Below are 144179 nucleotides of genomic sequence, written 5' to 3'. Positions count from 1 at the left end.
CTACTGCATGCCCTGACCTCAGACAAGTCACTTAACTATTCTGGGACTCCATTTCCTCAGAAGCAACAGGAAGGGACTGGCCCAGTTTTATTCAAAATCCTTTCAGTTCTGATCTCAGGCAGAACTGCCAGATAAAGCCCTGGCCCTTGGGAAGCCAGGCTGTTAGACTTTAGTGACGGCCCCTAAAGTGTGGCTTTAACACCTCCCCATCATGGCCCATGGCCATCCAGCTGGAGACAGCAGATTTTGGTGATGCAAGAGAAATGTGGTTTTGTTTGTTTATTTGTATGTTTCTTCAACTGCCAGACACTGTTGTCTTACATCTATAATCTCAACTACTCAGGAGACTGAGATTTGCAGATCAAGGTTTGAAGCCAGCTTGGGCACAGAAATCCAAGAGACTTATCTCTAGTGAGCCCACAAAGATCCGGAACTGATGGCCTGGCTTAAGTGATAGACAACAAGCTGTAAGCTAAATACACGCACACTTACACGCATGCATGCATACATACATAAAAGTGAGCAAGAACATAAGATCCTGAGTTCAAGCCCCAGTATTAGCACAAAGAACTGCCTTTTATGCATGGTACTACCTATCTAGTAATTGAGACAAAAAAATAAATGAGAATAACATTGAAGGCAGGATGTGTGGCGGAGGGTGCACAATGGAACGTAAGGAATTAGAGCCAAAGAAACAAGGTGTTTGGATGCTTCTTGATTAAATTCAGACCTGGGGACTTCAAAACCATGGGAGTTTTTTGTTGCTTTATATGTCCCTCCCCCATGGTAAAACCCCTGTTTTCACTGTATTTGATATTGGTATAATTTGGGGAGGGGAAGGGAAATAAAACAAATTGTTTAAATAGGGATACAGGTGGACCCATTGCAACAATGAGATGTACAAGATGCTATGTCAACAAACGAACTTTACAATTTAGGTGGGGGGGAGGGGGAGGGAGTTGATGGAAGGGAAGGGAAGGGATGGTAGGGGAAAAACAAAGGAGGAGGCAAAAATGCTTGATAAGAAGGGTACTTATTACCTTGCTCAGGTAACTGTAACCCCTCTGTACAGTATTTTCACAATAAAAACTTATTAAAAATGAATTCTCATCACAAATGTCTAAGGTCAGTCTAGGAGCACTGGAATGGGTTTTTGAAGAACATCTGGCAGCTTGGCAGAAGTTGAGCTGGAGAGTGCGGAAGCCTTTTACTGTTCAATTGTTCTACAAAGAAAATGATTAAGGTTCTCAGTGAATGTAAGTTGACTGAAAAACTGATCACAACATCTCCAATAATAGAAATGTTTCTTGTTAGTAGGCATTCTGTTCCTAGCACATGGTGTCCAGTAATTGCCTAATGGCCCTTTGTGGAATGGATGTGTGCATGTTGATTAGGTCATGTCTCCCAGTAGCTGGAATCATGAGGAAAGGGCAAAGCAAATACCCTATTGGGTGAAGTTGGTACCATTTCTGATTTCCTGGGTCTCATTCCCTCTTGGAATAATTTTGCATGCCCAGCTGCATCCACATGTTGGGTTATACAAGGTAGCAAGCTGTCGCACTGTAACAGGCATGTCGTATCATTCCATTGATGCATGAAATTAAAAAGATGTGGTTTGCTAGAGATATAGCAGATAAACCAAACTTGCTTCTCAGTCCATCTACTTTTATTCACATGTAAAAAATCTCAGAAGGAAAGGACAAACCAGTCAGTCTGATGAACTATCCATTGATTTGGTACCAATAAGCAGTCTCATGCTATCTGTCATGGAGAAAGTAGGGTGTCGGATAGTTCTTGAGTTCCTACTGTGTGCTTGACATGCTAAGAGGTGTGGTATCTATAAAGAGAGTCTCATCTCCACTAGTTCATACTTACTTTTGGGCAGGACACAGTATGCCCTTGCAGCCTAGTGTGAACAGTGCTGTAGAGGAAAATTAAATAGGATCTGGAAAATACCACAGGAAGCCTACCTCATCCAATAGCCCATGCTTCTTGGTGGAGGTGATGGTTGACCTGACTCTTTTAGGAAAATATGGAATTAGCCAAGAGGAACAAAGGTGAGGAGGGAAAGGTGGCAGCAGGTATGTAGAGATAGTGGATTCTCGCTATGCACCATACACGGAACATCTGCTAGAGACACTGTTGTCAAGGGCTCCAACATGAATGGCAAATTCTTGCCAAAATGTGAAGAGATACAGTGAGCAGGCCTCAGAGCAGATGTGGTAAGTGCATGGGGTTAATCAAGCAGTCTGCAGCCAGAAAGAGGAATAAACGCCCCCAGAGCCATATTGGCAGCAGCTGGCAGGATATGGCACCACATCAGGCTTTGTCCTCCTGGAATATAAGAGCTACTCTGACTCTCCAAGGATTGGACATGCTGTCCTCTCCGCCTCTCCCACCTGTCTCCATTCGCCAATAGGGCTCCAGATAGAGGGAAGGGAAAAAGAATTAGCAATAGTGTCACTGACCTACAATAAGTATAGTAATCAATAATCATTCTACAAAGCAAAAAGGAATGAAGAAGATGACTATTTGGTAATTTGATGGTTTCTATTTGCTTCTCTGGCTTTGATTTTACAGTTGGGAAAGATGTGAGTTTATTACATGGCAATGAGGTTGCTATGGTAACTCCTTATTGTTTAATATAAGACGAGCTAAATCACAGATAAGTTACTGGGAGAAAAATTAATGCTGCCAAAGGCTAGGTCCACTGTTTAATTCCCTCTCCCTTTTTGTAAAAAAAGAACATTTGTGTCCATTTCCTTCTCACAAACTTCTCTTTTCATATGCGGTACCAAATGCATATTAGAATGAAAAGATAGCATTCCCCACCATTAAAGAGATCATCAACTGTAGAGAATTAATTGGGATCCACCAGTCAGGGTAAAAGAAATCTATGTAGATGAACTCCAAATGTGCCACAATCTGCCTTTGAAATCAACACACCTGGGCTTGAGTTCCAGCTTGATCACTCAGTCATTTTGTGACCTCGTAAAATTAAAGTTCTGGGACAATGTGTTAATATTTAAATGGGAATAACAGTGGCATCATTTCATTGAGTACTGTCGGGAGAAATAAATCATAGAAGGTTTGAAGTACTTAATACAGTGCCAGGCAATAGTTAGCACTGACTAATTAGTAGCCATTCTTCTTTCTTGTCCTCCTATGATGACAATGATATGCTTGAAGATGATGAGTATTATTTTATCAATATTTCAAGTCCGGTTCAAGAGCCATGTCTTCCATCTCTTTGTGATTTCCCTAGAATACACAGAGCTCACTTCCCTTCCCTTTCATTCACTGGCCTGTAAGTATGCCAAGCTAGCACTAAGAGGAGGCAAGGAAGGTCTGGAGAGAGAAAGACTATCAATTCCTGAGAGCTTGTCTTGTTACAAGTTGTGAAGATTAATCTGGCCAAGTGCTGGTGGCTCATGCCTGTAATCCTAGCTTCTCAAGAGATTAAGATCTAAGGATCACATTTCCAAGCCAGCCTGGATAGAAAAGTCTGAGAGACTCTTATCTCCAATTAACCAACCACATTCTGGAAGTAGAGCAGTGGCTCGATGCCTGAGTGCCAGCCTTGAACAAAAAAAGTCAAGAGAGAGAGAGTGAGAGAGAGGAATGCCCTGAGTTCAAGCCCCAATATTGGCACACAGGAAAAGATTAAATCTGAATTATCAACATGCTTAGGTATGCCTTGATTAGTAGGGCATTCTTCTGGGTGTAAAGGTGAGTGCATTTCTAGAGAAGATTAGCTAAAGTGCTAACCTGAATGTGAAAGGCATAATTGCACAGGCAGTGTACATAGATGGGGTCGAAGGAGAAGAAGGAAGCCCACTAATATAGCCATATTATTCTCTCTGTTTCCTAGTTTCCATGAGGTCAGCCACCCCTTTACCATCTTACCCTGTGGCCGTGATTTTCTGCTTCCCCAGAGGATCATAACACTGGAACAAATGAACTCATCTAGATAAGAAAACTTCTGAAACCATGAACCAAAACAAATGTGGCCCCTTTAACTTGTTTCCTTTAGGTATTTCTTACAGTGATGAAAAGAATAACACACAATGTCTATGATGCATATTGTTTCACTATGTGTTACTACATTCCAGTGAGCTTGGTACTATGATCCTCATCTTACAAAGAAGGATTCAGGATCAGAGGGAGGATTTACCCATGGCTAAAGTACTCTCTGATCATAAATGGTACATTATGAACACTTGACTACAAACTCCTGTTGTTTTTTTTTTTTTCTCAGCACTATATAGTATTTCTTCAAGCACATGTTTTTGTGCCAGAATGCGGGGCTAAACTCAGGGCCACAGCTGGCAATCTGCTACTTGAGTCATAAGTCTGTCTTTGACTTTGTGTAGGTTAATTGGAATTAAGTGTCTCTCAGACTTTCCTTCCTAGGCTGGTTTTGAACCGCGATGGTGAGCCTCTTGCATAGCTAGGATTACAGCCTGAGTCACAATCACCTGGGTTCTTCTAATACATTTCTGTCTCATATCCCATCCTACCCTCTGCTATAGTAACCTCAGGGACTAATGATGGGCCTTCATTCCTTCTTCCTTGCATTCTATTTCCTCCTGGCTCAAAGATAGCACATATCATAGCTCAACAAGAGCCTGTTGATTGAAGTATTGGAATCAAGTCAAGAAAAATCCGAGACAAGAAATGTGAATGCAGTGGTGTATGCAGGCAGAGACTGATTTGGCTAATGTAGTAAGTCGTGGATTTCAATTGACAGCAAGGATAGACAAAGAGAAAAATGTATCCTACTTTGACATAAGTGACAATCAGGAAAGAATAGGGGAGGACTAAGAAAATTATGGTTAAAATAAAGCAGGCGAAATCTGAAGAAAACTAATTAACTTTCCCATTCTGTCAGAAGTTGTAAATTATAAGTTTTTACACTGATAGAGAAGAGGCTGAAAAGAGAAGATGACAAACCAGCAGTTTCAATATCACCAGAGAACACATAACTTTCATTTAATAGGCAGCTGTGGCGGTAATATTATAAAAAGCACTCTGGTTTCCTGAAATTCCCTTTTAATGAATGGATTCTCAATTCAATAATTTTATTTCAGTTAATCTATCACATTGAAAGCACATGCTAGGGAAGCCTATCAGAGAACTCTTTTGGATAATTTAATAAATGTTTCATTTTCTCCAGTGCTACAGACTTTGAGTTCAAGCCCTTGTACTAGCACAAAAATAAAAAAAAGCTGGGCACTGGTGGCTCATGCCTGTAATCCTAGCTACTCAGTAGGTTGAGATCTGAGGATATAGGTTGAAGCCAGATCAGGCAAAAAACTCTGTGAGACTCTTATCTCGAATAAACTACTCAAAAAAGCTGGAAGTGGTCCTGTAGATAAAATGGTAGAGCACTCACCTTAAGCAAAAGAATCTCAGGGACTGCTCCCAGACCCAGAGTTCAAGCCCCAGGACCAGTAAAAAAAATGTGAATTACAATAGAGTATTTGGTTACTGACTGGCAATTTTATTTAAACAGTAAACAGCTCCTTTGAGAAACATGAAGTATTCAAATGGTATGACAACTTTAGTGTTATATAGTAGAAAGCATCACATGACTGAGGTTTCTTTCTAGTTCTGTCCCTTATATCTTTTGGCTTTCAGTTCACAGGGCCTCAATTTTTCCATCTGTGTAAGATGATAAGAATGATGCCAGCTACCTGACACTGCTGGTAGACTCTAAAGAAATAATGTACAAAATGTTTGGTTGGCAGTAGGTATCTTAATTGAGTTTCTGTTTCTAAAACTCAATACCCCAGACTGAGTAATATATAAGAGATAAATTTTCCTTAGCTCAGGTTGTGAAGATCACAAATTTCAAGATCAGGTAGTTACATCTGCTAATGTCCCCCCTCCCCTCTCTCTCTTTGCCCTAGGCTGGTCTAGGTCCACGATCCTCCTTCCTAGGCCTACCAATCGCTGGGATGACAGGTGCACATTGCCATTCCTGATTTGTATTTTGAGATGCAGTCTTGATAACTTTTTTGGCTGCCCTCAGACTATGATCTTTCTGCCTAATGGGTCTCTCATAGCTGGGATTACAGGTATGTACCACTATGCCTGGTCTTGTCTCTTTTTTATAATGCTATATTCCTATTGGACCATGGCCCTCCATAAGGCCCCGTTTAACCTTTACCTTCTAAAAGTCCTACCTGGGAGGAGGGGGAAGCAAATGGGGAGAGGAATGGTGGGTAAATACAGTCATAATACTCAAAGTACATATGACAAAATGGAACTTGGAGACTGGATGGAAGAGGATGGGAAGGGAAATGATAGAAGGGTGACAATGACCAAGACATGCTGTATTCATAAATTGACTTCATGAATTGAAACCCCTCTGTATAACTATTTAATAGCAACAGAAATAAAAGCATCCCATCTCTAAATATCATGATTAGATTAAATTTCTACCCTGAAGAGTAGGAAGTGTATTTCAACCTTGGGTGGGGGCATTGAAACAAGAGTGGTAAGCCTTTACTACAAGTTTTTGTTATTCCTAAATCTTGCAATTGATAGGATTAATTTATTTATCCAATTAACGTTTATTGGAAACTTCTTTCCAGGCGATAGTCTCTGTGCTGGTTTCCAGGGACTCGATAAGAGAAGACAATCTCTTGGTAACAATTTGGTGAAGAAGCACCCTCCTATCCCTACCATTTATTTTGCTTACCCTGTCTCTGCCTCCCAGAGATTCTTAGCCTCCAGTGAAGATTCATAAGCACTCCATATGATTTCATTCAAGTACAACTACAGGCCCAAACTATGGTGTCTGATAATAGTATAATCTCATTCTTGATAAACACAAATCCTTCTTATATCCATTAACCCCAGTAAGTGCAACTGTAGTGCTGGTAATAGTAACATGACATTTAAGAGGGATGACACTAAGACAAGCTTGATGTTCCAGGTTAGAGATTTTGGTACTTACCAGGCAGACAGTGAATACTGACCAGCTCCCATTAAATATCACTAAGTTTTTAATGGGCTTCCTAGGGCCAGAAACATTGTACACATATGTTGCATTTTTAGTTCTGGGAGTAGAGGGCATCCTGGGTACTCTTCCTGCTATAACAGGGATTAGGAAGCCTGAACAGGGATTCTGCTACTGGTTTCAGATCCAGCTATGTACTCTTACTGCACTTCTGAAAGAACACTTGTATCCAGGAGTGGGATGATATACTGGGATGTTGATTCCTTTGAATGCTTCCAGTGAATCGTTGAATGTGTGGTTGTGCCATAAAAAACATTACCTCACTTATCTGTGTTTGTCTTTTCAGTGGTACACATTTAATCTTCTGGTTGTACATTCAAGACCTCCTTGTGTGCCTACTTGTTCAGGGGTGGGAGGGTGGGGGGGGTGAGGGGCACATGCACAGGGCACTTCCCCTTTAACACTTTTATGTGAGTGGAGAAGACCCATGACACTCAATGGGATACATACATGTCATGAATGCGTACAAACATACCTATGCAACTATAGCACAGACTGTGATTGGAAAGCACAAAAGGAAAGGCAGAGCCACAGGAGGCTGTAGTAGACTTGTCTGACTTAGAGGTATCATGAAAGGCTTTCCTGTGGACGTGACATCAGAGCTGGTATCTGAAGGACAAGTTAAGTGAACCAAGAGGAAGCTGAAAGGAGGGTGGCAAATGAAAGAGTGGGAAATTTAGGGAACATTTCTTATCTCTCTTACAAATTTAAAAACCTAGGCTCATCAGTAGAGGAGAAGAAAGTGATAAACATTGGAGGGTCCTCTGGGTTACAAGGTAGAGGTAGAACCTGCTGAATTGTCGAGAGAACCCTGAGAGATGTCTGGAGGTCTTGTGCTGGCCAGACCTTCATCTAGCATTTTGAATGACTTGTGAGCATGACAAGCAATTGCTTTCCTTGACTATGATTTTTATGCCAAATGTTTCTTTGTTCCTTACTGACAGAGGATGGTCACGCCTGGGTCATTGCAGTCAGCTCGAATCTTCCATGATGGAACTTGGGGCATGCTGTCATTAAATAATTGCAGCTTGCCTGCTGAAATGTAGATTCATGGCCCATGGAGAGGATCCAATTCCAATTTATGGAGGAGCAAGAGGAGAAACAAAACAGAGGCAAGTAGCTGTAGTTGTTATATTTGTTCTCTTCTATATTACATCTCAGCTACACTAAGGATTGAAATGAATCTGTTTTTATTTCCTAAGGAACTGGCCTCCAATGTCTTGGTATTTTTGTAGTAGGAATAGTGTCAAGGAAGGGGCAACAGATGCAGAGGCTCACTCAATATTGACTTTAGGGGGCTGATTGTGGAGTTAGGAGAGGGACTTGAAGATTCTCACCTCCTATTTTCTCCCTACTACAGATACTGACAATGTATCCATGTTGGGATGCAAGTTCAGATTGTGGAGAAGGAAGCTCTCTGGAGCTAGAGTAAAAGGGAAATGGAGCAAGCCTGGGAAGGCCAGGATCAGCAGCAGTTGGGACTAAAGAAAACCCTTGTGCAGACTCAAGCCAGAACATACAAATCTGTCCCATTGTGTGTATATGGTTGCTCATAACTACTATGATTGGTGAATCTTACTGTTTTTCCTCAGAATAGATTAATATATTTCAATGTTTCTTCTAGGTAGATGATTGCATTCTGAAAACAAACCTGGAAGTAAATGCTTAGTTTCTAGATTGCAGATGTGTGTTTTATAGATGCATTCAACTTTTGTATAAACAGTGAGTGTCGCATGTCATACATTGCCTCCATTCCTTTACTTATAATAAAGGAATTATTATTATAAGAAATAAAGGAATATTCTTATAATAAAGGAATCTTCAATATATAAAGACAAAATTCTCATCCATCCTTCCTATTCTTCTATATTCTGTCACTTCTAAGAACCAGGCACTTGTCCAGGCTCTTGGGAAGTAGACAGTTCAGGACTACAAATCAGAGACCTGAGTAGAAAAAGAGAAAAATTAATGCCAGGAGCACAGAGCAAGGCATAGAGTTGAATAAATAAATGAGTGAGTGAGTTTGGTGAATTAATAAATAAATAGAATAGTTAGTGAATTGAAGAGCAAGCTAAAAGTGGAAACAGCAATATATTCTCAGGAGGAGAGCTGAATATTTTCAAACTCATTTATAGCCTAGTCTAACCACATGAAACTCAAACATTATTTGGCATAGATGACAAAAAGTCATCAAACTAAGAGAGGCCAGTAAAATGAGGAAAGAAACTCATTTTGTTCTGACTTGTTTTAGCTATGGTTTAACACAGTTTAGGACCACAGCCATAAAGCCCTCAGGAATAATCTAATGTGCTTGAAAGTATCATATTAAATTACATTTCATTACATTTTGCCCAAACAGCATAGCAATATCTGTGTACGATATTTGTAACAGAATGCAAAAACGTAGCTTGTATTTGCATCCTATTAACCTATTTAAAATCCCAAACAGAAGAAGATGAATTGGAGTTTTTTGTGGTCTAATGCATTAGAATACAAAATGTGAAAATATAAAGTAGCATTAAACAACTGTGAATATAATGACAAACACTTTAATAGTAATGCAGTGATTTTAGATAGTAGTAAATTCACACAGTTTGGTCTGCAATTTCACAGTGAGGGAAAGAATGCTTGTTTGAAGTACAAAATGAAGCTTTAAGGAAATATGTATTTTGTGGTTCCTACTTTTGTCATTCTACTTAGCAGAATCAATTAGCCTCATTTGGAAAATAAATACATAGGAGCTAAATAATGATGAAGAGAAGTTCCTGTTGAATACATTCTATACGCAATGAATAATTACTGTGGAATGAGATACATATTTCATTAATTCTCCAAACATTTATTATATTCCAAGCACTAGGTTATTTATACAAATGGGATTCAGAAGACCTGGTTGCCTTCTCAAATATTTTAGACTGTGAAGAAAATAAATACATATGAACTGTGGTACATAGGTGCATGTTACATAGTTACATATATCTATATATACACACACATATATATATATATATACATACATATATACCTGCCATACACATATAGATATAAACATATCTCTCTCTATATATATATATGCATACATACATACATGTGTGCGTGTTTGTGTGTAGAATATTTATGACTATATTGTTATATGTGGATATAAAATATGATGAAAACTATCATTAGGATAGTAAAATGTACCAAGGAGTATAGAAAATAGAGAAGCCATGTATATCCACTAGGATAGCCCCATCACCGTCTGTGGTAAATGGAAGTGTATTTCAGGATAGTCTAAGCTTTGTTTCAAGTCCACATTCTCTTTGTTACAGATGATGAATGAGTCATCAGTTCTTGCAGAAGATCACAAGGAGCACATTCATTTTCAGTCTTGAAGCATGAATGAGAAAGGGCATTCTTTGGCTGATGGATCCACCTGTGCAGAAGCACTTCTGATGTATCCAGGATGGCGTAAATAGACACATCGTCTTGCATGCTAATAATTGCTATTAACATGGTTTTAGATTTTATGCTCAGACAAAATATTCATGGCCCGGTGATTCAACTTATATGATATCTAGCAACATCATGCAATAGAAACTCAATATCATCTGACATTGGCCGTGTGTTCTCTGTAAGTGGGAAACTATGGAATGGACCTGTTGATCAGCATTTCAATCAGATTTCATGGCCATCCCTTGTGATAGCTATCACCATCCTTGCTCTCATGTGAAGACACTGTCACAGAAAACTTGAAAACTTCTTTGTGATGTCATGTACAAAGAAGGCTTCTGTCATTTATTCTACCTGTTTCTGAGTAGTAGTTGTCATTATGAACTCTCAGACTTTGAAGACCCAGAAATAAAGGTCTAGAGAGCCCATGTAGCTTGTCCAACATGACCCAGAATATTGTTGGAGAAGCTTAGACACCATTCCTCTCTGAGTTCTGTGCCAGTATCTCTGCCTACCTTTCCAGACTCTCGCTTCTCCAGTTATAGCATGTGCAAACAAGGGAGACAGTGCAGTGATAGATGGTGCCTAAGAGCTATTTTAATAGCCCTGCTGTTTTTCTGGAGAAACACAGATGTTGTGATTTGCTTCCCCTGAAGCCTGCAGCCGGGTTACTGCTCAGGCAGCCACCAGATGCTACTGTTTCTAAGAGACCTGAAAACAGACCTGCTCTGGAGAGGATACAGGAGGACTGCGTGGACCATCCATGTCTCATGACTTGCAGTGGCAGCCATCCTGATTCTTGGCTAGCATGGGAACCCAGCAACTTAATCATCTGGACCAAGATCCCAGGAAAAGGAAGGATGGGTAATTCTAGTCATTAGGAAAGCCTTTTCTCCCTGAGGCTCACTGAAATTCAACTCAGAGCTGGCCTTGCCTCATGCGTAGGTCTTGATTCCATAAAGGATAAAAGAAAAAGAGTAAGAAGAACGAGAAAATGGTTTTTATTTACTACGTTAGCATTTTGCATTTGGTGTTTGATGATGTGACTTCATTGATTTAATTGTGGTAACAGTTACATGAAGCTGTCATTATGATGCCTATTTGACAGGTGAGCAAGCTGAAAGGTAAGCTAGAAAAATGAAGACCATCAAATTTTAATATGTAATTTTTAATGAAGAAGGTTTTGACTACTGGCAAGAAGGGTCTATACTTTTACCAGAAAGATGGCAGAAAGATGATCATCTGTATCTATGTGTCCTTCTGGTGTGCAAGTAAAATAACTGCCTCTGAACTCTGATAGGTTTGTCACGTCTCATTCTAGTCCTCTCTGCCCTACCCTAGAGTAGCTCCAGCCCAGAGTAGTTCCTCTGCCTCCAAGTGCTCCAGCTTAAAAGCTCTGTGCTCACACTTCTGGTAATAAGGGAAAAAGTAGAAAGAAAGCAGGGACTCAGACTCCTCCTGAATCCACTTTCACAAATGTAAACCCTTTGCAGGAAAATGAATTTCCCACCTATGGTATCTCTGCATCGCATTTGGCACCACCTTCTCTTGATTATCACTGTGGGTTGTAATGTACACTCTATTAAATGGGCAATAAACACAGCAAGCGTTATTGCTGCACATAATAGCTAACAGAGATTCTTGTCTTTTCCTCTATTTCAGAGCCTCCCACACCTTCCTCCTTATATTCTTTCCGTCTCTCTTAATAAAAGAAGAGCCAAAACTATGCCCTGGTCTGGGTCACAAAGTCTCAGCATAATTCAACACATGCATTGCATCATCAGAGCCCCTAAAACATGCTCTCGCTCCCCAGTATCTTCTCTCAGAAAATACCCTCCATCTTCCTAGCCTGAAATGGAGTAGTGATCTTTGGCTCCTGCATCATCTTCACTGCTCCTATATATTCTGCAAAATTCAAATCTGCCCCTTGAATCTTCCCCAGTCCATTTTCACTACCTGTACTAACTGGGCTTTGTAGGACTGAAGGAAGAAATTTCATAATAGATATTTCTCTTCTGTTCAAATACTATGCTTCTCAACCCCAAGATTACTTTCTAAGAAGTAACTAGGAAGATCATTTAAAATGTAAGCTTGATTGTGCTGATTTTTCTATTCTTTTTTTTTTAAGTACTGGGGTCGAATTCAGAGCCTTGCGCTGGTAGGTAGGCAATCTGCTACTTGAGCCACACCCTAACCCTTTTTGGCTCCAGCTATTTTTTTTTTTTTTTGGATAGAGTCTCATACTATTCCCTAGGGGCCTAAGACCATGCTCTTCCTACTTATATCTTCCACAAAGCTAGTATGACAGGAATGTACTACCATGCCAGCCTATTGTTCAAGATAGGTTCTCATCCACATTTGCTCTGGTTGGCCTTGATCTAGGGTGCCCCTTAACTCTGCCACTCAAATAGCTGAAATTTAGGGCATGAGCCACTACACCCAGTCATTTTCCTATTGTAGTTTCATGTGTGTGTGTGTGTGTGTGTGTGTGTGTGTGTGTGTGTGTGTGTGTTAGTGTACACATGCATGCACCAGTACTGAGGCTTGACCTCCAGGCTTCATGCTCTTGCTTACTCAACCTTTTCAATCATGGCTGGTGCTCCACTACTTGAGTTGCAACTTTTTGTTTTGCTGGTTAATTATAGATAAGAGGTTCATGGATTCGTTTGATTGGGATGACTTTAAAATCTTGATTCTCAGATTTCAGCCTCCTGAGTTATAAGTGCAAGGCACAAGGGACCCACACACTTCCTTATTCTTAAAACCATTCAGTGAGTGTTCCTATGATTGTAATTGTAAGTGTTCCTCAATGAGTATTTGTTAAAGTAGTCCCAAGTCTTCTTTCACCAGATAAAACATCTAAACTGTATTCATCTTCCTGCCCTCGTGACCTGATGCCCCATTCTCTTACCATTCTGCTTGACCAGATCCAAGTAACTGCCAATTGGTGTTCCTGTGTAATCTCATCTCCCTGCTGCTTTTTCTATTCCAAGAACATGGCTGGTCATGGCTTTAGATAAGATACTTACACAGGGGAGGTAACTGTCTAGATCGAATGACTTATCAGATTCCCATGTTAAAATTGTCTACCCCACTGTAAATTAGATATAGCACTCCCTGCTTGAGATCCTTCCCTTTCCTCTCCTGTCATTGTTTCTGAGCATAGTGGCCCAGCTTTTTATAATGGCACCCATTATTCTAGCTTTGTCTCCTGCCAGGGTGGTCATCCAGTGCATACTCCATTCATGTGTCTTTTATTTGATGCTTGAATAGGCTTATTTGCCCTCACCACTACCAGTGTGGCCTCCACTATTTTTATCCCTCCCTCCACTTGCACCCCATCTCCATCATTCCTATATTCCTCACCTTTCCCTGAACCACCTCACCATGTCACCACTGCCAGCCTTGCCACCATGACGAGCATTACCCCACCATTGCCACCACCGATGGTGAATTCTGAGCTATCATAGAGTAAATTGGGATTTTAAAATCGTGCTAAGTTCACACATATTTTTAAATATTAAATACCCCAGGTCAAGAAGTGAATGACTAAAAGAGCTGGATTTGAATCAAAGAACTATGACTTCAGAATCTAGACTGTTGACTATTATTCTCTTTCTCTATTACTTGGAGCTCCCTGAGCATCCATCCAGTGTTGCTAAGTCTGGCATTTGGCCTTTTCTTTATCTGCTATGCATTTTTTTTTCTTCCAGGCAAATGCCCATCTCTTCTATAAGGTTCCTGTTAGTTTATCCTTGAGCCCTTCAGACAGAAAGCTTTGGAATTGTTCACATTCTTATGTCATGACATACACCATGCCATATCATAATTGATCTTCATGATTGCTGGAGTCATCCCTATAGCCACGAATAGTGAAATAGAGTGGGTCCCGTCTTAGCCTGCTGGGTGGTACTAGAGAACTTGGTGAGTTTCAGGATCTACCTCACAGGATTATTAAGAAAGCCAAAGGATAAACATATGCTCAGGTAATATGACAAATCCTCAATGCACGCTAAAGGTATTATTGTATTATTTTACATTAAAGAGTAAACTTTTAGGAATCTTGATGACTATGCCTCCATCAATTTATGACAGTAAGTAAGAGGAATACAGACTAGCTTATTTAAGAAAAAATAGACTCTAGAATAAATATCTACCAAGTATTTAAGAAATAGATTACCATTTTGAATGAAATTTGGGAATATATGTATATATATAAATTGTAGCAATATTCTTCCAGTAACTTTTACTGGAAACTTGTTCAAAAGAGATAATCAGAAATGCATGCAAAAATTGATTTGCTCATTCATCAAAGACATGGAATGTCTATTAGATGCCATGCACTATATTAGACTTAATATCTATTGAATTTTTATTATAAGGCAAAACTTACAAAAGCCTAAATATTAATCAATACAGGCTATGTACCATGGAATATTAAGCAATTGCAAAATAATGTTTGTCAGATGGCATTCAATGGGATCATATGAGGCTGTTTTATAAAAGTTATGGTACTGGAAAGCCAGAAGATAGAATCCAAGTATGCTTTACATTTCCAAGGAAAGGTAAGAGAAAGCTGACACTGATTTATTTCGATGGCAATGTAAATTTTCATCTTGAGTGTTTAAAACGTGGTCAAAGGAAGTGGCGCTGTAGCTCAAGTGGTAGAGCGCTCGCCTTGAGCTGAAGAGCTGAGGGACAGCGCCCAGGCCCAGAGTTCAAGCCCCACGACCGACAAAAAAAAAAAAAAAAAACGTGGTCAAAGATTTTAATGAATATATATTACCTAAACATTATAAGCTATATATTATGCTATGTATTAAATATATGTTATGCATTGTATATTGTCATGTTATATTATAATCTCTATATTAACTAAGAGTACAGAAAAATTTAACTGCTGTGCTTGAAAGGAGTGGGAAGTAAAGAAATATATTCTTCCCAAATGTAGGAAAGGAAAGAACTTCTGTGTTCTCATAGGGCTCACAAAAGAGATGCAATAACATTTTGTGAAAATGTTGACACAGTTAAATCTGGGTCCTACTTTTTCCACCTCCAACAAAATACTACATCTCTCTGTGTCTCTAGATTCTTAATAAAAAAAATGAGACAAACTCTCTCACTGAGGAGACTTAAGCAAACACGATTTCTTTTTCTTAAGTCCAGCCACAGTTTCCAAGATCCTCTGGGGAATTCCTCCAGCAATTCTTCTAAATGTAAACCAAGCATTAGAAACATAGGCCTGGGAAATACAAGAGAAAAAACCCAATCATCCATTTAAGTGGGTGGCTTCTGCCTCTGATTTCTCTTCCATCCCCAGAAGATAGAAATGAAACCCAGTATTTCACTAAGTGACTTTGATGATTCTCATCGATGACACTAGAAGAAGAGTTCAAGGGACCATCCACCATCCCCAGAGACCAGACCTCCTACCCATCTCTGATTTTTTATGCTCATTGAAGGATACATTGAACAACTGCATTCATAATTAGCACTTTTTGTCATTTAAAGTTCATCAGATTTGTAGTCAATTATTGGCTAAAAACATTTATTATTTGCAATATATTATTAGTTTATTATGGCTCATTGCTCTAAAATACTTCGTTTAATCCTTTGCAGGTCCTTAAACACAAATATGGCAGCTATTAGCAACCTCTTTAGTCAGGCATAAAATTGTACCCAGAGGCCTCATAAACAATCGAGTGCTTTGCAAAGATTAAATCAGTGTACACAGCTGTGAAGGAGGCCATTAGGAAATGCATTATCATTCTGTTTTACTGTTACTTTGTGTGCTACCCTGCTCTTGTCAATCTAGCTAGCTAGCCTGCCTCTGCCCTTTGAGGGGAAATGCTTTAGCATCTTACCATGGAAGAGGCAGCCACCTGGAGAGGTGGGCCCCTAGTCTCCTCCTACAAGGGGAATTGGGTGCTGCTGATCAGGGTCAGCCTGGGAAAAGCACAGCATCACATTGCATACTTCTTGCAACAAGAGACAGGCATCTAGGGAGCCTTCCATACTACAAGAATATACTAAGTTCAAAAGAAATATTTTCTTGTTTGTCTTTATTCAATAATAAGGGAAAGGGAGGCAAAAAATATCATGGATGAAGCACTGTTGATGCTTGGATTTTCTCAAATAGGTACTTATTTATTCTGTAGAATATATTCACTTTGTAGATGGTGCTAAATCCACATGGAAGCTTTATAGGGAACTCAGTATCTAGCGGAGGAGACAAAACACTAATCCATATCAAACACTATACAAGTGATACAAAACTTCTAAGAGAAAGGACACTTTAGCTAAGTTTAGGAAGATATAGGAAAAGCACTAGCAACAAGAGCTAGAGGAGCTGCAGGGATGGGAGACAGAAGTATATTCTAAGCTGTAGATCAGTGTATACAAAGACACTGAAGAAACCAGAGGGTAATCCTAATTAAGTCTTCCCAGGTACCTTGTTATGTGGTGGCATCCATCTACAGGAGAATGATTCTTCCTGCCCACCATATGCAGTATGTATTGCCCTTCGGAGAAAAGTAGTCCAATGAGCTGGTTACTGGTGGCTTATACCTATAATCATAGTTATTCAGGAGGCTGAGATCTAAGAATCACAGTTCCACACCAGCCTAGTCAGGAACGTCCATGAGACTCTTATCTCCATTTAACTACTGGGAAATGGGAAGTGGCACTGTGGCTCAAGGTGGTAGAGAGCTTACCTTAAGCAAAAGAACTCAGGGACAGCGCCCAGGCCCAGAGTTCAAGCCCCTTGACCGACCAAAAATAATGTCTAATGACTAGAATGTAAATTCTGGATTCATATCCAGTGGAGTTTGAGCTCCACTTTGGCTATTACCTCCTAGTTAGGTTATCTTTGATCATCCCTTCTTTGAGCCTCAGCTTCCTCTCTGCAAAATGGGGTCAATAATATCTACTTCAGAGGATCTCCATGGCACTTACATAAGACCTGATGTTAAAAGTCTCTCTTGTATTATCTATCACATTGCATTGACTTATAATCTGTTGATTTCCTTCTTTATAGGTATCAACTTAAAGCCTTCCAAGATTCACCACTTTAGCCATTGCTAAGGGTAGGAAAATATCCAATGTAAGAATTTCCTAAAAAAAAACTTCATAAACAAAATTATTTGAAGAAAGATCAGCTAAGCCGAAATGGCTTAGCTTTAGACCCAGCAGACATAAGACCTCCCTCTTTGGGAACACGAAGCCTTTCTCTCTCCATAGCTGCCCATTGACCCCTGGGATGCCTTTCTTTTTGCTTTGTTCTTACAGATCTGTGGGAGGGAACAGGCAGGAATGGCAAAGCTTAGTCTATCTAGAAACATTTCCTCATGACTTGGTATATAGAATTTGACCAGGTTTGACCCTCTGGGGAAGTCTTCAAGTCCTGTAACACATTGATGTTCCAGCTTCAATTATTTTCTAGCTGCTCCTTTGCACACATCTCATTCTCATCAGACATACCTCAGCATTTCCTTGTCATCCTCCGAGTCTGCCTGTCCCCCCCGACACTGTAAAGGCCCTTGTCCTCTCCACCCTGAATCCCCAGGTCAGCACTCATACTCATTTTACACCTAATGCATTGAAATAACTGATTCATGTCAATGTTTCCCTTAGCATACAGGGAAGGACTAAAAGATCGGGGGTCCTGCCTCTTTCATCTTTATCTTCGCAGTATTTGCAATGAAGTACAGCACTTCCGAAATCTCTGGTGAATGAATGATTATGACTCTTCACATCCAAAAGAATTTCTTCAAACACTTCAGACACTGAGACCAGCTTATCATTGGCAGTAACTGAAGAGCCAATGGCATCTGCTTTCAATTACGCCAAATTGAAACCCCTTTGTACAACTACTTAAAGATAAAACTTTAAAAAGATATATTAAAAGAGAAAAAAGGAAAATGGCCAAGTGCTGCTGGTTAAAGGATCCAGTCTAGTCACAATATTACATCTCCATGGTAATCAGCAAGAACAACAGGCCAAAGTCAAGGTTAAGGAGTAGACCACAAACTGAGCAGGCAAGCTAAGCAAGAATGAGTCTCAGAGTTCAAACCTCATAACAGGAAAGAGAGACCAAGAGAGGGGAGGTGGAGAGGGGGAAAAGGGAGAAGGAGAAGGAGAGGGAGAAGGAGAGTGAGAGGGAGAGGGAAAGGGAGAGGAAGAAAGAGGGGAGGAAGGAAGGAAGGGAGGGAGGGAAGGAGGGAGGGAAGGAGGGAGGGATGAGGGAAAGGAAGGAAGGAAGGGAGAGTGAAAGAAAGGAACTAATAAAAGAAGGAAGGAAGGAAATAAAAAATAGGAAAAAAGGGAGCTGAAAGATTTCAGTCTTGCTCACCATCTCTGGTGGTCATGCATATATGATGCTGTTTCAAAGACAGCATAGTCAAATGAAAATAGAATGAATTCTCCAGAGAATAGAGACTTAAGTTTAAGCTAGAGTCAGTCACGTGCTAGTTCCAGTCCATCTGGGCAAGTAACAACTTTGAGACTCAATTTTTGATATCTATATGATGAAATATATCTATGCAATAGAATAATCATGCAAATAATAATTTTGTGGACACTAAAGAGAACTATGTAAGATTACAATATATGATATAGCCTGTCACAGTGTCTTGGAGAATATATATCAAAAGTGATTGTCTTTTTCTCTGGCTCCTGACTGATATCAAGTGAATAAAGGGCTTATTTTTCAATAAAACTTATGTTATATCTTAGTTTGAACTAAAATATGTCTTTCTATAACTTTTACCCATTGGAGTTAGTCCTGCTTTTCAAAGCCAAACAGAATAAATCAATTCACTCTTCTAAATGAAAATCCTTCAAATATTCCTGTTTAATAAATTGAATAAATAGACTCCACTTTAATAAATTTGCCCTAGGCCTATGGGCCTTTGCAAGGTAGGCCAATATAAATGAAGAAGCTGTCTGCACATGAAATGCTTTGTGGGCCACATGGCTGTCATTCTGCCTTAGACAGGTGAGTGAGGGGAGGGTCATTTAAAATGAACTGGTAGTAGTGGACAGAAGTATGAGTTTTCATCTTTCTGGGTGAAGGTATCTCATCACTTGAGTTTCAGAAAATGCACCATTTTTAAATGAGTCCTATCTTCCCTTTCTCCTGCGTTTTCATTCCCTCTGTGCATTTATTGAAAATATATTGAATACTAATTCTGTGCCATATAATTGCTAAGCTGTTTCTATGCTTACTATCTTTGAGTCCTTACTCGGAGATATATTAGTGTTCCATTGTGCAAATGAGGTTCCTCTGGGTGAGTGTCAAAGTTCCAATCAACAGGGTTTGAACTCTAACTTAATCAGGTTTGTCCATTTGTGCTGTGTAATTCTATCTATAGAAAAAATGGAGCAGGATAAGGAGACAGAGATAGAGAAACAGAGAAACAGGGAGACAGAGAGAAACAGAGAGAGATAGAGACAGACAGAAACAGACATGCAGATAGACAGAAGAGAAGTAGAAGACACACAGATATATATAGACACACAGAGAGAAACAGAGACAGAAAGAGAGACAGAGGCAGTGACAGAGACAGAGACAGACAAAGAGATAAAAGAAATTACTTCTCAGTCTTACCAGGCAAGGAGAAAATAGTGTGAGCCAAAACTGGGCAAGATTTTGGACTCTAATATAAAACACTGGATTGTGACAAAGCTATGGAACTTGGTTTATATACGACCAGGACATGGAAGCTCAAGGCACTGTTCCTTGGAGATATATGACCAATTCGATTGACTTCCAGACTCAGCAACCTGGATGCCCAGGCACCACTACACGTCTGTTACTATAGGAGCTCAGGGATCATTTTTACAAGTTCGCCTAGTATTGGCTAAAACAGATATTTGGCTTTTAAATCACAAGAAGGAAAAAAAAGAATGAAGATAAGCTTGCCTATACAGAAAAAGACAGAAAACAAAGGAAGCCCCAAGAAAGTATAAAGAAGAGAAAGCATAAAACAAAGAGACAGGAATAAGACCAAAAATATCCATTATGACAGTAAATATAAATGGTTTAATTTCCCCTAAGACAAAGTCTTTCATAGTGAGTTAAAGGAAAAATCCTACCATATGCTGCATGCAACAGACAAATAGTCCAACGAAAACTGTAAGAAAAGGAGGATAAAGTTGGGCTAATATTTATCAATCACATACACAAAAATTTATGGCAGCAGTGATTGGCTACAGTTCAAAGGTGAAATCTGGATGAAAAGCATTTTCTGAGACAAGGAAGGTTATCTTATATTGTTAAAAGCCACACTTCACAATAATGAAAGAATTAAGAGACATGCTGCTCTACAGTGGTAAAATATATAAACACAAAACTCAGAAGGAGATGTGGATACATATACTCGATATTGACTTTAATAACAAAAAGATGAAATAGATATTATTGATACATTACATATATCTCTTAAAATCACACAATTAACTTAATTGAGTAATTAGAATTTCCAATGCACTATTCACACTATTATCTCATGGGATGCTCAAAATAGAATTATGGATTAAACAGATTATTCAATAGAAAAATGATTGTCCCTGTATTCATGACAAGAAAGCTAAAGCACAAGGAGGCTGACATATTATCTGAAATTGCATATGATCTAACTACCACTACCAGTATGACATGAAGAATGGCTCAAAACAGGAAAGTCTGCAGAGCCTTCCCTGTTAACGATTGTTTTAAACTACCTCAGAGAATAAATACATCTCCCCCACTTCTTTCTCTCTTCCTTCCCTCCCTCCCTCCCTCTTTCCCTCCCTTACCTTCCTTCCTTCCCTCCCTATCTCCCTTCCTCCTTTCCTTCCTTCCTTTCTGCCTGCCTGCCCTCCTTTCCTTTCCCTTCCCTTCCCTTCCCTTCCTCTCTTCTCCTCTCCTCTCCTCTCCTCTCCTCTCCTCTCCTCTCCTCTCCTCCCCTCCCCTCCCCTCCCCTCCCCTTCCCTTCCCTTCCTTTCCTTTCCTTTTTCCTTCTTTCTGTACCAAGTACTGGGAGATATTTCTTAGCTTTTTCATTCAAGGCAGGCATTCTATGACTTGATCTGTAGCTCCACTTCTGTTTTTTTGCTAGTTGATTGGAGATAAGTGTCTCATGCAATATTTTTGCACAGGCTGGCTTTGAATTGTGATCCTCAGATCTCAGGTTCCTGAGGAGGTGAGCCACCAGCTCCTAGCAGCATATTTCTTTCCAAGAACATAGAACAGGTGTTGGTGGCTCATGCCACTAAACCTAATCATAATAGCACATGTGTGCACATATATTATACAAAACAATCATAGGAAGATGATACCAAAATTCTAAGCCAAACACTTGAAAACTGAGAGACCAAAAATAAGTTTAGCAGTAATTTCAGACAAAACTAGAACATTTGTCATCTTCTACTGGAAAGTAACTGTTAGATCCTGTACCAAGGCAAGATAACAGTAAGAATTATCAAGGGATCAGTCTGCCAGGACCAGTCCAGGAATTTGGGCAGTGTCTCCCCGCAACTCTGTCGAGAAAACATTTACAACAGGACATAATTCAGCATTCCTGTGGTTAGCCCCACTTACCCAACTAATGATGTATGGTTTAACCTATCCTGTAACCGCTAAGCCAGAAAGTCCCTGCCCTTTCTGGGAATGATCATACCCCTAACCAATGAGCTTGAGACATCCTTCCCCCTGCTACATTCTCAATAAAAACCCTGCTGGACAAGGGGTCGGGGCTCACAACTCTGATCCACTGTGTCAGTGACGATTGTGAGTCCAAGATCGAACTTGCAAATAAACGACTCTTTTGCTATTTGCATTGGTCGTGGTCTCTGTGGGTCGCTCGGAGGTCTCGAGTTCGAGTCTAACAAAACCTATTTCATCTTTAAACTAAAATAATCACCATAATGATGGAATTTGTCTTAACCTACAGAGGTAAATGTAACAGCATAATGTTTCTTTATTAGTAACTCAAAGGAGAAAAGCACAGGAACATTTTGATAGAGCAACATAATTCCAAGTTACAGCCTTGTAAGCTTAGTTCTGAGATGAGGTATTAAGGAAAGGTACAGACAGACGGTGCTGCCATATTCTATGAGATGCAAAAAAAATCAGTAAGTAATTAAAATAGAAGTAACAATGTAGACATAATCTCAAATAGCCACACCGGAGCAGTAGTGTTAAATAAACCTTCACATTTGGGGTGAGGTGGCTGGGTGTTTGGAGCAGAAGATGGCTGAATGAATATGACTGGACAAAGGAAGTACTAATGTGATTAGACACTAATTAGCCTTAGAAATTCCAAGAAGGTCCACTCCAGGCTGGAATCATACCTGAAGGAAGAAAATGCTATGACATTGAAAGTCATGCCAAAAGATGCGCTATTCATAGATTCATAGATACTGCCTCAAGGGAGGCTTTGAATCCTCAATAAACAGAACAGCATTATGTTTCTGCAATAGTCTAGATCTGAGTTTCTAAGTCTCTTAAAAATGTGCTGTTTCTTTGGTTCACCTTTTGCAACAGCGAGACTCACAGACACTATGTTAGAAATTAACTTCACAACCTGGGGAGAGGAGAGTTAGGGAGGAGGGAAAGCGGGAGAAAAACAAGGTTGGACAAGAAATATACTCATTACCTTACTTATGTAACTGTAACCCCTCTGTACATCACCTTTAAAATTAAAGTAACATTTCTTGAATGTGTTCATTCTCTAAAACACCGCCCTTTATCAGTAGACTATCTTCAGAAGGACAGCACAAGCCAAACAGGACAACAGTGGAGTAGAATGGTCAGCACACCAACTGTACAGGGAAGACGCTCTTTGGTCTGCTCATAGTCTCTGCTTCTCTCTCTCTCTCTCTCCTCTTCCTCCTTTCTCCTTCCTCTTCCTCCTCTCCTCTTTCTCTCCCTCTCCTCTCCTATTCTCTTCTCTCTCCTCCCCCATCTCTTCTCCTCGCACTCTACTTCAGTCTCTCTGACTCTCCTCTTTTCTTTCCCTCTTTTCTCCTCTTTTCTCTCCTCTCTCTCCTTTCTCTCTAGCTCTCTCCCTCCCACCCATTCTCTCTCTAGCTGTTTCTTAGTTTTCATCTGGATCTATCAGTCTCCCTCCCCAAAGCTCAGACTAACACATACCAAGAATCCTATACACACAAAAAAATAAAGCATTGAGAAATGTAGCAAAATATAGTACAAGAAGTGGCCACCATCTAATGAAGAATCCCCATTCCTTCTGAATTTTAAGTCCAACAGAAGAAGACACGTTTCATAGGCAGGAAATAAGAAGAATTTGAAAAATATTATCAATTACAGACAATAAATAGTCCTTGTGAGGGGCAGGGCACCAGTGGTTAAGGAGCAGGTTTGAAACACAGCTTTATTGATTTCTTGAACCAATACACTCATGAATTTTTTATCAGGTTTATTTTTTCCACTAAAAATATGGATAGTTTGATAAAACCTTAACCATGACTAGAATTAAGATCTGGTAACACTTTTTAAATCTTTTTTGATTGTTATTATAAAGGTGATATACAAATGGGTTACAGTAACATAAATCAGGTAATGAGTACATTACTTTTTGAGGTGTCACCTCTTCCCTCATTTTCTCCCTGTTTTTCCCTCCTGAACCCACGACCCCTGCCCCACGCCAAGTTGTACTGGCTTGTTTCCTTCTAGAAATGTCTTTTTCTTTTTCCTAGCTCACTATAACTATGTGTATGTATTCATGGATAGATTATTATAAGAATGAAATGGAAAACAATTCACATTTTGTATCCTAGATTATTATTCCATCGATACAAGTGGGAAGGGAGTGATTTTTTTTCTGGTCCTGGCACTTGAACTCAGGGTCTGGGTGCTGTCCCTGAGCATCTTGATGCTCAAGGTTAGCATTCTATCACTTAGAGCTACAGTGCCATTTCTGGTTTTCTTGTGGTTTATTGGAGCTAAGAGTTTCACAGACTTTCCTGCCTGCGCTGATTTCAAATCAGGGTCTTCAGATCTCAGCCTCCTGAGTATCTAGGTTTACAGATGTAAGCCACCATGCCCAGAAGGGAGAGATTTTTGTGGAAGAAATGAGGTAGAATTGAGAAACGGTATAAACAGAGCAGCTGAACTTGAACTCAGCAATGAAAAGATCTCTAGGTGAGGACTCACACATGAGGCTTTCCCTACCAAGGAGAGAATCAGGGGAAAGTACAGAGACATTGCTTCCAGACAGCAGCCCACCTTCTCTTCTGTGGAGGGAAGTGCCCATAAAGCAGGGAAAAGGGAATTAAGGCAGAAGCATACAGTGGGAGAACTTGAGTTTGGGACCTGGATTTGCATCTAAACAAGACTATTTACAAATCATAGGAGCTCCCCTGGTGTGAGGTAGGGATTAATCAGTATCAGGGTGTCTTAGCACCCCTGTGCCTATAGTTACAGACCTCTAGAATCTGTACTATTCCCAGGAAAGAAGCTGAGGTTCAGACATGCAAGGGAATTTGCCTTATGTTGAACAGTGGAAACAGAACAAAGCTAGGATTTAATCTCAGAGATTGCTTAACTCCAGATGATGCTGTTGCTTTTTGATTAAGAAACTTTCAACTATTTAATAATGTGACTGATCCTTTATAAAATTCATTCTTAATAACTAAAAGACTAAGCCATTCATCATAGCTAAAATTCTTTGATTTTTAACCCTTAGGCTCCATGGTCCCTCCACAAATGTTGTAGTTTGACCTGAGTACTTTGAAGGCCCAGGCCTGGTCTGCTGGGCTGTTAACCATGCAGCTCAAGTGTATATTCAGTGTGATACACTCCCATGCTCACATGCCTGCCTGCTTCCCCTTATCTCACATAATCTTGCTTCCCAACATCTTTTTTTTTTTTTTTCTTATTTGACTGAGTGGTCTGACCTAGAATAGCTGTGCGTGACTTGAAATGTAAGCATTCCTCTTTCAACTCTGATAAGAATCTTTTCCCTTTAATAATGATCCCAGTGGCTTCTCGCCCATTCCTTTTCATTTCTGCTAGGTGCTTTTAAGTTTGGTTTTCCTTCCACCCCCTGCAAGCTCCCCAAGGCTCAGCTTCAGAAACCAAGCTCTCCTAAGACCCAATCAATTCCAACATTCAATTAAGCTAATTTAATTCAGGTTGCCATCAATATATTTCTTAATTATGGTTTAAACATAGGTAAAAACCTAGAATTGCTCATCAACAGCCCTTAGCCTCAGCCGAAAGCTAGCATCTACCACTAAGAATTCCCATGAGTCAAATTGAAGTTCTGACAATAGAGAGAAAGACCACATGTGTATTTGCATCGAATTTGCATACATCTACATAGGTTAGTCTCTTCGAAGTACATTTCCAATTAAAATGTTATTATTTTGGCCTTGAAGTTGTTGTTTCCTGATTCTCCTGTTCTCAAGTACATGAGCGACACCTGTTTACTTTGACATCGATTTCTGCAGAAGAGGATGACAGGGCAACGAAGAAAAAGGACATCACCAGCCAGCAATGAGAGACACACATGTTAGCACACACATCTGAGATGGGCTGACCCTTGCAAGTAGGAGAGAAGACCTGAGGCTATCCAAGAGGAGTCTTAGTCACTGGCAGAGCCAGTGATATAAAGAGGAATAAAAATATACTTATGTCTGGGCTTACCTCTTATACCCTAGCTGCCTCTTACTTTCTACCTGAATATGGTGGAAGCATTTGTTTTCTTCCAATGAGCCTCTCTGCCTGAGAAAACATACATACCAGAAACATCTATCTGAAGATCTATTTATTCAATTCTCTGGCTTCAAGGGTGTCTCCAGGGCTGATGATACAAAAGCTACAACCCATGGCATGATTTGGCACTTCCTTTATGACAACAATGCCTCTCCCTGGTCATGTCTTCTGATTTCACTTTGCCTTCTGAGTTCCTATTTCCTCTGGCATTACAATGTATTTTTTTCCCTGACATCCCACAAATGGCTAACTTATATACTGTATTATACTCTGAAGAGACTTTATGCATTGCTTCCTCTTACTTCCATGTTGCTGTTCAGCTATGAACACCAAACACTAAAGCACGGCACCGTGGCAGGCTCAGGACATTGAATTAAAATTCATCGGGAAGACCTGTGAAATAAGGCCTCTCTGTCTATATCTTGCTTTCCTGTCTTCTGCATTCTCCCCTCACCCCTACTCCACGTAGATCATAGAAATTAGAATGCCTTCCTAGAGCAACCCATCCGAACATAGAAAAGTTGCTTGTTGGTCTTTTCCCTTTTCCCTTGATCTTCAGGTGACAAGTTTCCTACCCTATACCAAGAGAGTAAAGAATGCCACTCTGTGTGCCCAAGAGAATTTTTACAAATCAGTTTCATTTGGATTCACCCTTCAGTTTGTCGCCATTAAATCATCCCATTCTGTCTAATCCTCACAGCTGTCCATTTCCCTGTCATTTGAGTCTTTGGATCCCCATTTCTAAAGCTTCCGTGTCATGTAATACTTTATTAAATAAGCTTGATCTGGTTTTCTCTTGTAACTGATCTTTTGATATATGAGTATCCATCATGATCCCTGTGATGGATGAGGAAATGGTTATGTCCACTCATCTGTACTTCTATAGCTTCTAAGGGTTCCCTCTTTGTGCCACTATTAAAACCCAGCAGAAATTCAAGGATCACTGTGCATCCAGAGAAGACTACCCTTGGTGGCTTGCCATAATACCATCAGCAGGAGAACAGAGATGGCCCATTCCTGGGTCATGCTGCTCTTCCCTTCTTTACTCAGCAGCTTAGTTTGGTTATCTGACTGGAGGCCATTGGAAATAATGTCACATAACACATGAATGAATAGCTCCAGGGATCTAGGCCACCCTTTAATCCTTTATTTTAATCATAGGATAGATTCATGGACAGTGTTAACACAACTTCTCCTCTTGCCTCAACATAGATTGCTTTGCCTTTCTTTATTATATTTATCATCACACTTGCATATTTTAACCTGTTTTTTATTACTCTGTCCTGCAGCATGTACAGTAAGTATGGAAGTATAGTAAGTATGGAGTATCATCTGTTTTACAGACTGAAGTATCCAAACACTTAAAAAATGATTGACACGTACTGTGTACTCACTGAATGCATGGTGTGAACATTTACGACATTATACTTAGTGTGATAATTCATTACTACTGCCTATTCCCTTTTTTGTCAAATGGTAAAGAAAATACAGTAAAATTATCTGTCAAAGGTGTAAAAATAATAGAATATGATTAATTATACTACTTCTATGACAAAAAAGTTATATAATTCTAAAATATTCTGTCACAGAAAGTAAATATTCCCATCCCCAAAGGGAGGAAGGTGGATATAGAAATGAGGGATGAAACCACAGAAAGACCAAAGCCCAGAAGGAAAAAAGTTAAATCTGTAATTCTATACCAAGCTAATTAGAAAACTTTCCTTATATATTCTAAGAAGAAGAGGCTAGCACAAAATCTTTTGTATGGCTTGTTGGGATAAAAGCATTTAGTAGAAGCATAGGAAAAAGACTAGTATGCCACAATATACAGGAAATGATCTTGGATGCCTAGAAAAAAAATGTCTTTTGGTTGACAATAAACAGGAGAGGCAGAGAGACAGGAACAAATGGGAAGATGCGATTCGTTGAATTGCTTTTGAATTGAATAGATCCATAAGTATAAATTTTTTAAAAGCAATTTTTAACAGTTTTTGCTACATAGTAGTGGTATAGTTTTCCTTTTGCTCAAGAAAAAGTTCAGTGGAAATTTACATTGCTATTGTTGAATGTGATACCGTAAGAAGGAAGGAATTAAAAGGAAATAAGCACAACACTCTGCATTCCTTAGGAATGATACTTCAGGAAGATATACCAGGTCCATTACAGGCTTGATATGAACAAATGAACAAATGAGTGAAATGAACAGCAACCAGTGGGTAGAATCTTCAAGGTGTTGTAGGTTTAGTCTCATTATTAAGAGCTTCTTACAATTCAACTCTAATTTGTCCAGAATTAAAACAAATGGTTCCTTTTCCCTGAATTAAAACAAAGGGTTCCTTTTCCCTAGTAGGTTTTTCAAGAAGCCATAAAAGGACCATCTTATGAAAAAAATACTGTAAGAAACAGGGCACTGGTGGCTCATGCCTAAAATTTAGCTATGAGGGAGTCTGAGATTGAAAGAATCACAATTTGAACCATCCCGTGTATACATTTGAAACCACTTCTCAACCAATAGATGGTTGTGGTAATACATATCTGTCAGCCTAGCTGACATTAGGAGGCTATGATCAGGAGGAGCACAGTTCCAAGCCAACTTGGAGGGAAATGTCTGTGTGACTTCATCTCAAGGGAAGAAGCTGGGTGCATATGTATTTGTCATCCCAGCTATGACAAGAAATAGATATAAGGAGATCACAGTCCAGACCTGGATCTGGGCAAAACACTCAAAACTGTATGTCAAAGTAATAAGAGCAAAAAAGGACTGGAAGCCTGGCTCAGCATTAGAGTACTTGCCTAGCAAGCACAAAGCCCTGAGTTCAACTGTTGGTAACAGAGACAGAGACAGAGACAGAGGCAAAACAGTAGGGAGAGAGGGAGAGAAATAGAGAGAGACAGAGAGAGACAGAGATCTGCAGTGGTGATGGATTTAGACCACAGACTGTGTGTGCTATGAGCAGCTAAAAGGTGGTGGTAGTCTTGTTTCCTGGGGAAAGGTAGCTGGCTCAGCAAAGAGATTTCTAAGACCTCCATATTGTTTATAACCACAGAAGCTCTGCTGTTGCGGGTACTACACATTCATTCCTTCATTGTTTTTTTATTCATTCATTTATTGAACATGTGTGTGTGTGTATGTAAATATGTACATATATATGTACATATATATGTGTATATGTATGTTCATTCCATACCATGCTCCCAACAGTGCTTCTTCTCTAATGTAATTCCTTGAAATTGTTTTAAAGTTAAAACAAACTACCTGACACTAGAAATCTTATGACTTTAAGTCTTTGGCAATTCTACAAGTTGAGATATAAATGATCAATGTGCTACTGTGTGTTTGGTGCTTATAAAGTCCCATTACTGGGCCTGTTTTTCTGTTTCTACACAAGAAGGCCTGCAAATATTACTGCTGTCAGCAGGAGCCAAATGGGAAATGGGAGAGAGACACTTCTACCTTATCTTCCCAACAGCACACTTTTAAATGATCACTTATTCTAATTATCATAACAATCCTAAAAAAGAGAGTTTATGGCTAATAAAACAGAGGGTCCCAGACTAAAAATGATTAATATAAGATCATAAACATGACAGGCCTGGATGTAAACCCAATACCCTTCTTCTCTCACTACACTTGGGATACACTCAGATGTTTGCAAGCTGGTGACAGGGTTACTTCTGGATCTCTCACATGAAAGGGAAACTTGAATGTGTTCCACTAGGGATGAGAAGGAAGACCTGCCTAGAGATTTTAAGGTCTACCTAGGGTGTTAAGATGCAAGAGACTGGGACGCTAAAACAAGACCCTGAACACAGTTGATTATACTAACTTACCATTTCTTCCAGGGAGAAATAAAAAAGTAAACAATGCAATAGTTTCTAGTTGTTTTTTTTTTTTATAGTGACAGTCTTGAGCTTGAACTCTGGGCCTGGGCACTGTCTGTGAGCCTCTTTGTGCCCAAGGCTAGCACACTCCCACTGGAGCCATAGCACTACTTCTGGCTTTTTTGAGTAGTTTATTGAAAATAAGAGTCTCATGGACTTTCCTGCCCAGGCTGGCTTTGAACTGTGATCTTCAGATCTCAGCTTCCTGAGTAGCTAGGATTATAGCTATGAGATACTGGCACACCGCTAGTTTCTATTGTTGTGCTTTTTTTCTTTTGTTTAACCCTGAGAAACAAATATATTGACCTTGCTAAAACAGGGGAGCAGTTTATTCCAGAATGAAGACACCTAAGAAAAGGATCACCAGGAGGTTAGATTTTGCTGAATTTCTCATGAGAGAGAAAAAAGGCTGGAGATATATATAAGCACTCAGGCCCCTCAGTGGGGCTAGAGGTGGCCATGAAAAGAGCTGAAATGAGGCAGTTAGAGCATGATGTGAAGCGAAGCTCGGCATTTTACAAATATGCTTTTCTTTGATCCTCACTCATTTCATTATTCTAAAACATCTTGCCTTGTGCCCTTCAGAGACAATATTCCTCTGGCAATGTGGGAATGACAAGGCTTATAATGTTCTTGTCCTCATGGACCTGATATTTTAGTGAAGAGTAATTTAGTAAATAAATAATACTCATTTCTGACAAAGGGAGATGTTAGGAAGGTATGAAGACAGGTGAGTTTATAGAATATGCTACTTCAGATTTGATTATTAGAAAAGTCCTCGAGAAAGGGAGAAAACTGCGGACTCGAATGGAATGAGAAAAGGACCATCCCCTTCTTGTCATTGTGAGGAAGAGGCATCAGGTCTTTACCTCCGATGTGGCCAGCCTGAAGATGCTTAAAGAAATCAGTTGCTCAGTCTGCACAGGGCAAAGCCTGGTAGGTAGAAGCTAGAGTTGTGTGAGCACTGAAATGTCTTCAAAGTAATTTGAGATATTCCTAAGCATAATACGGAGACCTCAGGGAGATGGAGAGAAGGACTAACATGATCTGCCTGGGATTCTGACATGATCTTTCTGAATACTCTGCACAAGATTGGTAAGGCTGGACCATAGAGACCCCAGAAGCAATCTCAATAATCCAGTGAGTCATGATGCTGGCATGGATTAGAATGAAGGAGATATGAAGTGGGTAACATGGTGATACTTTCTGAACGTGGCGTATTTAAATTTTTGCTGTCACTTGGACACATGGTGGGAAAGAAGTACAGAGATTTATGTCTTGGGCCCCAGTTAGGCCTGGGATAGGGAATCATCAATGGAGAGGTGGTACCCAGAGTTATTGAATTGCATGCACCCCTGATAATAAGTGTAGCTAGGAAAGAGCAGAGGTATTGTGTTGTCTCACAGGAGTCTGAGGAGGTAAGTATGATTACACCCACATTAGAGATAATAAGTGGCTTCAAAACAGGGTGCTTCTTGTCAGCCACTAAAATTGTTTTTTTTTTTCAGAAATTCATTGTGTTTATATAAGAGAACTTACCACAGATGTCAAACTCCTTTTATAAATATAACTTCCCTGAGACAAACTACTATACAACACTAAACAGCAATGGTCATTAGCTACTCCATTACTTTTCTGGCATCTGTGATGTGAACAGGGGATAATCAGACTCAGATGTAACTGAAGAAAGCCAATTTTATGGGTACTAATCAGACACCCACCCCCTCTCCTAATACCAGTCCCTCCTAGAATTGGTAGTCTTAACTCCTTCCAGGACAGATACTTCACAGAGGCTGGCTGTGATATCTAACATAGTTAGAAATCTAGGAAACATCACCTTTCAAAGGTCTTGCTGATGGTTGACTTCCTTGACTAAAGTCAAGCTCTTTTGCTTTCTTTGCTTCTAGCAACTTCTCCACATGACTCCCTGAATTAAAAAGCCAATAGGCAAAGGGAATCAAAGATGTGCTGAGGTTTTTCCTGATGAAGTCACATGGGACCTTCCTAAGCGAAGTCACCTACCTGACCTTCAGCAGCCATGATTTCCGGGGCAGAAGGCAGACTTGCCTTTGATAAAACTCTGTTTCTAGAGCATCCCTGCCTGCCTTCTTCTCATATTAATAACCTATTTTCCACCAGGCACTTTGCATGGGATTGTCATTTCAGCCCCGAAGGAGACAGTGATGTTTGGTAACTGGGACAGAGTTTTTCTAAGTGCAAAGGCTCTTGGTCTGCTCTGTACCTTTCTGAACTCAGATGTTGTTTCCTGGCCTGGATGCCAAATTATTTCTCCCCACCAATTTGCCTGATGCCTTCTCCTTTTTCTATCTCTTGATCACTTACATTTACTTCTCTAGCCAGTGGTACAGATTTATGACTTAAATCAAATATTTTGAACCATTCCTCCAATTTGAGCTATACTTTTAATCACTATATATTATTAATGTTGTATTAAATGCATATCCTACATTGAGAACAGGAATCTATGTGTTAGAAAACCTAACAGGAACTTTGTATTCATTGCCTATGATTTCAACAACTTTTAAAAGTTTAACTTTATAGATAGAAATGACAAGGCTTAGAGAGTCCTCAGAGGTGGAAAGTGATAGACTAAGAACACTTGAATTCATGTCTATCTTGCCTTGAAATCTAACAACTTTGCACCAAGTTATATAACTCACATTTATCTTTTGGGTAATTCTGCCCTTGGGTTCTCTGACCTAACTAGTTTAACTACATGCCCTGGGACCTCTTCAGCTCTAGTAATAGGCTAGCTGTCTTCATATTGTAGATGAAATATATTTTCTGAGACCAACACAGGGATTAAAGTGATAAATAAGTCAGGGGATAAGATGGTAAAGAGATGGACATGAATCTGATTTCAAATCCCCTTTACCTAATATGATCACCAAGGCTGTACCAGGATGAAGATAAGAGCTACCCCTATACATAGGCCTCTAGTAAACCTCCCATTGCTGCTCACCTCCACTCAACTGAAATAATCCAGTAATATATTTAGGCTTCCTTTAGCATGGGTATTTTGGTCTGCATAGCTTTCTCTTATTCTGATGTTAAACTGGGTTTCCAACAACACTTGCCCCTACAATTCAGATGAGGAAAACAAATGAAACAGAGGTGTGTTAGCTTTCCATTGTTTTGACAAATACCTGAGAGAACCAATTCAAAAGAGGAAGGAGTTATTTTTGCTTACAGTTTCAGAGCTTTTAGTCAATGGCTTACTATCTCTATTTGGGGCCTATGGAGAGGAAGAATACCAAGGTGGTGGGAGCATGATGGAGGAGAGCTACTCACCCCATGGATATCAGGAAGTAGAGAGACCTCAGGGGAAGAATACAAGATCCATCTTTCTAGGGCATGCCCCAGCTCCCAACAATGTCATCACAATATGATTTCTTCATGGGATTAACACATTTATGAAGTAGGAGTCCTATTCCTCAAGACTCGATCACTCCCCAAACGTTCAACAACTGGCAACCAAGCCCTTAAGGGAACCTCTCAAATAAAAACCAAAAGGGTTTAGAGACTTCCTGAAAGATACAATGAAGGGAAGATATGAAGTAAGGAGACTGGGCCTATGCTTCCCCTAGATAATTGGCCCTTGATTTCCCCTGATTGTTCCTCTAGATGGTTTGCTTTTATTGAACACTTTTGTTAGGTTTAATTCCTCATACCTTGTGTGGTCTGGGCTTAGATAAGCTTTGTGCTAGCTGCATTCAGGGATGCTGGTCTTTGAGACAAGAGTCTGCCAGGAGTCCTCTCACTCTCCAATAAAGACTTAAAAGTTGGCCTCTTAAGTGGTAGCTTCTCCATTTCTCACAACTGAGTTTCCTTACAATAGAGATAACTAGGTCCTGGTTCTTTATGTGCTTACATTTGTGCCTGTCTTCAAGGCAATGGAGAGTTTAAAGTATACTTTGATGGGAATTAACATATTGAACACCTGCTTCATCTGGAATATGGTTTCTGTGCTATAATTTTGGCATCATTCATTATTACATTTGTACATAATAGGGACTACTGTTATTCTCCATTGTCCGGATTAGAAAACTGGGGCTTAGAGAGTTATGCAACTTGTTCAAAGTCCCAGTGATCACCCAGAGTCTGGATGCACAAAGATACACCTGACTACAAAGTCTCTCTCAAGGCTGTCTCCTGGAGTACTTTTATTGTCCATTGAATAGAAGAGGCTTAAAGTGTTGAGAATACAAGGATGCAGCCGGATGGCTCCTGTGGTTGCTAGGTAACGTCTGTTTGGCACAATCTGGTGAGCATGATTCTGGTTCTCTTGCCAACAGGAGCTGGTAATCAGGATGGCAGACAGGCAGGCACCTACTTGCAGAACAGCAAGGCTGATTTTTAGAAGCCACAAAGCCATGTTTGGATCATTAGGATTTAAGTGTCCAACAGCTTTGCAATGACAATGTAAATATTGTGTGCTGGATGGACAGTCACCAAATGGGGACATTCTATAGTGCTGTGTGATGAAAAAGCTGCCGCTTTTGAGGACTTCCAAAACAAATAAACATTCCTTATGCCAGTAAGAAAATCTCAGGAAAGACCTGTTTCAACGAGAGATGGAGCATATTTTTTTCAAAAAGCTAAGATTGACTATTAGTGCTGGTAGAGAGCAAGACAAATGGCTGAGCTCAGGCACAGCAGCCCTGATCTTTGACCACTTCCATGGGTGACCTGCTGAGATAAAATAAGTAGAATTCTGCAGCCCTGAACCAGTATCTAAGTACTTATATCCACTGACTCAGAGACACAAGGTTGTGTTGAGACACGGGTGCTGGGGAACGGGGTTTCAAATGCATTTGCCTTAGCTTCCCTGAGCAGAAGTAAACTGGTCTCAGAGAACCTGGCTAGTAAGTATGGAAATTACTCAGACACACTTCTTCTTAGATTATGGTGTTTTGTTGTGCTAGCAAAGGAACCTATACTGGGTAGCTTACCAACAACAGATACTTATTTCCTAGTCAAATAGGTGTTACAGGTATGATCTTAGGGTCCTAGATTCTGAGGTCAGGGTGCCAGCATAGATGATTATAGCTGAAGTCTCTTTTCCTGGGCTGCAGACAGCCAGCTAGTTCTCTGGCCAGTTTGAGCATAGGTAATATCCCCATCTCTGAGGCCTGAACTCCCATGACCAAAGCCCCTCCCCAAAATCACATTTCTAAATACCATCACATTGGGATTAACATTTTAACATGGAGACTTTGAGAGGACAAACATATTTGTTCCACAGCAAACTGACATTCAAAGCTTTACTCCTCCAAGGTGTTTGCTATTTGGAAAGCTATTCTAACACCTATGAGATCATTTTTCTCATCTATCAAATAGAAATGATATTCACTCTTATCTTACAGGGTTGTTGGAATGATTAATGTAATACTCTGTAGGCCCTTAGCACAATTGTACATCTTCAATAACAACTTATTATATATAATATATCATAGTATATAATTGTCTCCTATGTATCATCAGTATTATATATTGTGACAAGTTTTTGTTTTATCTCCTACAAGGAACAAAACTTGTCAAAAGAGGAGAGACATGAGAATTCCAGTATTTCTCTCAATGCATAACATGACCAAGTGGTGATCCACTTCTGGCTTAAATGCTCCTTTGCAATAGTGGTGGATCAACAACTTATTTGTTAGCCAATTCAATTCTATTTATTAGAAAGGAAGCAATTCACCAACTTCAGACCATTTGCAGCACTGAACTCTGTATAACTTATTCTCAATCAGAGTCTCAGATTAAAGCAATGGTAACATTTCTTGAACTTCTGTTTTATGCTAAGCATACATCTAGGCAATTTCATTTTATCATTAGTAGTAGTAGTATTTATGGCAATGACCTCATAAAGTAGATAATAATGTCTTGATATTTTTGAACTGGTAAACTGAGGAAACAAAGCCACTGTTCATGTACATGACTTTGTACACAGAACTTGTCTTACTAACTAGAATTTACTGGCCATTTTTGGTGCTTCAGATTATTGTGTTCTAGCTCTTACAAATACAAAGGGAAATGGGACAAACTGCTCCACCCAGGGAATATGGAAGAAAATTGAGAAGATAAAGCACAGATTGGAATAAAATATTTGCTAAAGGTTTGTCTGAAAAAGAGATTGTATCTGGATTATACAAATGTCTTTAGAAATTCTTTTGACTCAAAAATGTGATAACCCAAAAAAACTGATGCTCTTGCAAAGAAGATAAAGATGAAAAAATTCATGCAAAGATTCCAAAATCATTCCTTACTTGGGAGTTGTGGCTAAAAGCACATTGAGATTCCTCCACAGCCCTGTAGATTGATGAAAATTAATCGTCCAAAACATAGAAAGTGTTGGCAAGAAAAAGGAACAATTGGGACTTGAGTAGGCTGCTGGAAATAATATAAAATGGTAGAACCACTTTGAAAAAATAATTTAGCAGTTTCTCAAAAAGATAAACATATACCTATCATCCAACCTGTAATTTCACTTCTACATGTTTGCTTAAGGAAAGTGAAAACATATGTCCACAGAAACAGTCATACACAGATGTTCACCCGAGCTTTACTAGTAATATCTGGAAACTGCTCAAGTGCCTAATAGAGCAGGGAATAGATTTATTATTGTATATTCAGACAATGGAATATTACCCAAGAATAAGAAGGAAAGAACCACTGATATTGCTGGCAGCATAGATGTATTTCTTAATATCTATGCTGAGAGAAAGAATCTGGACAAATATTTTATTCCATATGCTTCCATTTATATATGTGGCTAGAAAATTGAAACTTACTGCAGTATCATAAAGCAAGCCAATGGTTGTCTGTGTATGATTTGTATTTTTTTTCAGTAGAGATATGTGAGGGAAGGCTAGGTCATAAAAGAGCATAAGGGGACTTTGGGGTATGACAGAGATGTTTATTATCTTAACAAGTGTAAATCTATGTCAAAAATCAGCCAATTATATAGTTTAAATATGTATGTATTAATCAATTAAACTGCAGTAAAAATCTTTGTGGAAACAATATCATAAAAGGCAATATCCCCATGCACCCATGGAGCCTTCTGCACCTGTAATTCAAATCTGTAGGCTTTGTCAGTCAGGGTAGGATAGTGTGGAGGTACATGTGTTATACAGAGTTGAGGATGCATGCCTTGGGGGACTACTGGGCACTGAAATTGGGGTCTGTCACCTGTTCTGGAAAGGCTGTTGGTCCTTCATGCCAGGCACAGAGATTTTTATGGAAGTAGATTTGAGACTAGAGATTACGGAGGGTGGGTAGAAGTTAAATAGGGGGAAAAAAAGAATCAAATTTACACACAGACTTTGAATTGCTCAAAGAATCACTAGGGCACCAGGGAAGCAAAAAGAAATAGTAATATGTAAAGCAGAGCTAGGAGGTGGAACACAGCACCTGCGTGATAAGATTAGCACTTATCCCTCCTTTCATTCATCGCATGTGTATTGGGCTCCCACACTATGCCAGACACTCTTCAAAATGCCTGAGGTCCAGCTGTGAATAACAGATAAAATGCCTGCTTTTCCAGAGCTCACATTCCTAAGGAATGAGAGGGAGCGCTGATGCATACACGACGCTCCATAATATAAGCAGCGGATGTGTGCAGGGGAGGAAACACCAAGCGGGGCTGGTGATAGTGCTGGGGCCTCTCCCACTGAGGGGAAGCTCCCTGGGAAGTCTGGGGCCTCTCCCACTGAGGGGAAGCTCCCTGGGAAGTCTGGGGCCTCTCCCACTGAGGGGAAGCTCCCTGGGAAGTCTGGGGCCTCTCCCACTGAGGGGAACCTCCCTGGGAAGTCTGGGGCCTCTCCCACTGAGGGGAACCTCCCTGGGAAGTCTGGGGCCTCTCCCACTGAGGGGAACCTCCCTGGGAAGTCTTCTGCGGAGCAGTGAAGGAGTCGAGTGCCAACCATTTGGATACTGGGGTAGAAAAGAAATTTTCCTCCCTTTGGTGGAAAAAAAAAGTGCAAGGGTTATAAACTAGAAACCAGTGAGGTCTAGAGTCTTTCCATTATGGAATTTGGGGTAGCAATAGCGTAGTGCCTTCTCCTACTGAGCATGCTCTAAATGCCAGAAGCTTACCTAAGAACTTAAAGTCTTAGAGCAATCTCATGAGTCAAGCGTGAATTTTATTCTCATTTCACAGCTGAGAAAAACACAAATTCTGCAAGTTGCAGAACACCAGAGTCAATAATTAGCGAAGGAAGAGAATGGATCCACCAGATATACTAACCTTTGACTTGAAGCTTGGGGAGAATCAAGGGGATATAGGTTTGTGGAGCCCCCACAATGTGATTTGGGATAAGTTATTTGACTTCCTTATTATGTGGACCACACCTGATTTTTTTTTCCTTGCTTAGTTCAGAAACAATGCTTTGTAAACCATGAAATTGCTACATAAAAATAAAATACTTAGAACTACTCCAGAAAAATTGAATTTGACATTTTTTTCAAGCCACTCTCTCTGCTTAATGTTCCATCAAAATGGAAGATTTAAAGAAACCTTTCATGGCACACACACACACACACACACACACACACACACACACACACACCCCTATGTGAATCATAGGAATGGTCCAAATTATCATCCCTTCCCAGCTGAACTATGGGTCTTCCTGAAGCCCTCTGTCTATCTCCATTCTCAACCTCTGCCATGTCAGAGTAATACCTGGAAATGTCTAATCAAGTTCTCAGAATTAGTTACCCTATTGGTAATGACTCTGAGAAATAAATCTCATCATGCCAGTGGCTGGAGAAGATTCTTTGTTTTTTGTTTTTTTTAATAAGTTTTTTTTTTATTGTGAAAATACTGTACAGAGGGGTTACAGTTACATGAGCAAGGTAATGAGTTCATTTCTTATTAAGCATTGTTGCCTCCTCCTTTGTTTTTCCCCTACTATCCCTTCCCTCCCACCTCCACAACAACATTCCACCCCCACCCCCGCCTAAATTGTAAAGTTCACTTTTCAACATAGTGTGCATCTCATTGTTAGAATGGGTTAACCTGTATCCCTCAGTGGAAAAGAATTGAAAACCCAGAAATGAACTCACAGACCTATAGCCACCTAATCTTGGATAAGGGAGCTAAAAATTATAGAATGGAAGAAAGACAGCCTCTTCAGTTAATGGTGCTGGCAACATTGGTTAATCACCTGTAGAAAACGAAAGCTAGATTCTTATATATCACCCTGCAGCAGAATCAACTCCAAATGGATCAAGGACCTTGGAGTCAAAGCAGACACCCTGAAAACATTACAGGAATTGGAGAAACCCTAGGTCTCCTTGGCACAGGCCGGAATTTTCTTAATAGAGACCCAGAAAAACACCAAATCAAAGAAAGGTTGGACAAATGGGATTTGCATGAAGCTGCAGAGCTTCTGCACGGCAAAGGACATAGCTAGCAAGATCAATGGAGGGGCTTCTTGTTCACAATAAGAATAGAGATGTGTACCAAAGGAAAGGGAGGCTGAGATCCAGACAGACCCTTCCCACTTTATTTCTCTGTCGTCATTCAGGGTCTCAGAGATGGCTCTTCCCAGGAAGTGAGAGTGCAAGGGTAGAAGTAAAGCAGGCAAGGTATCTGCCTCTTCAAACCACCAGCTTAGAAGTTATATCCATTCATATTTCTTGGCTAGAAATAATCCTGTATATATACCCAATTGAGACAGTTATCCCCCAAGAACAATGGCACACCTAAGAATAAGGACCACAGAGCAGAGACTTTTAGTGGAAAATTAGCCACTTCCTTTTTGTGGATATAGCCTCTTCCTTTTTTTTTTTTTTTTGTTGGTAATGGGGCTTGAACTCTGGGCCTGGGCGCTGTCCCTCAGCTCTTCAACTCAAGGCGAGCGCTCTACCACTTGAGCTACAGCGCCACTTCCGGTTTTCTGGTGGTTTATTGGAGATAGGAGTCTCACAGTTCTTGCCCGGGCTGGCTTTGAACCACGATCCTCAGATCTCAGCCTCCTGAGTAGCTAGGATTACAGGCGTGAGCCACCAGCGCCCGGCCTAGCCTCTTCCTTTTTTTTTGCTTGGGATTCAGATGACAAAGTAAAAACTTCTTGAACATAGTTTGCAGGGCATGAACTAATTTGAGTAGGTCCTAGGCCACAAAAGCACCTTGATGGCCTGTTCTTGGTCTCAGCACTGCAGCTACAGTGGTCTCTAGATGACTGAACACAGTGAGCTCTTCAGGTTCATTTTCTCCTTTCCCATCTCAGCTTTCTCATGCTCCCAGTCCGTTGGATCTCTCCTCTCCCCATTGGCTGCACTACTTCTTCCTGTTCTAACTGCTCTACAATACTTGCCCTATCTCTTCCCATCATGCTCTTAAGAAACCCCAACATACTTGTCACGACTGGCTCATATTAGCATCAAATAAACAAGATTAGAGTAAGCCTGTATGGATTCAGCGTGTCGTTCAACTACCTATGGTTGTCTAAACTTGGTCAGGTTCTTTAAAACTTCTTGTTTTTTTTTTTGTCGGTCGTGGGGCTTGAACTCTGGGCCTGGGCGCTGTCTCTCAGCTCTTCAGCTCAAGGCGAGCGCTCTACCACTTGAGCTACAGCGCCACTTCCTCTTTAAAACTTCTTAACCTGTTCAGACCACATTAAAAAAAAGTATCATACACTGCACAGATGATCAACAATAGGCATTCTCTTATTCTCTTCTGGAAGCTGGAAGTCCAAGATCAGGATGCAATCAGATGCAGGTCTGGGTGAGGCCTGTTTTCGGGTTCAGAGATCATGGCTTCTAGCTGTATTCTTAAAGTAGAAGGGACACAGAGCTCTCTTCAGTCTCTTAATAGGGAACTAATGCTAATCATGAGGTTAGAGAATTTCAACATATAGTTATTGTTTTTTTTGGGTGGAGGAGATACAAATATTCTGAACTGTTATGATCATAGCACTATGGGGTCATCAATTAGTCATAAAATACAGATAATTATAACTCATTGTTCAATGATCAAGAGAAAAGATTAACTATGATAAGACATGTAAAATATTTAGTAGAGTATTACACATATAATAAGCTATAACTAGTCAATGTCATTGTTGTTACTGTCATACTTTTTCACAGATTAAGCATGGGCTTCCTTGCTATCCATCTTATTCATTATTACAACCTCAGAACAATGTCTGGGTAGATAGACAGTAGTAACTGTGGAGAAAATTAATGTAATTTAATGATTTCCTTTTGAATGGTAGGGTTTCTCAAAGAAACAAGTATCACCATTTGCCACTCTGCTCTGGCTCACATTCTCCTGTGAAAGAGACAGAAATACATGATTTAACAACAACAAAAAAGAGCCTGATTCTACAGCCAGACTATGGGTGACAGCACAGCATCAACCACCTATCAAACTCAGAGGAAGTTCTGTCTCCTCACTACCACGCAGTAATCTGGCTGAGGGTCTCAATCCTATGCAGCTTTTATGTGTGTAGCACAGTGATGCCCAGAGCACTTCATGAATGAGAAACATTTTGAATGCACTGTTGAGGGCTTCTTTTCATAGCAGAGAATGAGCACTGAAGTTTAGTTAACATGCCATGCCACTTCATCCTTCCTTTTCTCCCTTTGGATGGATATAAAGACCTGCTATTTATGGGCTTCTCGGGCTGACTGTCCCCTTGGAAGGAGGTAGTAGGGAGCAGGTGACAGCTCCCAGGTCTCTGGCCTGAGAGGTTATGAAAGAGCATCTGGGGTGATCGCTCTGTTTCTTCCTTAGCTCTCTTGGTCTGTGCTTTCCCATCAGGTGCTGGACAGAGACACCGGACACTAATGGAGGAATCACCACATCTCCTCTAGAGCAAGCATTTACCTAATTGCAGAGGAACACATCCTGGCGGCAGACAATAAATGGTGTGTGAGGCTTCCATGAAGTGAGATGGATGGAGCTCTCCACTGCTAACCGGCCCGTAACCAGGGTCATTAATCACACACGGCACACCCATTGCCAGTAATGGACTTTACCCCAAGAAAACTCCATCCCATGGAGCCAATGGGTTAAAGAAAAGGCCTCGCCTGTTATGGAAATACAGGGGTCCCCTTGGGATGAATGCTAGGCATTTGCCACCCTTCATTTGCTGAAAGGCCCTTTTTAATTGATTTTCCCTCCTGGTCCCTCTGACCTGTCAAGGAGCTTACTTGCTGACTTCTGTCTAGACCCTGAGACTTGACCTGAGCTGTATGAATTGCTAAGAAGCTTCTAGTCCACAAGGAATTTCCCTTCTCTTCTGTGCTTAACAGAAAGAAAAGTAACTAACTCAATACTGCAGATTTTTGTTGTTGGTGGTGGTTTTTTTGTTTATTTTGGGATTTTTTTTTTTTTTTTGCCATTTCCCCCATACCTGGGAAAACAGCCTGACATCATCAAGCTCTCAGAGTCCTTGTTCTGTGCCAGGGGAAGTGTTTCCACCCATTTCCTCACTAAATTTAATCCTAATCACAATTACCATTGACTCTTCATTTTTCTAGATAAAGAGACAGAGGTTCAGAAAGGTCAAGGGTATTACCTGCCCAAGGTTATCTGGATGAAGGCAACAACATTGAAACAGGCATGCCAGATTGTAGTGCCCAGGGCTCTTTCCAAAGTTTCTGCCTTGTACTGCTCTGATCCTTTGTTTCTCTCTGGGCCCAGGATCTGAAGCTTCCTTAAAGCCACAGCTGAATCCCTGCTTTCCACTTGGGTAGCATTAGGAAAGCAGAACAGCAAAGAAGTAGGCTTGAGATAATCATGAAAAGTAGACTTTCATTTTAAAAGGCAGTTAAGTGACACCACATTGATACTCACAACTAGGTCCAGTAAATATTGCTTGACTTAATAAATAGGCTCCTGCCCAGATCTTGTACTTTGAAATGCATGGGGTGACAAGGGTTAGACGTGGTTTGCTCTATTTCCTTTCCATGAAGGAATCAAGTGATTAGGTAATTCGTAATAAATTCCTTGGCTGTGCAGAGTTTCTGCAGAGGCACTATTTGCTTAATTTGATTAAGGAAGAAGAAGCCATCTGACACCCCCTTTTGGGGTGCCATATATTCTCATAAGAGCTGAGTGGTTCTGAACCAGAGGTGGTAGGAGAGCATTTTCAGGTCATCTGAGGCCTGTAATAAAAGAGCTCAGGCAATTAAACTGATTTCTTTTGTTCTGGGAGGTCATTTACAACAGAAAGGTTTTGCTGCTGTCATTCCTGCTGTCACCTTTCTGTTGTCAGAGGCCACCTGATTTGAAAAAGACACAAGCAAACCCCTCAAGTGGCTTCAAAGATTCCCATGAACTGGCCCAGCTCAGCATTCACTAGAGCTGTTCACACTCAAAGCCAGGTGTGTGTTGTGGTGGGTCTCAGGGGGCTGTAACCATGTATCACTAGTAGTATATCACTAGAGAGTACTAGTAGTACTATTTCAGCCCTGCTCTCACTTGTCACTACCAAAACTAGTCTGGCTTGGTTGTAAACCACTGGGCTAGAGCAGCGAGTTACTAAGAGTGCAGGTTTTATGTTAGTGACTGCTTTACTACCCGACTCCGTCCCTGTACCTGACACATAATAGGCACTTAGTACTATTTGTTATCTGAATGAAGGTTGCACACAGCCCAATTCCATTTGGATTTCTTCACACAGTCTGTCCATCCTTACCTACGCTCATGGTTTCCTTTCCTACTTCTAGGTCTTGATTCTTTCAGCTAAAATGATTTTCCTTCTCCACTTCAATATATGTCATCCCTGATGTCCCATTCAATAGTGTCACTGTTTCCTGATAGCTCTGTTTTTTTTTTTTTATGGTAGTCAGCCTTTTATTTGTTAAACAATACAATACAGTAGTTAAAAGAGTGAGTCTTTAATTAGAACTACAGTTCCATCATTAACAGTGAAGACTCTCTCCCCATCTTACACAATGCAGATAGCAACAACACTACCTCAAAGGTTTCTCATGAAAGAATATTCTTGACAGGTACAACCAAGTATCTGGCACATGGGAAAGAGTTGTTATTATTTTTCCCCCATTAGAACAGAAGCTCCTTAAATACAGAAACCAGTTCTTACTTGTCTGTGTATCCTTAGTATCTGGGTCAAACCTGATAACAAACAGATAATCAATCACTATTCCTGTGCAAATGACATTAATGCTTCAGGCTGAGAAATTCTTCAGGACAGCAGAATCACAGACTCTTACTCTGTGAGAGAGGACAGCTAGTTTGAGAGGAAAAGTAAAAATAAAAGGTTAGAGAGTACAAATGGCTTATCCATCGTAGGACAAGGTAATGCACAACTGAAAGTCACATGCTAGGCAAATCGGCCTCCCCCATCACGCCACAGACCTCATTCATTCCTTCGAAGGAATCCAGGGAGCCTTCCTCTTTCCTGCTTTGCAAATCAGTGACAAGAGAGACTTGCTTCAGCATGTGGGAAAGCTAATTAGAGCTAATTTATTATCTCTTCTCAGAACCAGGATTGTCGGGTAGAACCTGCTGGAGGTTTGAGCTGCGAAGAGAAATGTTTTTGATTATATTTACACATCTGATTTGAGAAGTACATGGAAACCTAATCATAACTCTAATAACATGCTCATTGGCTCGTGGTGCACTCACGTCTGCTGCCTGATAAGCTCTCCTCGGTACAGCTTGTACTCCCTCTTTTCCAAGAAGTATTCCTAGCCTCTGTTCTGTATGACTCAATCCTCTCTAGGACAGTATGTGGGAGGTGAGTACATGGGAGGACATTGGGAATGGTACCTCCACTCTGGGAGACTCTTCTCCTCTGTGAAATAGGACAGTGGCATCTAGCTAAGCAGGTTTGATACTACCTGAATAGTAAACCATTCAGTAATCCTACATGTAAATGGCACGGCCAAGGTAAGGTACATACAGGAAGTATAGTGTAAATGTTAACCTAGTATTATGTACTTGTCTCCGTGTTTGCTGTAGAAAACTATAGCCCTGTACATGAGTCTGAACATTTTCTGCCTTAAAAATCTGTGTCAGCATCATGGGAAGGGGGTTGGAATACAGACATATCTAAGTTTATTAATGAAAGCTGAAGAAAGTTTGCAATGCATTGTTATGATGGGATTAGTGTGATATGATGTGCGGTAATAGAAAGGCCTTGGTTTGAAACATGATGCAGGCTTGAATTTGAATCTCAGCTCTTGAAACCTTGAGAAAATTCACTTAATCTCCCTCAGCTCAGTTTCTGATCTGCAGTATGAGTCAAAGTCCTTTAATTATATGTCTAGAAGTCTAGTACAATATTGCTAAGGTCTGAGTGCTCATGACCCCTCCATTTACATGCTGAAAGCAAACCCCTAATATAATGAAGACTTTGGGAGTTGATTAGCTTATGGGGGTGGAGACCTTATGAGTTAGACTAGTGTCCTTATTCAGGATCCCTCCCATATACATCTTTTGCCATTTTAGGACAAAGCAAGAAGGCATTCACTAGACACTGAATCTACTGGAACATTAATCTTAGATTTCCCCCGCTCCAAATTGAAAAATAAATATCTTTTGGTTATGAGCTGTCTAGTTCTGATTTGTTGTCATGTCAGTCAGCCCAGACAGACTTAAACTAGCGCTCTATCACTTGAATCACACCTATACTTATAGCTTGTTTGTTGCTGTTGTTGTTTTTGCTATTTAATTTTAGATAAGTGTCTCTTGGATTTGTCTGCCTGGGCTGACTTCCATCTGCAAAATCTTCAGATCTCAGCCTCTTAAGTAGCTGGCTCACACCTGTAATCCTAGCCACACAGTAGTACTTTGGGAAGTACTTGATAAAATTATATGCTTAAATGGAAGAATGAATGGACTATGAGCGTTGTCCTGCGGCGTTTGTTGAATGAACAAGTGGACATACATCTTGAACATGGAGGAAGGGGGAATATTTAATACTGACACTGGAGATAAATACAACTTAAAAGTAGGCAGTTACCATTGGGAGGAACAAACACAGAAAACAATGTCACTGCCTACTAGAATGGTAAGGAGTATGGATTCTAGGACCAAGTTCAAGTCCTAGCTCTGCCATTTAACCTCTGAGATGCCCCAAGGGGCACCTTAACTCTCACATGTTTGTAAAATGGAGGACAAGAAGAGTGTTTACATTATTAGTAAGACTGTAATGACATAAAGTACTTGCCACAAAGTAAGCTGCAACACATGGTTGATATTATTCATAGTATTGTTATTTTAGGGCTTTGAATGCCATCAATAGATTAATTTAGAGGTGTATCACAGATAAATGAGCTCTTTCTTTCTATATTCTGTATCAGTGGTTTACAAGAGTCTCTGACACAAGTCTTTTTTGGCACAGATTACTTCTGAAGAGATGTTCAGACAACTAAACATGGGACAGGAGAAAAAAAGCACCAACGGAATACTAGGATTTAGAAAGAACTGATGCAAGGTATTAATGATATCTGAAGAAATGACGCCAACACTTTCTGAGAGTGACCGAGAGCAATACCTGAGGACGCTCACAAAGAAAGATGATAAAGGAAGGCAGGGGAAAAACAAAGGAGGAGGCAACAATGCTCGATAGGAAATATACTCATTACCTTTCTCATGTAACTGTAACCCTTCTGTACAGTATCTTTACAATAAAAAAAAACTTAAAAAAGAAAGATGATAAAGGAGGAATGACAGCTGCCTGTAGGCCCAGACCAAGTATAATACAGAATAAGCAACAAGGCCAGAAGAAAGCTATGTATCTTGTTAAGACCCTCTGCAAGGTTTTAAATCAGCTGTGGCTTCCTGGCAAAGTGAGGCCAGGCTCCAGCCATTACAGGTTACCCAGAAGCCACCAGAGAAAAATGGAGAAGGAAAGCCTTGAAGAATGGGCATGGTCCCTGGTGAGATGCAGTTACCATAGAGACCATGGTAAGTCAGGAAGAGGCAGTGCCTGTCCTCAGAGCAGTTAACAAGATATTAGAACAAACATGAAGATGCCAGCAGGTAAGTCGAATGAAGCTGCTACATCACAGCTGTCGGTTTTGCTAGGATCAAACAGAAGAGGAAAGTACCCATAAATCAGCCAGGCTACCATAGCCATTGAGTCAAGTTCAAGGGAGCATGACAAGATTTCTAACCTATGAGAGATCATATCCCCAAGGCAGGTGCCCAAAAGAATGATACCTGCATTCTCCCAGACTGGCTTGAGGACTCAAACAAGATTAAAACAAAGCAAAAGTACACCGCTAACAGGCATCAAGACAGTCACTAAGAATGTAGGTAACAGTAGTGGAAAAAAATGTACAGGATAGCAGTAAATAAAAACTCCCTAACATGTTGCCCAACATCCATTCAAAACTGAAGACAACTCGGGGATTGTAACTCAGGGATTGAAACAGGACTTGAAAATAGGTGTTCCTCAGAGCAGATGCTTTGGTTTTAAAGTACTACCTCTTCACATGATCCTGAAGAGGTGAGTGTATACATAACTACCTGCTTTATCTCCTCTCTTCCTTTTAACAGGGGAAACAATCCACCCAGATAAGCCATTCATTGTGAGGTGAGACCCGCTCCCAGTAGCACAGGAGCCCTTGTCCTGTTTTGTCTTTTATGAACAGGTCTATTTGCATAAGTGGTGGCTTACCACCTGTCTTTGTATTTGCTTCTTTAACGCCTAGTCCCAACTTCTGCCTCCCTTCATGCCTGGACTGTATTTAAAACATTATATGCTGTGTCCCCAAGACAAATGTCCTTTACTTTCAGCTTAGCCAATTTCTACTTTGCTTCAAAACTCAAGGGACATCTAATCTCATATCATCTTATCTCTTCCATCCACCTGACAAGAAAGTAATGCTTACCAAGTACCAAGATATCTCCTAGGAGTCTCTCTTTGGTGCTTCCATATAATCTACACATTCCATTATCAAAATGCACTGCACTGAGAAGGATTGTTTATTGATAGGTTTAGCTAGCTCATTTGATTTTAGATTCCTGGAGGACAGATTGGGTCTTGCTTACAGCCTAGCATAGTTTCTTGACGAAAGCACACAGCAGCTGCTCAATAAATATTTATTAAAAAGAAGAATAAAAGAATAAATGAAAGAATTTCATTTCAAATTTTTACCTAGGTTGCTGTATTCTGAAGGGAATTCTCCAAGCCATCAAGTTGGCCAGGGATAAAATGTTCTTGTGTGCATTACTTAATAAAAAGAGCTCTGGGTCAATTGAAAAATTTAAAGTCAATATGAAATTGATCCTCATCAGCACTTTCTCCTCCAAACATATAGGCAAAAGACCATTTCTGAAACATATGTATTAGTGTTGCATTTTCTGCTCCACATGCTAAGTGATCTTTGTCACCTCTCTATCTGGCAATCATTAATTTATGGGCATCAGTATAAGCAGCCACAGCCATCTTAGCAGCAGAAACCCAGAACAAACCTAGAATTTAAGAGCATTCTAAGCTGTAAACAGAGAAAGTTCCTTTCCTGCTCTTTTTTCCCCCCTTAAAAGTCACAGAGGACTGTTTGAATGAAGCTAAAGATGTTAGCTAGTACGTCTATTCCAGGACCCTGAGCCAACCTGTCCTCTTCTACTGTTCAGTTATAGAGAGGCAAATAACCCATCTGGGTAGCGCCTTTTCAGGAACTCCCATTCCATCTCCAGCTATGTAAATACAGATGTGTCCAGGGGAAAAAAAAAGAAGGCAGAGGACACAAAATGTCTCTTACTGGAAGATACTGTGCAAAAGCCTAGTGTGTTGGGTGTTAGAATCTGGTGGATTAATGCCTTGCACATGTATGTTTCTTGCTTGAAGGGATGGTTGGGATGATTGTTCAGACTGGTTCCCGATAGAACTAAAAAATGATTCTACACCTCAGATGTATATAGCAGAAGAATGCCATCATGGTTTTGTAAGCTTCCTTTCCTTCTCTCTGATTGTGCAACAGTGGACATAATGTAAAGCCTCCTGATCCAGAAACATACGATGGTAATATATTATGCCTCTGTCTTTGGAGGGCAGTCTGCTAAGAACATCTATAACATGCATCTCTTGGTTGATTTGTGCGCTGAACATAGGGTAGGTCTGCAATGCCTGGTACCAAACCAAATTCACAAATGAAAGGCAATGAGGAAATGTCTCAGGAAGAATATCTCCAAATTGAATGTTCAGGCTGCAGCAAAAGCAACTCCGGTTTCAAGATCCAAGTTGCCTTAGACCAGGCAGCCTAAAGGAGGGAAAGATTGGGGCAGAGAATAAAGCTTGGGGAGGATTTTAATACTTGCAATAAAGAAGGAACTCTATTCCAAAGTGCACCTCTTTGAAGCTGATAGTACGTATCCAGATATACACGTGTGAAATTTATATATACGCACACATGCACACAAATGCATATGCAGAAATGCATTTATGTACACACATATACATGTATGCATATATGTGTATTGGTATCATATTTTTGAAAATATTAATTCCACAGCAGTATCAAAGAGAAGATAGTATCATTTCCATTTTATAGGTGAGGCATACAGAAAATGTGTAAACATGTCCAAGGCAGAAGAGCTAGGACTTGAACCTGTTGCCATAATCTTGAATTTTTAAGGCAGCTCAGTGTGCACATTTGAAAGCTAGTTACACCTTTCAGGTGTGAGAAAAGTGTTGTGATCTCCTTACTTTGTGATTCCCTCTGTTACCTTGCTGTTCACCCTCAAGAATTGCCAAATCTCCCTCACCTGAGCCAAGCCTGATTCCAAAGCCATTATTCTTTATTTTAAAAATACTAATTGAGAGGGGGGGTGGGGGGAAGTAAGGGAGGGAAGGGATAGTAGGAGAAAAACAAATGAGAGGATAAAATGCTTGACAAGAAATGTACTCATTACCTTATTCATGTAACTGTAACCCCCATCTACAGCATCTTTACAATAAAATAAAATTTAAAAAATCTTAAGTGGCCAATTTTTCACATTTATAAAAAATGTGAATGTGGGCTTAGAAACACACACACATACACATACACACACACACACACACACACACACACACACACACACACCACATACATACACATTCACTCATATCCTAAAGTGCCTTTAGTCTGTTTTAGGTGTCTATGTCTATATACCTAAACATATGTTTGCAACAAAATTGGAATCTTGTTGTACATAAAATCCAAAAAGCCTACCTTCCTATCCATATGTCACTAAAAACACATAACATTCTTTAAAAAGTATGTTTGATTTAACCACTACACTATTTAAATCAGAAAATTGCAATGCAACCTTTTTCTCACTTGGAAAGTTCAGGGTTTTGTCCCTTTTCAAAATCACAAGAAAATTGAATATGGAATTAAATTTATTTCATCCATGATTCTGATATTGACCAGCATGTCTTTTTAATTTAAATTTTATTGTAAAGGTGATGTAAAGAGGAGCTACAGCTATGTAAGTCAGGTAACGAGTACATTTCTTTTTGAATAGTGTCACTCCCTCCCTCATTTTCTCCCATTTTCCCCCTCTTGTTCCCCGCTCCTCCCTTCAAGTTGTAAAGTTCATTTCTAGCATAGTATCTAGTGAGTATCACTGCTGAATTGGTTCACCCTGTAAGTCTTTTCGGAGACATACGTGGTACGCTTTGGTTCTTGGTATCCAGCCTAGCATTGAACACACCAAAGGACGTGGGTATGGAGGTCATGCATGATGATGGAATGAATGAAACCTTTTGAGAACCTTGTATTTCATGGATTGGCATCTATCTCATATAGATGTAAGAGTTTCATCCCCGAAGAAGTCCATTTCAATGACTAAAGGTGTTTTCCTTCTCATAAGGAAAAGCCATTGCCAAGAACAGCTCTCCAGAGCAGGATCTAGTACAAAGGAAAGCTTCCCCCATGCAGTCATTTTTCTTCAACTTCTGGTGGTAATAAGAGTATGCAGAATGTAGAGGGGAAACATCTCTCATACCCAAAAGAATGAGAGGAATGGGTCCACTGTCTTCCTGGTAGTCTAGGTGGAGAACTCCATTATTTCCCTAACGTTTATATGTTTTCCTTCAAATATATTTGCTCAAACAGAGGCATGCTCTTAAACAACATGAATTTGGAATGACACCTCTTTCCAGCTTTGGCCTTTCCTTTGGTTGCTGGCTCAGATGCAAAGCTGGAGGTATGAAGTAGAGGCTGGCAGAAGATGCCACCTGGCTGGATAGGGATCTATTAACACATATGCCACTATTGGGCATCTTTAGAGCATAGTAACATAGAACATAGTAACACAACAGCAAACTTGGGTTTCTTTTTTCTCTCTCTTTTTTTTTTTTAATTGTGAAAATACTGTACAGAGGGGTTACAATTGCATGGGCAAGATGAGTACATTTCTTATCAAGCATTGTAGCCTCCTCCTTTGTTTCCCCTTCCCATCCCTTCCCATCCTCCCTCCCTCCCCTCCCCCACCACCACACCACACCAAAGTTGTGAAGTTCGTTTTCAAAGTAACCACTTGTACATCTCATTGTTGCAATGGGTCCACCTGTATCCCTATTTAAATGATTTGTTTTTCCCCTTCCCCTCCACAAATTATACCGACATCAAATACAATGAAAGCAGGGGTTATACTGTGGGGGAGGGACATACAAAGCAACAAAGAAATAATCTTATAAATGTGTTAGAAACAATTGCATGAAAGAAAAAAAAAACATTTGAATACAGATCTTAGGGTTCATTTCCCTAACATCACCTTATCTGACCTTTTCTGCTTGACTCAGACATATACTAGTTATTGCAAATAAGGGAAACCATGGGACCTATGTTTCTGTTTATTTATACCCAACAATGACATTGGGAATCATAATTCTGTTACCCCTCAGTTCCTCCTACATAGCCGTTTTTTTTTTTTTATATTGTGAAAATACTGTACAAAGGAGTTACAATTACATGGGCAAGGTAATGAGTACATTTCTTATCAAGCATTGTTGTCTCCTCCTTTATTTCTCCTTCCCCCCCCCCCAAAGTTGTAAAGTTCGTTTTTCAACATAACGTCTTGTACATCTCATTGTTGCAATGGGTCCACCTGTAACCCTAGTTAAACAATTTGTGTTTTCCCTTCCCCTCCACAAACTGATGCTGGTATAATTTGGCTTTCTTATAAAGAGCCCACATCCATGTCACACAGTTTTTCCATTCATTTTAAGATTACTCATTACTCATATTTTTCCCTCTATTAAAAACCTCCTCCTTCTCTCTGGATATCATCAAGAGTCAACTCCCTAGGGGAACTTTCTCTCCCTGATTTTACTCTACTCATTGCCATCCAAATAACGGGATCTCCAGTCTATCATCCCAGGATGCCAAGAATTCTATTACACCACTTTCAGTGTTTAGACCTAAGCTTTCAAATCTGGAAATCAAGATCATGGGTCTCTGAGGTCTTTGTGGGCTTTGAAACTTTGTCAACTATCTTCAGTAAAACTGAAAATAATCATATGTTTGTACTTATAAAATATCATATCACTCTTATGTATTTTAAGTGAAAAGTGATAGTAAAGGCTTCAAAACACCATATTAAGTTGAAATACATTATTTAAAAAAACAAAGTACTCTTTAGAAATTGGACATTTCATATTAGTAAATTTCAAAATTAAAAAGTCAATTTTACTTTTATAACAATTAGAAATAATAACCAAGTAGTTTAAAATATTAGTGGAAAGAAGTGGTTTTGGAACCAGGAGAGTATGAGCATTAGTGCAGTTGCTTGTAGCTGCATGACCTGGGCATAACTTATGTCTTTAGACTTCAGTTTCCCTATCTGTAAAATGGCAGTAATGATACCATGACCTCATAAGGCAGCTGAGTAGGTGGCATGAGAGTGTGTCTATCAAGGAACTTCATAAATAATGAAATATGGTGAATCAGTTATGATTGAAAAGATCCAAGACATCTCTTTCCTTTCTAAGAAATATTACCACTCCTCTGGGGGATAAACATCTTAAAACACACACCTCACATTCTCAGAATCCTGTGCAAGTATCTACACAGAAAGTAGAAAAACAGTCTGCTAGTAAAAATCCCCCAGAAACCTTGATGCCAACCATCAAAACAATTTCAACAACCCTTCTTGGATGCCTACCTCGTGCTAAGCATTTGCCACATCAACAGAAGAAAAGAATTAGACAAACTTAGGGTCAAGTCCCAGATTTGCAAATGAATACTTCACACAATCTTGAGAAAATTGCTTCCCTCTTGGAAACTTAGTTCCCTTGTCTATAAATCAGCTGTGACAGTGCTTACCAGAAAGAATTGTTTTGAAAATTAAAATGTGACAACCCACTTGAGGTACACAGACACAATGCTTCACACATAGCGAGTACTCAACAAAAATTAGATCCTTTCTCCTATTTCTCCTTCCCTTTGATCACCAAGACTCTCAAATTCCAAAATATAAAACATTAGTGTAAACACATTGTAGGAGCTGGGTGGCTCATAATGGGGTGATGATGGCAAAGGGTTTAACCAGAATTCTGATTGCAATATCACAACTGAGCTCCAAATGGAGCCCTCCACCCACTGTGCACATCCCCACAATACTTCACAGTGAGCATTTAAATATTTTTTTAATAAAAAGGAAGATTATTCTCAATGATGCATGTGATAAATATGCTGGCTTAAAACCTTTTAGAAATATTAAAGGTTTTACTACCCCATGTTTGACAGACTTGATTAATCCTTTCCACACAGAAATATTTAGGAGGATAGCTGTCTGTGGTTGGGTTTTAAAGCTCCAAGAGTGTTCTTTGATAAAGGCAAAGAAAAGGTAAAGAGCTATTTAAAAGAGCAGGCAATTCTCATGCTACACAAAGTAGACAAAGAATTCGAAGGCTCAGAACGCTGCACAGTATGGAACAGAGCTGGAAGTCGGGTTGGGGGTGGGGAGCAGAGGGAACAGAGCTTTAAAACCAGGCTCCTTTGCAGGAGTTTTCAAATGAAAGGCACATATCCAGCTTGACCACGGGATGTTAGGCCAAGAGTTTTCTTCTCTGCTGGGTTCCAAATGGAAGATGTGGGAGGGGGTGAGGAGGCAGGGCACACACCAAGGCAGTGCAGACTTGAGAGAGGGATGAAATGGAGAGCACCTTTGCCCCTGCACAGAGTCCTGACTGTTCAACTGCTTCTTTCCCACTCTGTGAGTCACAGACCTCTCAATCCCCAATTAGAATTATTATTTTTTTGTTGGTTTAACTGTTGTCAGGTTATTAAAAGTGTAATTGTTAACACACATTGGTTGCACAAATTAATGCGATTCACTCTGAAATTTTCATACACACACACACACACACACACACACACGTACGCCCACACAGTGCATTGATTGTATCTATCCACTCTTTATCTACCATTCCCATGGCCTCTTTTCTACCCTGCATAATCTGTCTTCTATTTTCAAATCATTGTTTAGTTCTTTCTACAAGAATAATGTCCAAGAGATATTTTTTATCTATTTTTTTCTCCCCTACCACCTAGCCTCGCTTCTAGGTATAACAGATACCTAGTAGGTATTTATTTAACAGAAATGTGTTTTATAAATCCCTGTTAGGATGGCCTAGTGACACACAGAGTTAAAATATTTCTGTATAAGAATGCTACTTTAAAAAATTACTGACAGTTTCTCCCTGCTTCCATGCCATGCTGTAAAAAAAAAAAACAAAAAAGTGTCTTAGAGACTGAAGCATCAAGACTTCCAAAGAGATCCTTCTCAGCTAATCCCATGGAGTGCTATTACTCTCTTCGGTGAGCTGGACATGGTTTCCAGCTCAGCCTTATGGCTTGGGAAGACTCACCAAGATCATGGTAGATACTATATTGAATAAATATTTGGAGACTAATACAGAACAACGAGAAGTACTTCAAATCCCAGTATTTTTGTTGCTGGGAGATATTAGAAAAAGGCTTTGAAGCTGAGTGAGTGATAGACACTTCACCTGAATTTTTAGGACAACAGAAAAGGAGAAAAGATATTCTATGCTGTGCGCATAGTTTTCAAGTGGGAACTTCCATTGTGATTCCAAATGAAACCACTCCCTCTGTTTATCACCCTCCCTGACAAAATTTCCAAGTGCCCAGCACTTGTTCTGAAGCTCTCTCTCTGACACACAGACCAATCTGCAGCCCTTGCCCCTAGTCTATTTTTATGGGAACATTTTCCCAACATGAAACACCAACATATTTGCCACAAGATATTATGGGGGCAAAGGTGTAATTCAATTACGTGACTTAATCAATTCAAATGGCTAATGTACAAGAATCTCAGGATGTCATCCTGCTTTCAACCGAGGGGTAATAATTGTTCCATAATTTCTTAATTCTCCCACAAGACAGTTTAAATTAAAGGATGTCAATTTGCAAAGCCAGGCTGCATTGTGTTCTTAAATTGGGCCTGAAATAGCCACAAGATGAAGGGTAATAAGCCAGAGAGCGCAGCCCAAAGTGCCTGGTGCTGTGCAAAATTGTTTAATACGGTCAGACCCTTTAATCTTCATATCTATTGATGCAGAAAGCAGCATATTTCTGTCACTTATGATAAGAAACATTACTTTTTAAATTCCTTGGTGAGGTCTGCAGATCTTAGGCAGCTAAGATAGCAGGACTCTCTATTTCTGTCTGTGAACATTTCTTTTTTCTTTAAATTGGTTTTATTCTAATCCATTTAGTCTCCAATCTAAGTCAGAGACAAGTAACCCTGGATGAAACCACACAAGAGAACAAAAGCGGGGTACCTTTCCGTCCCCTGATTCTGCTGGCTACCATCCCATTGAATAAGTCCATGATTAAACAAATAATGAGCCTTGGAGTATTAACTATGGGGCTAGCAGGTAAGTGGTGGTACGGGGGGAGGAATTGGAACAGATCTTGAGACAGACAAAAATAGCATTTACAAGTAGAGAGTAGCAAAAAGAAGGAATGATTTGAACACTTTGCATGAAAGAGTCAAAGATTTTACTCACGGGTGTTCTTAAAAATGGTTCAGACAATGTGTCCAGGTTGGGTGGAGGTGACGTTGGGGAAAGGGGAGCTTCCAGAGTCTTGATTGAAGAAATTGGATGGTGCTATCCCTAGATTGCCAGGGCCACAAGTCAAGAATAGTCATTGAGAGAAGCCAAGGAAATTGCTGCAATGAAAAGGGAAAAAAAGGATGTCAATGTTGAGAGCTAAGCAACTAGGGAGAAAGGATGACAGAGTAGCAAGCTGGTTATAACAATAGAGTTTGAAGTGAATGTTCCAGGATAAAGAAGTTCAAACACATGTGGTATGGGGGTGGGCATAGGCATCGAGAGTTTTAAGAATTCTTCTGGACTAAACTAAAGTGAATCCATTTGGGTCTCAGGGTACTGAGTGTGTGGTACACTACAAGATGTAAACAATCTTTATTAAAACAACTTGGATTAGGTTATATATATGTAAGCCAAAATCTCACATGTAAAAATAATACATTTTTCACTTGCATGAAACTATCTGCAGGGTAAATACATGGGAATGGAATTATTAGGCAAAAGCAAGGTATACTTTAACTTTTGATAGGTAATGTGTAATTATCTTTGTAAAAGCTTGTACAATTTTAAATTCCTTTCAGTAATGACGAAAGGAGTTACACATCTTTATCAATAGAATGAATCATAATTCTTTTTTATTGTAAAAATACCGTACAGAGGGGTTACAATTACATGAGCAAGGTAATGAGTACATTTCTTATCAAGCATTGTTGCCTCCTCCTTAGTTTCCCCTTCCCATCCCTGCCCTCCCAGCCCCACCCCCTGCCAAAGTTGTAAAGTTCATTTTTCAACATAATGTCTTGTACATCTCATTGTTGCAATGGGTCCACCTGTATCCCTATTTAAACGGTTTGTTTTTTTTCCCTTCTCCATCCCACATTATATCAACATCAAATACAGTGAAAACAGGGTCATACCGTGGCAGAGGGACATATAAAGTAACAATAAAATCATCTTATAAATATGTTGGAAACAATAGCAAGAAACAAAAAACCATTTGAGTCCTTATCTTGGGGTTCATTTCACCTAACATCAACTTATCTGACCATTTCTGCTTGTCTCAGATAAGCAGAATAATATGCAAATAAGGGAAACCATGGGATATGTTTCATTGGGCCTAGCTTACTTCACTTAATATATATTTTTCCAAGTCTTTCCCTTTCCTAACAAATGGGGCAATGTCATTCTTTATTTGAAGAGATATAAAATAGTAGCCATAATAAGGAAACAATTATGCTGGTATTTCTTGGGTCACCATAAAATTTTAAACAAAACTTTTAATTATATATATACATGTATATATATAGTTGTATATATATATATATATATATAATGGGTGTGTGCATGCATATACACTCAATATTGGGGCTTGAACTCAGGACTTCACACTCTTCTTGCTTGTCTTTTTTGCTCAAGGCTGGTGCTCTACCACTTGAGTCATAACTTCACTTGCAGCTCTTTGCTGGTTAATTCAAGGTATGAGTGCCGTGGATTGTTTACCTAGGCTGGCATTGAACTGTGGTCCTCAGATGTTAGCCTCCTGCGTAGCTAAGATTATAGACTTGAGTATGGACAGCCTTCATATGTATTAATCTGCATATTCTTAGCAGCATGCAACTGATGTGGGTATCATTGTTATACTCATTAATCAGGTAAAAAAAACAGAAAACACAGATAACAGGAAATTTGTTCGTAGCCAGAGCTATAAAAGGCAGAGTAAAGATTCTAACCTCAGAACCTAAAAGTCCTTCCTCAAAACCCAAACTCTTACCTTCAAAGCCCAAACTCTTATTCCAGGTGATGGCATGTTATGGATGGGCGAGTGATAAAGGTACACACAAATAGAAAGCTGAGGTGATGGTATATATAGGAAATCAGACCAGGAGAACACTTCTTTCCATCTTAATGAAAAGGGACACAGGCTATTAACTAGAGACATATTGGGCTACAGTGATTGATAAACAGAATTTTAAAAAGAACACGTTAACACATTTTTCATATTTTTTCTTCCTCTTTCACTAGAAGAACAATTCTATAAATATTGACAATGTGTTAGAAAAATAGCAGAGCAACAAAAAATGAAATGTGTCAAAAAAAGACCCTAGCTCTTTAAGTAACACAGATCTGAGTTCTAATCCAAATTCTACTACTCTTTAACTGGGTGATCTCAGAAAGATTGCCTAACTTTTCTAAATCTCATTATCTTCAAATGAGTACATAACTTCAAGAAAATATTACTAAATAATATAAAATGTAAACCATGCCAATCACTCAACAAACATCATTAGTTTTAAGTATCTTCTGCCTCCTTGTTTGATCTTACTTGTCATGTTTCTCTACTTTAATCAAACTGGTATATTTACTTTGCTTAAATATAACAAGATAATCTAGTCTGCTAACCATTTTTTTACATTCTGTTCTTTCTTGCTGAAATAATTTTCTTGTCTCCCAAGTCCGTCCTTAACGAACTCTATCATCAAACCGTCCTTAACGAACTGTATCATCAAACCATTTGAGACTATATCAAATGCCACCATCTCCTCTAAGACTTTCTTGAAATTTCCCTTCACAGTAAAATCCTTCAACTCTGTAAGTACTATCCACTCTGACATTATTAAGATGTTAATTGTCATAACACCAGTAGTTAACACATGCTTTCCTACATTTTAGACACTGTTCTAAGCACCTTATATACTTCGTAGCTCTCTTTTAATGCTCTCTACAAATCATACATACTATTGCTGTTTTTTCATATACATAATGATGTGTAAGTCACCATTTGTGCACCTTGTCTACACACATAGCTGTACTGAGGAAACTAGAAGGGAAAGGCCATGAACTTGTAATCAAAGAATCTAGATTTCAATTTGACTCTGAACCTACCAGTTTCATCATATTTCACAATTTTCAAATCTCTCCAGGCCTCAAAATTATTTGTGAAAGGAGATACTGATACTAAATACTTTAAAGTCTTATTTTATTTTAAGATTTGAGTTAGCAGATAAAGCCATTTGAAACAGTGCTATTCAGATATTAGGGTGTTATAATTATAATCATTTAAAAGCATTTACAACCAGGAGCTGGTGGCTCATCCTGTAATTCTAGTTATTCAGGAGGCTGAGATCTGAGGATCATGGTTTAAAGCTAGCTGAGGTCAGAAAGTATGTACCACTCTGATCTCCAATTAGCCAGCCAGAAGGTGGAAGTGGGGCTGTGGTTCAAGTGATAAAGTGCTACCTTTGATGAAATAAAAGCTTTAAGGACAATGCTCAGGCTTCATATTCAAGATGGAGGACCAGTAAAAAAAACAACAAAAATCCTATACAGACATATGATAATTTAATGTACAATTTCCCATTTTTGTTTTTGGGTCCAGTCATGGGGCCTGAACTCTGGGCCTGGGCGCTGTCTCTCAGCTCTTCAGTTCAAGGCTAGTGCTCTACCACTTGAGCCACAACACCACTTCTGGCTTTTTTCTTTTTGCTTATGTGGTGCTAAGGAATCGAACCCAGGGCCTCAGGCATGCAAGGCAAGCGCTCTACCACTGAGCCACCTTCCCAGCCCCCGATTTCCCATTTTTGAATGATATGAAAGTGATACATGTTTAGTAGAACTTATACATTGAATTTGGATCCTTTCCCAGGCTATATGTTGGCACAATTCTGTCTCTCTTGATTTTGGGGAGAGCAGAAAAGCAGAAGTCAACCACATCATCATAAAGAGAAATAACCCATGCCCAACAGTATACAGGGTTGCTACTACATGACATTCTATAGGTTAGGTATATTTAGGGAAATTTGACTTAAAATATTTCAACTGAGGCTGACATCGGGATGTGCATCCATTATAAGTCAAGAAGCATCTTTGGATGGTTTTCAACCAAAAGCTTCCATTCCATCTTTATACATGCTATGCCATTTGCCTATACAACCATCTTTCCCTCTCACCCAACATTCCACTGCCACCTTGAAGAACTCAAGGTCTATGGCTCCAAGAATCAGCTCCAGCTTCTTCTGCTTTAAAAGCTCTTCCTTGACACCCCTCTTTTCAGGAATTCTCCCTCTACTGTGTCATCTTACACCGGTTCTCTTGTCCCACTTGTTCGGTTGTGTCAGTGGTGCAGCTGCTTTTTACAATTCCTGCTCAGAACTGTGAGTTCAATGACTGAGAGTGTGTCTTAACCATTAGTCTTTCATGCATACATGGTACTGACCTAAATGGGTATTATTAAATGTCTATATAGTGAATGATAAGAGAAGAAAAGTCCCATCATAACTTACTATTGGATAGTTTACAAAAAAAGTCATCTGATCCTATCATCAAACCATAGGAAAGAAGCTATGCTAAAAGTTAATGTTCTCTAAAATAGATGGGAAGATCCTGTAAGGGCCGAGTTATAATCCTTTCCACCACATATTTGCTTGTCACACTTCCCAGGCTTTAAAGATCAGCTTTACAAAATGCTACATTCACTAGCAATTCCTAAACTCAAGACATTCACAGACACACTGTTTGCCTGCCTGATATAAGCAGAGCATGATAAAGGGGAAAATAATAATTAACTCATAAGGAGAGGGGCAAGTCAACATTCTATTAAAAGGAAAAGAAAATCCTAAATGAATATAATCTCCTTCTATTGCGTTATAAGCATTAAAATTAATGGTGTTGGTTTTTCTATGGTTTGGAGAGTCATTGTATTTAACAAGCTGAAGTTAACTTCACAAAGGAAAAAAAATAAATTAAATGTGTCGGTGTCTCAGGAAACTTCATTTTCTGAGTGAATAGCCAAGTTGATTCACATCACCAGAATGTCTGACAATCAGTTTTCCATACTGGTGTGCTCTAAATGGGAAGGAAACCAACTCTTCATTTAAATTATATTGCAAATCACTTCTTACTGCTGAATGGCATTCAGCTGCAGTAGGTGGCTTTCAGTGGAGGGCCCAAACCAGGACTTCGGATGATTAATGCTAATTTGAAAGGTTTTCTTGGTGGGGGGAGGAATCAGCATACTCTCGGGGTGCATATGAGGCCGAGGAAATTTTATGGTGGGTGACTGACTCAAAGGCCAACAGCGTATTTGCCATCAGATAAAAATGCACATTCACAAACATACCAAGACAAGTCAATTATTCCCCGATTCACTATTCCCCGAGTCCCTTTGTATAAAGAAACCTATTTATTCTCCCCATCAGATGGATATACAGAGTCCTAGGGAAACAAGCCCTGGATTCTTCTATTCTATATTGTATTTCCCAGGGCACCTTCCATTGTGGAAGTCATTAGTTTTGGTCTTTTTGTTCCCGATTTATCAAAACAGACATTTTGCTAGGGAGTTCACTTTTACTTCCAGACATCAAAGAGTTCAGAGATGCAATTTTTTGGCCGACTGAGAAAATAAAAAATAAAACAACAACAACAACTGTGCTCTGTAATATTTTGATGATGGTGACTAAGAAAAGGTAGTCTACTATTTTGATGATCACATAAATATAAAATTAATGCTCAAAATTTATCTTCTTCCTCCGCTTCCCCAGTTAGGCCAAAGAAACAAACCTGTCCTCTTTTACCCTTCTCATACAGCATACCTAAATAAAATAATGCAAAAATGAAGAAATGAATGTGAATTATCTAACAAACTAGTACAAATTAACCTGAGCCATCATATTTTCTTGTCAAGTCAGCATATTCTTTGGAAAGATAACAATGGTCACTGTGGGTGATAGATTTGGGCATTTTCTCTCTCCTCCAACAGGTTGTAGTTAACCCTGCACCTAGGTTCTTCCCCTAACCCAAAAGAGCATGTTCCCTATACTGGTGATGTCCCAGACAAGGTATGGGATTGTATGAGCTAAGATCATCTGGCATGAGGTCGTAGTTGCAGTGCTTAGACCTGGTTTATGCTGGACCAATTCCCTTTCTTTGAGGAGACTGACTTTCCTACTTTCTGGGGTTGCAGTGAGGATTTGGGGTAAACTACCTAGCAGCAGTGACTGTCAGAACTGGACACTATAATTTAGAGCAATTATTGTAGCAGCAGAACGAAACCTACTTCTGAATTTACAAGTGTTTCTCTACCATGCACCCATGAAAATCAGTGAATAGTGCTTGAGATATTGGTTATCAGTATACCTAATGGGCTAATTTAGATATGCATAAATAGCTAGCATGCACATATTTTCCATTGTGTGTATTTAAATCAATGTATTTCAATAGCGGAAAGCTCATTTCCACACGGGCCTTTGACCTTTAAAATTACTGAATGTGCTGCTCAAGTGACAGGATCTTTCTGTACCTGACACTGATTTGAGAAATTAGATGTCCAGAAGGCTAAAACATAATTTTTTGTGAGCAAGACAACAGTGTAACAAGCCTAAAAACATGTCATTAACCAGGGCTACAGCAGTCTTAGTTGTTGTCAAGGGACAAGACTTATGCAGAAACAGGCATGCAAAGCAGCTCAGACCTTTAGACAGGGAGTCACTAACAGGCCTCCATGAGAAATGCCCAGAGCCCATGGGTGTCTAAAGTTTTCTGCACACTAAGGGAAGTTCTGGTTCTCATCTTGAGTTCATCTTGGAGTCACATTGGAGTACTCTATAAAATTTCTGATGCTTAAACTCTATCTCAACCCATTTTATAAAAGCTCCTGGGTTATCAAGTTTTGTTTGGTTGGACAAACAAACAGTGAAGTAAAGGAATCTAGTGATCGACTAATGGTCTTTAAAAGTGGTGTCCTTTGTTTAAAAAAGTATAAAAGAAGTAACAGGACAAACAACACCAGAAAGGAGATAAAAAGCAAGAAGAATTGGACGGAGTTTATGGTAAAGTAAGGGGGAAAATGATAATAACAAATGCTGTCCAGAGATTTGTAGGGATATGAGCCAAATGGTCTTCCACAGTGAGATTGGAAAGCAACCATAGATGGGCAAAGTGCCTCTCTAGTTTTTGAGCAGTTAATACCACTCTGTGGGGGAAGGGCAAACTGGTAGACAATAGCAATGTTGGGATATGTCCATAAATTTAGGAAGGAAAATTACTTTTTCTACCAAGGTCCTTCACATCATCATTTTATCTCTGAGTACTGTCCTCTCCCTCCCCCGCCCATTTCATTCATATCTCTGTGTAGTTCCATGTTCAGTTCCTTCCATCTAAAAAGCTCTTTATTCCTCCACCAGGCTAATATGTCAAACATCAGTTGTGTAGTTTTTCTGGAACAACTTAATGTTTCTTTATTCTGCCAAGGAACGTTCTTCTTTGAAATCTTGATCCATCCCTTTGGTCACAGCTATCAAGTCATGTTCATTTGTGGTTTATACACGTGCCATCCACCTGCATACTCAGTCTGAAGTATTTTTCTGTTTTCATCTTGTATCTCTGATGTGACTGCTGTTTAAGAGCCTATAGCACTGTAGCAAATATACATTGCTTTGTTATTCATAGCATCCTTCTGGTAGTTCCAGCAGAGCACTATCTGACTCACCCAGTAGGATTGGGGGGGGGGCAAGTATCAATCATAATGATTAACAATTGTCTACTAGCTTTGTGTGTTGACCTATCACCCAAACAATGTCATTAAGAGTCCTTCCAAGCACATGGATGACACTTGTCTATAATCCCAGATACTTGAAAGGTAGAGGCAGAAGCTTCTTGAGTAAGTTTGAAGCCAGCCAGAGCAAAGTCAGTAAGACTTCATCTCAAAAAGAAAACACAAACAAATGGGATAGAAGTGTAGCTCAAGTGGTAGAACCCTTGCCTGGAATAGGCAAGGCCCTTGGTTGACTCTCCAGTAAAGTCTGTCCATAAAGGCTCATATATGGATATTGAAGAGGAGAGCCTCCCTTTCTTTTGGAGTAAGACCTGTAAGGATTTCCCCTGAAAGTGCTAAAATTATGTTGTTTACTGCATTTGTAGGAGAGAAGAGGGCAAAATGTTGGCACATTTATAAAAACAGTGATGTAGCATCAACAGGATTAATACAGAAATTGATCCTAGTAAAGTCTTTTAAACACCTAAATACAACCTTGCCTGACAACTATCACCCTAAGAGTTCTTAACCCCACATGCCAATGAAGCCATAACTTTGCTTACATTAATTAAAGCTAGATTCTTGCTACTTTCGATGCAAGTTATTTGCATCCATCCAATTTATCACAATAATAAATTTTATAAATGTCCCAGTCATAAAAAATATTGTGTTTGATTTTTCTATTTAAGAGGCCAGTGATGTAGAGAACAAGTATTTTTTAAGAAAACAATGGCTTTAAAAGTGTCCAACAGGCTCTGGTATATCTATAGAGTGATCTCTGGGACCAAATTAAAGATATGTAAAAAGGCAAATGCCTGAGGCTTGGATTTTTCCTCTCTGCTTGAACTGAAGTAGCGCTCTTTATCCTGTTTTATATATTGGGAGGATTCTACATCTAATTCTATTTTAGGAAGGATCTCATTGCTCTAAAACAGTGCAAAACTAATGTATTAAAATGGAGGTTCCAAAATAGAACAATATTTTAAATAAAAATTTCCTGCCCATCATGGATATTTGCCTACATAGAATCATTTATTCTGTAAAGGAATCCAGGCAACTGACTTTTTTTTTAATGTGTGTGTAATTAACAGACTGGACATAATTAGGAGAAAGATAAAAAAATACCATCTTTCTTGGGATCTAAGTAGATGTTTTGTCCCCAAACTCTGTGAGGCAGGAAGTAATACCAACTATTTGGTGACACTGAAAGAAATTCTTACATGAACAATGAAAGATTCTTCACTAGGTAGACTTTGGGGAGCCAACCCAGACAGAAGCTGTTGAAGAGCAGATATTTTAGCAATTACATAAATTCTATGACTGAGTCACAGTGAACTCGCTTGCCTTCTTCTTTTCTTATGCTTACTCCTGTATAACTGAGTCACTCTCCCATAAAACCTATTTCCTCTTTTTACCTTCACTGCCTCCATTATTCATCTCCTCCCTGCAGGCAGTTTTAGGATCCGATTATGTCCCTGTTTCTTGCCCCTCTAATGGCCTTCACAAGGCCACCATGTTGAGATTCCCACAATACAATATGGCTGAAGCCAGAGCGTCCCTGCTTCCCATCTTCCAGTGGATTCAGTTCAGTCCCTGCCCCTGTTGCCTTGTCTGCACATGCCCCTCCCACTTCTGTCTCAGAGGGTTCCATCTCACAGTGCTTTAGCTCAGTGCTTTGGCTGGTATTTCCCGTGCCAGGTATGTGCTGCCGAAGCTCAGAGCCACTACTCTATCCTAGTGCGTCCTGGTTTCTCAAAATTTGCATAATAGAATTATCTGTAGATCTTGCTAAAATACAGGTTCTGATTCAATAACTGTAGGGTGGGGTATGAGATTTTTACATTTGTAACAAGCCCTCAGATGAAGCCATTGCTGCTCCAGTGATGAGCAATTTTCAGTGGCAAAGTTCTAAACTGGGACGTGCTTTCAACTACAGTAGAAACCTTCCTTAAACCACCTCCCTTCATTTCCCCACCTCAGTGAGTTAGGTATGTCTGATGTCTTGCCTACAGTCTAATGCTAGTGATAATAACAACTGATGCTTACTGAGTACTTACAAGGACTGAGGCACTCTTCTGAGTGATTTTTCACTTACTAACCCATCTGATTAGCACACTCTTGAAGTTAACTTATTACATTATCATTTTCATTTTTAAACTAAGGAAATTGAAGCTCAGGGCAGATAAGTAACTTCCTCGAGGCCACACAGCTGGTAAACAATCAGTTTAAAATCAAGCAAGTTGAATCTGAAGTTTGCCTATGACTCTCAACAGATAGAGTTTTGGCTATGCTTCTTTAGCTATTTTTATTTTCCTCTCTCTAAACACAGACAACACTACCTAGCAATAGACTGTTTACTTGGCTCTCCTTATCTCCTTTCTCAACACTGGAGTCCTGTCTGGTACCTCTGAATCCCAGGCACCTTTGACAACTGAGGGACATGGTAGGTATTAACCACATATTTCCAAACTGTAGAAACTACAGACACATTCACACAGCTTAGAATTTTTTTCAGTCTTCTTTAATAAGAAAAACAAACAAACAAACAAAACAGATTTCTGATGTTCTCAAACTTTAGCTAGCATGAGAATGACCTGAAGGGCGACCTTTTGCAAATACTGAAGGCGAACCTTGGCCCCAGCCCCAGCACTCCCAACATACTCAAGACCAAGATGGAATCTGTAAATGTGCATTTCTTATGTGTTCCTCAAAATACTGCTGCTACTCTGAGGACTATCTGGAGAACATTTCACTGTCCAGTTCCCATAGATCTTGGCACTCTCGGAGACAATAAGGAATCAAGAGGGTAGTAGAACAAAGAAGGAGATAGGGAGAACTTCGGAACCAATGGGAACGTTTACCTCTCTGGTTCATGATACCGAAAGAAATAACAGTGATCTCTCACCTATCACGGGAGTTACATTCCAGAGACCCCCACGATCGGTGGAAATCCACAAAGACTCTCACTATATTGTGGCTCACTGATTGCAACTTTGCAGATTTTCACCTATGGAAGAGGGTCTCGAAAGGAACTCCACCATGGGTGAGGGAGCCCTATCTAAGAATTAAAAACAACAACAACAACAAAACCAGCCCTCAATACAGTGAAGCTGCAACAGGTGAATCGTGATATAACTGTACACAATAAAGATCACTGTCTAAGGCAGAAAAGGAGAGGAGCCAGGTAAATTAGCAGAGGAGATTTAGGGCCCCAGGACAAAATTGTGTAGAGAATTTGTTCTCAAATGCTAAAAAGGTGGCTGGAGCCGCCATTGATGTCTATGAACTTCCCTTTGGATTCCCTGTGCTTACCCTCAGGACACAGTAAGGACCACACGGATCTCTCTCTTTAGGAAACCCTGTGGGGAAAGGCCAGGAAGAAACAATCAAAAGCACACAAAAAAAGGAAAGAAAATAATGGAAGGCTAGTGACAAATAAAGTGTGATAACACAAGAAACAATGTCATCCAAGCTGGGTGATGGGGGCAAGCCTGGCTTAGGAGGTGGCATTTTACATGGAGGACAACAAAAAGCAAACTTTGCAAATGGCCAGGAAGGAATATTCCAGACAGAGTGACGCAGATGAACACCTGCTGCGGGGAAAGGTGTGGCATGTTTGGCAGACTGAAGGAGGCCATCATGCCCATGCATAGGTGTGAGGTGAGCCAATGATGATCAGGGAAGAGTCTGGATTAATTCTGAGTGCCATAGGAAGAAACTAGAAGGGTTTAAGCTGAAGTGACATATCTGATTTGCATTTGAAAAAGATCACTCTGAATGTCCTGTGGAGACAGGTTGGTGAGGGTAACAGCAAAAGGGAAAGGATCAGGCAGGAGGTAATCTTATACAGTGTGAAACTTGAACATCCAAGGTCTGCGGGACTGGGATTGGGGAGAGGTTTACCAGTTGCACCAATTAAAACGATTTTAGGCTGTTCAGATAACCCATTTACAGTCCACTGCTTAACCGCAACATGCAGAACAGTTCCACTAATCGTAGCAAGTTGTAGCAAGACAGTTTTCAAGTTCCAGGGAAGAGTTCACAGAAGGCAGGCTAGTTTTGCTTACACCTTCCTACAATGACTCAAGAAGAAGATTAAAGAGCAGAGTGGCCCTTTGAGAGCTGCAAACAGAAAACGTAGAAAGCGATTTGCTCTTTTCCTTTTGTAAGTCCTTTGCAAATGATACGTGAACTCCAAGTCTAAATGGCTAACAAGAACAATCGCCAACACATCTATTGTGCTAGTACAGTACTTCTGTTGTTCTAGCAGTGATTACTAATCACTCATCCGTTCTAATTACCCATCTCCCCATAAGCCATGACCACATGACTCATGACCCATGACCACAAAATCCAAGAGAGAAGCACTGGTTGCACCATCTCAATAAGATGAGGAAGTTGAGAAAAGGGAAACAATTTATCCAAGGTGACAGTGCTGGTTAGAATTGAAACTGAGTTCAAATCCAGGTATTCTGAGTATAGAATGTGGCCTTACCCAGGGTACCATTGCCTCTAAAAAATGTGAAATATAAGGAAAAGTTCTCTCTTCATGGAGATGGAAACCCTGCATTCTAACTGTTCTGTATCCCGAGTATATATCCCAGCCCCACAAAATAATCTGTCTCAGATGAGGAACTAATACTGAGTACTGAGAATTACTGCCAGACATTACAGAATGACAAATCAAAACCTGACAAAGAAACTGAATTCTGGGATAATAGCCTCATACCAATGACATATGCCAACACAAATATTCACAGTGCTATTTCTAAACGACTCCTCAGAACTCCAACAAAATATAATATGGTAAGTCTCTAGAAATCTCAAGTACATTGAGTAATGTGCATCTTTCTTCAGTGAGAGAGAACATTTCAGGGACAAAAAAACAAACAAAACAAAATCCTTCATCTACTGACTACTCCAAACCTGGTGAGTGTAAGTTAGTGTGGCCAGAGCCAAAGATAGTGCCAGGTACCTCATTTGTGAGTGATAAGCAGCTGAGTCTCTGCTTGAAATCCCTGCTTTACAGATAGGTGGGTATGGGGCCTTCGTTATGACACTTAGCTCCCAGGACTTGCTTCTTGGTGGGTAAACCATGAATGATATGATTTACTCTGCATCACTAGTATGCTTGTTGGGGAGCAGGGGAGAGAGTGAGGTCCTAGACAGGTATTCAGCTGGAGTATGGACTCAGGAAGTGGTACTGGAACTGAAAACTGGTGGTGGTAGACTTGAAAACTTAAATTTGGGGGTAAATGGCTTTAACATGAAAGTATAATTGTTGTCAGCTCGTTAACATTTTATAGAGAAATGTCACTTGCCAGTTGATAGGAAATATTAAACCCAAATGACCTGATAAAAAGAAAATGGATAGAAACTTCAGTGGACTGGTGAGTGTAAAGTGCAGCCTCTGGCTCATACTCCAGTTTTCCTATTAGCTGTGTGAGCTGCATAAGTTACTTAACATTCCCGGGCCCCAGATCTCTCATCACTAAGCTTTCCCATCTGTAAAAAGGGGCCTTAATGGTAACCATACTTCAGGAAATGTCATATTAAATTGAGACCGTATTCATAAATCAATGTAGCTAATACTCAACAAGTATTAGCTATTGTGAGTATTGTTTCGTGACTATTATCATTATTAGTCTATGGGTTTCATTGTGTGTGGATTTAAGGTAAAAAAAAAGTCAGGAAACTTGCATGAACATGAAACTCTGAGCTCATGATTTGTGATTTCATGTGGTGAACAATGACACTGACTCCAAAGATAAGCGAGCAGTTGACACTCTCATTATATTTCAGCACTGGGGCAATTCCACAGCTCTATCTGGCAGTCCTAATAGCTATAGGCTGTCTGTTTAATGACTTACAAAAACAACAAGAAAGAAGAACCATGATTTGATTCCTAAAAGTTAGAGAAAATAAAAGAGAAGGTCTCCTGTGTAGAAGGTATTGTTCTGTCCCTTAAGGCAATTAGTGTAATCTGGATGGATAGAGTACAGCACACTGGCAGATCTAGGAATTCCTTTTTCTGTTCTATCAAAGGATAATATATATTTTCACCTTCAGAAAGGTTAGGTAATTATAAATGTATTCTCCTTACTCATAATATTTTAAGCAAGTAATTGTTGCCCATGGGAAAATGTTTAATTATTTCTGAGGAACAATTGTGGCATAGAAACAAGAGAAGAAGACAGGCAGAGCGTGGAAGCCATGGCTCGATTCTTAATTGTGTGGGAATCTTGTCTTTTCATTGCGGAGAAGAAAAAAAAAAGCTTTTATTGATTTTTTTTCCTCAATTGATTTCATAAAAAAATTCAGTTTAGCAACACTAAGCCCCTCCAATTACTGCATCTTCTCCATTCACGGGTCAGAGGCTAGTTCATGCCTTCATCATGGAAGCCTTATACATTTTAGGGTTGAGCATCCTAGCTGGTGACATTTTCCCAACACTCAGTCTCATACCTGTGTCCCTGGATTCTCTGGCCAAAGGTTAGAAAGGAATTAGGAAAGCATGAAGTAAATGTCACCTTGGCATTGCACAGTTCAGAAGAGAGATGTGTGCCTCGTTGCCTGAAGGAAGTGTGAGAACTTCAGAGGAGAGACAGTACCACAGCTCTGTTATGGATGGGAAAACTGAGTCACTGCTGGGCAACCCCTTTTCAACCCACTCCACAAAAGCAAGTTTTACAGAGAGGGTTTGGCTTCAAACCCAAATTTTGCAGAGGAAAAAACAAAGAGAAGCATATTAAATTGGAAAGAGGAGAGCTACAGTGTCCACAAAAATGATGGCATAATCTAAGAAGTGGATCTGCAGGAAGGAGAATGGCAGAAATAAAAGACTAAGGGGTAGCTGCACAGCAGTCCTATTCCAGCCATGTGTCTGATACAACCTGTTTCTCTTCTCAGGGGGCACAGAGTGTCCACAGCAAGCAAACAGGGACCCAGACAAACCTAGCTTCCAGTATGTCTTCCTCTAACAATGCAGTGTAGTAGCATGTGCTATACCATTGTATGCTTCTGGACAACAGAGTCAAGCAAGTTAAGAAATCTTTCCCAAGACAAAAGTTTACTGGGACTTTGAATACTCTCATTTCTAAGCTTGCTATCTACCAAACAAAAACTGAGATATTTCTGAATGTTGTTGTGGAATTTAGTGAGTTAGTTAATGCACAAAATGTGCCTAGATATTACTGGCATATAGTGCTCTCTCTCCCCCTCTCTCCCCCTCTCTCCCTCTCTCTCTCTCTCTCTCTCCCTCTCTTTCTCCCCCTCTCCTCTCCCTCTCCCTCCCCCTCTCCCTTTCCCTTTCCCTCTCCATCTCTCTCTCTCTCTCTCTCTCTCTCTCTCTCTCTCTCTCTCTCTCTCTCTCTCTCTCTCTCTCTCTCTCTCTCCCTCATGTGTGTATATACACTAACTTAGGAAAAGAATTGCATCTCACCAACTTCTTGCCACTTAGAAGATAGGGTAGAGGAAAGGATCAGTTTATTCCAGATATTCAGAATAAGATTGAAGCTTAAAAAACCTAAACATTTATGTAATGGTTTTATTCACACATATTATCAATAAATGAGTGACTTCATATGTGGAAAATTTCAACTCTTTTTAAAAGCTAGATTTCCCTGATCAAGGAGATATTCAAAGACTTCACCGATTTCTTGAAAATATGTAAATTTTATTCCCCTCTTTCTTTTGTGAAGTGTTGAATAAACAGTTCATTATAAGAAATAAAATCTTCATGAAGTCACTGTTTCCTAATGTCATCTAAATTTCCATGTTCTAAACCAACAAGAACAGGAATTGCTTTGGATCCTGGAGGTAAAATGAAGTGTGTGATCTGATTCTATTGTTACATGTGGAAGCCCTCAGAAAAGTCTAGCATTGTTTCTCATTTAGGTAATCATTCTCTAAAGAATTGAAGGAATAATAATACCTATTATATGCACTAGTAAATAATTTGAGCCAACAGAAATTTGATTCCACAGACTAAAATTAGAAGCAGTCAGAAGGTATAGTAGGTGTTAGAAGATTCACCTTTCTTGGCCACACCTCCCTACCCCAGATGATGCATATGTGCAGACTACCTCCTCTCTGCCCTGAGAGAGGAGGACGCCCCTACCCTTCACTGTTCTGCAGAAAGCCTCCTATGGAGTCAGGTTAAAAAAGAAACAAAAAACCAAGAGGTTTAGAGTGTGCTTCCAGTAACTTCATAGTACTCACATTCCCTTCTATTTTAAATTTGGTATAATGTATAGACTTTTTCATGATCTGCTCCTCACATAAGCCTACAGGTTTCTTTACTTAGAAGGTTCCAGGCCTAGCCACTGAACTTCTTTCTTTGTGGCTCCCTAGAAAACTCATGGCCACACAAATTCAATGGAAACCTCCAGTAACCCTGACTCTGGATTTGCTAGTCTACAGTATCCACTGGCTTCCAGAAGTCCTGTCTAGGGAATTTTAGAAAAGGAGATGTTAGGCTAGGATTAGTGATAAATACATCCAGCGCCATTGAGCACAGGCTCACAGCAGAGTTCTGAGTGAAAATTGCAGACGTTGGGCTACTGAAGCAGACTGTCTCCCACACAGGTGAATTTGGACAGGGAAACAATGGAACCTATGGATGTCAGAGGATCCAGGAGGGAGAAAGAGACCTGAGCCCAGGCTCTGCATCTTTACTGGGGAGGAGGCAGGGATTACCTTTGGGGAAATGAGTTTTGTTATCAGTTGTCAACATCCCAAGAATGAGGAATACCTGTCCTGTCCCGTCTCCCTTCCCCCTTCCCCCTTCCTCTGCCCCCACAAAATGTTCACAGTAGAGTCTGCCTTGCAGCCCTGATAACTGAACCAGCTCAAGGCTGAGACACTCAAGCATGCAAGTCTGCAAAGGGTCATTCAAGGGACATATGTATAGAATGCCTATCCTCCATGATGAAATACAAGACCATCCAGCCTTCATTTGTTTTCAAACTTTTCTCCATCCAGCCAAGCAGGACCAGCATTGGTCTCTCACCCCATTGTGTGAAGGCAGAGTGTAGTAGGACTGATGAGTCGTATTGATGGCATTGCTTCCTTCAGGCCTTCCTGACTCCCCAGGACTGTCCTTCCAGTGATGGCCAGTGTGTCTCACCAAGCATCTGTATGCACTTGATCAATGCCCTCTTGTTAGGCAATCAGTAGGAACTGTATTTTCCTTGACTCTGTAGTGTAGCGACTGGTATATCATAGGTGCTTAAAATACTTCTTAGATAATCTTTTAGAAAAAGGAACAATGTATAACACTAAAAAGCCTACAAAGCCATTTTATCACATATTAACTATTTCATTGAACCCTTGTGCTATCCATAGAAAGGGAAATTCTTATTTTTAGTTTCTATCAATGGTAGAAAATAAGGTTTGAAGAGGCTAAGTTGTCTAGCGAAGCTGTCTAGGAGCCAAGTGGAGAGTTGGAGTCAAGACTGCCCAGCATCCTTGTTACAATCTAACACGACCTTCCTCCTTATTCCTCTTTACATTCTCTACTCACCCAACCCTCAAAAGATAAACTTAGAATTACCAGTGCCTTCCATCCCCCACACCTGCTGTGGGGATCCCAATTAATAACTGCAAAAAACGTTTGCTATTGTTCTGAGCTGGGAAATCAATGTGTTCATTAGCAAGCCCCTCCCCACCCTGAAATCAGCTAGTAAGAGGAGGTGCTGCACCCTGTTCTTTCTATTTCTCTTCAGCCATCTGTGACTAAAACTGTTGTTTGAAATTCATTCTTTCCCCAACTCTCATAATTAAAATTCCATCTCATTCCTATCTCCTTTCCTCTCATAAATATCATCCCTTACCCCTGTAAATAAAAACCCTTGCACCATTCTACCCTGATGACCTCCGCTCCTTTTTAGAACCTCCCAGCAAATGGGCTTAGATGTGGGAATTCAGTGGTAGGTCTTCATTTGTTTTTTGTTTGTTTTGTTAGTTATCCTTTGCACTCTCCAGTCTGAGATGTAGACTCCTGGCTTGCTGGTCCAAACACTCCATTGAGAAGGCAAGTATAAGATTCCACAACTGCAGACCCCCCCTCAACTCCCCAATTCTTCCCAGATCCAGAAATGGATGCAGTGTAATGGGTTAAATGAAGCTGATTTCCAAATGATGTGTGTCTGGGATCTGTGGTATATTCTGAATTTACTTTGTTTTCATAAGATCAGTCACCAGGAAGAATAAAGCGTTATTTTTATTAAGAAAAAAAAAAACCTAAGCTAGATGCTGGCTCCTGCCTATAATCCTAGCTACTAAGGAGCCTAAGATCTGAGTATAGCAGTTGTAAGCCTGTCCGGGCAGAAAAGTTCATGAGACTCTTGTCTCCAGCTAACCACCAGAAAAACAAAAATGGCACTGTGGCTCAATGTGGTAGAGTACTAGTCTTGTGCAAAGCTTGGAGATAGCACCAAGAAGAAAGAAAGAAAGAAAGAAAGAAAGAAAGAAAGAAAGAAAGAAAGAAAGAAAGAAAGAAAGAAAGAAAGAAAGAAAGAAAGAAAGAAAGAAAGAAAGAAAGAAAGAAAGAAAGAGAAACATATACCAATAGCAATTTTACCATACGTTGGATGGTATGTTTGTGCATATATGGCTCTAAGCATGTTTTCCTATATATGTCTAAAGTATGGTTTATGCAGAGGAAGTTAGCAATGGTATAACTCTTTTGAACAATGAATATGTAGTTTAAAAAAATGAATACCAGAAGGCTGACACATGTGTTGTGGGAGAGGGTCAAGAGAGAGGGGATAAATGAGTAGAGAGAAAAAGAATGGGGAAATGCAGTTGTAACATTCAATGTACATTTGTAAAAATAGAACAAGGTAACTTGAAGGGATGAGGAGTGGGTCTGGCAGATATAGGTGAGAATGATGACCGAAGAGACCTTTATTTAGATGCATTATGATCAGAAATTGATATGTTGTATCAAAATCCCTTTGCACAACTACTCAAAAGCAGAAAAAAAACAAAAGGAAAATTTCAATTTTAAACAAAGGACATTTGTCCTCTTTACCTAGATTAACCAACATGGTTGATATTTGTCCCTTTTCCTGTACATACATTTTCCTACAACCACTTGAAAACAAGTTAGCTATGTCATTATACTTTACCTTTTAATTCCTTAGCATGATTCTTGCAAGAATTGTTAGAATCAGGATATGAGTGACATTGATCAAGATATATTGTATTCATAAACGGCTTTATTCAATGGAAACTCATGTGTACAACTACTTAAAGATAATTTTTAAGAATTCAAGAAAAGAGAGGTTGGATGATAAAAGAATCTGCCTAACCACAACATGGAGATCAAACTTGCAGGTCATATTCAGATGACCTGAATTCTTCCACCAGTGTCCTTTGTACACTTCTTTCCCAGATAGGATCCAATCAGGGACTACTTAATTGTCATTTCTTTTTTTTTTTTTTTGGGTCCGGTCGTGGGGCCTGAACTCTGGGCCTGGGTGCTGTCCATCAGCTCTTCAGCTCAAGGCTAGCGCTCTACCACTTGAGCCACAGTGCCTCTTCCGGCTTTTTTTCCTTTTTACTTATTTGGTGCTGAGGAATCGAACCCAGGGCCTCATGCATGCAAGGCAAGCGCTCTACCACTTATCCACCTTCCCAGCCCTAATTGTCATTTCTTGTTCGCCTGCAGCCTGAAACGAGACCTCACCCTTGTTGTCCCAACTATACTTGTGGAGTATAAGCTAGTGGTTTATCAGAGTCAGCCTCAATGTAGATGATTCCATTTCCCCATCACTAATGATATTTACTTATCATTTGGTGTCCACCAGATTCCAACACTGTAAAGATATCCTCACAATAGGTTTTATAATAAGGTGCTGCTTGGGTCTGTATTGAGACCATATACATAGCCTTTCCCTAAACAACTTTTCATCCATTGCTGTAAGTATCCACTCTTTCTGTTTGCCCAATGAATTACTCCAAGCGTTGTACAATAGTAGTTGTCTAATTCTGACATTCCTTGTCCATTAGGTAGTTCCTGCTGTAAAAACAACTTTTTCTCTTCTCTTCCAATTTTTAGCATCATTCCAGCACGTAGATTCTATTTTCCCCCTATTATTATAATCAATCACTGTCATGATTCTTTTTTAGTTCTAATTTAGAATATCCAAGGAGCAAAAATGAAGTCCTCCAGGCTTCCCTCCAACCTTTGTCATAGAAGGTCTTTCTGACAGTTGGAATTCACCCTGCTGATCTTGAGTGCTGATGTTCCTACAACCTGAGAAATCACAGGAGGGATCAGGAACTAACTACCCCATAATTGTCTATTTCCATGCTCATCTCCTCAGCAGATGCTGAGTCCCTTGAAGGACTGGTCATATCACCCTCTCCCTGTGTCCTCAGCTCTCAGCAGGGGGTGGTACTCACTGATAATAGTGAATATAGCTTGAGAATGAGTGATGGCTTCAGTTAAGCAGGAAGTGGCGTAAAACTCAGAAAAGTCTTTATTAGAGGCCAAGTTGGGAAAATTCACTTTTAATTCACTACTTAGACTATGCCAAGCCCCTGACATAGTGTGTGTGGTGTGTGTGTGTGTGTGTGTGTGTGTGTGTGTGTGTGTGTGTGTGTGTGTGTGTGTGTGTATAGCTAGGCATTACTCTAATTCCTATCCAGCTGAAATTACTGTTTCCTTTACCTTATGGTAGGTTTACTTACAATTTTCAACTTTATAATGAAATAAAAGAGAAATATATCTAGTAGAAACTGTGCTTTGAATGTTGAGAGTTTCCTAGGCTTCCAACATATGGGATAATACTCTCAATTCAGGCCAGAGCAGTGAGCTGAAGCTCCCAGTCAACCACACCATATGTGGAGAAATAGTCTAGCATTGCTAAGATGTAGTGTTCTGTAGTTTAGGTGTATGAGGGGAATTTTACCTTAAAATATTTCAGTTGAAGATGAAACTGGAAAGTAAATCTACCATGAATCAAGAAGCACCTGTGGATGGTTTTGAACAAAAAGTTTTCAATGTAACTTTGCACATGCTATGTCCTCTGCTTACAATGTTTTCCCTCCACCCCCTTTCCCACCATTCCTCTGCCAAGTTGAAAAACTCAATGTCTAGAATTCCAAGATGAAGCACTAGCATCTTCTGCTACACAAAGCCTTTTGTGGTACTCCGCTTTCCAGGTAGCTCTATCCACTGCAGCCCTAAGACCTCTAACACCAGTTCTCTTGTCCCATTGTGCCTGAGCTGCAGCTGCTGTTTGCAATTCCAGAACTATGAGCTCCCTAATGATCAGGACTATGTCTTACCCATTATTTCCTAAAAGTTAGCATAGTACCGACTGTCAACAAAGTGAAAAAATCAATGACCTAAAACTAGATACCCAAATAATAAGGTGGGGAGACAGAGTTACCACATCTTAACTCACTAGGCATTATGCTGCTGTTTTATTTTAATATGGATGTTTTTGTTGTTTATTTATTAAACTATTGCCTTTCTTTGTGTATCCAGAAAATGCATCATGATTCTTCAAAACCACGTTGAGGGTCATATCTTTCCTTATCAACTGGTTGCTGAGCACTGAATAAGTGCATCCCTCCTTTAGGTCCTAGGATCCATGGTTCTACAAGTTAAGTGCGATCTGAGTTTTCATATACTCTAGTAGAGACAGACAATAAAATAAGCGAACAAATGAGGCAGTGTGAGAACTGAAAATTGTGGTGAGCACCACTGAAAATTAAGCAGAAGAGTCACCAGCACAGGGGCATTCATGCCTTGGGATCTATGATCAAGCAGGGTCTTTTAGCCAGAGAGATGACTAAACAGAGATCTAAAAATCAAAGCAAGCCTGTTGCTAATGGCTTATACCTTTAATTACTAGCTATTCAGGAGGCTTAGAACAGAAGGAGGGAAATTTGAGGTCAGCTCAGGAAGGAAAAATGTTTATGAGACCCTATCTTTAAAATAATCAGCAAATATGGGATTGGAGGAATGGTTCAAGTGGTTGATCACCAGCCTAGTATATATATATATATATATATATATATATATATATATACAGATATATGCATATATATCTGTATATATATGGCCCTGAGTTCAAGCCCCAGTTCCATAAAAAGAAAAGGAAAAGAAAAAATATATCAAGGAGAAGAAGGAAGAGGGATGGCCCAGATCCAAAGGAAGTAGGGGATAGAATACTAATGAACATAAAATAAAGCTAATGTAGCTTGAGGATAGTGAGTGATGAGAAAGAGCTCTGGGCAGGAAGGGGCAGAGTCAAGGACAAGATCATCATAGAACTTTGGGTTTTGCGATGTGTTAGAATTGCCTTGTAACTAAAATGGAAAACCACTGGAGAATTTTGAGCAGATGAATGATGGTATTTAATTTATGTTTTCAAAAGATCATTCTGGCTGTTCATGAAAAATGTATGGTAATAATGGCTAATGATAATAGTCAGCATTTATTGATTGTGCTTATTACATGCCAGGCTTTTCTCTGAGCACTTACATATATTAACTCATTTAATGCTCACAATAACCATAGGAAATAGGTACTGTGATTGTTCTCATGTTGTAACATGAAGCAATTGAGACAAAGAAGCTTTAAGAAACGGGTAAGCCATGCAGCTAGTGCATGTTAGAACTGAGCCTTGAACCCCTGCAATCTGTCTCTAGAGGCCTCACTCTAAGTAAACCATGTACTCTGCTATGAAGTGTAGAAGTGGGGAGACATCCTGAGTGGGCAAAGGTAGAGTGGGTTTGGACTAGAGAAACAAATGCTGAGAGTGCTAAAGTGACAAGATGTGATGATTTTTATGGGTTACAAGGTGGGGGGATAAGGAATTTTAAGGACATAGCAGCATCAACAGTGGCTTCTAAAGGTTAATCTTCAAGAAGGCTGGTGGTGTGTCCATGTGCTGGGAAAAAATGCATGTGTGGCAGTGGACAAATTCTCATAAAGCTGTTTGTTGTTCACTTGGAAGACCATAAAGAGGTCTGGAGTTCAGGGAAGAACTCGGGGCTCCAGTTGCAAATTTGGAGACTCCCACCAGTGAGGGTACTGACAGCTATTGGGGGGAGGCCTGTGTAACAGGTGGAAAGTTGGGTTTCACTGGCAAAGAAGAAAGAGAGAAGACAGAAACCAATAGGAAGAGACAGTGGCCAGAAAAGGATGGGAAAATCCAGAGAGTGTGGTATCAGAAATGCCAAGAAAAGTGCATCAGGAATGAGTTGCATGTACCTGGGTAGGCTAATGGGAGGAAGACAGAGGCTGCCACTGCCTGAGAACACTTCAATCTCACATCACCCAAGTAATTGTATCTATATTAGGGCACAGTACTATTTGGAATAAAGATTACACTTCTCAGTCCCTTGTATAAGTTAAGTATCTCTAAGAAATGAGGTTCTATAAACATAAATGTTGTGAGAACCATCTAGAAAGCCCACCACAAGATGCTAACTTCACTGGGAGGAGCTCCTTGGTCCTTTCTGCTACCTGGTATGTGACTAAGATGGTTGGCATTTCAGCAGCCACTGTGTGTGTACAAGAATTTAACTACTAGTATAGAATAAAGAACATATACCCAACAGCATTTACCTCCTCAAAATGCCTCCCACACATATTTTGATTTATGTAATCCTTGGAGATAAAAATTACATTTCTCATTTTCTATAAGGATCAAAAAGGCACAAAAAGGTGAGATGAAGTCACCTGGGCATGTTCTCATAGTTAAAAAAAGACAGAACTATTATACAAATCCAAGAAGTTAGGCATTGATCTTAACTGGTCTTCCATTCTCCCTGAGATGGAAGTTTGTGGTTTGCTGAACAATCAGGCTGCCTCACTATATGTTGCTGGTCAATGCCAGGCAGAAAGTTCAATACAATGAGGTTCTAGAAAATTATAGTCTGGCCAGGCTAGCAGGATGGACATAAAGAGGACAAGATATTGAATCCAAATATTACAGTGATTATGTTGATTAGTCATAGGAAGCTAAATGAAGATGGGGAAGGGAATCCCTGGGACAACGGTGTGTGTGTGTGTGTGTGTGTGTGTGTGTGTGTGTGTGTGTGTGTGTGTGTGTGTGTGTGTGTGTGTGAGTGCGCGCGTTGGGGCTTAAATTCAGGGTGGATGCTAGCTCAGGTTTTTCACTTAAGTCTGGTGCTCCACTTCTTAAGCCATAGCTCCATATTCAGATTTAGCTGAAGATAAGAGTCTTGCAGATTTTTCTGCCTGGGCTGGAATCAAATCACAATTCTCCAATCTCATCCTCCTAAACTGCTACAACCTTGAGGCACCAGTGCCAGGATTTGGACTTTATCATATTATGACCCAAGGTCTTCTTCTGCAAACTGAGAGCCCCAAGTACTATGCCACCTAAATCCCTTCTCCTGGTACTCTACAAATATTTGTTCAATGAATAAATGAAGAGATGTGTATGCACACAGGCAGCACACATTTTCTTGGCAAACACACATACAAAAATAAGAATGTAAGATGCACCCATATATTTGCTAAGCAAATGAATACTGTAGGCAAAGAAAGCACTTAGAACCTCAGCAAAGAAAGTAAAAGCACATACACTCCTACACCACAACAGCACTTTATGAATACATTACATGCAAACAAAGCCAACCTTTGTTTTATTAGATATTTTGTGTCCAAATGATTGGGGTTTGGCAGTACATTTTAAAATGTTGTATGAGGATATAAGCCGGGCTCTTGGGACCATCAGCATTGTTACAATGAGCTCTAAGTCAAGGGGATTATATGGGTTGGGGATGGTGTATTTAGCACTGGTATTTATTTAGTGGTCACAACTCACCCACATCCTCCTTATAGGCTGAAATGGTGAAGGAGGGTGATGAAGACAAAACAACTATGCAGTTACCATAGACCATTAGACCATGCAGGCATAAGGATAGAAGTGTGATTCAAGTGGTAGAACTCTTGCCTAGCAAGTCAAAGGTCCACAGTTCAGCACTGCCAGTTAGAGGGAATGATGTGTTCCATGAGCTGTGAGAAGTTCCAGTGAAATTTGCTAGCACACAAGCCCCTGGGGCCTAGTGTGTTCTAATCAACATCATGGTATTTTCTGATTTCTTCCACTTAGAAACTGATTCTAAGCCAGTACAAGTGGTTCACGCTTGTGATTCTAGCTACTCAAGAGGCTAAGTTCTGAGGATTGTGGTTCAAAGCCAGCCTGGGCAGAAAAGTCCATTAGAGTCTTATCTATAATGAAGAATAACAATAATAGTAATAATAATAATGTCAGAAGCAGAGCTGTGGGTCAAACGATAGAGCAGTAGCCCCTGGCTAAAATAGCTTAAGGACAGTGCCCAGACCCTGAGTCCAAAACAAAAAATCCCCAGTGATTCTAGCTTAAGTACTATTCTGAATTCTGTACTATTTTGTACCATACCATGACTTTTCTATCCAGGTCTACAGTGGACAATGTGGTCCACAGATTCTAATGGAGGTGAAAAGCTACTCCCAACCTAGTGGAGAGAGCCATGGTAATGTTTTAATACCAGACATTATTTGTGCATTTGTAGTGATAGTTGTGCAAACAAAGCCACCGCATGGCCAGTCGTATAAAAGTGTAACACATACACATACACAGAGTAGGTTTCCATGGGTGTTTCCAAAGAGAGCAGCTTTGAGGAAACACTGCAAGTGCTCAGGATGCACCATTCCATACGCTCCTATTTATATGGGATCTAGCCCTCCCAACGTTCACTAACGACCCACCATCTTTCAATAAATAAATCTAAAATTCTCACTTTATCACTTAAATTAAGCACATTGTTTGTAGACTGTTTGCTTTGGGGGAAAGTATGTATTTTGTTTTACAAAATGAAGTGCAAGGAAACATGCTTTAAGATCACGTAATGATTTAAACACAACTGACTATCACATGGGACTGAATGAGACCTTCTTGGCCTCCCCTAAGCTGTGGTGTGTGTGTGTGTGTGTGTGTGTGTGTGTGTGTGTGTGTGTGGTGTGTGTGTGTGTGTGTGTGTGTGTGTGTGGTGTGTGTACGTGTGGGGTGGTGTGTGTGTGTGTGTGTGTGTGTGTGTGTGTGTGTGATTTAATTGTGTGTGTGTGTATGTGTGCCAGGAATAGGGCTTAAACTCAGGGGCCAGGGGCCATTCTTAGCTTTTTTGGCTCAAGGTTAGTGTTTTACCCCTTGAACCACAGCTCCATTTCCAGATTTTGGCTATATAATAAGAGATAAACATCTCATGCACTTTTCATGTTTGGGCTGGTTTGAACTGAGATCCTCAGCTCTCAGATCCTCAGATCTCAGTCTACAGAATAGGTAGGAATACACATATGAACCACTGATTCCTAGCTAAGTGATTAAAAAATTTGTTTTTGAAATGGCTTTTGATTTTTTTATTATTGGTTTGAACATATTTGGTCAAAGGGTAATAATTCTTGAACAAGGCTCACAGTACATAGTACTTTATAGTCATAACAGCTCAATGACTGCTTTATGTATGTATCACACTTTGTTATCATGTTTTAGAGTGCCCCCCTTCAGAACATGAAAAATAAGGCAACAAGGATGCTATGCTCTGCCCCTAGAGCTTCCCTGTCCTATTTGGATATGTCTGCACCACATCAAGCCACATCCAGAGAGTCACACATCCCATCTACATGGGCAGAGGTCCACTCTAGATGTTCCCAACACAATGACATCCCTAAACCATGCACATCTTGGACTATGTCCCTGTTCATGACTGTGCCTGCCTATTAGCATATTAGTACATGCAAACATCACTTGACATATATGAGAGATTTGCTTTCTAGTCCCAGTGTGGTGGTTGAAAGCTGAGGCTGAGAAGATAGCCCCCCCCCCCCCCCCCCCCCCCCCCCCCCCCGGCTACAGAGGCAGCACTAGCAGAATGAAGCCACTCTGTGTGCAAGGGAGCCCTCCTCCCCTCTCTTCTGGCATGTGGCTCTCAGATTAAAATAACTATTCCTCTCTCTCTCTCACTCACTCGCTCTCGCTCTCTCACTCTCGCTCTCTTGCTCTCTCGTTCTCTCTGTGTCTTTCTTTTTTTAACAGAGTTACCCAAGGAACAGCTTTCTTACGATCTCTATCCTGCAGAAGGGAACGTTAAAGTTCTCTCTGGTCAGCCTTGGGTTGACCAGAATCAGGGCTACTCATCCTTATCCCATACATTAGCTAAACCCATTAACCTGACAGGACTCTGCTCTGAAGTCCTGTTGGATGGACAAGCAACCAACAGCTGATTTCCCCAATATAGATTTATTGCTTAATGCTAGAAAGGAGAGAAAGAGAGTGCTAGTCCCCCTCCCCATGCTGACAGGCAGCCAGCTATCCTCTCCTCCAGCAATTACTGACACTAATTAGCAGCTTGCTGCAAATCTGAGCATGGAGAGTGGCACAGGCACAATCCCTGCCTCCTGCAGTCCTCAGGAAAGGTCCCTGTCCAGGGCCTGTCTGAGAAGAACTTGGCAGCTAGGAAACCGAGCAGATTGCAAGGGGCGGTGGGGGCGGGGGAGAGGGGAATCTAGAAAAATGGCCCTACTACCAAGGTTCATTCTGCCTCCCAAGCCCAGCTTCTGTCTGGCCGCAGGCTCCCTCAGCTGAGACCCTGGGCTTCCATACCCAGCAGCTCTGTGGCATTGCACATACTGGTTGGCTACAAATCATGGAGGCATATGGCTCAGATTCCTGAAGCCAAGTCATTAGCCTTCTGACCCAATTACAGGAATTATCAGGAAGAACAAAGCAATTGGGATTCAGCCAGGGCACTGCTCTTCTTCCTAGGGAAGAGCTTGGGGAAGCAGGTCTGCTTCCTGTTTTTTGTTTTTGTTTTTTTCTCTAATGTGACTGTTCCAAGATAAGGAGGCATGGCCATGATTAGAAGATGTCACTAATGAGGGTAGAAGAGGCTCCTTCATAGCAGAGGGCAGATATTGTTAAACACACACACACACACACACACACACACACACACACACACACACACACATATACACAGAACAAGAAGAAGCAGCATGGCTACTCATGGATTATGGGTTCTACCTTTAGTTCTGGCTTTAGGTGAATCTGATTTCCACTCTGGGACTCAATGGGCATTCTCAAAGCAAGTTACTACTATAGTGATTTTGAAAATCTTTTCCAGCATGCTCATTCCTATTTGGCCATGTGCCAGAGTTTAAAAACAGTGATATACAGAGGGTACCAATGGCTCATGCCTCTAAAGCTGGCTACTAAAGAGGCTGAGATCTGAGGATCCTAATTCAAATCCAAACTGGACAGGAAAGTCCATAGACTCTTTTTTTAATTTTATTTTTCATTGTGAAAATACTGTACAGTTACATGAGGAAGGTAATGAGTACATTTCTTACCCAGCATTGTTGCCTCCTCTTTTGTTTTTTGCCTACCATCCCTTCCCTCCCACCTCCTCAGCTACACCCTCTATCCCCCCACCCCCACTTCTGCCTAAATTGTAAGTTCACTTTTCAACATAGCGTCTTGTACATCTCATTGTTGCAATGGATCAATCTGTATCACTATTTAAGCAATTTGTTTTCTCCCTTCCCCTCCCCATAGACTCATTTTTTTTCCAGTGAGCATATTTTATTTTATTTTATTTATTTATTTTTATTGTGAAAATACCATACAGAGGGGTTACAATTACATGGGCAAGATAATGAGTACATTTCTTATCAAGCATTGTAGCCTCCTCCTTTGTTTCCCCTTCCCATCCCTTCCCACCCTTCCCCCCTCCCTCCCCTGCTCCCCTTACCCAATCCTCCTTATCCCCCCCACACCAAAGTTGTAAAGTTTGTTTTTGACATAACGACTTGTACATCTCATTGTTGCAATGGGTTCACCTGTATCCCTATTTAAACAATTTGTTTTTGCCCTTCCCCTCCACAAATTATACCAATATCAAATACAGTGTAAGCAGTGGTTATACCGTGGGGGAGGGACATACAAAGCAACAAAGAAATCATAAGTATGTTAGAAACAATCACAAGAAAATGTGGTATATATACATAATGGAATTCTATGCCTCCATCAGAAAGAATGACATTGCCCCATTTGTTAGGAAATGGAGAGACTTGGAAAAAATTATATTAAGTGAAGTAAGCCAGGCCCAAAGAAACATAGGTCCCATGGTTTCCCATATTTGCAATAACTAGTATATGTCTGAGACAAGTAGACAAGTTTAGATAAGTTGATGTTAGGCGAAATGAACCCCAGGATGAGTATTCAAATGTTTTTTCTTTCTTGTGATTGTTTCTAACCTATTTATGAGATGATTTCTTTGTTGCTTTGTATGTCCCTCCCCCATGGTATAACCCCTGCTTTCATTGTATTTGATGTTGGTATAGGTTGTGGAGGGGAAGGACAAAAACAAATAATTTAAATATGGATATAGGTGGACCCATTGCAACACTGAGATGTACAAGTCATGTCGAAAAATGAACTTTACAACTTTGGCGGGGGGGGGGGGAAGATATGGAAAAGGGGGGAAAGATGGGGAGGGATGGGAAGGGGAAACAAAGGAGGAGGCAACAATGCTTGATAAGAAATGTATTCATTACTTTGCCCATGTAATTGTAACCTCTCTGTATGGTATTATCACAATAGAAAAAGAAGAAAAACATTTGAATAATCCTCAAAGAAACAACTGTCCAATAAATAAGTGGGCTAAAGACATAAAAGAGAAACTTCTCTGAAGAGGAAAGAAGGATGGCCAATAGACACTTGGAGAAATGGTCAACTTCTCTAGCCATAAAAGAAATGCAAATCAAAACAACATTGAGATTCCACCTCACCCCAGTTAGAATGGCTATAATCAAGAACTTTAATAACAACAGATGCTGGAGGGGATGTGGACAGAAGGGAACACTACTGCATTGTTGGTGGGAGTGTAAACTTGTTCAACCACTTTGGAAAGTAGTATGGAGGTTCCTCACAAGACTCCACATAGAGCTCCCCTATGACCCAGCAATCTCAATTTTGGGCATTTACCCAAATGATCACAAACAAGACATTACTAAAGCTACTAGCACAACTATGTTTATTGCAGCATTATTTCATAGCTAAGATATGTGGACCAACCCACATGCCCTTCAGTAGATGAATGGATCAAGAAAATGTGGTATATATACACAATGGAATTCTATGCCTCCATCAGAAAGAATGACATTGCCCCATTTGTTAGGAAATGGAAAGATTTGGAAAAAATTATATTAAGTGAAGTAAGCCAGGCCCAAAGAAACATAGGTCCTATGGTTTCCCTTATTTGCAATAACTAGTATATGTCTGAGACAAGCAGAAAAGGTCAGATAAGTTGATGTTAGGTGAAATGAACCCCATAGATTCTTATCTCCAATTAACCACCAAAAAGCTGGAAGTAGAAGTGTAGCTTAGGTGTGGCTTAACACAAACCTTGGTGTTAAGGGACTGCACTTGCCCCTGAATTCAAGCCCCAGTACCAGAATAAATAAATAAATAGTAATATAAACTCACAGCCTAATACAGATTTCTAAAACAAGCTACATACTAGTAAAATAGATTTCTATGCAGGGGAATCCCAAGCATGCATTTTTAATTTCATTTATAATGTGAAATTGAAATCAAAAATAGACTTCATGTACCTGCATCTACAAAATGAACAAAATCAACTTTATGAACTTGTATCTTTTGGTTAGAAAAATGATTTAAGTAAAAATAAAAAAAGAAAAAGAATGCCTGATAAAATTGTGATTGTCCATTGCAGCTATCTCCTGGATAATAAATGTTGTTGAATCTGTATCATTTAGAAAAAAAATACTGAAGGAAAAAAATTGCAGGTTTAGTTTCTTAATTATGTAGATTTTACATTCAATGAACTCTTGCCAAAATAAATTGCGTATATTATCTAAAAAGCAAATGTTAATTAAAACTGTATCTTGATAGCATGCTTGGTTCACAAGACAGTCTGAGCATATGAGATTGCATTGCACACATTAGCTACAATCAGCTCAGACTGAGGTCTGGGTCATTTGGGTGGTTCATGGAAAGCCAGACAACATCAGCTGGTACTGGCGTCTGACAACAGTACCTCTCATATTTATATAGAAAACGAAGCTTGATCCCAACTCACTTTTCTAGATGAGCAAAATGTCTCTGGCTGCTCCAAAGTCTCATAAATAAGACAGCTGACTTGAATTCCCATTAATTGGCTATTTAACACAAAGGTACCCAGTGGCTCACTGTATTCAAAGCACAAAAATAAAACCCCCAGCAAGGAAAATGAGATTGGGGTAAAGATAGAGAACTGAAGATCACTATATTCATCACTTCTCTCTCTCTCTCTCTCTCTCTCACTCTGTCTCTCTCTCTCTCTCCCCCCCCCTACTCTGAGCTCATATGTCCCCAAGATCAGAACATCATTCATTCACCCTGATAGGTGGGTAATTGCATTCTTGAGCCACGGCATCTGGTCTTTTCCAAACATCTTCACTGCCGAGCAGTGTATACAAAGAACAAGATCCAAGTGCTGCAGAATTGATTCTTCTGCCCTCTCCAAGAGGCACAGCTTCAAAGCTAGTTTAATTATAGGTGTTTAGACGTACTGAGATGAATACCTTGGGAACAACCATACCTCAGCACTGCTCTGGCAAGGCATGTACTTTCTTTTCTATTTACTACTCCCCCACCCCCCCCGCATTTTCTATTTTAACAAAACTCAACTGTGTGCTGCATGTAAGTGATCTGTAATCAACAGAACACTAAAATGCCACATGTTAGGAAAAGGTCAGGAGAATTTCCAGACAGGAGCCTGGAGCTACATTGTAGCCTTGAATAGCCAAGCTGTCATTTCCACTGGGTATCCAAGGTCAGTAGGCTTCAGGCCACTACCAACCTACCCTACTAGAGGCTCAGATACATTCAACAAGCTGGCTTCCAACTGCCCTGTGGATCACTAAAGAATGGCCTTTTGATGTCTACCTACAATATAAGAGTTTCTAAAGGAGAAACAGCAGTGTTGGTCAACAGACCTGGCTTTGAGTCTCATTATTACCTAGAAGGTGTATGATAGAGAGCAAGTCACTCGGTGTCTTTGAAGTTCATTATCACTACCAAAGGGGAGAGACTACATCTATTTAATCGGTGCAGGCATGAAGCTTCAGAAAAATACAGCAGAATACCAGAAACTTAGCAATATGTAGAAGAAGATATGATGTATTCATTTATTAACCAGGCATCCATCTATTCATCTATCCAAACTGGGTTTATACAGTGTGTGTGTGTGCGCGCTCGCACATGTGTGTGCTACCACAATTTGAACGCAGGATCTCCAGCTTGATAGGCAGATAGTCAACCCCCTGAGCCATCCTCAGTCCTTTCTGTTTCAGTTATTTCTCAGGGTCTCGTGTATTTCTCCACAGATGAGTCTTGGCCTGTGGTCCTTGTATCTATGCCTCCACATAGCTGTGACCACAGGTATTGTATCCCCACAGACAGTTTGTTGGTTGTGTTAGAATCTCAGTAATTTTTTTTTTTTTTTTTTTGCCTAGACCGTCCTGGAACTTTGATCTACACAATATCCACATCCAGAGTAGCTGAGATTACGTTTGCCGCCACGCCCAGTCATGACTTTTTTTAAAGAAAGAATTTTATGAATTTTAGAGGATAGGAGAAGTCAGAGAATAAGGAACCCTGGACCCATTCTCTGAGAGGCAGTGTGCAAAGACACAGGAGGATGCATGCCAGATAAACGGATGTCTCTACTGTCTCTGTGTGACTGGCCATATGTTTCTTTACTCACAGATCCTATTACTGTCCATCTCTGCTTTTGACTTTCAAACTTCCATTTCTCATACACTCTTGCCTGGTAGCTTTTGTTTAGGTTTGTATCTAACAGGGCGTTGCAGTAGGATATTGTATAAGGCAGGAGGACGCTCATTTCTTACTTTGTTTCTGCCAGGATCCTTTAGCAGCAATGGACAGCGAAGGGCTCCAGCATCATTTGGCAATTTCATTCCTGCAGCACTAAGCCTTCCTTGATCTCAAGCCCAGAGTGCAGTGGCCCCTCCACAATCTCAGCAGCATCCATATGTTTCTTTCTTAGCTTCCATGCCAGCCATGGGTGTTCACTTGGCATTCTCATTCCCAGTCTATGGCCCTCTCAGCCATCCCAGCACTGCAGCCTGGCATTCTTAGTTCCTTGCACAAGCCATGGGGTACATTCTGTGTTCTCACACCAAACGTGGGAGCCATGTTCTCCTTGTTGCCAGCACTGACTGGTCAGCTTCCCAGCCCTCTTGGCTGTCAGTGCATTTTAGTCAAAGGAGATTGGTAAGCTCTGAAGTATCCTTTGGCTTCATGAGGCCTAGGTCTGCCAACTGAATCTTACATTTACTAACTCTGTTTGACTTAATCTTTCCCATTTGCTCTTGCAAACTTTCAGACTATGTTATAAACAATCTCTTTTGTGATATACCAAGTGTGGTTTGTCTTTTCCCAGTGTGGCCCTAATTGGTATGCTTTCTGGGCCCTTGAATGCGTACACGGAGCGCTGAGGTGAGGGAAACATAGAAGTTAAGTTAGAAGCAGAGGCCTTTCAGTGCAATAATTCTAATTCTGCAGATCTCAAAAGCGACATCAACTAACTACTGCTTTTCAGCTTCATTTATGTGGCATCTCCTCAGATAAACTTCTCTGAATTAACTTTTTTGTATCTCCATAATAGTCAAAACCTTTAGTTTAATTGTAAATTCTTTCTCTTTTTCTCTCTATTAGGAATAAGTTCATAACAGCAAAAACTGGGTACATTTCTGTCATTAGAACTTACTAAAAGCTTATCTTATACAGCTGCTAAAAATAAAGCCTGAAAAAGTCTGAAATGAATGAATGCAGACAAAGTGATTCAATGTGCCTTATTTATATTTACTAAAAAAACTCAAAAATCTGTCCATGCAATGTGATACAACTAGACAGATCTATGTAAAAGCCACTCAGTCATCCATAGAAAGATGACATGTAACTTGAGGTAAATGTTTCTCAAGGTGTGGTCCATTAACCACAAGCCTCAAAACTGCCAAAATGTAGATTCCCAAGTATATAACCTCTTCCCATAGAGGGTGTGTGTATGAGTGTGTGTGTGTGTGTGTGTGTGTGTTTGCACATGCCTGTACTGTGGCTTGAATTCTGGGCCTTACATTTTCTTGAACTTCTGGCATATCTCAGTCTCCTGAGTAGCTAGGATTACAGGCATAAGGCACCAGCACCCACCCTTCCTCACATAATTTTGATGCAACCTAACCCTGGACTTCTTGGTTTAATATGTGAATTGCAAATATTTTACAATACTTGAAATACATATTTTATCATGTGGCTATTCAAGACAAAAATAGGGACAATCAACCAAATATAACAAAACAAGGAACTAAATTAGATAAGTGCATGTGTAGAAAGGTAAAAACACAAACGACTGATATAAAAACTAAAAAAAATACAAAAAAAGAACTGGAAGAAAATAGGACAATATAATTCTCTTTGTATAAATGCAAAAATGATCATTTTGTTTTCCTTTATCTGATTTTCAATTTTCTGAATTTCTGATAATGAATATGTACTTTGTGATGAAAAATATTCCAAATGAAATAATCTTTTAAAAAAGCAAAAAGGGAATTAGGGAAGAAGTTTACTGTACCACCTTGGCCAGCCCCAAAGCACTGCCCATTTCCAACTTTTCCTGGGCTCCCTGAGCTGCTGCTTCATTATTATTTTGTCATCCATAGGGCAGGTGATGCTGTCATTGCCTTAAATCTTACCCCAAGCTGCACAGGAACCCGAGCTTGGTAGCTGGTAAGCCATTGAAATTTCACACTTAAGACATCAAAGCTGGCAGCCTTGCATTCAATTCCCCCCAGCTCATCCTCTTAGCAGAAAAATGGCTCAAAAGCACTTGATCCCTTGAAGTTATTGGGCACCATACTTAGCCAAAGCCCCGTTCAGAATGGAAAGGCAAAGTCAGAGAGAATCAGAGTATATTAAAAGCTTGGCTATGTATGTGAGGGGGAGAAGAAAAAGGAACCTAGCAGCTGATCAGCTCTGAGCCCCTGGGGCATTAGCCCCTCCGTCTTTACAATTATTGTCATGGAAGAAAGAGGAAAGATGACAAGTTTTTGCAGGATTTCATCTTGGGAGGGACTATCTTAGCATCTGAGCCAGCGCCTAAAGATACCCAGAGGCCAATCTGTGGAGGAGAGTTTTAGTCAAGCCTTTGACATCCCTAAAACAACATTCTGCTCAGCTGGGCTGCTTGCTGCCATGTATACATTTTATCAAATTTCTTTATATTGGTCAAGACCAATATAGAACTGATCAAACTAAATACAACAAAACAAGAAAACAAATTAGGTAAGTACATATGTGAAAAGATGAAAGCATGTATGCTTCGGCCCTTTGCTGGCTTTTGAGCTGCAATTCATTGGATCTCAGGACTCCTTTATAAGGCAGGTGGAAGAAAATGATCCCTATTTCCTATGAATTAACAGGCTAAAGTACTCCTTGACAGGAAATCGGGGCCATAACAGCCAAACTAGCAGCTCAACACAGGTGACTTGACAGGCATTGACCAGAACCAAGTATAGTTAGCAGCCAGGTCCTCTTCTCTCTCAGACAATGAAATTACCATAAAGAACTTGGCAGCCACCCTTTTACTGATCCCTAGACTCCAGTTTTCCAGCTATCTTTCATCCATTCTAACATAAGGAAAACTTCTCCAAACCTAAATTTCATTTAGTTCAAATTTAAGGAGTGGAGAGTAAGTTTTATAGCTTGGCATTTATGTCTTTTCCAAACTCAGGCACCAACTCATATTTCTCAATGTTTATTAAGTCCAGCTATACTGCACTGGCTTGCTCACTACATATCTGAAAATACTATCAAGGCTTTATAAAGTTACTTTGGTCTTAAAATATCCTTATAAAAATAATACAGTCCCATATTAGCTCTTAAAAATAACCTCATGAAAATAACACAGCCCTATTTTACAGATGAGGAAACTGAGGCACAGATAGATCAAACAGGGTAATTTACCTGAGGTTACACAGATGGTAAAAAAATTAGAATGGGAACCCAGGCAGGAGATGTCCATAGACCATATGTAAATACTCCCATCAATCAGGCCTACTGTCTCCTTGTTTTATGTAGAAGAAATGTTCCTTACCAGCCAGCCAGCCTATATCCTTAACCCTAGCTGAGACTGCCTTCTTTCTCCCTGGGTCTCCTATGGCTTTCTTGTTACACATGAGTTAAGTACATTTTCAATTTCATGACCCTATCTGAAGGCTTAGGGCAGAAGCCACAGTACTCACCCTTCTCTGTACTGTAGTGGTCGGTAGTCTTGGGTTAAGGTGTCTCTAGGGACAAGAACTCTGTTCATTTCTTGATTGTACATTGACATAGAGCCTAATAATTCTTTGTGTATGTATATGGCACTTGGATTGGAATTCAGGACCTTGGGCATGTGCATTCTAGGCAGGCACTCTACCATTAAGCTATGCTTATAGCCCAGAATTTAAATTGCAGAAAAAGAAAGGTTTTATTCATGCTCTTCCCCTGTTATATGGGCAATATTCCTGCCTCATACAGTGATATACAAGAGAAAGATCACTTTCATGGTATGTTTTTCCTGTACTAGAGCTATTAGCATTTTGGTGTCTCCAACCACAAATAAAAGAGGCACATACCTTAGTGACAGAGTTGTTTGTTAATTGTTTATTTATCAGCTCTCATCCAATCAATAAATGGGCATAGAAGCTAATAGAAACTTCTCACAAGAAACAAGAATGTCCAATAAATACATGAGGAAATACATGAGGAAATGTTCACCATCCTTGGCCATAAAGGAAATGCAAATCAAGACATCTTTGAGATTCCATCTTATACCAGAAAGATTGTCCAGCATTTAGGATTCAAACAATAACAATTGCTGGTGGGGATGTGGGGAAAAGGAACACTATTACACTCTTGTGGAGACAGATACTCTAGAAGGTGATTTGGTGATTTGATTCTCTAAAAACTAAACATAGAACTGCCCTATGACCTGGCCATCTACCCAGAGCTTCGTAAGTCAGGATATGGACACTCATGTTCATTGCTGCACTATTCACAAAAAGCCAAGATGCCTTACAATGAATGAGTGGTTCAAGAAAATGTGGCAGATATACACAATGGAATTTAGCTCATCCATTAGGAAGAATAATATGATGTCATTTGCATGGAAATGGATGGCCCTAGAAAAATCAAGTTCAGTGACATAAGACAGCCCCAGAGACACAAATGTTGCCTGTTTTCTCTCACATGTGGAAACTAGAGCTAAAATACAACTTTGCATGGTAACATATATGAGGTTCAATTCATTTACACACAAGCAGTAAAGGAGGGCATATTAGGGGAGAAATCCAAAAGCATAACTTCTCTGAACAACTCAAGTTCTGTTTATCAAAAAAATAATCATGAAGTAGAAACTTGTTTTTGGGTGTGGGCAAAGTGGAGGCACAGAAATGAAGGGAAAAAGGATGAGCAAACGCAGTCAATTATATTCAACGTATACCATGTAAAGAACGAACCATGTAATTTGAGGTTAGGAGGAAAATGGCAGTGGGGATAAAGAAAGGGGTGACAGTGACAGAGAAGCAATTTCACATGTGAAACTGTGACCCCTTTGTTCACCTACTTACAAATAACAATTGAAACAAAAAAGAAATCAGCTGTCCATGGACTTCTTGGAAAACATTTGCTCTTGTTTTGAAAGTCTCTAGGACATAATGCTACATCAACCAGTTTCTATTACCGTAACTAACATCTGACATAATTTATACAGACTGAAGTCTTCATTTGGGCTTGCAGTTTTGGAAGTTTCCATTTGTGGCTGGTTAGCTCCTTTGCTTTGGGGCCTGTAGCAAAGCAGCACATCAAGGAGGAAAGTGCTTGGCAGAGTAAAGCCCTTAGTTTGTGGCCAGGACACACAAGGAAGGATGAGAAAGGGTCAGGGCCTCACTACCTCCTTTAGAGACTCTATCTCTCAAATCACCAAGCTGGGGACCAAACTTTAAGACATGAACCTCTGACAGACATTCCTGATCCAAACGCGATCAAATGCCAAATCAGATGCTCGCTGTAATGTGACCACTGATTCCTTCCCTCTCCTATTAATCACTACTCAGTCTTGTAGCTACCTATGAACTTGACTTCCTCTGGGGGCTATCATCCCATCCACAGAACTCTGGGACATTATTCAGCAATCTTAAGTACCTCCAAAGAGAAGGTGTCCATGTTACAAGACAGGAAAGTCTATAAAGCACGCAGAAAAGCACTTTTCTGATCAAGACAACTCAGTCAGCCTTTGGCATCTGGAAATCTTGGGTTTAACTTCCCATCTCTGCCATTTACTAACTAGAAAATTTATTGATCTAAGCCTCCACATCCTTGTGTATAAAGTTAGAATACAATATACTTCTCACAGTTGTTTTTTGAGGTTGAGTAAATAGATGATAATAAGAAGAAATCAGTAGGGAATTAATTAACTGTATTATAACATAGAAATACAATGGGATAAAAAGAACCACGTGTTTCTGGGTGTACTGGCATAGATTAATCACTAGAATGGATACTACAGTGGAAAAAGTCAGCTGCAGTATAGCAGATATAGTCTAGCCCGTGATTTTTTAAGTGAACATAATACATGCACCCACATACCCTCACATCATGTCTGGAAAATGCACAAGAGATTGGAATAGTGTTTCTCTTGGGAAAGAAACCAGGGAACTGGCTTTCTAGTGCATGTCTTTTAGTATTGCTTTAATTCGTTTTACCAGGAGGTTATGTGCCCCTTTTATAGCAACGGAAATGAAAGCACCATAAAAGCACTGACTCCCTAACTAAACATTAAGTTCTAAGAGGGCAGACTTATATTACTGTCTTCGTTCCTGTAAGTGGTAACCCATGCCATGGGCCAACCCTCAGGGTGCTCCTCAAATCCTCCTCTCTGACTAGCCTCAGTGAATCCCATCTGCTGTACTTCTAACAGAAGTCCAGAATCAGGTCCCTTCTTCCCACCTCTGCAGTTACCTCCCTGGACATCCCACTGCTCTCTGGGACCTCTAAGTCACCTCCCTACTGCTCTCTAGGTTTCCAACCTCACTTCTTACAGTCACTCCCGCAATTAGGCTTTTTTTTTTTTTTTAAATTTTATTTTATTTTATTTGAGAACATACTGTACAGAGGGGTTACAATTACATGGGCAGGATAATACATACATTTCTTACCAAGCATTGCAACCTCCTCCTTTGTTTACCCTTCACCTCCCTTCCCACCCTCCCCCCTCCCCCCCACCCAATCAAACCCCCCCTCCCCCCCCCCCCACTCCGACATTGTAAAGCTGGTTTTGACATGACATTTTGTACTTCTCATTGTTGCAACAGGTCCACCTGAATCCTTAAACGACTTGTTTGTCCCCGTCTCCTCCACATGTTATACTGACATCAAATATAGTGAAAGCGGGGGTTACACTGTGGGGGAGGGACATACAAAGCAACAAAGAAATAATCTTTTAAATGCGTTAGAAACACATGCATGAAAGAAACAAAAACATTAAAATACATATTTGAGGGTTCGTTTTCCTAACATCACATTCTCTGACTTTTTCCGCTTGACTCATACCTATACTAGATATTGCAAATAAGGGAAACCATGGGACCTATGTTTCTTTGGGCCTGGCTTACTTCACTTAATATAATTTTTTCCAAGCCTTTCCATTTCCTAACAAATGGGGCAATGTCATTCTTTCTGATGGAGGCATAGAATTCCATTGTGTATATATACCACATTTTCTTGATCCATTCATCTACTGAGGGGCATCTGGGTTGGTTCCATATCTTAGCTATGGTAAATAATGCTGCAATAAACATAGTTGTGCTTGTAGCTTTAGTGTGGTCTTTTTTGTAAACATTAGGGTAAATGCCCAAAAGTGGGATTGCTGGGTCATAGGGGAGTTCTATGTGAAGTCTTTTGAGGAACCTCCATACTGCTTTCCAAAGTGGTTGAACAAGTTTGCATTCCCACCAACAATGAAGTAAGGTTCCTTTCTGTCCACATCCCCTCCAGCATCTGTTGTTGTTAGAGTTCTTGATTTTTGCTGTTCTAACTGGAGTGAGGTGATATCTCAATGTTGTTTTGATTTGCATTTCTTTTATGGCTAGGGATGTTGAACATTTGTTCATGTGTCTATTGGCCATCCTTCTTTCTTCTTCAGAGAAGTTTCTCTTTAAGTCTTTCGCCCACTTACTTATTGGGCAGTTGTTTCTAATAGAAGAGGCAATCCAAAAATTCATATGGAACAATAAATGACCCCGAATAGCAAAAACGCTCCTCAACGGAAAGAACACTGCTGGAGGAATATCAATACCAAATTTCAAACTCTACTATAAAGCCATAGTAATCAAAACAGCTTGGTATTGGCATAAGAACAGACCTCAGGACCAATGGAATAGAATTGAAAACCCAGAAATGAACCTACAGACCTATAGCCATCTAATCTTCGATAAGGGAGCTAAAATAATAGAATGGAAGACAGACAGCCTCTTCAGTAAATGGTGCTGGCAAAACTGGTTAACTACATGTAGAAAACTAAAGCTAGATCCTTATATATCACCCTGCACCAGAATCAACTCCAAATGGATCAAAGACCTTGAACTCAAAGCAGACACTCTGAAAACATTACAGGATGGAATAGGAGAAACCCTGGGTCTCCTTGGCTCAGGCCGAAATTTTCTGAATAGAGACCCGGAAACACAACAAATCAAAGAAAGGTTGGACAAATGGGATTGCATAAGGTTGCAGAGCTTCTGCAGGGCAAATGACATAGCTAGCAAGATCAATAGAAAGCCCACGGATTGGGAGAAGATCTTTACTAGCCATACAACGGACAAGGGTCTCATATCTAAAATATACTTGGAACTCAAAAAATTAAACCACCCAACAGCAATTAGGCTTTTTTAAGCCTATGACACATCATGTCATCCTTCTCTCAAACCCCTCCAGTAGTTTTCTATTTTACATGGCAACAAAGGAAAAATCCCTACTACGGCCTCCGAGAGGTATACATGACTATGGGCCCAGCCACATCATGGACCTGTTTCCTAACTTCTCTCCCTTTGACCACTGCAATCTAGCCACATTGGCTCTTTTGGGTCCATTGACATATTTCTGTTGGGTATCTCTCATCTCTTTAATGCTACCCTATGCTCTTCAATAAAAATAATTCCCACTCCTTTTTTTTTTTGCCAGTTGTGGGGCCTGAACTCTGGGCCTGGGCAGTGTCCCTCAGCTCTTCAGCTGAAGGCTACTGCTCTATCACTTGAGCCACAGCAACACTTTTTCTGCTTAAGTGGTGCTGAGGAATCGAACCCAGGGCCTCATGCATGCAGGGTAAACACTCTACCACTGAGCTACCTTCCCCGCACCTCCACCCCCATTATTCTTGATTCCCCTTCCTGCTTAATTATTCTACCTGACAATATTCCCTCTTGATATGACTGGCACTTTTTATATGTGTAGTTTCAGCTTTCACCATTAAAACGTAAACTTTAAGATCATTCTCAGCAGGAAACAAAATGATAGTTACACAGAGTCACTGCTAAACACCTGTTACTGTTCTCTGCAGAAGTACTTTAGGGTGGATAGTAAATTGCAGGTTGAAAGCTAGCACAGTCCCGGAGGTTTACTTAATGGAACAATGAGTGAATGCACAAGAGCAGTGAATGAACTTGTGTATTTGCATCATCACATACATAACAAGGCTAACACCTAAGATGCTATCAGGGTTGTCATGAGGATTTTGTAGGCCAAATATTAAAACACTGGGGGTTTTTCCTTCCACAACAAATATGAGTAACAATCAGATGCCTCTGAAGACTGTGGGATGTAATTTTAGTAGAATGGAGTTAGTATAAATATGAGTCATAATTTTCCTTTCCAGATTTCATGAGAAAACAGATCAAACAATCCAACTGAGAGTGTCAGGAATAAGATAGAAACACCACTCGTATGTACACAGACAACCTTTCATGTACTGGAATCACTGCAGTTAACAAGAAGTTTTAATTTTTTTAGTGTTTATTTTCCCCTCTTGTCTCTCATGCAAGCTAAATGTGTACTAAGCACAACTGAATATAAATAGAAAACACCAATCAATTGATCAATAACCTTTGTATAGCACTTTGACTCTTCATAGAGCAGTTTTTATTATTCTCCTCACCAATTCATGTAAAATAGTAAATGAATACTGTTTGTAAATCAGCCACTTTGAAAGCTACCCAGATCAACCATGCACCTGGCCAACCTACCTGCTGAGAAACACACACACACACAAAGAAGATTTCAAAAGTCACATCATTCTATTTGCATAATTTTCCTGGAAGAATGATCAGATATTAAACCCACAACACAGCTAATTATCTGAAGGAGTAAAGTTTATGAATAAAGAGGTGAAACTTTGTAAATACATAGAAAGATGAATCTCTGGTCTAACCCCTTTCCCCACTGATAAAACTCAATCATCAGCCTTGCAAACCTAGTTACTCCTCTGATAGGTGTTAATAATTGGCCCTCTTTGGAGTGAATTAGATTTTTTAATGTAAGAGGAAAAGTTAACAAAGCTGCTAACACATATGGCCCCTCAATTCAGGTCAGTGCTTATTAACATTCCAAGCTTTGTTTATTGCTATTATGAAGAGTATCATTTTTATTTAAAAATCATATGATAAATAAGCTTTAGAATCAGATGCAGGGGCTGGGAATGTGGCTTAATGGGAGAGTGCTTGCCTAGCATGCATGAAGCCCTGGGTTTGATTCCTTAGTACTACATACATGGATAAAGCCAGAAGTGGTGCTGTGGCTCCAGTGGTAGAGTACTACCCTTGAACAAAAGAAGCTCAGGAACAGCACCCAGCCCCTGAGTTCATAAGACCCAGGATTGGGAAAAAAATAGAGTCAGATGCAAAGCCACATCTTCTAAGATGAATTCCTGTGCATTCTCCATGGAAAGAAGCATACTTAGGGGCAACAACTCCAGCTTACCTGTCAGCAAATAAGGCTCATTGTGCCTCTCATCAAGATCTTTGCCGTCAACTTCAAAACCTATCCTGTGAAGCGCTGTTAAAAATCATGTGCTGAGTTGAGGTTGCTTCTCACTTTTGCATATACATCTCTTAGACCTTGGCAACAGAAAGTCTTGGCCTTCTATGTCATGAGAACCTTCTGAAGCCAGCGATCATATGCTGACAGGTCTCCAGGATGATTAACAACCCAAGTTTCTAGCATAAAATGGGTCACACTTGAAGTATATGTGAGCTATGTACAGAATTTATAGTAACATTGAAAAACCTAAGCAAAGGGGCTGTGCCATTTTTATTTACTCACTCAACATCCATCAAGCCACATTGATGTGTCAGCAACTGGGCTAGGCATGTGGGCCACAAAAAACAAAAACAAAAACAACAACAACAAACACCAAAACAGATCACAGTTCTTGTTCTTTGAGTCCTAGACTAAAAAAATACTTCTCAACATTCTTTTTTCATTATTTTAGAGACCATGACTTCTAGTCCAATTCTGTCATTTTCTGGAGGAGTAAATGAAGACTAGGAGATAAAGGGATTCAACATCATACATTAGTGGCAAGCTAGACTACATGTCAAGTCTCCATAAGGTCAGGCTAAAACTCTGCTCTCCAGACACATCTCTGTGTTGTTTACCAAAGGTCTGATCATGAGAGAGAAGCAACCATTCCACAAGAGACTGTGGCAGAGATTAATGATACAAATGCTCTTAGGCTGATCAGCAAAAGCATGATACAAAGAAGACAGAGGCTTTTCTCGGGCTTATTCTATTTTCCCTATGCTTTGGATGTGGGCTTGATGAGGAGTCTCAAGGCTGTTGTGTGAGTTGTCCTTGACAAGAGCTCCTTATGTTATTCAAAAACCTATGACATGATGTAAGAGCTGGAGTGTACACTCATGGATGGTTGTTTGGAATCACAGTTCCACAGGTCTATTCTTTGACCTGCCATTGAGGCTGTGTGATTGACAGTGTGGGGCTGGTGACCCTGGGCTAAATCTCTTAATATTCTTTCCTGCTCTAGAGAATGGTAGAACAATGGGAGTTCCCAGGCATATCAATCCATTGTGAGGATGGATTATGTCCTGGTGCTCATAAAGCTCTCTAAGCTCCACTGAGAAAGGCCCAATTATTATGATCCCCTAGAGAGTTCCCCTTCCTTGGTAACAAAAGTGAACTTGTACTTTGTCTCATTAGTTACACATTACATATTGGTTACCTCCCAAGAACTTGCAGGATCTCATATGTAAATCAGCTAGGCACAGAGGCCTGGAGCCAACAAGAGGTGAAAAGCAGGTGAAGTATAAGCTATGCTGAATAGAGTATCAAGGGACATGAACTCTTATCAGACTCTGCCCCTGGACTAGCTGTGCCACCTTGGGTCAGTTTCTGGCCCTCTCCTCTCAGCCTGTCTGGCAGGAATCAAATGGAGATAATGATCCTACCTTGGATTTTTTCTCTCAGTGTAGCTGTGAGTCTCAATAAGCAAGTAGACATGAAGGCACTTTGCAAATAGGAGAGCCATGTGCTAACAGCAGCTATGACTATTAGACACAAACTGTAGTTGATGGAAAACTTGTCTCAAAAGTTCGTAGCTCCTGAAATGCTGACTATCCTCAACATCATGACATTTATAAGACTTAGGTTTCCAGAGAAACTTACAGATCCCACGTGAAAAACATCACACACCTTGCGGATTTCATTGTTGTCACAAAATACCTGAGAACAACTTAAAATAAAAAAAGAAAGGTTTGTCTTGGTTCACCATTTCAGAGGTTTTAGTCCGTGCTTAGTTGGCCCCATCATTTTGGGCCCATGGAGAGGCAGAACATCATGGTAGGAAGCGGGTAAAGTAAAGCTACTTACTTAATGGCCACCAAGAAGCAATGAGGAAGGAGAGAAAGAGGCTGGGGTTCTAATTTTCCCATGACTTAAATTCATTCTGCTAGGCTCTACCACCTCCCAAAGCCTCACAGGCAGACAAGCAACCTTCAACATATGGGCATATTTAAGATCCAAATTATAGGAGCATAATTGCCAGTATACCCAACCACTCCTTATGATATAGTTCGTCATGGAAACTGCATTTCTCCCTTCACAGAAGAGTCAAGTGACAGGAGTTTCCAAACTTAGGAACCATGCATTTGGCCCTGTCTGCTTATTTATTTTCCCAGACATGTGAGGATACAGTATTCATTGTGCTAATCTTGCTGTTTTCATAAAGGCCGTGAACACCATTCAAACGATGGTTTTTATTGATTTTTTTCTATTGATTTCTGTTTCAACGCTTACTTCTATTTTATGTTTTATTATTTATTTTATTATGCTTATTTTTAAAGTTGCTCTTCCTTTTGATTTGCTATGGGGAAAATTAGACTGTTAATTTTAGATATTAGCATCCAGTGCTACAAATGTCCCTCTAAGCCTACTTTCCTTTCTTCCCACAAATTTTGGCAAGCTTATTTTCATTTTAATTTAGTTTAACAGATTTTTAACCTCACTTGAAATTTCTTCTTTGACATATATATCACCCCATGTATCACTTGATGTAATCTCTATGTATTTGCATATTTTCAGTAACATTTCTGTCATTGATGACTAGTTTAAACCCAGTGTGCTGTGAGCAGAGATGTTGTATGATACTATTTTTTAAAGTTTGTTGAACTGTATATTATGGCTTTGAATGTCATCAATTTTGGTGAATGTGCCATATGAGTTTGAAGCAAATGTATATTTTGCTGGTTTTAGATGAAGTACTCTACAGATGTCAGCTATCTCCAGCTTACTAAATGTTATCATTGAGTTCAATATGGTCTTCTAGTTTTGCATCTACTGACTGCATATATCTCTGCTAAAAGACTGCCCAAATCTCTACTAAAAAGAGTGAATTAAAAAGTTTCAGCATTTTGTTATATCTCTTCTCCTCCACAAATTAGAAAAATGTATATACAAGATTCAGGGAACAAGAATCAAATATAGTGAAAACAGGGGCTATACCATGGGGAAAGAACATACAAAAGAAACAAAAATCACATAGTACATTATAAGTACATTAAAAACAACAGCAAGAAAGGTAAAACTCTTGTGTCCCTATCTTAGGGTTCATTTTGCTTATCACCATCTTTGTACAAGACACTATGTTGAAAACAAACTTTACAACTTTGAGAGGGTGGGGCAGGAAGGGAAGGGATGGTAGGGGAAAAACAAAGGAGGGGGTAACAATGCTCCAGAGGAATACTCATGTAACTGTAACCCCTCTGTACAGTATCTTTACAATAAAAATATATGCTTAATAAAAAAGTATCTTTATAATAAAAATATATATTTAATAAAAAAGTTTCTTCCTGGAGTTCACAGTTTGTTCTCTATTGTAGTTTGGTGGTCTATTCTTACATGTATACATGTCAAGAATTATTCTGGTTCCTTGGAAAATTGACTCTAGTATCAATGTATAATGTTTTTTTCTTATTTATTTCCTTTCTGAAATCTGTTCTGTGTAAAATCTATATGCTTGCTCACATTTTTTAATTAGTGTTATTATGGTACTCTTTTTCTATCCATTTACATTTAACAATACATTTGTGTCCTTATAGATAACATGGTTGTCTATCATTGTATCTAAAGGACAACACATTGTGTCTTTTAGATACCATATAATTGGATCTTGTTTTTTGATCTACTCTGAAAAATCGTTGTCCTTTAATTAGTATGTTTAGCATACTGACATTTGATCAATTCTAGTCAAATGACTACCACAATTGTTGCTATTTTCTACTAGTTCTTGTTTTGTGTTCTTATTGTTATCTTTTACTCTTACTTTGTCTCTGTTTATTCTATCTGGATACTTTATATGATTCCATTTTCTCCCCTTTCTTTGATATCACTTTCATGTATTTTTAAAGTTGTTTAAGTGGTAGACTTAGACCATTTTTAAGAATCCAAGTCTGTTTTCAAATAACATTGTGGTACACCATGAAGAGTACAAGTTTGTACATTAGTAAAATAAACCTAATTCCTCCCCCATCTCTAGCAAAGTTGCTGTCATTCATCTCTTAAACACATTACATATTGAAGTTTACCTCTTTGCTATTATTTCATATTACTATCTATTAAGTCAATGGAGAATAAGAAAATAATTTTTTCTTCTACCTTCAGTTATTCCTTCTTTGATCATCTTCCGTTATATTGAACTAGGCCTTTTATCTATATTATTTTTCTTCTCTATACAGCATAATTGTTTTAAACATGTCTTAAAATATTCCAAAAACAAAAGTTCTTCCATTTGTGCTTGCCGAAAATGTGTTTATCATTTTTATTTTTGAAGGATTATGTCATAGGCTATAGAATTCCAAGTTAATGTGATTTTCTTTGCAATGCGATTGTTTTCTCAATGATCTAATTATTTCATTTCCTTCTCTTCTTGCTTCCAGTTTCTGAAGAGAGGTCATATGTAATTCCATTATTCACTCCTCTTTAAGTAAAGTGTTTTCTCCCTCTGACTTACTTCAGGATTGTCTTCTTTCCTTTTTTTACTGCCTTTCTTCCTTCTTTCCCTTCTTTCTACCTTTTATTTTACTCTTTCTTTTCTTACTCTCTTTCTTTCTTTTCTTACTCTTTATTTTTTCTTTCTTTTCTTACTCTTTATTTTCTTTTTCTCTTTCTTTCTTTCTTTCATTCATCTATCCACAGTTTGAATATAATAAGACTAGATAAGTGTTATTTGTTATTTACTTTCTTGGTGTTTTCCCAGCTTTCTGGACCTGCAGTTAGATATTTGACATTAATTTAGGAAATTCTTAATAATTCTTATTTCATTTTTTGCTCCTCTTTCCTATTTGTCTGCTGTTCATAGTGTGTATGTTTTACATATTTTGCAGTTCTTAGATATTCCCTCCTGTTTATTCAGTCATGTATAATCCTTGTTTTCTCAAATTCAGAAGTTTTAACTGAGATATAGCCTCAAGCCAAGCAATAATTTACTTAGCTATGTTCACTCTGGTCCTAAGCCCACCACAGGCATTTTCAACTTCTGTTACAGTACTTTTGGTTCTTTCATAGAATTTCCATCTCTTTATCTATTTTACACATTAGAGCCCTTTTCTTCTTACTGTTAATTTAAACTCTCAGTATGCTCATTTTAACAGTCCTGTCATATCTGAATTTAGTCTTGAGGCTTTGTTAGTTTCTTCAAACAATGTGTCATGGTTTGCATATGGAATGTCCTCTATAGACTCCTGTATGGGGGTGGGGTACTTTGTTACCAGTTGATGGACTTCTGGCAGACGGTTGGATCCTGAAGACTCTGATTCAATCAATGGATTAATCTTTGGATGGATTCATAGTAACATTACTGGGAAGTGCTGAGAGGTAGGAGGTGGCGGCATGTCCATGGGCCAGTATTGTGCTCTGGATCTTCCCTGTATTTCCCTTTCCTCTGCCTTCTGGCCCCGATCATGTGAACTGCTCTGCTCTGCTCCACTATGATCTTCCTGCTGTGATGAATTGACAACTCTGAGATGGTGAATTAAGACAAATCTGTTGTTCCTCTTAGTTGCTCATGTCAGTTAGTTCATCACCAAAATGTAATGAAACTGATACTAGTATGTTTTGCTTTCTAGTATTTACTGTATTTTTTCCCCTTCATAACCAAACAGGGCACACTGACTTAGTAAAAAGGAAATGCTATTATAATCAAGCATTAGTAACATGGTAGAAAAGTACAGTGGTTGAAGAACATTCAGTAATCCTATGGTTAGGACTTGATCTCTTAGGAATACTGTGCCCTTTGTACTATGTACTTTATACATGCTTCTTATCTCTTAACCTCTTCCTCTGCCTAAGGTAGAAAATACTGGGCAGAGTACAGATATTTTCCTTCTCTCATATAGAAATATAGGACTGACCTGAAGGGAGATATTTCTTATTCTTTTAGATTGCTCTGACAAAAATACAAGCAGACTAAAGTTTTCTTAGTTTCTCCAGAGATCAGACTCTGTTAGGTAAAATAGAATATAGTATAGACTCTTCTGCATATAGTATACTGCAACTCTGGTGTACTTCAAAAAACTTTTTTCCCATCCTCATGGTGGGAAGACTAGAGAACAAGGTCAAGCCACCTGGAAGCAACCTGCAAATGTGTGGCTGTCTCCCCCTGGTCACACTTTCCTGGGCTGTTTCACTCCCACAGCTGTCCACACTGAGCCCCCAGAAATGTACTTTTTCCAAGATTAGAGGCAGTCCTCTCAATAAGGAAAACTGTAACTTGTTCTCCTGGGGGATTTTACTTTGGAAAGTTGTCTCTAAGATGGAGGTGGACAGCAGGGAGGTCACTTTATTTTCAGTGAAGAAGCATTGGTCATGTTTCCGCTAGTTCAGCATATTTTTGTTGTCAGGATGGAGCAGCACTGCCCAAGCTTCTTATGTGCTAATTGGACACCAGAAGTCTCTTTGTTTTTACAATAGGCTTGCGTGTTCTAGAACTTCAGATACATGGAGCCATACCTTATGTGCTTTTGTGTGTGTGTGTGTGTGTGTGTGTGTGTGTGTGTGTGTGTGTATGTGTGTGTGTCACTCCTGTGATTCGGCATGGTTTTGAGATTATCTGAGACATTATACTTATTAATAACTTGTTTGTTTGTAGGTTTTGAGTAATATTGATTTAAATAAGTATATCACATTTTGCTTATCCATTCTCTTCTTGATAGATACCCAGGCTGTTTCAGTCTTTGACTAGAACGAAAACATCTTCTATGAATATGTTTATGAAGCTTTCTGGATATATGTCTTACTTCTCTTTAGTAAATGGAAAGTTGAGGTGTTACCAGGCCATTGAGTTGGCATATGTTCAGTTTTATAAGAGTCTAGCATTCTAATTCACTGGTAATATCTGTGAGTACCAGGAATTTGCATCCTTGCCAATACTTGGTACTGATGGTCCTTTTATTTTTAGCCATTTTAGGGAGTGTGTAACGGCATCTCATTGTAAAAATAATGAATTTTTTAAAAGACAAGAATATTTAAAAATAACTCAAATCAAACATATGAGACAGAATTTGGGGAGAGTTCTATTTCTAGTTGTATTATTCTAGGATAGATGGTAAGCTAGTGGCTTAGGAGAAAGAAAAGTTGTATTCTGCCAATACTGACAGCACTAAGAGTAATAATAAGAATAGGGCTGGGTATGTTGCTCAAAAGTAAAGTGCTTGCTTAGTGTGGGAAAAGCTCTGGGTTCAACATCCAGCACCACAACATAAAAAATTGTAACTATTACAACATTTTCATATTTCAGGGACTCTCCAAGCTCTCTACAGGCAGGCATCAACTTCAGTAAATAGGGCATGTTCAGCAATATTTTCTATTTTGATCTGCTACCATTTCTCCACAATTCTTCTGGCTTAGCATTGAATGCTTTTTTTCCTTTTTTATGTTAAAGCATTTGACTTGCCCGAGGCCAGTACAGATAAAGCCAGCATCTGAACTCAGTCTATCTCTGAGTCTCACACTCTGCCTCTGTATTGCCATACCATGCCACGTGGTCACCCTGCATCAGAGACCCTGCATCAGAGACACGGTGCCAGAAATCCTTCTGTTTACATTTGCCTCAAATTTCCACAACTCTTTAAAGTTTCCCTCTGAGCAAACTGTAAGGCAGGGCTATGAAACCTGCTGGCTCAGCACTCTGCTAGAAAGAAAAAACAAAATTTCTGTGACCTGGGAAGTGAAGAGTCTGTCTTCCCTAAGGCAAGTCATTTCTGGCTGTTTCAATTTCATTCACTTAGTAAGTTCTGAGACTCAATCTCTTGTTCCTTCTCTGGAAGTTAAACTCTAAGCCTAATTGAGATATACATCTCCTGCCACCAGCTTGAGGCCTGGTGCTGACTAATGTCTGCTGCAGAGGATAATTAACAAGGAAACCTGACACTTGGGACTGAGTAGATAGTCTGCTATCACTGCACATAGAAGGATTGGATTGACTCCTACTTTCCTAGCTATTGTGTAACCTCTGGTAAATTGTGTGATCCTGTGTGTCACCCTTTCTGCATCTGCAAAATGGGGATAGTAATTCAATAGGTAACTCATGGGACTCTGGAGAAGATTAGCTGAGGAAATAACTAAAACATTTATCCTAGCTCCCAACCTAAATGCTCAATCAATGTCAAGTATGGTTACGGTGATTGTGTCCTCGTGTATTATTTGAGATTATTAAGTGAAAACAAATGTTACTGCGGGATAATTAATGTCTATGGTTCAACGTTAAGAAGGGAAGCATTTATTTAGTGCCAAGTAAGTGCTAGGTTCACTCCATTTACCATGATTCTAGAAGGGATGGTCATGGTTCCCATTTTACAGAGTAGGAAAATGAGTCACCCTCAGTTTATGGGTCAGAGTCCAAGACTACCATCAGAAATATAACAAATAAATAAGCCAATTGCCTCTGGGCAGCTTCTTCTTGGAAGCATCCCGTACTGCATGCTGCCAGAAATGCTGAGACAAGTTCACCCGTCTTGCAGGTGAGGAGGTGAGGAGACTCAAAGCAGATCTCAGCCTTTACACATGGATGAAGTATAACCTTCGAGAAGGATATGACAGGAAAAGAATAGGCTCAATTTCCAGAAGTCCTGCTTGGATCTCAGGCTTCATATCTGTCTAGAAGTAAGACTTGGGAGAGTCACGGAAGCATCTTAAACCTTTGCGTTCTCATTTAGACTGTGAGTACATCATAGCGGGAATCACAAAACAGCTTCCTTATGGAATGTGAAGTCCTCCAGGGGATATATTTTTTAACTTCCTATTACTGATCAGCTTGTTCACAGCATGAGATCCAGGAGACGAGAGGTCTTGTCTTGTTCAGTTCTGTAATAGTGAATAAAATTGAGTCTGACACATAGTTACAGAATAGGAGAGGCACAAATAAATCCTACTAATCTTGTGGCTCTGTGATGTCTGTGGGGGTGTGGAACCACACGTGACACCTCTAGATGACTTTTCTCTGGCTGTAGGATATAAGGGATGAAGGGTGGTTGGCAACAGCCTCAAACTGATCTCATTAGTTATACCTTCCAATTCAGTCTGGCCTGGAGACTCTTAGTGAGCATCTTCCTTGTTGGACTAGAAGATGAATAGGAAAATGGCTTATAAGAGAAGGTAGAACTAAATTACAGCTGCATGTGCGTAGCAAGCCAGGAGAGTTCACAGCACCTGAACTGACCACTGGGAATCCAGCTATTAGGGGATGCAGCCTAGCCGAGGAGAAGCAGCAGCAGAGGAAATGGGAAGTGACCTAGATTCTAGGACAAGGGTCAGCACTCAGAGATTAAGCTTCTTGTAAGTGGCCCTGGCCACTTAAAGTGCTCTAGGCAGAAGAGCATGCCCAATAGAAAACACCAATGACTTTAAAACCTGCCTGCAAACATACTCCAGTGACGCCCATTGCTGAAAGACTCCAGTTTTCCTCTCCAGATTCTTAGTACTCCTGCTTCACTGCTCTCCAGAGTAGCTGGTGTCTGGGGGCTCTAGGCCCCTCCTCTTCTCTACCTGCTTCTTTTCCGCTAGCTCCATGCTGTAACAAACCAGCTGTTACTAAATCTTTTCAATGTTCCCCAGTTACTCTTATTACCTTTCAGTGTTATTCAAACACATTTCTCTTTTTTAATTAAGATTTTTTTTATTAGCATACATTAGTTGTACAAGAAGGGGTTTCGTTGTGACATTTCCAGGCATGCACACGATGTATCCCCTTCCAATTCTTCCTCATCTATCCTATCCCTTAGCCTCCCTCCTTAAAATAATTTTAACAGGTTTCATTGTTCTGTTTTTCATATATGCATATAAAATACTTCAGCCATATTTACCTTCATTCACCTTCTCCATTCATTCTCCCCTCCTGCTGATACCTGTCCCCTAACAGAGCTGTCAGACACAACTGCAATAAAGTGAACGTCTTAGGCACTTTAGGGTGCTATGACAAATTATCATACATTGACTGGCTTGTAAATGACATTCGTTTCTCAGTGTTCTGAAACTGGACATCTAGTTAGCATGCTGAAGACCCTCATTCTGGTTTCACAGATGGCTAGATAGCTGTCTTTTATTTTCATATGGGAGATGAGAAAGAAAGGAGGGGAAGACAGAGAGAAAGTACACTGTAGTCTTTTCATTCCATTGTAAAATCCTTCTCATTCCCTAGGATTCTATCCTCATGCCTAAATATCTTCCAGAGACTCCACCTCACCCTTACTAATACCCTATCTTGAGGAAGGGGAATTCAGTCCCTAGTAGTGAATGTCTAATAATACACAAGGAAACCTCAGTTTCCTTAGCTTAACACAACCCACCATATTTTCCTCCTTCTTCAACACTTTGGTATATGGTTATTGATTTTTTTCTTCTTTGTTTAAAAAAATTTTATTGTGAAAATACCGTACGGAGGGGTTACAATTACATGGGCAAGGTAATGAGTGAATTTCTTATCAAGCATTGTAGCCTCCTCCTTTGTTTCTCCTTCCCATCCCTTCCCATCTCCCACCCCAACCCCCCCCCCCCGCTCCCCACCCCTTCCCCCCCTCCCCCCTGCCAAGGTTATAAAGTTTGTTTTTCGACATAATGACTTGTACATCTCATTATTGCAATGGGTCCATCTGTATTTCTATTTAAATGGTTTGTTTTTGCCCTTCCTCTCCACAACTTATACCAACATCAAATACAATGAAAGCAGGGGTTATACCATGGGGGAGGGACATACAAAGCAACAAAGAAATCATCTTATAAATATGTTAGAAACAATCATAAGAAAGAAAAAAAACATTTGAATACTTATCTTGGGGTTCATTTCACCTAACATCAACTTTATCTAACCTTTTCTGCTTGTCTCAGACATATACTAGTTATTGCAAATAAGGGAACCATGGGACCTATGTTTCTTTGGGCCTGGCTTACTTCACTTAATATAATTTTTCCAAGTCTTTCCATTTTCTAACAAATGGGGCAATGCCATTCTTTCTGATGGAGGCCTAGAATTCCATTGTGTATACTTACCACACGTCTTTGATCCATTCATGGCATTATGTTTTCATTTTTCTTATCCACCCTTCCCTGTACTCTGCTCTTGCCTTCAAAGGCACAATCATTTTATGTCCTCAGTTTTATCCTAGAGGACATTTTCTCCAAGATATCTTAACAGAGAGATTCCATGGCCTCCCAACAAATCCTGCTTTATCTCCCTGCTAGGCTTAGAGATTCGTTTTTTCTTCCTTCCTTCCTTCCTTCCTTTCTTTCTCTTCCTTCCTTCCTTCCTTCCTTCCTTCCTTCCTTCCTTCCTTCCTTCCTTCCTTCCTTCCTTCCTTCCTTCCTTCCTTCCTTTCTTTCTTCCTTCCTTCCTTCTTTCTTTTCTTTCTTTCTTACTTTCTTTCTTTTTATTTCTTTCCTCTCTCTCTCTCTCTCTCTTTTTCTCTCTCTCCTTCATTCCTTCCCTTCTTGTTGGTGATGGGGATTGAACTCAGGGCTGGATGCTGTCCCTGAGCTCTTTCACTCAAGGCTATTTATCTCCACTTTGAGCCACAGTTCCACTTCTGGTTTTCTGGTAGTTAACTGGAATTAAGAATCTCATAGACTTTCCTGCCTGGGCTGGCTTCAAACTGTGAACCTCAGATCTCAGCCTCCTGAATTGCTAGGATGACAGGCATGAGCCATCAGAGCCTGGTAGAGTTTCTTGATGACACTGCAAATGTGGGCTGTTTCCTGCAAAGCATCCTCGTCTTGCATTTCAGGTGTAATGACTAAGGACACAGGAAGTAAACATAAACTACCAATACATCCTATAAATGAGAGAGTCATGGGAAGAGAGTACCAACCTTTCCACTGAGGTTTGTAAAAGTGAGAACCAGCTTTCCCACTAAGGTCCGGCCTGGCTCAAGCTTGTGCTGTTTTGTCTCCATCCCACACACCTGACACTTTATCTAAAGAGAATACTGGTTTAAAATCAATGTTGGATGAACAAGTAGCTTCACAAAAAACTTTAGAAACTTTGATTAACTTATGTGAATCTAACACATCATTTTAAAGAGTTGGGTTATGACTACTATTTCTTTTTAAAGACCATTCTGGTGTTATTGATTAAAACAAATGTTGAAATGACTGCAGAAGGAAGTAAAATTCCAGGAAAGACTAAATGTTTATTTAGCCTTTGAGGGATTCAAAGGACCTATGACATAGTTTAGCATACTAATGAATATTCATGGACTTCTAACAATCCCTTCCTTCAGGTCTCTAAGGCTTGGTATAGCTCAGCCCATTACCAATTATTCCAGGATTATTAAATAGGATAGTTAAACCTGTGCAAACTTCGGGGACACTGTGTTTGTTTTCACTGATGGAGAGAGGTCCACCTGTGTCCAGGGCTGCATAGTTTACAAACTGAGAGCCATGATATTTTCAGTACATGGACACTGAACAATTTGGATGGATCATTGTGGAAAAAACAAGCCTTAGAAATTTCAAGGAAGATATGTTCCTTGTTGACATATGCTGTGCAGGATTCATAAGGAAACCACTTTCCTAAAGCATGACCTACGATGTCTTTCACCTGACCTTCTCATTTCCTAGGAAAGGTAGAGACAGAAGTCCAATTAGGTTAACTGGTTTTTCTACAGTTACATAGCCAGTGAAGGGTAGACATTCTTAAGGCTTCTGGAACTTAAAGTGCAAATATATCCCTTAGGGATCATGTAAATATGCAGATCCTGACTCTGGGCTAGAGCCTGAGATTCTGCCTTTCTAAAAAACTCCCAGATACCACCAAGGCCAGTGCTCAGAGGTTCATTTTGGTTCGCAAAGTCCTACCCCCATGACTCTTTCCCTACCCACTTCCACCGTGAAAACAAAGAAAAATGAAGCATGATATCCTTACAGTACCCAGTGCCAGAAACCTCTAACCAAAGGTATAAGTCTTAAGACACAGCTGTCTGTGAGTGTCTGGCAAGAAGAAAGCTTTTCATTTCTTTAGTGATAGGTGAGAGCACTATGGAATTCCATGGGAAGGAAGAGAAAACCCTAACTGAGGGTAAACAATGCTTATAGTCCTTTCACTTAGAGACTATAAAGTTTGAGAGCAATGCAGAATGCATCTCATTATTGGGAATGAAGGAAAATGCAGCTAGAAGTTTAGCATAACAATGAATATTCATGGACCTCAAGCAATCTCTTTCTTCAGGATTCTTAGACATGATATAGGACTCTCCCCCCTCCCCCCATCACCCGGGATTATCAAGTGGCTATAATTAAAATATATTGCAGAGTTCCTGTGTTGTGGACTCAAGTGCAGATCTGGGCCTCCCAGCAATAACACATTAATAATAATGCCTGGCACTGAAGATGTGCTACAGCTTATAAGTACTTTGGTATTTATCATTTTATCTGCTCAGAAGCAGCCCAGCAGGATCGAAGGCCAAATAACTGAGTGAGTCTAGGTTCCAGCACCTCAATTATTGGCAAGTCATATTTAATTATATTTGGGGATTTTGTTTCCTTATCAGTTAAAGAGGATATTAATAACAATACTACTTCCAACAACTATTATAAGGAATAAATAACAACATAGTTGTGAAACACGATAGAAGTTAGAAAGCGCGGGCTGGGAAGATGGTTCAGTGGTAGCGTGCTTGCCTTGTATGCATGAGACCCTGGGTTCGACTCCTCAGTACCACATAAGCAGAAAAACCTGGAAGTGGCACTGTTGAAGACTGAGGAACAGTGCCCAAGCCCACAGTTCAGGCCCCATGACCGAAAAAAAAAAAAAGAAAAGAAAAGAGAAAGCGCAAATACTTCCTGTTGTCATTATTTTTATATGGCATAAGAAGCTGAATGGGGTATGTAAATGGTGCTAGTGAGTTTGCAAAATGGCACTATGATACAATAACTCTTTAGGTGATTTGGGCGCAAGTATACCTAATCATTTAGAACCTCAGTTTTCTCATCTGTTACATGGACTGCAGTGTTTAATGTTTGCTCTCCTCTTTTGAGTTGCCAACCCAGATGGGACAATGAAGTGGAAAAATGTTATTCAGATATTCAACATATAACCAGCAACGTGAGAGCTGCCAAGATCCTCCAGTCTGCTGTGCACATTCCTCTTCACATGCACTATAGCAGAATTCCTCACAAGTCATGCTGGAGTCAGTCTTAACATCCAACACAGGAAAATCGTCAGTAGCCATTTAGTCAGTCAACAAACATGAGGTGGGTAAAATGGATCAGAACCTATGCTAGACTCTAAAAAGTAGTACGTGGGAACCAAAACATGAAGATGCCTTTAGTCTAGGGAGGAGACAAGGCAGATGCATTTAAAACTGCCATTCACTATACAAGATAGCACCGTGTCTTCATGTGAAGTGAAAGCTGACCTCCAAACACAAGTGTTGCCATGCATGTGGAACAGGGTATTAACTAGTCTTCATATCTCTTTTTCCCTCCTTGTATCTATTAACATGACATTGCACACAGAAGCCATCCTACAAAGCTTCCATTGCCCTGCTATACTGCAGCTCAGCCTGGTCACAAAACAAAGTCCATTCAAGTAAACCTCATGTGTTCATTTGCCACATGTCCTTCTTCTATAAAAGTGACTTGCTTTTTACTTCCTCTTTATTCCAGGATTGAGATGATACTTCCCATTCCATAGAGAACATAGCCCTAGGGAATAGCTGAGCCCTGATATGGAAAGGACGAAAGTCATGAACAACCTACCTGCTTTGGGCTGCCTGTTGGCTCTGCGTAGGTGACAGAGACATCTACATCTGGCTGAGTCATCATGTCTTGGGCTTTGCTGCACCCTGTCCTAATGCTACATAGGATTTGATGCACCTGAAAGCTCATGGTACAGAGTTGGCTATAAATAGCTTGCAGTGATTTCCAATGCATTCCGTTGACATTGGCTGGACACGTACAAAATGCAAGACACTTTCACACACATTATCATAATCAACTTTATAACGGTGCTAAGTCAGATGTATCTCGCTACTGTATTTATCATACAAAAGAAAGGAGACTGATCACAGGTACATAGTGACTTGCTGCAGATCACATCATTAATGGAAGGCTTATCATGGACAAAATGAAAACTTGCTTCTTGTCTACAAAGTGGCCTCTACCAGTGACATCTGCTAGCACATCTACCTAGCACTAACTAAACAACAGCTGGAGATGTTGAATTATAAGTCTTGACCTTCACCTTGAGAAATAATGCTGTGACTACAAATGAAGCAACAATGAAACTACAATGCAAAAGTAGATCTAACTGTACATTCTATTATATGAAAGGTTAGTATAGCTAGTTATCAGTTGAGCAACCAATGCTGAACTCCCCCTCAGTAGGCTTGTGTGTGTTGCATGACAAAGAGCTTTAAGGCCCATCATAAGAGGCTCCTTTATATTGGAAGAGCACTTAAAGATGTACAGCCTCCCATCTGCCTCCCATCAGCCCTGCCCTCTGAATGAGAAGTTATGAGTTATATGAGTTATATGACCAACAAGTCTTTATCATTACACATGCCTATATTTATTTATTACACAGACATATAGGTATGACACACACACACACACACACACACACACACAGAGCACAGCCTATAAAACAGCCTATAGACATCAAAATAATCATCATTAAGCACAAGACATATTCACCAGTGGAAAAGCACATAATTTTCAGGCAGAGTCTGTGAACACTCTTCACTCTCCCCCTTGTCCAGAATGGCAATAAATTGCAGAAGGAGACACACAGATAACAATTTTTCAGACATGAGAAAAGAGAGAGCAGTTTTATGTTATGTAATTACCTAAATACACCATGTACTATACTCACCCCCAAGATTTATGGTCATAAGAGAGGCACGTTGAGATCTGGGCATTTTATTCTGGTTTAAGAGAGACATACAGAATAGCAGGAGGGGAGAGTGAGCATTCTGTTGGGACCAAGAGAGACCCGGCCTCTCCCACCCCAGCAGAGGATGGAGAAAAATGAGAGAATCCCCACTGGATGCCATGGTGCTTTAGGGCTTAGAGTATCCTTCTCTCAAAAACAAAAGTTGATCATGCCAGACAAATGTTCTCTCCCTTTTCAGGCTTCTAATAGACTCAGATTAAAGCCACTATCTACACTAAAGCACTGAACATTCCTCTTACCTCTGTCCTACTCACATTCTATAGTCATTCCTCCACAATCCCTACACTGGCTTTTACTTCCCTCCAACAGAGATCATCTTTCACAGATCCTTCTTGGTAGCCTGGCACCCTGTTTCTTAGGTTTGGCATTCTCTTAAGTATTCATCTAACCCATGTTAGAAGACACAAAGGTTATTTGAGGTAACTTCAGTGTGGCTCAGAAGGGAGAGGAGGTCAGTGCTGATGAGGGTGGCGGGAATTTGGTGCGAAGATCTTTGGCAGTGGGCAGTTTACTGAAGCATTTTTGCTTCAAGGAATATCTAAGTGTGGTAGGCATGTAGAAAATGAGTAAGAAAAGCAGTTCAGTAAGTTTGCTCTGTAGGTCACCTTCCAAAACTAATGATTCCTGTGGGACCACAGGAGAAGTCCCAAATTTTGTCAAGTAGGCAAGACACTCCTTTAGCACGTCTCCCAGAACCACCTCTCGACACTCTGTGTCTTGTGCTTAGAATTCAAGAAACATCATAGGACCTCTGTAAGCATGGTTATGCTATCTAAGGTCCTTTGCTTGGCTTTTTCTCTACAATCTGCCTTTTAGTTGTTTCACTAAGTCTCTTAACACCATGTATTTTCTTAGAGACCAAGTTCAAATATACCTTTGGAAATACCTGTTTACGTATGAAAGCCTATTCTAGGCATTCAAAACTTTTATAGATTTTTCTTCCCATGACTACTTCCTAAATAACAGACTATGAATTTACCCTACAAACTCACTAATGTAACTGCTAAATTTCAAAAGACAGGTTATATAATTGAATGTCCAATCACCAGTGCAATAAAAATCCTAGAGAAGATTGGAAGAAAATAAGTTTCAGGGTTAATATTTGTTTTCTCAGAATTATGAGGTTGATGACTTTCATTTTCATCTTTATAATTTTCAAAACTAAAAACTGTCACTGGTACACATGGGTAATCATAAAAAGTATAAGTTATGTGGAACAGCTGTGGCCATTTGTTATTACCACAGCATTTCTCGTTGACGTGGCATCAGTATCTTGAGTTGCTGTTGGAGAAACCATCCCTCTCTCTCACTCTCAGCCAGGGGATTTGAATCCAACTGATACTAGCTCAGGCTTCAGAAAGCCAGCAAGGATTATATCAACGTGTCAATCCAAATGTTGGTTATAGTCATTGGCTTAATACAGGCACTGGATGTGACCGTGCAGCCTCACCAAAATGGAGAAGAGTCAATTCTGAGTCTTTGTTTAACTGCTTGGGAAGTCTATACTCTGTCCTCTCTAGTCTGGGTGCTACAATTGTAAGAGCCTGCAACTGCCAGAGGAACCACTGCAATCCAGTATGGAAGCTGTTAGCCTAGATGCACCAGATGCAACACAGCCTTGGGTTTGCTTGGTGCCCTGGAACAAGCCTGGTCTAAAGCCTATTACTTCCTTTGATTTCATTCTCTTTCATTATAATATCATATATCTGACGTTAAAACATCTTCAAAATATTAATATTAACAGCAATAGTGTGATTGTCCTGTGCTCACTACCAATCTACCATTGGCTCTCCCCTTGCTTTAGCTATACCCCATCCTATCTCCCAGCCTCCTTCTCCAGCACCAGTAACTGTACTTCAGTTGTGGTAAGCAATCCTTTGCTTTTTTTGTAAAACAATTCACCACATATGTACGAATCCCCAAACAATACAAGGTCTATATTTACTTGCTTTTGCACTTTATAAAAATGGCATCTCACCATATGGAGTCTTCTGAGAATTTCATTTTTCACCCAACAGTATTTTTCCCCAAGATTTGTCTCTACTTTTGCAGGTAGCTGTAGTTAATTTATTCCCAGCACTCTAATCGTTATCATTTCTCTTTATATAAAAAGACTTAATAGGAGACACAAAAGTTCCAACACTCTCCAAGGGAAGGAAAAGACAGAGACATTAGTTCTGAAGATCTGTTTCTAAGTTTCAGGCACTAGAAAGTCTCTATATGCATTCTATCCACACTGTTTGAGTGTTTCCATTTCACAAGCAAGGCTGTGCTATGAGCAAGTCATGTGCAAGACCAGAATGCCAACTCTGTGCTACTTACCCTCTTCCTTTTTCCCTGACAGCTGGCTTATCACATGCCCTTCAAAGAGAATCTCAGTTAACCTAACATGTTAATAAGCAAATCAAATTAAAATACTCCATTTGATGCTTAGAAGACAAGGCTCTGAGATCAAACTTGGCCTAAACCAATTCCCTAGCTTGGTGCTGCACCTAACTCTCCTCATCTATAAAGTAGGAATAATAGTAGTACCTATCTCTGTTGAGTGTTATGAACAAGAAATAAGTTTAAAGAGCACAGCATAGTTCCTGACACAAATTCTCAGTGAATATCAGCTCTTTCTCCATGTTTACTTGCTAGCTTCAATTTGCATGCCATTGGGCACCTAATTTGCTTTAATTCTTCCACTCACTTTGATCCTTGCAACTTTCTTCCCAATAGTTCCTTTATTAGCTCCAACTCTCATACTGAAAATTGCCAACATGGGTATTTTTTTTTATTGTGAAAAAAACCATATAGAGGGGTTACAATTACATAGGCAAGATAATGAGTACATTTCTTATCAAGCATCGTTGCCTCCTCCTTTGTTTCCCCTTCCTATCCCTTCCCATCTTCCACCCCCCACCCCCTCATCCCCCCTCCCCGGCCAAAGTTGTAAAGTTCGTTTGTTGACATAATGACTTGTACATCTGGGTACTTCTAAGACATAACTATTATCACCTTACTCTCTTGCTTAAAACCACTTGCTCCACTCTACCACTTAACAAAGATGGGCTTTAAGTGGTTTTAATCAACTCATATTGCAAAGTATTTGAAGTCCTTATAGTTTCTAGGGAACATAATATGTTTCATACCTTTCTCTGTGCATATTCAGTTCAGATATTAACTTCTCTTCCTCATTTCTATCAAACTCTTTTAATCCAATAGCACCTTGAATATACTTCACCTGTTGGGCACATCTGGTACTGCAGTTATTTCATTCCCTGGTTTCTTTTCCTGAGGATTTACCCTTTCTGAGGCAAAGCCTGTTCTTGTACAGTAAGAACATTTGCTGAAGTGAATGCAGATTGAGTCTTCAGCTATGCTGGGCTAAAGAACTAGCAGACTCAGAATTATGCTACTCTGATCAGGAGAGGGATTGCAATTCTTCCTGCAGAGTGCAGAACTGGCATATTAGCACATAATTTATTAGACCCTGGCACAAGTTCATTTTTATAGGCAGAGCATCTATTTTAATGGTTACATATATAACCACAGTTTTCAATCTGCTCCTTTCCCCCAAGAGAAAATCATGGAAGGATATAAGGGGAAGAGATGGAGATTGTGGGGAAGAGGGAGGGATTCTCTGTGTTACTTTCTTAAAACGATCAAGAAGGAGAAGCACAATGAAACATACTGTCACCTGCAAACTTAAATTAGCACAATGAACAAGTCTGCTGGAATTGCTTTTCTTCATCTGTGTTATTCAAATTACCCGTCTGACCAATGTATCAACATTGAATTACCCAGTTGTTTCAGTTCTATGAAACTTCTCTATTGCAAAGGTCTTGGCAGATAAGTTGCATTGTGACAAAATGAGCAATAAACCTTGAAATCAGACAGCTTTATGATTAAATTCTGAAAGTGGCACTTCCTAGCTGCACAGTTTCAGAAAGTGACATCAGAGGATTAGTTTCTCTTTCTGGCTATTGGACATAGGGCAATTACGATGACTGAATGTCCATAACTCACAGCACTGCACCTGGTCCTTGGTAGTTGCCTGCTCTTCCTTAGTTCAGAATACTATTCAGAGTACTATTGGCTGAACTGAGGGAAGTGGCAGAGGTACTAAGACAATGATAAAAGCATTCAGCCTAACTCTTCACCAACACTAAGACACAGTATTAAGCCCCATCCTTTTAGATGAAAAGGAAAGTTTTCCTAGGGGAGTTTTTACTTGTTTTGTTTTGCTATTATTTTTGTCTTTGGAACAGAGTTTTACTATGTAGCTCAAGCTGGCCCTAATCTCACTATGCAGATCAGGCTGGTCTTGAACTCATAATCCTCTTGCCTCAGTTAAACCAAGTGCTAGGTCTGCAGTTGTGTACCACCACATCTGCTTTTAGGGAAACCTAAGAGGAGTAGAGTTTTGGTTTTGTGTCAGTAGGGATTTGAATTCACACTCTTATTGGTTTTTCACTCAAGGCTGGGTGCTTTGCCACTTGAGCCACACCTTGACTTTTGGCTTTTATTCTGTTTAATTAAAGTCTCACAGAGTTTTCTGCCCTGGCTGGCTTTGAGCCTCAATCATCAGATCTCAGCCTGTTGAGTAGTTAGGATTACAGACAATAGCCACCAGCATCTGTCAAGAGAGAAAAATTTAAACTAGGATATGAATGATGATGAGCTTTGGTTTCATGGAGGGCAAAAGAAGTCATGCTGGTTACAAATTATATCCTAAGTGTGTTGACTGGCATCTAATACCCATCCATTTCTTCTTCCTATTATGAGTTTTTTTTTTCCTGAGCAAGTGACCATCCAGCTAGAAACTATTTCCTAGCCATATTTGCCTCTGGGAATAAGCATTTGAAGAACTGAGCAACGGGTCATGAAAAGAAGTGCTATTGTGGACTATGGACAATTCTTAAAATAGGCTTGCCTGTTGTGTGGCACACACACACACACACACACACACACACACACACACACACACAAAAGCTTGAGAACTATCGGGGATATAATGGAGGAGTGTCACTTTTGATCATAAAGACATGGGGATGGATGGACCAGTAAGAATGGTGACTTTGTCATCCTCAGACAGCTCCACAGATCCCATCTTCCTTCTCATTAGGTTGTGGCTCTTTGATCTCTGTTACTACAGTCAAACCAGCATCCTAATTATCCATACCCTAAGGACATATGATGAGGTGTCAGGAAGTCTGGCACATGTGCGGACAGGGAAGAAAAGGATCTGTGTTGAACAAGGAGCAAGGCTGTGCAATGGACAGGTAAAGGCAAAGGGAAGACACACCAGACTCACGTCTAGCTTCCTGATGAGAAAGGCTAAGGATTCTGATATGCGGTGGGGAGAAAAAGCCTCAAGTCAAATGAAAGATAATTCAGGAAAAATGACAAGTCACTTCCTCTCATTCCAATTCAACCTGGTATCAGTTCCACTAATAGAGAAGGAGAAGTACTCCAAGATTGCATCCCACTCCACCTCTACTAACAAGTGGCTTACTTTATCTTAATTGACAATCTGCACCAAAGGGAAATGAAGATGAATAGAGGCAGCCCAATGCATTCTGATGAGCCTTCATCAAGCTCTGATTCCCACTGACCATAATCCCTTTTTCCTCTTGTTCTAGTTTCACATCCTGGGGCCACACAGAGCAAGCCGAATCCTTCTATAACCTTTGTTTCCAAAGAAGCCACTTCCATATATGAAGTTGGTTCCCATGAGGTCTCATCTTATGAAGCAACTAACTCTCATTTCAGTCTTCCTATTTCTGTGCAGTCAGTATTCTCACTTAGAGTCATGGGCAAACAACTTTTCCTTTCAAGGTCCAACTGCTTTATCTGAAAAAAAAGTAGTTGTGGCTTTCTAGACATTCTTCAAAACAAATTCTTCAAGAAATATGAATCAGCTATTAGACAACAGGTAACAATGATTGTGGTGAACTAGATAGTATGTCCTTGAACCTGAGTGTATTCATGTTAAATTCTGAGGATTTTTTTTGAGGGGGAGGGTTAATCTTTGCTTGCGTTTTTGGTTTCTGTATTAAAGTTCTGTCCTCCAACAAATATCCAGTGGTTAGATTGGAATCAGTTTGTAAAATAAATCTCGTCTTGATGATCCAAAGGACTACTGCAGCCATTGAATTCTGTGATTCTTTTAAACCAACACATTTTGCAGAGCAGATATTTAACTAGACTTGTGTTTTTAGCCAAAGAGAGGAGTTGTGCCCTTGTGCTTAATCAATATGTTCGATTCATCTTGCCATATTTCCTTCCCATCCTATTCCCCATTGCTCTGAGCCCTAGGAATCAAATTGCTGGGAACTGCATCAAGCTGTGCTCCTTGAACTCTGACTTCGAATTTGGATTGGCCAATGTGAGGCATAGCATGAAACAGGAGAGAAAGGATTTTGTTCTCCCCACTCTTTCCAGCTTGGTCTGTCAGTTGGCAGTGACTGGTTTCTGTACAAAAGGCCTTGTCACCTATGTTGGTCACGCGTGGTAATACCGTGTATCTGGTGTCAGATTCCACCCTGTCCGTTTCTCTTCTAGGCCAAGGAACACAAAAGATTACTTACTGAGGATGCATCACGACTCCTTTCTCAACCCTTCTATCTCCTCTGTAAATAGTTCTTTCTCTAATATCTCCTTCTGAGTGTACGCTCTGCTCCTTACCAAGAATCTGAGTAATTTACTATCAGGCCTCCTCCTAGTATACTACTTACGGGGTCAGGGGATTATCTAAAAGATCTACATGGGTGTGTTTTAATTTCAGAAAAATAGTTTAAGGCTGTGTGTGGCAGTACACTCTACAATTTTAGTATTTGGGATGTTGAGGGAGGAGGATCATAAATTTGAAGCCAGCCTAGGTTACAGAGCAAGGTTTCTCCTCTCTTCTCCTTTCCTGTTCTCTCATTTCCTCTCCTTTCTTCTCCCCTTTCCCCTTCCTCCTCCCCACTCCCCTCTCCTTCTTTATACTCTCCTTTCCTTTTCTCTTCTCCCTCTTTCTCTACAATACCCTATAAACTATATATACAGTATATTATATTACTATATAATGTATAAATATATATAATACTATATATATATTAGTTTACAAATAGCAATGTTAATTAGATTCCTGTAATGGCTATCTATACTTGTTCTTTTTTTTTTTTTTGTCTGTCATGGGGATTGAATTCTGGGCCTGGGCACTATCCCTCAGCTCTTCAGCTCAAGGCTAGCACTCTACCACTGAGCCACCTTCCCAGCCCCTATACTTGTTCTTTTCAGAAAGTTTTCCTTAAGGAATAAATAAAACATTCTTCCTTAAAGAATAAATGAAACATTCTTCCTTAAGGAATAAATGGAAGATGTCCTTAAGGAATAAATATAAGACTCTTCTCTGATCCAAGGCATGTGGAAGTGCCCATCATAAGCTATCCTCCCCTGGTTCTAGGATTTCCAGGACAATCTCTCCTGGAGATTTTTGAAATGGATCTAAAGAACAAGATCTATTTCTTCCTGGTGGTGACTCTAGGATGTGGGAGCCTAGGAGTTAAAGTGACCTTGCATGTTCAGGCCCCAAGTTGCTATATGAGCAGATAATGACACCGAATAACTAGAGCAAGGGGCTATTCATCTAAAAGACCTAGGTCTTCTGAGCCTGAAAGCCTAGCCATATGCCAGTCTTTCTTCAGTTGATTCATTTTTGCTTAAATTCTTTTGAATGTAGCTTCTCTGCTGGTTCATGCATGCCTATTGGAGATGGAGTTAAGGCTTAATCTAACTCCAGTTGACAAGGTTTGTAGCTTCCTAGAAAAGAGTTTGACTATACATGGTCAAATGGCTACTTTTGGTCATCCTCACTTTGAGGTTTATAGAATGCTTTCACACTCACCATCTTCTTTTACTTTTACAATAGTTCTGGGTGGCAAATGGTACAGGAAATGTGGCCCTTTATTCAGTAACATGAGTCCTAAAGCTCAGAGCAACAGCAGCCTCAAACATAAAGCCACTTTCTGCTTTGGTCTTTGACTTGTGGGTCCATACCAATCCTTCTCCTGCAGAGACATAATGACTGTGTTTCTACAATTTGTTCCTAGATAGATCTTGGCTTATAGTCACACTTCATTTTGCCACTGCTTTCCATATGTTTGAAAATATTCTTCATGCTCTCTACCTTGAGATATACAATCTGTTGTGCTTTTGTCTTCCAGCTTGAACCCTGGCACTCAATGTATGAGCATTTTGTTCTTGCTATTGTGTCGTGTACTTTGAGGTTCTTGGCTGTTTTCCTCCCTCTTAACCTCTTTGTTTTATGTGAGCTACTCTATGAATTGTATTGGTTAGAATCCTCAGTCACATTGCTTGATGTGACCTTGGCTCCAGTCTCAAAAGATCATACAGCCAAGGAGAATCTGGTATACAAGTTAATAGGACTTAGTCCACTGATCTTTCCAATGAATGTCAGTGAAGGTAAAACTAAGAATAGAAGAAGGGTGTTAAATTCAGAGAGTGAAATTGCATACATTTTCCACTAATAGCACTATCTTTTTAAAATACATGCCCTGGAGCTGATGGCTGTGAGGGTAGAGTGACATTTTGTCTAAAACTCTCACTTTCAGCCACGAGGAAATTCTCCAAAGGAAAAGCATGGAACTAAAAAGAATACAGTATGCGCTTTACCACTGAGACAAAAGGCTGAAATAGAGGATACAGCCCAAATTAGCACAGAGCAACTCCCACTGATGAGAAAATTATCTGACAGCAAATTACACACTACTACCCCATGAGCTCCATTGAAGTTTAAGGTACTGGATTAACCAAAATGAAGCAGACAAAAAGAAAGCTAAAAGAACATGAACATTAAGGTGAAGGTGAAGGAATATGTATTAATATTTTCAAAGGACCTTCAATAACTAGTCTTGTCAGTCATATAAATCCCCCTGTTTTTTTGTCTGTTGTGGAACCTGAACTCTGGGCCTGGGCGTTGTCCCTCAGCTCTTCAGCTCAAGGCTAGCGCTCTACCACTTGAGCCACAGCACCACTTCTGGCTTTTTCTGCTTATATGGTGCTGAGGAATCCAACCCAGGGCCTCATGCATGCAAGGCAAGCACTCTACCACTGAGCCACCTTCCCAGCCCTAAATCCCATTTTAAAACATACAGAACCAGACATAGTGGATTGTACCAATAGTCCCAGCTACTAGGGAGACCTAGGCAGGAGGACTCTTTGAGTCAAGGCATTTCAGGGTAGCCTGGGGCAGGGGTGGTATATAGTGATTACATCTCCAAAGGAAAACATACAACTTGGGAGCAGGGGCTTCGGGAAGAGAAAGTAGGAGAAAAATGAGGGAAGAGTCAACAAGTTTGACAAGAAATGTACTTATTACCTTATTTATGCAACTCTGTACATCACCTTGACAATAAAGTAAATAAATAAAAAGGAAAAAAAAGAGAAGTTAAGGTACCTGGTCACTTTGGTCTTAGAAGTTTACCTTTCAAAATCTAGATCGACTTTCTCTTATTCAGTTAAGTAATGTTGATCAGGAAAAAGTTCTGTTGTATTAGACAAAGGGAATAAATCCAGACTGATTACCACAGATAATATGTACTATTTCAGGACAGCACTTATAGGTCACCATGTGTACCTGCAAGTCTCCCAGAAAGAAACTCATATCACACTTGAATGAGAACTCAAGGGCCTGGCAAAGGAAAGTGAATCCTAAGAGATGTGGTAATTAATAGCTCAAAGCTGGTAATAGTTGAACTTAGCATTCCTCTAGACTGGAAACAAAGAGGCAAAAAATAATGTAAATGACAGGCAGTTCTGTAACAGCAGCCTCTTGATGCCATTAGTGATATCTGAGACATAGCCAGTCCAAGGCAACAACACAAAGAAGGAACCAGAAAATAAATTCCCTGATCTCACAGCTTTAGCCAGAAACCTCACTTATGAGCCTCATATGGGTCAGGATCTTGGGGCAAGAACAGACAGGGATGGGTTGAAGGAGCTCTTGTCCAATGAAGACATCCAGCAGCCCAAGATGTACAGACAGACAAAATAGGGAAGGAACTGAAGCTTCTTTATTTGCTTCAACTCAAACTGAAGTAAACCTCATTCAGACAAAATCTGAGCAAAACAGACAAGAAGCTACAATGGCACTTGTACCAGTTAGGCTTTTCTTCTGACACAATATGATAGCAAGGAAAGCTATATGCAGTTGGTACCGATATTTTAACAAGAAGTTGAACAACATGTGGTCTAGTTAGCTGTATCATAGAAAGAATTTGGGAAGCATTGTGGAATGGATAGAAAGGAGAATTGGTTATTCAAAGAATTCAACTGAATCTGGTGGACTCAAGAATTTGTCCTTTGCAGGTTTTGTCAGTCAGCATAAATGAAATGGAATGAGATCCAGTGAATGTGGAAATAAGGGAAAGGAAGTCAAAGTGTCAGTGGGAAGCGAAATGTTATGTCTGTTGGGAGAGTATGAACAGAGACTTATGGAATTTGGCTTACATCTAAGGGGAAACGCCCAGAGTGGGGATCGTATGGTGATCTGAACAGGTACAGGAACACAAGTTAAGAAGCTAATGCAATCATATAGGCAAAGAGGATTCTAGTAACAGTGGAGGTAGGGGGAAATGGCCAATTCCCATTTTTTTAATTAACACCTACACAATTAATTGAATAATTGGATAGTAGGTATGAGAGAAAGGGAAGAGTTGAGTTAGAAACAGTAGTTTCAGTCCAGGAATAGGACAGAATAAAGCTCTGTTTTGTAAAGGGAAGCAGTCAATTGGTAGAGTTATATTTTATCTGGGGCAAGAAAAGAAAACAAGACTTTGGTTTTGAACATATTGGCTTTGTCATATATATTAGATATGAAAGCAGATTTGTTATGTAGATTGTTATGTAGAGAAATCTCAAACCATCAGTAGAGATATCAGCAAAAGATATCAATTTGGGTATTGTCAACACCAAGACAGTATTTAAAGACCCAAGACAGAATGGGATTCCCAAAGGAATAAGTCTAGACCAAATAGCAGAATCTTGTATCATTCAGAAATCTGCAAAAACAAAGAGGCAACATGGGAATGCTGAGGGGTGGCTACAAGGTAGAATGAATGCTGTCTGATGACTTTGGAACCTGAATAGAAACCGGAAAAAAAAAGTGAAGTAAATGAATGGATGGCTTCCAAGTACTAGTACAAAATAGAACCATGAGATAGTATACTTGACATGAAACGAAATTTCCAAGGAGTTTATTTGAAAACTTGTTGACAATTACAGGTGCCAAACCATGGGAAGCATATGTAAATACAAAGTCTTAATCTCCCTGTGTGGCAATTACTATTACTAGTTATTGGAATTCTTATTATAATAGGATATTCTTTTCCAGTATGATGTGCTTTCTTTGTTTCGATGATCTCAACTCTGTGATTCTCTGGATGAATTGGTAGAAGGAATATTAGTGTATTCATTCATTGAACAGGTAGGTATTGGTATGCATGGCAGTGATACACATGCTAAGGATATAGGTGTGAACCAATCCAAAACAATGCTTTTCCCCTATATCTCCTCCTAGCAATCAGTCTAGGAATGGGGAATGGGAGATAAATCTCGGAACTCCCATTGGCCAACTTGAGCAAGTCACCTTAATCTCTTCCTCTTCCACTGCCTCATCTACAACAGAGAGTTTGGAATCTGTTAGTTTCTTAGGAAGGCAATCTCAAAGTGTCATAAGTGAAATGCATTATTTCAGTCTTGGAGACTAGGAGTGTCAAATCAAGAGCGTAGCAGGGTTGGCTTCTTCTCAGGGCTATGAAAGAGGGACCTTTCCTGGCCTTGGATCTTGGCTTGTGGATTATCATCTTCTTTTATCATCCCTCTTCATACATACTTCTGCCTTTGTATCCAAATATCTCCTGTGAATATAGAAACTGCTTATATTGGATATCCTAGTTTGATTTTTCTCTGTGAAGAAGCCATTTCAAAATAAGGTCACATTCAGAGGGATTGAATGGTAGGATTCCTGTACTTACTTTGTATGGGGAATTGCAAAGACAATTATCACAGAAAATCCATCCTCGTGTTAGCTTTGTAGATGACTGTGAGGCTGTCATGTCAGGTCCGGAAGTATCAAGCCAAGGAGTTATCACTCAGACAGATCAGTAGTCCACTCCAGAGCCACCTCATATAGCTGCTTCTTACTGACCTTGATTATATTCCTTAATTTCTGTGAGCCCCATGTCAGCTGATAGCAAATGAGAAAGGAGGAATGGTACCTATAGCAAAAGTACTTTGCATCTTAAAAGAGTCAATATAGCAAAATAAGGATCTGGAATATTCAAAGTAGTCAAGAAAATGGTAGCCACTATTATAATGTTTTAAGGGTTTGAAAAATGAATGTTAAGTACAAACAAAGGCGAGTAGAACACTCTAGTAGAACCAAGAATTCTATTTCTATGGGGTTTTAATATTTACAGAGCATGTTTATACTTCCATGGTAACCCAAGTGGATGAATACTACTGTTCCCATTTTAGAGATGAGAACATTGAAGGTTGCAGAGGAAAGCCATGGCTCAGGAAGGACTGGAGCAGGTAATCTGCATGATGTTATCTTTTTCTCTTTCTTTTCTTGTCATGCTGCAGTTCCTAAACCCACACACAGAGCTTGCCACAAAATAAACAAGCCTGACAAGAAGCTGTCCAAAGGAATTCAGAGCATCTTTGCACTCCTCGCTGAATAATTAAAATCCTCAACACACCCAGGCTTGAATTGGTTTCCTAAATGCCTGCGTGCTTTGGAAGCTGGGGATCTTGGCTCCTCTGGGACCTTTCTGTGTCTTTGCATACCCAAAGCAATGGACTTGAAAATCTAAATCCAAAAAGCTAACAAAGACCTTATTAATTGTGGCTTCTTTATAAACAGTTTTTTTTTCGTTCTTTTCCCCCTCTCTCTAGGCAATCCTTGCATAAAAATATCCATTCACCAACTGTTCACCAACTGTTCCTCCTCTCCCTGGCATACCTTGCATGGCATTCAAAGATGCCAGAGAGAGTGTGTGTGTGTGCTGCAGCATGCCACCATGCCCGGGCTTGCTGCCATCCTAGGGTAGAAGGAAGGTAAGGTGGGGGAGGAGGGCTATCTATCAGGCAGTAGAAACCACGTGGCAAGGAGGAGTAATGCTGGAAAGGCAATGACCACATCGCACATTGTGGCCTTAAAATCAGAGACACCTAGCTTTGGACCTCGGCTTTGCCATGTTCTTGTCCTGTGTCACCCCTCAAGTTATTGTACTCCCTGAGCCCCACATTCCTATCCTGTAAAGCAGGTGATAACTGTTTCACAGAATTGTCATGAAGATCAAATGAACTTATGCATGTGACAGCCCAGATATGGTGCTTGACACAATAAATAAGCTCCATACTTTCCCTTATATTCCTTTACTCTAAATGAGCTCATAGTTCAGCAAGCGAGGGAAGCAAATTCGCAAAAAGAAAGTGTATGTTAGTATTAAATATTTAGAGATATAGTAGTATAAAATATACAGAGCATTCAAAAGCAATTGTTCTATCTTTTGAAAATGCCTGACAAATTATATCTAAAATTATAGCTGCCATATTGTGCAACAGAATTCCCAAATGTTTTTTCCAACTTCACCCACCAACCTCTCCCCTTCCCACACAGCACTTACCCTCTCCACACTCTGCTCTCTGGATCAGATCACATTATTTACTCTTGATTTCTATGTAATAAATGTTGGAGATGACAGATATACTAATTACCCCTTTTTGATCATTTACATTGTATATGTTTATAGGAGCATTACATTATACCTCATAAATATCAAATAATTATGGATCAATTAACGATTTAAGGAAAGAAGTTGACACAGGCTAGTAACTGGTGACTTAGAGGAAAAACTAGATTACAGAGGAGAATTTTTGAAGAATCATTGGGGAGTCTAGGCTTAGCTTAATTTACCTTGCAAGGTGTGGGCATGTAATTATTTCCATTACTCCTCAAGTCTCCTCAAGTTTTGGCATTGGTGTAGGGCTAAACCATGAAGGCATTAAATGAAGTCTGCAGCCTTGACCTGAAGTATGGACGCTGGATGTAAGCAATGCCATCATGGAATTTTGATAGAAGTTAATAGGAGGTGGGGACTTTTTGAGAACTCTAAATGTGATAGATGATATTTTTTGGATTACAAATATGGCATGAGCTCTAGGAAGCTCGTTTCCCCTAGATAATTGGGGCTCTGATTGTCCCTTGATGTTTCCCTGAATAATCTGTTCTGCCTGTGTATAACACTTCCACTGAGATTAAGTACCCTCATTTAGCTTATTTAGTTTTATGTACAAAACTTTTGTTAAGGTTGTTAAGGCTTGGTCTCTAACCCAAGCATATGGTTTCTGTCTTTAAAAGTCATGTGCTTGCTCTGTTCTGGGCTGCAGATCTTTGAGGTGGGAGAGGTCATCTGCAGACTTGGCCTTCTAATAAAGACTCTCGATCCAATCTCTCAAAATGTGGTTTCTGTTTTCTCCATACAACAGACCTACAGGAACTCCAGAAAATCCAGACATGTGCACAGGGTAGCAACAGGTAAACCAGATAGAATCCCCTAAGTGTTAAAAACGGACCTGGTAGAGATAAGAAGATTAGAGATCATATTTCATCTCAACCAATTATTGACACTATGGCCTTGGGAAGTGGTCTGACACCTCTGAGTCTTGTTTTTATTTTCATTTGAAAAATGAAGATAGTAATCATTAGTTGTCAGGTTGTATTAAACATTCAGTGACATATTGCTACTTTTTTTCTGTACCATAATCCTGGAACATTGTAGATTACTGTTAAAATTAAAGGTAACTGTGTTTAAGAACACAATTAAGTGCTTTGACTTATGTTATATATGCATCTGTATTTATGATATTTATTTGACACACACACATATGTGTGTCTAAGCATGTGAAGATTTTTTTCTTATCACTTATCCCAAATCATATACCACAGCAAGTATTTATATAAGTAATCTAGAGGTGGTTTAGAGTATATGGACAGATATGCATAGATTATGTGCAAATACTCTACTACTTCATTTAAGAGAAGGAAGCATGCAGGGATTTTAATATCATGATGGTTCCCGGGACCAATACGTTACAGAGACTAAGGACAACTCTGTCCATGAGTATATATGAACATATATGTACACCCTCCATATCCATAATAGTTTCTAACCTCTGGTGTTTTTTATTTCCTTCTTTTCAAAATTACCAGTTGTCCTTGGCTCCGTCCAGTGATTCTTGACACATCGTCTTTGTATGGTCTACCTCCCTCATCCCCAGTGTCACTTCTGAACAGTTGAATTCCTCATCCTGAGCATTCTCAAAAGAGGTTCTTAAAGCTTCTTGCTAGGCAGGCAGAGAAGTCCATGAGACTTCATGCCTAAAATAATTAGACAAAAGCCAAGCTGGAGGTATGACTCAAATAGTAGGACACCAGTCAAATGAGCAAGCTGATCAAGTGTGAGGCTCTGGATTCAAACATCAGTACCAGGAAGAGAAAAAATAAAGAAGCCTCTTCAAATTTCAAGATTCAGTTAATGAGAGTTGATACAATAGTTGATATGTCAAAGACTATAGAGGATTGGTACTCTGACCTAAGTGAGTTTTTTTTTTTCCTGAAAGGTCAATAGACAGGCTAAGATGTGAAAGTTGAGTTCATAAAACAAAGAAGCCAATTACAGCTGGATTTGAATCTCAACAGTGAAGGCCTCAGCCTGACATGGCTAACCAAAGCTTCGCTCAATAACTTGGATACTTGAAATGGTGGAATCAGATGTCCTATGATTAAAAGTTCAAATCTAGGCTATGCCTTTGCTTGGCTAGATGACCTTGAGTGTTTTAGTGACATTATATCCACAATTTTATCTAAGCATTTTCTTACTAAACCTTGATTAAAAAAAAAAAAAAAGCAAAACAACCAATGTGGCCTCTTCCTGAGATCACTGACACATATAAAGAGAACCTCAAACTCTTCTCAGTTAACCTCACCTTCACATGAGTTTGACTCAACAGCTACATGTTCAGGGCTAACTGTGCTTAGTGCAGCATGAACATCTTTGCAGAGGCTCCCATGTGCCTGTTCGTTCCATTTCCATCCTGAGTCCAGTGTTTCTATATGTTTCTCATAGACACTATAAGCACACTTTGGCTTGGTACATAAGTTCTTACGTACTAGAGAAATGGAATATATTTTTAAGACTTCTGATTCTATTCTGACTGCTTGTTCCCCAATTTCATCCTGCATTTCTTCCTTTCCTTACTCTCCTTTAGCATGCTTTACTTCTTGGCCCTTTGGTAACTTATTTCCTACATGTTGCTCAAACAAGCTCATACATGCATGTATTATTTAACTCAATCATAAATATTAGAGCATCAGAAGTTGTGCTAACTACTAGATTTATGATGGTAAGGGAAACAAACGTGGCTCCTCCCTTCACAATGTGTAGATTGTAAAATCAAACAGATGATGATATACATACAGCACACTCTAGACCAGGTCAAAAGCCATGAAGGAGGCTGGGTACCAGTGGCTCACACCTGTAATCCTGACTACTCAGGAGGCTGGGATCTGAGGATCATGGTTCGAAGCCAGCCTGTGACTCTTATCTCTAAGTACTCAAATACTTGCAGTGGCACTGTGGCTCAAGTGGTAGAGTGCCAGCCTTGAGCACTTGAGGCTCAGGGACAGCACCCAGGCCCTAAATTCAAGCCCACCTAACTCCCAAAAGAAAAAGAAAAAGAAAGACATGAAGGAAATGTCCTAGGTGTCTTTAAAGCACACTCTCAGCTGACCTGGTTGTATTGTAAGGATTGGGGAAACATTTCTGAATAAGTGATATAAGGCTGGTGGATTGTTGTGGATCTTAAGCCTACAGTTTTTTAAGGTCCACACATTTTCTCTCTACTTGCTTTTTTCTTCTATTAATCCATGAAATTCTTTTTTTTTTTTTTTTGGTATGGTCATGGGGCCTGAACTTTGGGCCTGGGTGCTGTCCCTTAGCTCTTCAGCTCAAGGCTAGCACTCTACCACTTGAGCCACAGCACCACTTCCAGTTTTTTTCCTTTTTGCTTATGCGGTGCTGAGGAATGAACCCACGGCCTCATGCACGCAAGGCAAGCACTCTACCACTGAGCCACCTTCCCAGCCCATAATCCATGAAATTCTTGATGCCTAGTCAGTCATCTTATTCCCAGAGGCTGATGCCAGACTGGCATGTAATAGGACACTCAAGTCAGTTACTACAAATTGTTGCTGAGGTTGTTCAAAGAAGACACACCTTTCAACCCCCTTCAGGTCCTAACATTTTCTATCAATGTCACCTGGAATTAATTCCTGGCAATTCTAAACCCCTTGCTGCCTGGCCAGTGGCTGCCTCCTTTCCCCTGCCCTCCTCACCATCCCATGGAGAGAGGTGCTGGAACCCCATATCCGTGCAGGGTGACACCAAGCTCCACCACCAAACTCCTATCACATTACACTTAATACATGTGTATAATGAACGCTGCGCACATTTGGCAAGGTTTCTATGCACCATGTCATTATAAGCCATATTGACAGCAAACAAGTCACATACTCTCCCTGTGAACACTACAGGAAAAAAGAACATATAATTTTGTTGTTGTTTGTACATTTTTCCCAGTCATATTGGACTCCATTTGCCTTTCATTAGCCACACCATGCTGACAGTAAAATCACATATCCTCAATGCACAAAAGGGAGGGAAACAAGCAGCTTGGGCCCCCTGGGAAGGGGAGGAGAGTTGGATTGGCCTTTGCCAGGGGAAGCAAGGAACAGAAGAGGGTGGTTTTCAAGGCTTTGCTGCTCAGAAGACGTGATGCTCTCGCCCCATGGGATCTGTGTATTCCCATGCCCTGCAGTTCAAGACTTGCTTCATTCACTTGCTTATAACCTCATTTATTTCTTCATTCATCTATCCAAAAATGAGCTTTGAATTGCTACATATTCTTTCTGGAATTAACTTAGGAAAGGATTTAGAATGTTAAAATATATTGAGCTCTTCTGTAGGCGTTTGTTACACATTTAATTTTCACTGATGCCTTATGAGATCAGCATTATTGATTCTGTTTCACAGCTTTAGTAACTGAGCATCAGAAAACCAAAATGGCTTGCTCAAAGTTACCAAGACAGGATAATCGAGATTTGAACCTGTCTCTATCACATTATACAGAATAAGTAATTGAATGTTTACCAAGTGTCAAAAGTGTAAGGTGTGGCCTATGTTTCTTGTTTTATACTATAATCTGGATTTTATACTAAAATTGTTACGTCCCTGACTTCTCCCTGGACATCAAGATCATTTAATTCATTTAATGCTTATTCAATTGCTGATCTGTATTGAACCCTGTGAGTTCCCTGAAGGCAGACTTTATGTCTTAGTTATTTCAATAGTTCCAAGCTGTAGTGCAGTGTGTTGGACAAAGCAAGGATGTGGGATCAATTGGGGCAAAATAAAAGAGGGAGAAGGAGATAAAGGGAAGAAAGAGATTGGCTTTCTGGAGAAAGACAAATATGTAAATAGGAAAACAATCAGGTAAAATGAAGGTATGCATTATTTGCTGGGAAAACACTAAAAATCATAATTTGTAGAAATAGGAGAGATAAAAGAAATGTTTTATCAAAGAAGAGTCAATTTGGGTTCATCATAAAGACTGAGAATTCCAGTGTACAAAGCATGAGGAAAACATGACCAGCAAAGGGAAAGTCTAGAGCATACGTAGTAAGATAAATATTGAGGTGGGAATTACAGTGTGTAATGTATTTTGGGACCAAATTATGGAGCATGTAATGTTGTTTACATTTTTACTTGGTAGATGGTGAAGAAATTAATCTCATAAGCAAGTTTATTTTCACAAGAATGAAAAAATCTTTTCCTTTTTTAAATACAGTTTTTTATTGTAAAAATAGTGTACAGAGGGGTTACAGTTACATGAGTAAGGTAATGAGTACATTTCCTATCGAGTATTGTTACCTCCTTTGTTTTTTCCCTACCATCCCTTCCCTCCCACCTCCCCATCATCGCCCTCCTTCCCCCCACAAGTTGTAAAGTTCATTTTCAACATAGTGTCTTGTTCATCTCATTGTTACAATGGGTCAACCTGTATCTCTAGTTAAGCATTTTGTTTTTTCCCTTCCCCTCCCCAAACTAGAAAAGTGTATATACAAGATGCAGGACTCCAGAATCAAGTACAGTGAAAAGAGGGGAAGAATGTACAAAAGAAACAAAAACATTACATAGTGCAGTGTAAATACATTAAGAAGAACAGCAACCAAAATAAAACCTCTTGTGTCCCTGTCTCAGGGTGCATTTCACTTAATATCATCTTATATGGTCATATGTACATAGCTTTTGGCCTTTTCTGCTTGTCCTAGACATATACTAGTTATTGCAAATAAGGGAAGCCATGAAACCCATGTTTCTTTGGGCCTGGCTTACTTCACTTAATATAATGGTGTCATTCAGGAAAGAATTCAATATACATCCTACAAAATTAAGAAAGTGAGGGAAAGGATGGTCGGGGAGAGATAGGTGAGAATGTTGGAAGGGGTCACATTGATCAAGATGCATTCTATTCATAAACTTCTTTGTTAGATGGCAACTCCTTTACATAACTACTTAAAGATAATAAAAAAGAAGAAAATGACGACAGCATACCTCATAGGTGATACAGGTATGTGAAGTGAAAGTTTCTTAGTTTTTAGTGATCAAAAGCTATTGATAGAAGTTGTTGATTATTCTTGATTTCAAGATATTATGTAACAAAACCTGAAAATGTGTATAGAGGAAAGAATGCAATCTTTGGAATTGAGGAGTCAATTCATCTCTCTGTCTAGCAACATTTACTATGAGCCTGCAGTCCATCTTCAGCAATATGCTGTGGATTAGCAATGCACAAATATACATACTTGTTCTCAGTAAGCTCTCAATCTTTCTAAGAGATAATAGACAGGTAAAGGAGAGCTGAGTTACAGCAGACAAAATGCAAATGATGATTGGACCACTAGTGGGGAAGAATGTCACATGCTGATTATGTGTTAAGGCAAATCCCTTCATTTTGCTTAGATTAAGTGCCTTCATATTTAAATAGGAGGTGGCAATGGAATCTGATAAATGCTTATAATAACTTGATGAGCTAAGGTAAATAAAAAAGAATTGGCACCTTGCCTAGTTCCCAAATGATCTTCAATAATTGCTTATGCAATGCGTAAGTGGATTATTATTATAATAGAAATTTTGTATTATTACACACAAAACACAGCAATGCTGTATGAAGTAATAAGGAAGGGAAGATTTGTTCTGCTCACTGTTACTCATCTTGGTCAGTTATTTTTAAGGAAAGTGTGATTAAGTATGGCTGAAGATTTTTTTCCATACTCTTCGATGAGGGATTGACATCCTGAATCTGGGCCAGACTTGTTACTTGTTTTGACATTAGACATAGGTAACTGACATTTGGAAATTCTAGAGACTAGATTACAAGAAAGGTAATGTCATCCAGTCTCCATCCTGTAAAGAAGATGATGTGGGTTATAGGAGATAAGATGGAACAAAGGGAAGAAACAAGTCTCTCTAGCAAATATCCAACATCAGCTTTGTAATGATGCTTAATTGGAAATGTGCTCATTACCTTGCTCATGTAACCGGAACCCCTCTGTACAGCATTTTTATAATAAAAATCATACAAAAAACAAACAAATAAAAAGATGTGAATGAAGGTATCATGAATGCTACATGTAATTCAGCTCTCCAGTTCTGCATGCTGCATTAGCAAGGCCAGAAGAAAACAGCTAGGACACCACCAGGCAATGAACAATCATGAGAAACAATACCTTCTTATTGCTTGAGACTGCTATGTTTGAGGGCAATTTGCAATATAACAATATTTATTTGACACTGCCATAACAAGGAGTTTTTTTATCACATAAGTTTTAGGTAATGTGCACATGCACATTTCTAGCTTCTCCAAGAACCCTGTGCGCTACTTTCATCCACATTTTTAAAAGTACACGTATGCAAATGGTTAAACACTATTTTAAGTCTAATATGAAAAATATCATGAGAACCAGTCACTGGTGGTTCATGCCTATAATCCTAGCTAGTCAAGAGCCTGAGATCTGAATATCACAGTTTAGTTCCAAGCCGGCCTGGCTAGGATAAGTCTGTGAGACTCTTCTTTCCAGTTAACCACCCAAAAAGTCAGAAGTGGAGCTGTTGTCCAAGTGGTAGAGCTGTTGTCCAAGTGGTAGAGCACTATCTGTGAGCACAAAAGCTTAGGAACAGTGACCAGGCCTTAGTTCAAGCCCCAAGATCACACACATACTTACATGTCGTGAGAATATTTATCCTATTCTGGTCTTGCTTTGTAGTTGCTTATTGATTAGTGGTAAGGAGCACTCATTCATATATTCACTGAACAATTTTTATTGTTATTGTAAAGGTGCTATAAAGAGAGGCTGCAGTTACATAAGTCAGGTAATGAGTACATTTCTTCTTGAACAGTGTCATCTCTTGTCACTGAACATTTTAAGTGCACCATGCAGTATTGTAAAGTATAAGGCCAACTGTAGAGTACAGAAAAACAAATTGCAAGCCAACTTTCTGTGAGAGCCACAAAGATGCTGGAGCTGTCCTGAGTTCTGATCACACTGCTGTTAGTGTTGTCTTAAGCGCAGACCGCATTGGTCACATTGTTTTATCGTGTTAAAATGCCAGGCACCAGAACTCTCATCATACCACCTATTTGAAGCCAAATTCTATATCACATTATTCCCTACACTGTTTCATACCAAGGTTGTGGTAGTACATGGGAAACTTTCATTTCAGTATACCTGAACAAGATCTCTTCTATTTGCTATAATTTTGGCTCAGGAGATGCTACTGTTTTCCCCATGAGGTTCCTGAGAAGCCTGTTGCTACTGAAAACTCTACTGAAGCAAATAGATGTGGAATTGGGAGAGAGAGACTTGGTTTGGATTTAGACATTGCCATGTCATTACAATTGCAGCATCAAGAACTGACCAGTTGGATACCCTTGAAAAACTGTGGGGATAATAATAATGCCTATTTTACTGCACACTTGTGAGGAATAACCCAGTTAAACACACATAAATTCTATTCAACTAAATTAATATACTCAAAGTGCCTAGAAGAGAGCTCAACTCATACCAAATGCCCTATCAATGTTAGACCTCTTGAGAAAAATGGCAAATGAAAATCATAATGCTGATGGTGAAAGTGCTCATGATAAAGATGTGGTTTTCAAATTTTAGCTTGGATACTAGCTATCTAATCTGAACTTATGAAAGTATCATGGGGCTGGGAAGGTGGCTCAGTGGTAGAGTGCTTGCCTTGCATGCCTGAGGCCCTGGGTTCGATTCCTCAGCACCACATAAACAAAAAGGAAAAAGCTGGAAGTGGCACTGTGGCTCAAGTGATAGTGTGCTGGCCTTGAGCTGAAGAGCTTAGGGACAGTGCCCAGACCCAGAGTTCAGGCCCCACGACCGGACCCAAAAAAAAAAGAAAGTATCAATATTTTCTCATATAAAATAAGGACATATGCTTGTGATCATTAAATGAGGAAAATTAAGAGGTAACATAAAGCCAAACATGTCATAAGTACACAATAAAAATGCTATTTTATTCTCTTCTGGGGCTCCCTGTTTTCCTAGGATGAAACAGATGTTGGGATATTATTGAGAGAGAGAGAAAAAGAGAGAGAGAGACACAGTGTGTGTGCATGTGTTTGTGTGTGCACATGTGTGCATGTGTGGATCTTTAATGGTATAAAATATAAAAGTCACTTAATGAAATGATGGTGGGCTCACAGAAATCATTCCAACGTCTCCTGTGCCCTCTCTGTCACCAAGAACTCCTCTCAGTCCACTGCTTGTTGACTTGCTATTAAGGAGCTTTTGAGATACATTAAAACAATAGCATCAACAGAGGTATAATTTTCTTCCATCCCTCTTTAATTAGCTGTGAACCACAGGGCTTTCCAAATGCAATAGAAGCCAGGAAGGCAGAGAGACCAGAAACCCACCATTTGAGTTCTCAGGATAAGAAATACTTACTAAACACAATTCTGAGAGGCTGGATAAAAGATGCTGCCAGCTGTTCCCTCATCTTTAAAAAGGAAAATAAACCTCTGTCTGTCGGACCCTTGCCAACTACATCCTAGAAAACTGGCATGACTGTTTTGAGGGTAGGCAGCAGAAAGTATAAATTTTAGAAATGAGGGAGGACACAGATGCATGAATCAAATCTTTAGACAGCCACAAATAACATTTGTATGTCCTTCACATCTCAATCTTTTTGATCCTTGGTTTTCTTGTTCCTTAAATGTGGGATAAGTTAGAAAGAATAGATATAGATTTTGTCAAATGCATTTCCTAGGCAATGTTTATAGCAATGCTCTATGATATGTGTTTTTGTGACCATTTTAAGAATCAGAAAATGTAGGCTTAGAAACCTAGATTTCATTGAGGAGATGTAGGTTTGAAGCAATGCAACTTACTCAGGTATGGATCCAGTTCTTTCTGAATTCATCTACATTGTAAACTTCTCATTTAAAATTCCTTCCAGGATCAACACCATGAAAATGGCAATACTTCCCAAGGCTATCTACAAATTCAATAATCCAACCTCATTCTTCAAGGAAACAGAAGAGGCAATCCAAAAATTCATATGGAACAAGAAAAGACCCCAAATAGCAAAAATGATCCTTATCAGAAACAACAGTGCTGGAGGAATATCAATACCAAATTTCAAACTCTACTACAAAGCCATAGTAATCAAAACAGCTTGGTACGGGCACAAGAACAGACCTCAGGACCAATGGAATAGAATTGAAAACCCATAAATGAACCCACAGACATATAGCCACCTTATTTTTGGTAAAGGACCTAAAAAATAGAATGGAAGAAAGACAGACTCTTCAGTAAATGGCACTGGCAAAATTGGTTAATCGCTTATATATCACCCTGCACCAGAATCAAATGGATCAAAGAACTTGGAGTCAAAGCAGACACCCTGAAAACATTACAGGACTGAATAGGAGAAACCCTAGGTCTCCTTGGCACAAGCCGAAATTTTCTTAATAGAGACCCAGAGACACAACAAATCAAAGAAATGTTGGGCAAATGGGATTGCATGAAATTGCAGAGCATCTGCATGGCAAAGGACATAGCTAGCAAGATCAATAGAAAGCCCACAGATTGGGAAAAGATCTTCACTAGCCATATAACGGACAAGGGTCTCATATCTAAAATATACCTGGAACTCAAAAAATTAAATCCCCCAACAACAAATCCTCAAAGAAACAGCTGCCCAATAAATAAGTGAACTAAACACTTAAAGAGAAATTTCTCTGAAGAGGAAGTAAGAATGGCCAATAGACACATGAAGAACTGCTCAACCTCTCTAGCCATAAAAGAAATGCAAATCAAAACAACATTGAGATTCTACCTCACCCCAGTTAGAATGGCTGTAATTAAGAACTCTAATAACAACAGATGCTGGAGGGGATGTGGACAGAAGGGAACCCTACTGCATTATTGGTGGGAGTGTAAACTTGTTCAACCATTTTGGAAAGTAGTATGGAGGTTCCTCAAAAGACTCCACATAGAGCTCCCCTATGACCCAGCAATCCCACTTTTGGGCATTTACCCAAATGATCACAAACAAGACCATACTAAAGCTACCAGCACAGCTATGTTTATGGCAGAATTATTAACCATAGATAAGATATGGAACCAACTCAGACGCTCCTCAGTAGATGAATGGATCAAGAAAATGTGGTATATATACACAATGGAATTCTATGCCTCCATCAGAAAGAATGACATTGCCCCATTTGTTAGGAAATGGAAAGACTTGGAAAAAATTATATTAAGTTAATTAAGCCAGGCCCAAAGAAACATAGGCCCCATGGTTTCCCCTGTTTGCCATAGCTGATATATGTCTGGGACAAGAAGAAAAGTTCAGATAAGATGATGTTAAGCGAAATGAGCCCCCAGATAGGGACACAAATGTTTTTTTTTTTCTTCCTTGCTATTGTTTCTAACCTATTTATAAGGTAAAAAAAATCACATGGTGATTTTTTTTTGTTACTTTGTATGTCCCTCCTCCATGGTATAACGCCTGTTTTCACTGTATTTGATGTTGATCTAATGTGGGAAGGGGACAGGAAAAGAACAAATAGTTTAAATAGGGATACAGGTGGACCCATTGCAACAATGAGATGTACAAGATCTATGTCGTAAAACCAACTTTACAATTTAGGTAGGGGTGGAGGGATGGGGGGGGGGTGCGGGGGGTGTGGTGTAGCTGAGGAGGTGGGAGGGAAGGGATGGTAGGGAAAAACAAAGGAGGAGGCAACAATGCTGGATAAGAAATGTACTTACTCATGACCTTCCTCATGTAAGTGTAACCCCTTTGTACAGTATTTTCATAATAAAAAACTTAATTAAAAATAAAAATAAAAAATAAACCTCCTTCCAACTCCCTTAATTGGTATGATTTCTATATAGTTAAATTGTTGGACTAAAGACAAAGTGAAAACAGGTGCACAGTCTTCAACTTTTCAGTATTATCCTTGTTTAACCAGAATAATTGAAGAAAATATTTGAAGAATCTGGTTACCTAATAACCATGCATATTATATATGGATATTCACTTTTCAAAGAGTTAGCAAATCTTAAGAATTCAATATTATCAGCCAGTGGTTGACCAAGCTTAGAAGAACAATTAAATTTTTACAAAGAGTTCAAAACCTGTGTGTCATTTAAGCATATTCTGTAATTGAAAAGTCTTTCACTGTGTAAGTTAATATTTTTCAAATATATGTGTAATACTTGACAAATGTTAATACACACATGCTTTCTCTATGCAATATGTAGTATATCTATTTAACATTCAAATTCAGTTTAAGCAATGCTATACCATTGAATGTAGGTTTTAGTCTTTATTTCTTTTCTCATGCAACAGAACAAACTTTTTGATTCATCAGAGAATAAACTTCTTGATGCAAAAATAGGAGTCCTATACAGGTTGACCCATTGTAACAATGAGATGTACAAGACACTATGTTGAAAACGAACTTTACAACTTTGGTGGGGGAGGGGGAGTGTAGTTGTGGAGGTGAGAGAGAAGGGATGGTAGGGGAAAAACAAAGGAGGAGGTAACAATACTTGATTGGAAATGTACTCATTACCTTGTTCATGTAACTATAACCCTTCTGTACAGTATTTTTACAATAAAAACATACAAAAATAGGAGTCTTCTGGCTAAGAAAAATTAGAAATGGTTTTATTATATGTACTTTAAACTATGATGTTTCATTTGATTTTTGCAATCAAGTCAATAGCCGTCACATAGTACTTCTGAGAGCAGGATTCTACCTGGTTACCTTTTGCCTGATTAAGTTCTGATTAAATAGGGATTTATTATCTTTCTCTTTAATGTCAGTATTGTGCTTTGGATGTTGATATAAACTAAATATTTTGCTCCTTCCCAATTCATATATTTAAATCTTAAATTCTCAGGATTGTATTAAGACAGAGCTTTTGGTGACTAGCTTGCAAGGGAGAAATTCATGAATGGAGTTGTCTTTGATAGGCACTAATGAGATGAAAGGAGACCTTTCAGGGCTCCCTCAATGCTTTTTTATGTGAGGACACAGGATAAAGACATTGTGTAAGAACTAGGACACTAGCCCTTGGCAAACACCAAATCTACTGGTGATTTGGTGTATGATTCCCGAGAAAAATAGAGCATCAGTATCAAGTGTCATTTCTCTGAAATGTGCTTTTCTATTCCCACGACTCTTGCCAAGTCAAGGGGAAAAGAAAATGGTTTGAGACCAGAATATTCAGATAGGAACTGCTTGGAGAGCTAATGACTCCCTCTCATGTACACTAGAAATGAGGACAATCTAGTATAATCTGAAAGAAAAGCTGCGTTGATGTTCACCCTCAATTCCTTGGAGTACTCGCCATACAAGGACAAAGCAAAGTATGCTAATGAGGCCACTGTTTATATCACCAATCCTTTTGAACCTCATTTCTCCAAAATAATTCTGCACCATGAAGAGACCATGTGCTCCTTTACTTAAAGAGGTGATGATGGTGCTAATAAAAAGATACTATGTGGTCGAGAGGTGCTGCTGATGCCATCTAGTGCCATTGGCCTTCATCAGTGTGTGAAAAACAGCACTATCCAGTCTTTTGGTGATCAAGAGCACCAGTTACCCCTGGACCTTACCAGCACTGTGGAAGTAGGTACTACTCAAAAGTGTATCTGGGCAACTCTGTGAGGAGGGGGTTCTTTTGTTCAGCTTGGGACTCTGTTAATTTCTAGTTTGGCAGTTCATGAGAGAAAAGTTTCATCTTCTAGGTCTGTTGCTACATTCTCTACTACTTTCCTCTGTCTGTCATTCAATTGTGAAATGTCACAACCTATCAAAGGGTACTTTTTTGTCTTCCTGAAACTACCTCACTTCTCTTCATATGGCTAGACTATGGATGATACAATTGATTGGGGCCTTCTATGCTCAAGAATTACTACAACTAAATTTTCGTGATTTACAGTTTGTTTTAATAGCCTAAATGAGACTAGACAGAGTGTATAGTTGATAAATTCTCCTAAGTACAAAGAGAACTAGATCCCAACTAGAGATGAGAGAAATTTATGTCTGAAACAGCCCAAACAAGCAGGGGTAGGAAATCCTCCACAGGGAGAGTTAGCCAGCCAGTGAGATGGCCCACAAACAACTACATTAAGACACCCACATGCAGAAATTCCACCATGTTCCTCAGAGTTTCCTAGAGATGCTTGCTAAGACACCCTGAAGTCACACTCAAATTTACAATCCAGAGCATGAGGAAAAGAAATCTGCAGCCCTGGAAGAACACTGCCCTTGCTTGTGATCTGTTACTTCTGCAAGAGTTTTAACTGACATCCTTTGATTTCCAGTAGTACCACGTGAGGTTGAGGTATAATCCTTATGAGTGAGAAACACACTCCTATTGAATCCAAAGCCCATAGTGACTCAGTTGCATACTCAAACTCTAGCAGTTCACTGCCTGCAGCAAGCATTCGCAACTTTCTCAGTTCAGAATTCAGAGGCCAGGTCCCCAGCAGCCTTTTTAGAAACACACCATGCAGTCTTCTGATCATACATATCTTTAAGGTGTTTCACAGAGATCCATGGCTCTCCAAGAAATTCACAGTTTTTTTATTTTTATTTATTTATTTATTTTTTTACCATTTTGAAGTAGTTGTACAAAGGGAAGAAATCCACAGTTCTTTATATGAGGGAGAAGAACTTCATTGACTACGTAATTAAAAATGAATAACCTGTTGGAAAATGTTATCTGAAAGCTTTTAAGACTTTTTTTCCATATACAAAGTTTATTTCGCCATTTTAGAACATTATAACTCCAAGATTCAGTTTGACCCTCATCTTAGAGATTCAGTAGGATGGTATTGTATTTGTATCCTCTTACAAATGAAAACAAAGCAAAGAAGGTATTTTTAATTAGAAGTTGCTCTGTGACTCTTACGCACAAGCATCACAAAGCGTAGGTTGTCTGTCCTCTTCACTAACTTCTGCCTTCAATGATCCCCATTTTTCCCTTCAATTTTCTTTTGTTCACATATGCCTTATCCATTTTTTGCTATATTATCTGTCTGCCTTTATAAACGTCTTATGCTGAAGTGGTCAGAATTTCTAACTGTCGTTGTTGAAGGTAAACATCTATTTCACCAGGTCTGACTTTGATAACTATATGTCAACAATAGCAACTTCTAACTGTACAGTTTGGGTTAAGTATATTACAAAATGTAGAGCTGTGTGCCAGTGGTTCATGCCTGTAATCCCAGCTACACAGGAGTCTGGAGATCTCAGATCTAAGGATCACAGTTTGAAACCAGCCAGGTCAGGAAAGTCCTGAGACTCTTAGCTCCAGATAATCACCACAACCCAAATGTGAAACTATGGTTCAAGTAGTAGAGGACTTGTTTTGAGCAAAAATGCTCAGGGATAATGTCCAGAGTTCAAGCCCCAGGACTGATAAAAGAAGAACAAAAAGAGTGAGAAAAGAAAATGAACACCTTCTAGCCACTAGCCTTAGAAAGAGACACAAGTATCCACACAACATCAAGTGAGTCATCAGACTGTTAGAATTCTTAAATGTTGTGATGACAGAGCAGGGAAAGATTTTCTCATGATGGATTTGATAGGAATAACATAAACACAAACCAAGAAATGCTGCTAGCAGCCACAGAAACTGACGAAGGTAAGGAATGGCTTCTCCTCTTGCATCTTCCAAGCAGGGGTGACACTGGTAGTACTCTGTCTTAAGCCTGGTGACACTAATTTAGTACTTCTGGT

This window comes from Dipodomys spectabilis, unplaced genomic scaffold, assembly GCF_019054845.1.
Source record: "Dipodomys spectabilis isolate Male_0828 unplaced genomic scaffold, ASM1905484v1 ptg000007l, whole genome shotgun sequence".
Taxonomy (NCBI): Eukaryota; Metazoa; Chordata; class Mammalia; order Rodentia; family Heteromyidae; genus Dipodomys; species Dipodomys spectabilis.
This window is presented reverse-complemented; position numbering follows the sequence as displayed.